Source organism: Astyanax mexicanus, chromosome 11, assembly GCF_023375975.1.
Source record: "Astyanax mexicanus isolate ESR-SI-001 chromosome 11, AstMex3_surface, whole genome shotgun sequence".
Taxonomy (NCBI): domain Eukaryota; kingdom Metazoa; phylum Chordata; class Actinopteri; order Characiformes; family Acestrorhamphidae; genus Astyanax; species Astyanax mexicanus.
Window position 1 is genome coordinate 14,228,824 of NC_064418.1, and position 144,179 is coordinate 14,373,002.

The 144,179-nt window shown below is 38.5% G+C and overlaps 1 protein-coding gene across 3 annotated transcripts; it reads right to left on the reverse strand.

The window, feature by feature from the left end:
* Positions 1-200: 200 nt before the first annotated feature.
* On the reverse strand, positions 201-75,039 carry zeb2a (zinc finger E-box binding homeobox 2a). 3 transcript variants are annotated; one of them, XM_015606164.3, is made up of 10 exons: positions 74,868-75,039; positions 72,363-72,501; positions 21,745-21,948; positions 13,929-13,997; positions 10,926-11,120; positions 9,643-9,857; positions 7,019-7,127; positions 4,952-6,927; positions 4,450-4,552; positions 201-2,598 (listed from the first exon to the last, which is right to left on the reverse strand). In XM_015606164.3, the coding sequence occupies exons 1-10, from the start codon at positions 74,997-74,999 to the stop codon at positions 1,949-1,951; spliced, it is 3,792 nt and encodes a 1,263-aa protein (XP_015461650.3). In that variant the 5' UTR covers positions 75,000-75,039; the 3' UTR covers positions 201-1,948. The 3 variants fall into 3 exon arrangements, with proteins under 3 accessions (XP_015461650.3, XP_015461649.3, XP_049340695.1); XM_015606163.3 differs by having other exon boundaries at positions 4,372-4,552; XM_049484738.1 differs by lacking the exon at positions 74,868-75,039 and having other exon boundaries at positions 72,363-72,645.
* Positions 75,040-144,179: the final 69,140 nt, after the last annotated feature.

The following is a 144,179-nucleotide window of genomic DNA, read 5'->3' on the forward strand; positions in this document are numbered from 1 at the left end:
AGCGGATGGCATTAGGAGTGGGGCTTGATGTACATTACAGACTCTGCATAATTACACTGTCCGTGCCCACATCAAGCACACGCCCACGTACAGCCCATTAAATGGGACTTTGTTAAGAGCATAGACCTGATAGTGTCAGCCGACAACGCCACAATTGGGCACGACATGAAATTCCGAGTCAGTGAAGTGTGACACAGGTATTCAAAATTAAATTGGGCTACATTTATTCGAGCAAGGTCATTTCCAAGAAAAAAATACAAATCAAAAAGAAAAAAAAAATTAAATTATATTTTAACAGACATTTCAAGAATCCCATTAACCACAGTCAGCCTTCATCTCTTTAGTTAAAAAGAAGAGAAAAAAAAACAAAATGAAGAAAAATGAATAAAGTGGAATTTTTTTGTTCTTCTCAGTCAAAAATACAGTGTTTTCACAATATCGTATCAAAAGTTCCCAAATTGCAGAATCTCCTTCATCAGGTACATTAAGTAAATAGAACAATTAACAGCAATCGTTCCAGATACAATAAATGCTCTCTTAATGTAAAATTTGCTCCAATATTCACTTGTCAGGATCCATTTTTACTAAAATATATCTATATCGAGGAACTATAATACTGTACACTACAGTATGAAATAAATATAATTAGGAAATATAAAATGAGTCACATAAATAAAATGGTAGTTTAAAATAAAAATAATTGAATTTTTTGTACTGAACAAAAAAAAAACAGAAACAGAAACCAAGGTAATACTGACAGATGGTCTTAAACAAAAACGAAACAAAATAAAAATACAGAAAATTGCACAAACAATATGTAAACTATGAAGTCTAGCTATACTAATACTGACGAAGGTAATTCAAACATCGAAGTGGATTATTTTTTTCATTTAATACTAAAGCAGGTGCAAAGAGAACATGAGTCGACTCCGCTTTGACGCTGTACAAGGATGGCACTTGCAGAAACACAGGTGAAAAGGGTTTGCATATAAGGCTTTTCTCTAACGAAAAAGAAAGAAACATACAGGGGTGCTTGACGAAGTCTCTCAGAATGGAGCCTTCATCTTTTTATTTATTATGTTCTCTTTAATCCCTCATTCTCTAACACTCACACCCAACCTAACAGGACCCTGCCCCACCCCCTAAACACTTTAGTCCAACTTTTTTAAGACTTTTGTATGTATGTTTAAGAACCATACAGGTATTGTTTTAATAAAGATGCACGCTTCATAAAAAAGCTATACCGAAATCTGAGATAAACAAGTGGCTGGTCAGGAAAGAAAAGGTACAAACCAAGGAATATCACAGTAAGTGACAAAAAAATGTAACACTGACACGTTACTGCGGCTTCAAGCGCAGTACTTAAGTACATATAGGCGATGCTTACTTTTTTCTCTCTTTAAAAAGTACTTTTTTAAATTCCTCTTAATTAATATTTAATGTAGTATTTATCGGAGTGCAATTCCCAGGCTTGTGCTGTGACCACAATAAAAACACAGGGGTTACGGAAATAAGCACCACACAGCCTTCACGCTCCACTCTGTACACTTGAGGAAACCTTTTCAGTTTCCTTTCTTTTTTTTCTAACGAACATCGTTATCACTTTTGTGTTTTGTCTTGTTTTTTTTTTGCATAATGTGAACAGTCTCATCCAGCTCGATGCCTGTGTTTGTTTGTTTGTTTGTTTGTTTGTTCATTTGTTTTGGACCGCAGTCAACACGTCTGCGTCGGTCTCGCGTCTCCAAGCGAATGGCCCAGGACCCTGAGCTGGACGGCCGAGACACGGCAGCAGTGTGGTCACAAAAGTGAATCTGGCTCAAAGTCCCTCAGTGGGAAAGGAAACAGGAAACAATACGAGCAGAAGACCAAAATGACATTAAAGAAAACAAACAACAACAAAAAAATGCTGAAAAGAACGCTGGAAGCTTAATCCAAAACGCAGTAGTAGTTAATCGGCATCCTCATTCTCGCCCTCCCGATCCAAGGTCTTGCCTTGCTCCGCCGCCGGTTTCCTCTCCTCCAAGCTTTCATCCTCCATCCCTCCCAATGCTCCATTCTCTTTCTCTCCTTTCACAGTCCCATCTGGGCTCCGCCCACCTTCCAACCTCTTTCGCTCCTCCTCTTCCTCCTCCAACGCTGCCTCTTCCATTTCCTCATCCACCCTAAATCCCAACCCTTGCCTGTCAGTCACTTCCTGGTACGTTTTCTCCACCTCCCTGGAGACTCCCTCTGTGCCGTCCCTAAGGATGACGTTCCCCGCCCGGGTCACGTCCTCGCTCTGGTCCTCTGGGTCCGAGAAGCCCAGGGGCCCCAGGCCTTTCAGGTAGGCCCGGCGCATCAGCAGCTCCGTAGGTTCCAGCGGGCCAGTGCCGGCGTCGTGCCCTTCCTGTTTGGCAGCTTCACGCTCCTCAGCTTCCCGCTTGCAGTACGAGTAGCGGTGGTTCATGTGCTGTGAGTACGAGCCCGAGTGGGAGAAGCGCTTGCCGCATTTGTCACACTGGTACGGCTTCTCACCCGAGTGCAGGCGTGAGTGCTCGATGAGATGGTGCTTGTGTTTGAAGGCCTTTTTGCAGATCTGGCACTGGTGAGGCCTCTTTCCTGCGGACACACAAGAAGAGAAGAAGGCTCGGGTTACAACAGTGAACAAGTACATCTTAATAAGTTTACATACAAATAAATCTTAGCAATTGTATGAATACTGTGGTAATACTAGTAATAAATTAGTTAGGTGTAACCAGACATTTCTGTCGTAAGAAAACCTCTGGCCCTGCTTTTTGGGGGTTGCCTTAGTTTTCCCCCCCAAATTTGTCAATTCTTAGTCTAATTAATTTAATCAGGACTACTGTAAACATTTAACAATTGTTTATTATTTAACCTTAAGATAAATACAATAATTTTAAAAGGTTTTAAAACAACAAAAATGGAAACTGATGTGTCTTTTAAGACACAGGGGATATGAGATTTCCTTTCGACAGTAATGAAATACATATACAGTAATACAAAATCCATTAAACATACAGTAATTATATTTTAACCCTCCTTTGTCATATTAATAAGTAGGTGCCTGGGAAATAAATGAAGAAGTGGCTTCGTCGTGTCCAGAGTTTATTTCTGATATTATACCATAAACAGGATAAGGAGGCAAGGGGGAAGCCACGCTCCTGGCGAGCTATTCTGAGGTTGTCTGTGACTGTGCTGGACGCAGCCAAGGAGATCAGGTGATTATCGCAACATGCCGCACAAGGTGAAACCGAGGCGGTCAGCATCCTTGACGGAGCTTTTTATGACATCATGTCTCCAGATTAAAAAATGCCTAGCTCAGATGGTCACCTCGTGATGCTGCGGCAGCACAGACTTCTGGTGAAGGACGAAGACCCTTGCTCGCCCTGTGCTGTGCGCTTTTGACTGCGAGACTGCTACTATATGGCTTGTGAGCATATGGAAATAGAGTACGGCAGGGGCTAATCAATGGAGAAGACATTTGGTCATTTCAGCTGTAACCCGCTTTCTATATGCGCTAACACATCCCACGCACACATTTGCGAATCACTTTGAATGCATGAGCGGCTGTAGTGTATTCTTGGCCACAGATAGCACTGGAATGCTTGCAACACCTTCCATAGCTGCCATGCTTGAGATGACCCCCTCCAGCCCTGCACCACCACCACCCCTGTCCCCACCTTCCCTCATCAAGTTCAAAAATAAACGAGACAGCAGATTCCTTGCCCGGCGTTCCTGGGGAGGAATGCGAATGAGGTATGATGCAAGCCTGTGAAAGAGAGGAGTCCCCCTGGAGGGGAGGTCATTGCGCGGCAACCAAATGCCACACAGACACACATTAGGCTTGCATGCACCTGGCTTGCTGTGGCATGCTAGCAGGCTGGTAAGCCCTGTTAATAACAGGCTTTGCTGTTCACCTTATAGTATATGCTGTTTAATATAAAGTACTTATGAGCCTTCCATATGTAAGAGTCAGCAAATGAAATGTGTCAATAATAAAAAAACTAAAAAAATCAGCATCATTTATCAGTTTATACAAGAATGAGATCCCTAAAATGTCTTTAGTCCCCACAAACTACTGCAGAACACTCAGCAGTTTAAAAAAAGGTTTACAAATAAGTTTAGACCTAAGTTAATTTAAGTCTTGAGCCCTGTATCATTATTAATCTGAGGCCTGTCAAAAGCAAGAAGACAATTACCGTTGGTCATGGGTTTTAAATGGAGAACTAAATAAGTGGAAAATGAGGAAAAAGTCGGGGTAACTAAAAGAAAGCAAAGAATGAAAGAAAGAGAAGGGGTAAAAAAAACATGTGGCAAAAGGGGTAACTTTGGGGTGAGGATAAAAAAAAGAATTGTCTAAATGTGATATACCTGTGTGCTCATATTTGTGTCTTAGGAGGGAACTGGTCTTCTGGAATGTTTTGTCGCACAAGTCACACGCGTACATACCACTTTCAGTCTTCTTAATCTTCTTCCGGGCAAGCAGCGATTCACTGTCTGTCAGGTCCTCCAGCCCTGACAGATAGTCCCCTGTGCTGTCCAGTAGGTCCCCCTGCAAGACAGAGACAGATTTTAGGTCCAATACATTTAGGACAGTAATCCGCACCTGCCACTTTGGGGGGCGGGGGGGGGGGGCACCCGCACCCTCTGTTGCATGTTTGATCCCAAGTCTGGACAGAGCTTATCTCTGCAACCTGTGTAAGACGTAAATCGCCTGTACACGTCTCAAAAAAAGCAGCATATGGGCTTTTTCATTGTCAGTCAGTTGGTCGAGAGATTAGCATTAGAACACAGGTAACACTGCAAAAAGGCACTAATAATAAACTGTGTAGTGTATGTATTATTGTGAACATATAACATCAATAACTTGAGCTAAGCTTTAATTCATTATGGTCAATTTCAGGGATTCCTGGTTTACGGAGAAAAAACATATGCATGAAATCAAATTTACCTGGAAGCTTGGTTTCCGTTGGTATTTCCGTCGCTGCTGCATTTCAGCAAATGTGGCTGCCCCAGCTGCGTACGTGTAAGCCATATGTGGAAGAAAGCTCATGGGATCAAGTCCTGGGTAAGGCCTCAGTCCTGGGATGCTGGCTTGTGCTGGGGACATGAACGTAGGTGGCGGGAATGCCCCGTGAGTGGGTAGTGAGGTGTACATAGGACCACCACTGAAAGGGTTTATACCAAAGATAGGGCTAGAGCTTTTGTCCATCTGGCTTTCATTGCCCATGCTGTTGGACCCATTAAACTCCTTTTTAATGTGTGCTAAGTCCAGAGGTTCTGTTCCCTGTTCCCTTACCGCAGGGTCACCATTACGGTCTATGTTGAAACCGTTTGGCTTGGACCTCTTTTCTGCTTTGGAGAAATGTTTTGGCAAAGACAAGTCCAGAGGTTCCCCATGAGCGTCCTCGGAGGCGAGGCTGTTGGGGGTGTACGAGCTGCTGTGAGAGTGTTTTGATGATGTAGAAGAAAGATTTAAAGGAGAGGGTGTTTCACCTCTCAAGTGGTCCACGGAGTCAAGTGGCTTTTCATTGGTCTGCTTGATGCCTGTAAACTGATGGTGTTTGGAGAGACGGTGCCCTGCGTCACCATTGGTGGCACCGTGGAGCTCTGCTGTGGAGTCACTGTACTGGCCGATGGAAGCAGGCGACCTAGCAAGTGCCGATTCCCTCACAAAGCTGTGGTTGATGTCCCCACTATTCCTTTCTGGTGGTGGAGATCTTTTCCTGGACATGCCATAGAGAGACTGAGCCCTCCACTGTGCAAACAACTCCTTTACAAATTCTTGAGACAGACCTACAGCCATGGAGATCTTCCTCAGTTCCTCTGAGTTGGGGTCATTATTCATGGCAAAGCAATCTTTCAGTACCAACATGTGATCTTTGAAGGGGTTTACTGGGCTAGTTGCATTCCTATCTGGAACAGACGAGGATACCATAACAGCCTGCTGCTCTGTGCCAAACATCCCTCTACGACTGGCTGGTAAGGTTTCATTAGGTTTCAGGACTGCCTTGATCTCTTCGTTCATCTTGCAAAGGTAGCGTTCATGCTGGTGCAAGGGAATCGGGCCAGGGAAGGTCTCCTTGCAGTACTGGCAAGAGAACGGCACATACTGACCATCCCTTTCCTGAGTCTTCTCCTCAGGTTCAAGATCCATAATATGACTGGGCCGCTCTTTCTTAATGTCAACAATCCGCCTCTTAGAATCTTCATTTAGGCTCTGCAGGCATGCTTTGGCCTCGTTGACCTTCTCTAGTGTGTAGTCAATGATGCTTTTGGTTGGACTGTTGTGCCCAATCCCATGGAACCCAGGCTGAGAGGCAAGGGCCAGCTTCTGCTCCTCCATTTGGGAGCCCAGCTCCTTCATGTAGGCCCTCAACTTGGAGATCTCTTCAGGGTTACCATCCATCTTCTGACGGCACACAGTGTTGTCCACAATCTGCAAGACTCTGTGAACCTCACTCAGGTTATTGGTCAAGCCTGGGTAGCCCAATTGATGTGCATCAAGTCCCATACCAAGGTGCTGCAGGGAGTTCTGAGAGGAATTGTGCATCCCAAGGGGGCTCCCTCCATGACCAGTGCCATTGAGGAAAGCCCCAGACCCTCCGAATTCTGGCTGTGAAGCCAACAGGAGACGATACTCATTGAAGTCCATGGGCTCAGCCTTTACATCAGGGTGAATGGATGGATCCTGCAAGCCCAAGGACCTGCCGTTCTCCAGTTTGTGCCTGAGTTGGGCCAGTGCTGGGCTGCCTGGTGATGAAGCGGCAGAGTTTGGAGAAGATCCAGCCTTGGAGCTGACCCCGTGGCGTACCCGTCCGTTTATAGAGATGAGGCCAATGCACTTCTTGCTGCTGATGTGTGAACTGTAGGAACCAGAGTGGGAGAATCGCTTCTTACAGTTGGAGCATTCGTATGGCTTCTCACCTGCGGGAATAAAATAAGATATTCAATCTCATATAAATCCCATATTGCTCTTTGTTACTGACAAATTAACTAATGAAATTATAAGACTTACCGCTGTGGATGCGGAGATGTTCTTTCAGATGGTGCTTGTACTTGAAGGCTTTTCCACACTCGGTGCATTTAAACTTGCGGTTGCCAGCCCCTTCGTTCAGCAACTGAGGCTAAAAGGAAGACAGGGATTGAGACAATTATTTTTCATATGAAGACAGCCACAGATTTTCTACAGCCTTTCCGTGCAGAGCCCTGTAACTGTCTTGCAGGGTTTAAAGGAAAGCTAAATATAGATGATCAAAACCTAAGGGCCGTTGCAGATTCACGTAATGTCATTAAGGTGTGTCAATTAAGGTATGTGTCATAGTCGCTCTCATGCAATTAAAGTACAAGCAGTCTCTAATCCTTGAAGTAATTGATTTTCATAGCTTAATTAGTGGCACTTTTATAAAACTTTCATGTTCTTACGTGTGACCAACCGGCAGTGCGCTATATAATCTTCAAAGGTTTTGTAACTAGATTTAACGAGCTGAGTGTGGGCTGAGTCTCTATCTGCTCACTCAAACTTAGACGTAGGTGCTCTTTTTGCATTTGAAATTCAAATGTGGGCCCCAGATGCACAACAAAAACAACAGTGCTCACTCTCACACCCCACTCACAGACACAAAGGTCTGTGAAAAACGTGTGGGAGTCTAGGAGTGCACATCTGACCACCAAAACGTACAACGATGTGCAGAATCCACTCCTCCAAAAGTTCAAGCGCTAGTGGGAGAGTATAATCTGATAACTGTGTTCTTAAGTAGCTCTGAGAATTGGGTATACTGCAAAGCATGTATACAAATCTAAGCAAGCCGAATGCGTGGTAAAGCAAAGATAGCAAGGTGAACCTGAGATTTCACAGCCAAATCCGTTCGGGAAAACACTCCTGGAGAGCGAATAAACAAACATTTAAAGTCATTTAGGGATTAGGATACGCTAAATCACCGGAGGAAAAGCCATCTGGACACGTTTAAGTCAGTCTGGAGAGGTGTGTGTGTGTGTAAGAGAGATTAAGACAGATAAGAGGACAAGGTGAGTAGTCCGTTTAGTTCTTAGGCAATGTGGCTAAATTCAGAGCTTCAAAGTTTGCAGGCTAAATGCAAGATATCCTGTTATAATCCAATTAAGTGCTTGAACTCATTTACCACATGAAAAACAGACCTTCCACGTAAAAGAATAAGGCTGTGAACGGGCCTCTCTTTTCCTAAATCGGCCCATATAACCACCTTTCAGTCACAGGGGCCTCTCGCTGCCCTGAGACCGAAGAGAACGAGCGAAACTAATGTCAGCGCCGGGCGCATGTTTGGAGTTTGATTCCACTCCAGCAGCAGCTGATGCTGAAAGTCTATAGAACTCAATGTGCTCAAACATCCCACACATGCCTCACCGTGGGCGGACACACAGGGGAGGACGACCGTGCACAGCTGTGGCTCCGGTGCAAAAGATCCGCATTTTAAGGAGGCTCCGGAGAGGCATGTTCAGAATGTGAAAACAGTGGAGCTAGAAACAAGCTTAAAACCCATTCCTTCATTAAAGCGAGAGTCTGTACGTTTTGGAGGATTTTGAGACCTCTCTGGTGAGAATGCGTAATTGCACAGAGCGTGTGGAAGAGTACTTTTAAAGCGGGTAAAAATGGCTGTGTGAAAATCTGGGATAATTAATACCACATATAGTGAACATTTTCTTTAAATGTCGTCATTAGTGATGGGCTAAAATATGAATATGTGTTTGCAACACATTGTCAATACATGGTGTCACATATGGATATTTTTATTAAAACCTAGGCACTCTAAACTCTAAATGAACAGGGTAAACCTGCAGTGAACAATATTGTTTGTTAAATTTTGTGAATCTGACACCAATAAATCCAATAATTTCTGGCATTAGCTTATTTAGAAGTATTTTTTTTCTCTTCAGTAAGACAGATGCCCGGAGATATCATAGAGTATAGCCTTGCGATACATAGAGTATCGCACAATATTATGATATCACAGTATCTTGGGCAATGTATTGTGATGACGTCATATTGTGAGATGCCCCGTGATTCCTATACCTCTAATTGTGAGAAATGAAAGAACATGACAATATCTATCCTAAGTGTCTCTCTTTATTATCTTAACTGAACATGACATATGAAGGCATGGGTGTGCCTTGAACACTCTTAAATGTCTAATTTTATAGTATATTATTAATATTTTTTTAATTTATTGAGTAAATACTATACATTTATTGATGTAAATACTTGATCTCAATACCAAAATTTGATATTTTTATACTAGACTTTACCTCACATTTGAAAGAGTTGCTAAAACTAGGAAATGTCTAAAATCTGTAAGAATTTGTGATGAGCTCCCACTGGCCTCTTGTTTATATATATATAAACTCTTTCTTTATATGCTCTATTCTATATATGCTCTTTCTTTTTCTTTTCTCCATAATGTATATGTTCGTGCTGTCTTCTTTTGTGTTTTTTTTTTCTTAAACTTTAATGAATAAAAAAAAGCCTATTTTCATTCTCATTTCCTCACATTTTTCCTCGGGTCTGCTGTTTGGAAATAATTAGGCGTCACAAATCACCAAAGCGCATTAATGTGCCAAACATGGCTGAGACGAGGAAAGGGGTCAGGGTGAAAAATCCGGGCTCACCTGGTCTCTGGCAGGCTTGTGGGTGGCCATATGGCGTTCCAGCTGCGTGCGGTAGGCGAAGGTGTCGCTGCAGAGCGGGCAGGGGAAGCTCTCCTCGTTCTTCTCGTGCCGGTACTTGATGTGCTCCTTGAGGGAGGTCAGCCGCTTGTAGCCTCGGTCACAGTAGGGGCAGGTCAACAGTTGGGCAAAGTCATCTGCCGTCCTCAGTGCCAGATCTGGACGAAACAGGAGGGAGGGGAGAGATGGATGGATGGAGAGATCAGCAAATGTTGGCTGGCCGGCTGGCTGGACAAATGGACACCATGTTTAGCTACAGGTCACCATTTTGAGTGTGGAAGTAATATACTATGTGAAGATCTCTCTATGAATCCTGTATTTATAATGCATTATGTATGCATTAATAATGAATTATATGGCACACTTAATGCTTTATAATGATTATCATAAGCTTGTATAATAACATGTACTAACATGTAATAAAAAGTGTGTACAAGTATGTAAATTTATTAAAAGAGTGTTGTATGTATGTATGTATGTTCATAAGATCATTGTACACACTGTTAGAATGCTGATAGAAGTATTTCTTTATGAACAGACATACAGTATACTTTTATAACGTGTTATGTATGTTGCTGTATTTATTAGTTATTAAACTGTTCTCGTAAATCAAACAAAATGAGTTCTGAAAGGGAACCTGGTTGGTTCTGTAGGTAATCTGTCTGCTTGTTTGTCTGTCTCTCTCTTTCTAGGTATCTTCCTTGCTTTCTCTTACAGTTTTTTGCATTTTCAGATATAGCTGGCAACATAAGAACTATATACTATTCAATAGCAATATATATACTACATATATGCAAAATATGTAGTGTAAAAATAATAGACAAAAATAGCTTTAAATTTACTTGATAACTAGAGAAGTAGAGAAACAGAGAAGATAGAGAAAAACATACATTTGAAAAAAAATATATATACATATATATATAAATGCAAAATATGTAGTGTAAAAATAATTGACAAAAATAGCTTTACATTTACTAGATAATTTATATTATTTTGTTAAAGTTTTAGTAAGTAAAACATATGGAAAGAAAAATCGCATTAAATCTGGTCATGCTGGGATCGCATTTTAATGATGAGTGTGAACAGAATCTGGTCAAAATTGATCCAGATACTAAAAATCCAGATACAAAACCTATATTAACCTCAGATGTAAGCAGGCCCTGACTGTTGAAGTTCATTAAACATGAAAACAGAAAACAGAAGAAAGATCTCCACAGAACTCTTACCATTGTCGTTGTCATCCTGCCCGTTAGCCTCCGGGGTGCCCAGCCTGGTGCCCTCCTCGGGGTCTTCTGGGTAGATGATGGCCGTGTCCCCACGCTGCAGGTACTCGGCGATGCTGGCCGGGTGACCCTCGCTGTCCTCCAGTTTCCTCTTAGCGAAGAAGCTCTCCAGCTCCAAAGTGGCATCAATACCCTTAACTGAGCAAAGGAAGTGAGGAGGAAAAATTAAGAAATGAAGAAGAAATGAAGGAGAAATGAAGCCAATGAGTGCTTCTACATTCTGCGTCCCCTCTGGACATTAGAAAGTCGCCCTCTCTAAATGTGATGGAGCGGAGAGGGCACCATTAGAAAGCCTTTAAAGGTGGAAGTATTTATTTAAGTTACAGTGTAATGGCCACTTCAAAGACGAATAGGAGCCAGCGTGATCATCCAGCACTCTTTAAGCATCCTCTCACATGTTGGAAAGGGCTTTAAACATTTGTAGCATTGTGGATAATTGGTTTATGCGGCAATTAGGCCCGCTTGGGTAACCGATCTCACTTTGCATGGCCCATCGTATGCTTAAAATCAGACCCAAATCTAATCATGAGCCATGCGTTATGTGTAATTGCGGGGAATAAGGTTTTACGATAAACAGCACGACAAGATGTAGCGCTGATTATGACTGAGAGATAAGATTGTATAGTGAGAGGAGGAGATGCAGAAAAAAAGGTGGTAAAGTTATATGGTCTAGGGTTAAATTAACTAAACACCATTATAAGCTATAAAAGTATGAATAGAATCTTGATAAAACATGAAAATGTTATTTTTTTTCTCATGTATGATCTACAGAGAGGGGAAGATGCAGGGGCTGCATAGAGTAAGCAAATGAAAATTTTATTGTCTCATTGTAAACCAATTGGAAAGTACATGAACAAATCCGATTTGGTCACTAAACTCGATTTGGCAGGAAAATGTGATTTGTGGTGCACTCTCGCTCAACTTACAAATGTTTACTTTCCATCTAATGCTGACATGCGAGAGACACGCAGCATCATCTCACATGCCTGAATGCGAGAATGCAAGTGAATGCACGACTGCACGCACTGCAAACTATGATATCTTAACAAGATAAATAACTTAATTTAATTTATATACAGTTTAAATATAGCCTGACTTTTCTTTCAAGAAAGTTTGGGTTCTTGACAAAAAAATATTACATTTTTATATGATTATACCACATATTAAAAACTTATTTTTACTTGTTTTAAAGAGGACGACAAAAAGGCCTTTTTTATATACCTCTTACTTAAGTTTCAGTCCCTTTTAGAATGAGCAGTTTTTATGCAAATAAACTGTTACTTGCCACGCCATGTGTGATTTTTGCAAAATATGTAAACTTTAAGTATTTTTATGTACTGAATATATACGAAATACAAAAAATATTTTATTGTATAATTTCCTAAATTCAAATTTTCAATTATACAAATACAATACAAACATATTTTAGTTACACATCCGACAGTATGAATCCTGTATTAAAATGCATTATATAACATGCTGTACATGCCACGCATAATTATTAAGCTCATAAGTACTTAAGTAAAGTATAGTGACATTAATAGCACATTAGAAAATATGATGTAATGTAAAGTATGTTTCTTTTAAACATATTATAAGGCTACAGGTATTATAAAAGTCACATATTTGCATTTTATAATGTGTTATGTATGTACACATGTCACTGTTATATGTACATATGGCCTATGTATATATTAATCTTATGACAGTCATTATGACGTATTTTGTATCGCATATAATACATGATTAATACAGGATGCATATGAGAAGCTAAAATAAAAGTTAATTAACATAAAAAAGTCAAAGGAAGTTAGAAATATGGGTAACACTTTCTATTAAAGGCACGTCTTTTAGACTCTATGTATAAACATACTCATAACACATTATAATCACAATTCATAAAGCATTATAAACATGGTCATACATATTTATAACATTATATAGTAATATATAATAAATAACATCTAATGTATATAATAATATAGTATGTATTATTACCAGCAATCTCAACAAAGCTGCCTTAATAAAATAACTTTTAACCACTCATAAATTGTACTAATTAATAATATATTAAGTGTGATAACGGCTTTTATTAATTTATTATGTATAATACAAGTGAATGTACAGATGTTTACCATGGGAATATACAGTATTAATAGTGACAAATATATCATATATTTTAACCTAGATGTGCACAGCTTACAATGCATTATAATCACAACTCATAACGCATAATGAACATGGCTCTCATGTATTATTAATTTTCTTAAATATGTATAGCAGTGTTTATAAGTTATGGGTATGTTTAAAGAGTCAATTAGATATGCCATTAATAGAAAGTGTTACTAAAATATGTTAATTCTTAAACTGAGTATAATAATAATAATAATAATAATAATAATAATAATAATAATAATAATAATACACTGAGAATAAGAAATATTAGATGACATTATAGACTATATTTAAAAGGGTTGCACTTGCTAAGATATCATTTTAGCACATTTTTGCAGTGTGTGTGTGTGTGTGTGTGTGTGTCGACCCACGCGCACAGACTCCAGCACACATGGCCAAATGTCACAACTCTACAACCACCTGGCAGGCCGACATTTGAATCCATAATCAATAAATGGACGCAATCGATGATTCAGATCCGAAAGCCTCTGAGTTTATTTAGTAATTTGTCAGAGTGCTGCATTCTGGGTTTTTTTCTTTTTGCTTTTTGTTTTAATTCCGTGACGTTTAGTGGAAATATGACTGATGAAAAGTGATTCTGCAAATGGTGCGTCTAATGCAGAAAAAGTAATAAGGCTAGAGGAGAACTTGGCTCCAAGAATAAGCCCGGCGCTCTGTGGGATTAAAAATAGCTGCTAGCCGGCGAGGCTGAGCCACAAAAACGACTAACAAAACACACGGTGCCGAGCTCAATCGCGGACGTGGGCTCACCTGTACCGTTTCCAGCTCCGTGGAGAGAGACGTCAGGGCTCAGGGGATTGTATTCATCCTTCCTCTCCTCTGGAGAGAGAGAGAGAGAAAGAGAGAGAAAGAGAGAGGGAAAGAGAGAGAGAGAGAGAGAGAGAGAGAGAGAGAGAGAGAGAGAGAGAGAGAGAGAAAGAGATCATCGTTAGTATTAGAGAATGCTGGGATTTACACAACAAACCACAAACTAGAGCAGCCAAACAGACCCACCACACTAAAGCTGTGCATTGGCACAATACAAGAGTTACGATCCAATATACGAGCCATAGAATATTGTGATACTCACGATACTACGTAAAAAAGTAAGGAAAACCATGTTATTAAGTAATGTATTATTTTGGCTGACTACCACCATCAACAATAATTAATATTAAAACATTATTAGAGTTAAATGGAAAGAAAATTAGTTTAAAAAATAAGAGCTCAAAAAACATACAGTACATAGTGGATTTAAGTAAGTGTTGGGTGAAAAAAAAAAGAAATTTAAAAAAAGAAGAAAAAGAAAAGAAATACTACATCAGGTATATTTTGTATTAACAAACATATTTTTTTAGGCTAGGGGAGATAACGGTCTACTTTATAAAAAGTGTCTCTAATAACTAATAACTAATTTACACATTAACGACCATGTAATAACACCACACAAAAGCTGTAGGACAAATATTATTTATATTTATATACTTATTCTATACATGCTATTACATGTAAAAAAAAATCACACACAAAATTACACACACACATTATGCCCTAATAATCTGGATGCTGATGTGTAATTACATAATCTGTAATATATTACATAAAGCTGTAATAAATCTGCACTCAGCATCCTGGGTATTTAAATGTGAAAAAAAAAACAGTATTAGAAACACATTCTAATTTGTATTACTGGTGCCAATTGCTTATTAATCACAACAATATTCTGTGACTGAATAATGGATAAAATCATGACAATTTGTTTTGCTGGTACGATCCTTTTTTTGTTTTTGTTTTTTCCTGTATTATAATATCTGTATAATACTTATATTTTATATTACTGTATTATAATATATTAGAGTAATTTTCCTGTATTATAATAGCTTGAGGTAGTTTTGATGCCTTTTTAAATTAGAATATTGTATTGTTCAAATTTATTGAGTTTAACTGAGAGAAATTTAATTTCAGAAAATACACATTAATGTAGCTCCATATTCCACACTCAACAGCTTGAAAAAAAGGCTGTGTGTGTGTGCGTGTGTGTTTGTGTGAGTTTGTGTGTGCATGACCTTGTGAGTGTGTGTGAGAGAGACAGCATACATTTCAGCATAAGTAAAAGGTAATCTACCTTCTGAATTGCTGTGTTATATATCACAAAATATAACTGCTAGTGCCTCACCAGGTGTGTTTAAGTTTCCAGGTTAACTGCATGCATTTTTTTTTTGCACAAAAACCCACTCATTTGCTGTAAAAAATATTTCCTTTTTTTTTTTTTTAAGAAAAAATGCGGAACAATGCAGCTCTGAGGGGTTAGTGAACTGAATGCTGAATAAAAGGTACCACCCTCTCTTGGCTTAAAGCTAATGAACACACACCAACAGCAGAGCAAGCTGAAGGAGCAGCCCTTCTCTGTAATCACAGCTTAAGAAATCAAATCAAGGTATTTGAGTGAGGAGTGGAGTGGGGTCTGGGGGGACGCCGCTCAAATACTGCAGCTATTGTATTTGTTCCTGCTCGCGCTCATGTGACCTCTTACCGGCAGTCACAAGTATCATAAGCTTCCCCCTCAAAAGGAGGATATGCGGCACCTCCGCCACGACCAGAGAGGAAAACAACTCCATATTCCTCACTCACACAACACACACACACACACACTCAAATACACACTCTGACACACACTCTGACACACACTCTGACACACACCTCCCCAGCATTAGTGCTGTTTAATTTCTGAACTGCTCGCGACTTCCTTCCTCATTATCTGAGTATGACAACTGAGAGCTTTTTGAAAGTCTCTCTCTCTCGCTCTCTTTAACTCTCTCACTTCTCTCTCTCTCTCTCTTTTCTATTTGAAGAACGCACGTCTTTTCAAATTCGCTGCTAAAAAGTAACTTTAAGAGGCGAAGAAGAAGAAGGGATATTTTTCTCGATGGGGCTTCAAAAAGGAACAAAAGCTGCAGTCGGCTTAGAATCACTCCACTTTTTAAAGTTGGGAACAAACAAGTCATTTTCTAATTGGGGTCTCGCCTTAGCAAAACCCCTGCGAGTCAAACGTTTTCCTTCTGCGCCGTACAGATAAATGTTCAAGGCCTCGAGCCAGCACGGATATCCCCACACCCTCACACCACCACCAGCACCACGCTGGAGTTCGCTCCAGTCAAAAGTCACTTGGTGTGTGCTAGCTGAACGCCTTTTAGCCTTTGCTAGCACTTGTTAGCATTCGCTAGCAGGAGGATACAGAAGTAGGGTCATGTGAACTGCTCAACGTCATGAGGGACATTCACCCTTTTAATGTCCTTATGAAGCTTTCTTGAGAGAACGAAAGAACTAAAAGAGAAAAGAGACTAAGACAGATCCAATAGCCATAGTAAGAGTGGCTCAGTAAAGTTATTTTTTCTAGCAAAGTGTAAGAGCCCTCTTCCAGGAGGTTTGTGCCAGTAGCTGAACTACTGGATTTGCTAGCCTTTGCTAGCCATCATTAGCCATTTCTAGCATGAGAATACTGTAGGGGCAAATGCATTATTATTATTTTATTATATTATGTGAAGCATTGGCCCTGTTAATGATTCTTATTTGGTGGCTGAGTGCTTGTAGTCAAAGTTGTTGAAGCTGAGAAAAAGCTGATCCCTGTTTATCAGTTTCCTCAAGATGTTGCATTGGTGTTACATTCTCCCAGAGGTGTGCCAGATCAACTACAGTATTTTAGCCAACAACACTAGCCCTTTTCTGGCCATCTACGCCCTTGCTAGCATGAGAATTCTGTGGAGATATACTGTGGGGCATTCACCCTGTGAACTTTTCTGTTAGGGGCAAGGTGCCTGTGGTCGAAGCTGCTAAAGCTAAGGACAAGCTGAGCACGGTTTATCAGTTTCCTCGAGAAAGAGAAAGATAGAGAAAGAGAGTTAGAGAGAGGCTAGCAGATAAAATGGCCTTAGTATGAGTCTCTCGGTTCAGCTTCTGCCAGTTGAAGTTAATTTTTTCAGCAAGGTATCAGCACAAACACCTCCCGGTGTTGCATTCTTCCAGTGAGGAGGTGTGTGACAGCTCAACTACAGTATTTTGGTCTTTGTTAGCTTGTGCTAGCCTTCACTAGCCCATAATGCCCATCGTTAGCTCTTGCTTTAGCATTAGAACAGTGTAGGGAAATACTGTGGGGCATTCACACTGTGAACTTTTCTGTTGGGGGCAAGGTGCCTGTGGTCGAAGCTGCTAAAGCTGAGCACGGTTTATCAGTTTCCTCGAGAAAGAGAGAGAGAGAGAGACTAGCAGATAAAATGGCGTCAATATGAGTCTCTCAGTTCTGCTTCTGCCCGTTGAAGTTAATTTTTTAGTGAGGTATCAGCACAAACACCTCATGGTGTTACATTCTCCCAGTGAGGAGGTGTGTGACAGCTCAACTACAGTATTTCGGCCTTTGTTAGCATGTGCCAGCATGAGAATACTGTAGGGATATACTGTGGGGCATTCACCCTGTGAACTTTTTTGTTGGGGGCAAGGTGCCTGTGGTCGAAGCTGTTGAAGCTGAGGACATACTGAGCACGGTTTATCAGTTTCCTCGAGAAAGAGAAAGAAATAGAGAGAGGTTGACAGATAAAATGACCACAATATGAATCTCTCAGTTCTGCTTCTGCAGGTTGAAGTTCATTTTTTTTAGCCGAGTATCAGCACCAACACCTCATAGTGTTGCACCCTTCAGTTGAACTACTGTACTTGTATAGCCCTTGCTAGAGTGAAGATACTGCAGGGTCATATGAACGGCTTGGCATTATGTAGAGTATTCACCCTGTGAATTTTTCTTTTGGGGGGCTAAGTGCTTGTGCTTGAAGCTAATGATCCTGAAGAAAAGCTGAGAAGCTGAGTTAATCAGTTTCCTTAAGTAAGAGACAGAGGGAGAAAAAGGTTGACAGATACAATGACCACAATATGAGTCTCTCAGTTCTGCTTGTGGCGGTTGAAGTTCATTTTTTAGCAAGGTATCAGCACAAACACCTCATAGTGTTGGATTTTTCAGGAGTTTACAGTAGCTGAACCCTTGTAGAACTTGCTAGCTATTGTTAGCATTTGGGTTAATGTATGGCTAGCTTTTTGGGGTGAATTGCTTGTTGCCAAAGCTGCAAAAATTGAGAAAAAGTTGAACCCTGTTGATCATTTTCCTCAATGTACCAGCATGAAAAGCTCATGATGTTGGACTCTTCTAGGAGTTAACACTAGCTGAACCCTTGTAGAACTTGCTATCTCTTGCTAGCATCTGGATAATGTATGGCTAGCTTTTGGGGGTGAACTGCCTGTTGCCATAGCTACAGAAATTAAGGAAAAGTTGGGTCCTGTTGATCAGTTTTCTCAATGTATCAGCATGAATAGCTCATAGTGTTGAAATTTCCCAAGAGTTGACCCTAGCTGAACCCCTTGCTTGCCCTCACTAGCCCTTGCTAGCATGAGGATACTGTAGGGTCTTATGAACGGCTCAACGTCCTGTGAATTTTCTTTGGGGAAAAAACAATTCTACAAGCCTGAAGACGAAGCTGTTGAATCTGAGGAAAAGCTGAGCACTGTTAATCAGTTTCCTTGAGAGAGAAAAAACGAGAGAGACTGACAGATAAAATGGCCACAATATGAGTGGCTCAGTTCTGCTTGTAGTGGTTGCAGTTCATTTTTTTATCAAGGTATCAGAGTGATTTCGAGCTGGAGCCTCTTCTCAGTTGTGGTTCAAACAGAAAAAGTGTGGCTTTTATTTAAGTGGTTCTGCTGATTTTGGTGCTAGCACAGTGACTCAAGCCATCTTTTTTATCTGCTAATAGTGTGTACTACAAGGTGTAGAATCCTACACCAGTTCATGCAGTGCTAAGCTAATAAGGTTTGAGAAAGAGGAAGCTGGTATAGATGCACATGATGAATAATGAAACACTCAGATGTGTCACATTTACCATGTATAACTCTTCACTCCTCTCTTATTTGATTATGCACAAACACTGCTGCATAGGGCCGGGTGGTATATCTAAAAACTCATATTTCATATAAGTTTATAGAAATGCTGAGATATGTTTAAATTAGCTAACAGTATAACATAAGTATTTTGCTAAAATAAATACATTTTGTCATGATGCTCCTTTAATTGCGATATTTCTATGATATAATTTATACAATTTGTACACTTTTGAGTGCTATCACACACACCACCCAACTTGTTTGGAAACCAATCGTATTCAGATCATAATTTACATAGCAACCTCAATATTGCAATAAAACAATTCTGTAACACTTTACAATAGGGGTACACCAACTAACAGCACTTACAGTAATAAACATAATTAAATGTGTAAGTAATGTTTTAAATACTTATTGATTGACCCAAGTTAGATATTACTAAATAAAGACATTTTTAAACATTTGGAAAATTTAATCAGTCAAAATTGTCATAAATACTAAGGAATTGAGACATTTGCTCATATTGCTGATATATTTTTGATATATTGTATCAATGTTTTTAAATATAACACATTGTCCTACTTAGTCTAGCCCTGCCCATAACTTCATGCTGAAGTTACAAGGAGTGTTTTAGTCCAGGACAATCACAGCAGAACTCACTTTTTATACATAAATAAATTGTTAAGTAAAAATAATGATGCATTTTTGGTGTATTTTATTTTCTGTGCATAAATCCACGCAAGCGTCATAATTAGACCTCAAAATACAAAAAAAAAAAATAAATAAATAGACAAGCATGCTATCTCCAGTCAAAAAGTCTAATATATCGATATACTGTAGATGTTACATATTTCCCTGCCCTACTTCTGTTCCATCTATGGCTAAATTTCAAGTCAAGACACCTGACTGGATCTCAGGCTAATAACCTGTCAGCACTACATTTTCATCCCAGCTCTGGTTTCTACACAGTGCCACTAATTAGGATGTACAAGCTGAGATGACATTCATTAATCCAGCGTTCTATTTCTACGAAAAACAAAGCTTCAGCTAAACAAAGCCTCCACACTGCCACAGACCTGTTTTAGGAATGTGACACTTTGTCCGGGTTAAGCGACACATATGGCTAAGTCATTAGCCGAGACTGATCGCTGGGGGTCGGGCGTTTTGAAGGAGGGGGGGAAAAAGAAGAAAAAAAAAAATCCGGGAGCCCCACTTGAGCTCGCCCTCCACTCTGTAACTGTCAGTGCGACCCGCAGAATTGAGGGGCCATTACGCATGTAAATGGCTATCATAATGCTAAAAATTTCATTTAACGCACTTAATGAGCCCTTGGCCAGGCGGGCTCTTGCTAAATAATGTCTCTCAGATCCTAATTAAAAGAATTTGTCTTTTGAGCCTTGCTGGCTCGAGCCTTGTCATTCAAATTGATCGCCTCTGAAGCGGAGAGACTGGCGGAAGAAGGAAAGAACAAGAGAACGAGTGACAGAGGCAGAAAAAGATGGGCTAGGTGTCTGAAATGATGTGTTTGAGGTTGCGTGAGTAAGCTATGAATTTAACTTCACCAGAAGACATGCCCACATCCTCCTTCTCACGGTGGCTGGCTGACATCTGCATCTGGCATGATTTCACCTCTGACAAATGAATGGGGTCAGTTGGACTGTTTGCACATTTTATTTATTTTTTTTCTATCAGAATTTAAGATATAAATGAATATACTGGTCTCAAACACAAACTAGTCCTAGTCTTTTTCCAATACTGAAAGTATAAGGAACCAAGGTTCATGTTTGTGTTACATTCTATGCTTTAATTGCTGTAATTGCTGCAAATTCCATGAATAACTTAATAGAGTATGTTCTGTCATCATCACCTCGCCTGACAGATTGTGTTTCCCTATACTTGACCCTGACTGGTTTTCATAATAGTGAAAGAGAGTGTCTTGTTTCAGGGTACTTTGGGTGTTACGCCATATTCTGGTTTCTTGACTCCTGTCAAAATGATTGAAATAGAAACTTCCTGGATTCCTTTTATATATGTTTATAAATAACATGTTAACCTACAGTTAGCCTACAGTAGGTACAGCAATCAACAGCATACTCTGTTATAGCTATACGTCTGTGTGGTGTGACTAATTTATGTGAAGAGGAGTCGAATTTCAGCCTAGCACAAAGTGCTTTTTCATCTTCTATTGTTTAACGGGTGACGATAGCCTGCTTTAACTACCTGTAATGTTTAAACTAGTCCAAACCAACTAAAACAACATTGCAAACAAACCAGATCATGGTTCAGAACAGTTCCATTTCAAAGCTGCTATTTTAGTTTGGATCAATCTGAAAAGCAACCTTATACTTAGACTTGATTAGGTCTAGGTTTTTGTCTTTCACTGTCACACAAACACGTTTGTTGAAATGTTGTATCTACAAAATGACAATGTAAACTTTGAATTTAAGTAATTTATAAGCCTTTCTATTGGTGTGTTCATAATAAAATTTGAAGGTTGATTTTGATCCAAAAAGATACAAATAAAAAAATATGACAGTAGCGATTTTCTACAAACACTGTCTTTGGAAAATCTGCTGTGTGTTTCTTATTGAAGCTTGAGCCCTGGTCCTTGATATAATATGATATGATATGATATGATTGGTTTCAGTTAAAGGCTGCCCCTCACCTGTGCCGTTGAGGTCCCCGTGACGCCATAAGTCCCGACTCTCAGCCTCCTCGTCTCCACGGCAAGAAAGCAGGGCGTGGGCCACGCGGGGTGAGGCCTCCAGGCTGGGGACACCCAGCGGACTGCCCTCACCCTCCGAACCCAGCAGCCTGTCTTCATCTTCAGAGCCAGAGCCAGCCTCCACCACGCTTTCATAATTCAGCACTGCCGAGAGAAAGAAGAGGAAAGAAAGGGATATAATTATTATTCTCATTGACTGCTATCCATCACCGTCCACATGGCACTTTCGCAGTTCGAACAGAACCCGGGTGACTCGTGTGGAACGCTGCCACTGCGCTGTGTCTGTCACTGTACGGGTTTACATATGCATGACCCAACAATATGCCTGGTGTGGGATTTTAGATTTTAGCTAAGCAAGCAAAAGTGGCTTAACTGTATACAGTACAGTATGGTAGTGAGGTTATTGCCAGTGGGAATGTAGCATGAGTTGCTTTAGTATAGAATTTAATAAATTCCAGAAGAGTGCAAACTGCCCTTGATATAATATGTACAGTATGTTTATGTATGCAAACAGATGGCTGATCTTCCAAAAGTCAAATCGATTTGACTAATTTCAATTAAATTAAACTCAACTCAATTCAATTCCATTGTTTGGTCATTATACTAATTCATGACTCTACAGAATGGTGAAACACTGTTGTAGGAAGTCTCCAGTACAGTAGATAGATAAAGGATGTGGTGCAATAGTGCAGGTAGACAATAGACAAGAAATAGACACATTCTGTACAGACAATACAGAGCAAGTACAAAAGACAATAAATGTAAAACTTTTGCTTGTGAATGCAATTGTGTGCAAAATGGCTGGGTAATTAAAGTACAAACTATGTCAATACACTAATAGTTAATAGTAGTAATAATAATAGTAATCGTTAGTAATATAATTAATAATTAGGCCTAACCCTAGGCTATACAGTATTGAAAAACAATACAAAAATAAATTAAAATCCAGTAATTCATTTTAAGCCTCCAGTTATTTTTAATTTTAAAGACCATCAGTAATGTTCTCAGGTTCAGTTTAAAGTGTAGTTCACATTTATCCATGTTTAACCATATTTATCAATGTAAAAGTAGATTAAAATTGTTTTTTTTTGTTACAGTAGAATTTTTTATTGCTCTTTCGCTCAATTAATATGAATACAATCACTATATAAAGTATAATCAGGTGTTTCACTCCTTACAGACCGTGGTTTAGATACGATCATTCATAACAATTCACAAAGAAATGTATAGAAATAAATAATTTTGTTAACATTTGAAGCCACTGTTGCCACTAATGGGTAAAACTGATTGAACTGAGGAATGTAATAATTGTCTGAGTATTAATAACCTTTTGGGAAACTCACTCCAGAACAGTGTGTTTATTTATTAACATATAAAATAATATAACTACTAGCCAAATTAGTCATGTTTGTTTTTATTTTATGATTAAAATGCAAAAAAAAAAAAAAAGTTTGTATTCTTAAACTGTTATTCTAAAAACGGACCAAGTTGACCAATGACAAATTATATCAGCTTTTTGTTCTGTTATTAATTTTAAAACGTATTTATCAGCACCAATTACACAATTACCTTGTAATATATGCAGTCAGTGAGGTTAACGGGGTTAAGCAAATGAGTGTCCAGAAGAGTTCTTGATGATATAAAATGGTAAAATAATGTATTAACCGTTCGCGAATCCAGAATTAAACGAGCGAGGTGCTACGGTTCAAATGAGCCTGACATCATGGGAACGGGGTGCAGCGTTCAGGTTCATTTCGAGTTCTCCGCAGGCCCGAATGAAGCGATTCCTTGCCAGCACCTTATCTGCTGGGCGCTCTGCCAGAGCAGCCAGAGTGTGTGGGAAGTGGCTCTAATGGCGTGATGTGAAACCTAATTGCCGATGTTGGGCCCGTCCTCGCTCTGGCTCCTCCACCTCCATCTCAAACACAACAAACTCTCCTCCCCCGGCCGTGCGCTGTGTGCTAGCTTGTTAGCTTTTTAAACGGGGGGCCAGTGAGTGGTCTTTATTTATTTTTTTATTGCTATTCTCTAACACTTTAAATCTACACAATCTAAACACGCCATAATATCACAACATCTTATATATATATATATATATATATATATATATATATATATTAACAGTATGGCAGAATTAGCAGAATACTGTGCCTTTTGATCCTCAAATCTCAAAACATTCCAAAACCTTCCAAGCTTAATCACTTTTTTTTTCTGTCATACATGTGTCCACCCTGTTATGGCAAGCTTAATGACAGGGTGGACAATTTTAGCAAAATTTGGCATCAGATGAAAAAAAAAACATGGTTCATCTAGAGTTGCAAACATGTTTCAAAGATTCATTTAGATCCCTGCAATATTTTACCACAACAGGGTAGACAGGGTGTTTTTTTTGATAATTCTGTTATTTTACTGCTTTTCATTTAACTATTTTTACATTTACATTAGATTATAATCATATTTATAATTAAGCAATAATACACAAGAGGGAGTACTACACCATAATATATATATATATATATATATATAAATATTGGCCTGCAGCCTTGTGCCTACGACCGCAGCACAGCAATGCCAATATTACACGTTATAGCATGAACCTCAAGTGTAATGTTATAGCGATTATATCAAAGTTCCATTATCGCTGTTTTTGAAAGATTTTGAGTTAAAGAGGACGAGAAGTATTTCCATTGCTGCTCTGTTTGTAGCTGCGCTTTTTGGTTTGTAAGCGCTGCATTGTTGCTAGGTTACCTGTATGTGGTGGAGTAATACATGGAGAGCTTCGGTTAAAGTGCATTACCGGCTGATAACGTCACTCATAAAACGCCTCTCAGCCAATCACATTGCAGTGTCAGAACTAACTGTGTTATAATACACAGTAAAACACACACATACAGAGAACTCTCCACACTGTGAGGGTTAAGTTACATGGATTATCATGGACATTGATTTTTTTTTGTTGTTGAGCATATCAGTTTCATAGTAGTTACCCACAGCTATTAATTAAAAGTCATTCATAGCTATTATTATTAATAATAATAATAATAATAATAAGCCTGAAATTTAAGGTTTAGGGTTTGGAGCAGTTAACCCCTAATCACACTCCTATCTCATGTAAATACCCATGATGATACCCATGAAATACAAATTTCTTTCCTCATAGGTTGCCACCCACGGGGTAAAAACACGACCCAGGAGCAAGCACCCCACCACCAACACCACCCCCGCCGCCACAGCCACCACAGCTACCACTGCTACCACGGCTACTACCACAACCACTGCTACGCTAGCTCTGAGAGGAGCTTGGAGAGGAGTTTGGAAGGAGGGGGTAGATTAGCCGGCACGTAGCTGATCATAATATGATCTTTGTCTGATTGGGCGCAGGCCTGCATTTGCCAGGCCCAGGGACAACTGCGCAACAGGTGCAAATTAAAAGGGGAACCGTCCTGGGGTCCGAGGGATGGAGGGATGGGTGCGAAACGCTGTGGCCGCTGGCTGAATACCAAAAGAGCTGGGAGAGGTGGAATGGTGGAGGGAGAGGGGGGTGGGAGCGGGGCGTGGGACAAAAAGATTTCTTACTAAGAGGTGTGACCGGTGGGATTATTTAGGGGCGACTTCAGTGGAAGGTTTGTGGTGGGGGAGAGAACCCCCCCTTCCCCACATCCCTTTTGAAATGAAAGCGAGAAGGAAAGAGAGAAAGTGAGAGAGAGAGAGAGAGAGAGAGAGAGAGAGAGAGAAAGACATTAAGGGAGTGGTGGATGGAATGGAAAGTAAGACATAAGGAGCTCTTTGTGTGGTCTGGATATACCTTAAACAGCTCGAACATTATGTAACTTTATGTTGCTGCTTTATGGCTGCTTTCTTTTTTCTTTCTTTTATCTTTTCTCCTTCCTTCCTTCCTTCCTTCCTTTCTGTCTTTGTTTGCTTCTCTTATTATCATTATATATGTATATATATATATATATATATGCTACAGTATATGATTTAATAAAAAAAGTATAGCATTGTTTTTTCTTTTTTACATCAGTTATATCAATACCATAATCACCAGTATATGGTATTGACCAAAACTTAATAATAAATGCAAAATGTAAAATGTAAATGTATTTATAAATGTTTTTATATATCGTTTTTAAACATCTAAAAAAAATCTCACTTTTGTCAGTTTGTATTTTTTTTATTAGAGAATGTTTGGAAACTTAACGTTTCCATAATGTTAATGTGTAATATTCGTCTAGCTGTGAACGTGATGTGAGAGACGTTCTAGTAATGGTGTGAAGCAAACCTATTATTATGTCAAACATTATGTCAAACAAAGTCCACATTGTTACAGATTAATTATAGTTGTAAAGGTTATGTATTTACATGTGTTTAAAAGTCACGAGTTTAGAAACTTGTAACATTCCATAGTATTTGTATTATTCATCTAGCTGTGGACGTTATGTGATAAATGTTGTGAAGCAAACCATTATTATGTCAAGTTTTTAAGATGTTCTTATATATTTTTTATTTTTATTTTATACTTTTAAACATTCTGGTAACATCACTGCAATGTCACTTGTGACAAATTTTCCATTTTTTAAGTTTTGGGAATGTTTGGAACTTTTAATGTTTATATAATGTTAGTTTTTGTTTTAATAATGTTGCGAATCAAACTATTGTTATATCACACTTTTTCAGAAAACATTCCTGGAACATTATTTCTGTAACGTTACAGACTAACCTTTGAGGAACCTTTTTAGAATGTTAAACGGTAGATGTTCTTGGGATTTTTTATTGGTTTTATTGCTGATATAGGAATTTAATCTTAATAACCAAAACTAAACAATATATTGTGATACAATTTTGGCTTTATCAACCAACCCTGTCTCATCTCATGACCTACTGAGCAACACCGTTCCTCTCTAAGGTATTACACTGAACACTTCTGAGTTTTGCAGAGTCTCAAAACTCAAGCCTAATGGTGGGAACGCTCCAAAAAGAGAAAATAAAGAGAGGAAAAAAAGAGAGAGGGGGCGGCCTGGGAAAGAAAAGAACGAGGAGAATGAATGCAGAGGTCAGGCAGTTGAATATTAATAATAGGCTCCGCTGAGCTGTTTGACTTTAGGAGGAACCATCGCTCACGACCGCAAGCAGAGCTCCATCTCCTCAGCCCTGTTCTTTACCGTTCTCCCGCTCTGCCTCCTCGGGCGAGGTGAAGATATGAGCGTGAGCTAAGTTACAGAGCACCAAATTACACGGCGTGGGATAGACGCAGTGTGAGTAGAAGGTGTTTTCGAGAGAGCGATTATCTCTGTCGGCATTAGAGATGCTGCTTCTCTGCGGCTTCGCATCCTTATGATTATGCTCCGCAAATAGAAACAGGAAAATGCTTGGGTTCGAAGAGCGGCGTGGAATAAAAAGGAGGGGAGAGATGTTTTGACTCATGTCAAAGGAATACTTTTCTAGCTATGTGTGTGTGTGTGTGTGTGTTGTCTGTGTGTGAGTGTGTGTGTATGTGTTTGTTGTCTGTGTGTTGTCTGTCTGTGCGTCTGTGTGTGTGTGTGTGTTCGAGACTTAACAACCTAGCATTCCCCACACAAAAGCAATTCATCACACTACTGTTTACCTCTGAAGTCACATGGGCCTGGGCTTGCAGTGTGGTAGCAGATGTGATGGGAACATGAGCTTGTATGCATATGTGTGTGTGTGTGGGTTATAGTGTGTGTTATTGTGTGTGTAGGTTAGTGTGTGTGTGTATTAGTGTGTGTGCAACCGTACACCAGCTAGCGAAACTGTAAATGTGCCTAAACGTATGCCACAACTTGTCGCAACTAGCTTGCATGTCTCATTCTTGCCTGAAAACTAGTGACATGCCAATCAAATGCATGCACTCTGTGGGGCTCCGCCCCCTCTGCGATCCCATTGGCCGCCGTCTCAACCCTTTTACTCTGCCAGCTGTCCTGCCTTGTAATGTCTGCAGTGAACGGCCCATTGTGCTCACCCAAGAGACAAAGAGGCCACCTCTCTCTCTCTCTGTATTTCTCTCTCTCTCTCTCTCTGTATCTCTCTATCTTTATCTCAGCCTGTTGTCCTGCATTCTGTGCGTAACCCCACCTATCATTATGTTATCTGTCTTGGAAGAACAGGGACCTCACCCTTCTCAGCCTTTTGGATTTTTTTTTAACATAGACAAATCTACCTAGAAGATTATTTTTCTATTTTAATCATATTATCACAAGATTTTGCCCAGTTTTCTTGACATAGGTTTGTGCTTTGTGTATAAAAACACCCTACGAATAGTCTATATACTATGTATTTACCTGTTACTCTTTATGTACGCGTGTGTATATATGCCTCAAAGTGAACTACTGCCATAAAAAAGTAATATGTCTATGCTACAAGTGGTCTTTCTTAGCTGATACAAGTAGATAGCAGATATAACATGTTCCACAAAACCTTCAAAGACCTCAAAGTCTAAGTCCAATGCCAAATACCTTGTATATATCTTTCCCGCAGGACTGAACCAAGTTCTTAACTCAGGTTTTAGGCGCAAATCCTGCGACAATCCCTTCTCATGACCCAAGACAGGTGTGTGGGAAACCGCAATCCCAATCCCAATCCCAAACCAATAATCTCAATCAATCGTTATGTGTTCCCAAGTCTCCAGAATGAGAGAAACCGAGAACACACACCTTCCTGGACGACTGCGGTCGCAAATCGACCCAGACCTGGGGTCAAACATTTTCGACGTGCACGACTGTTTTACACAGCGAGGCGAGGTCAGATTACACCTCCAACGATTGAACCAACCGAACGTCCATTCACAGGTTGAAAGACCATTATCCATCTTCCCTTCTTCTTCTTTTTCTTCTTCTTCTTCTTCCCTTTCGTCCCTGTCCTTCCCGATCCTCGCAGAAAGCCAATCCGTCCATTCCAGACAGGCGCCGTGGAAGAAAAGCAAACGACACATCCATATCAAACGCCAGCCGCAGGTATGTCTCAACCTTGTCCGCTACGGCAATGAAAGCAGCCTGGGCAGGCAGTGGAAAATAACTGCTCTCACTTCTCTCTCTCTCTCTCTCTCTCTCTCTCTCGCTCACTCCCTCTCCTGTGCATCACCTGAGCGAGGGAGAGAAAAGGGGGGGGATGGGAGCTGACTAGGTGAGGCAGCGGTGCATTCAAAAGCAGGTCGCTGCCTAGTGGCTACAGCCTGAAAATGGTCCACATTAATCACGTCAGCTGGCGGGTAATGGAGAGGGATGGGAATGGGAAGGATGGTGTGGGAAGATTTGCGATGATGTGTATTTGATGGCCTAGGTGAGAGATTATCACGTACAAAATGGTTCTAGGTTTAGACTGGCCTAGATTCTGTTACATTTGGAGTTCCCTAAACCCCTTGAATCTTATAGGCCTTATCTCATTTATATAACCACTATAAAACAGATTCACTTCATAGAATAAATAATTCAGTATCTACAGATAATGGTTCCGTTTTCAACATGTTAAGCAAATAATTCAGTGTCTACCTTAAATGTTTTAGGAACTATTATACAGTACATGATTCAACATGTACACTAAATGATTCAGTAGAACAATTCAGAAGGAGAATTCAGTAGTTACACTTAATGACTCAGTATCTACACTTAATGATTCAGTAGTTAACAGTAGAACAGTTCAGTAGCTATTATAAAAAGCCTATTTACTATAAATAATTCAGTGTCTTCACTACATGTTTCTATAGCTGTTATAAATGATTCAGTTTCTAAATTAAACTATAATAGATCCAGTAGCTATATTAAATGTGATAGAGGATCTAATAGAATCAATTAATTGAACCATATCTAAACAAACTGATTCCATAGCTACAAGTGATTCAGTAATCCACACTAAATGACTCAGTATTAACTGTAAATGATTTATTAGCTATTGTAAATGATTCAGTAGCTACCATAAATAAATTAATTGAATCATATCTATATGGATTGTTTTGTAGCTGTACATGATTTAGTGTCTACTCTAAATGACTCAGCACTTATTATAAATAATTGATTCAGTAGCTATTGTAAATGATTCAGTATTTACTAGAAATTAATTAATTAAATCATATCTGCACAAATTGTTTCTGAAGCTAAATAATATTCTATGGTTATACTTAATGATTTAGTATCTATTATAATATCTGTTATAAATGATTCAGTATCTACTAGAAATTAAGTAATTGAATTATATCCACACAATGTTTTCTGTAGCTATAGCTACAGAAGCTGTAGCTGAAGCTGTAGCTATAGTGATTCAGTGTCTACACTAAATGATTCAACATCTACCAGAAATGATTAATTAGTTATTGTACAAGTTTCATTATCATCTAGAGATAAATTAATTGAATTATGTCTACACAAAATGATTCAATATCTATAAGTGATTCAGTATCTACACTAAATGATTCAGGATCTATTAGAAATGATTCAGGATCTACTAGAAATTACATAATTGAATTATATCTACACAAGTTGTTTCTGTAGCTTTAACTGATTCAGCATCTACAATAAATTATTTAGTACTTATTATTTAGTAATTATTTAGTAATTATTTAGTAAATTATTTACTACTATAAATGATTCAGTAAATGCTTTGAAAATTATATTTTATGGTTTGATGATAGAGAATTGAAGAATGGGCCAAACACATAATAACATTATAATAACTGGCTGTTTAAACTGATATTGTGATATTGCCATATATTTCCAGATAATAGAACGATTCCATACCAAGATTCCAGATTCACCTCTACACACATTCACCTGCAAAATATGGTTCTTGATAGAACTTTTAGAACTATACATTTATATTGGACCTGACTGACTGATATGTTACATAGAACAATGTTGATAGCTTCTTTGACTGTATGATATTGATTATCATCTACACAACTCCAGCAAATGTAGATTTTGATCATAATAAAGCAACGTTAGGCTTTCTCTAAAACATGGATTAAACCCGTGGATTATCAAAACAAGCGAAACATATACAGTAAATGTATTGTGATCCTGTTACACTGTATTGTTCATATCTATCTGATGATGTTCAGTGTGAGTGAGAGACGGACCTCAGGGTGATAGCTACACTGTGGGCTGAGAGAGAAAGAGTAGGCCGTGTGTTTGTTTTAAGGCCGGCTGCTGGAGAGGTCAGCAGCCGAAAAGGTGGGGGGGTGGGGGGGCACAAAGAGTCCGAAAGAGAGAGAGAGAGAGAATGAGAGAGAGAGAGAGAGAGAGAGAGAGAGAAAGTGAGAGAGAGAGAGGGCAGCTTTTGTGCGGCCTGTGATCTTCAGTGCAAACTCAGCTATGCGTGAACCATTATGGTGAACCTGGATGGGGGTGAGTGCACCGGGGTGGGACAGAGAGAGACAGAGAGTGTGTGTGTGTGTGTGTGTGTGTGTGTGTGTAAAGTGTGAATTCAGCATACTGTGTAGCAGATCTTTGTGTTTGCCCAAATCATTTTAATAACACATTTATTATGACATGTATGTGACTTGTATGTACATATATACCATTATATGGCTCATGTTTTCATGTTATACACAGTAGGAGCTTGTATATATCTAATATATCAAATACGCATCTTCTAACGAAAGCAATAAATGCATTAACCTACTTTAAAGCTGCACCCGTTGCTGACACAGATGTGCAAAGGCACAAAACACATTATCTTGTCTAGTGCATGAAGAAGGCTAATAGAAGTAGGCTACTGTCAATAGAGTAGCACTCCCTGGAGCTGAATGCCAATATGGGCATTAACCCATATTGAGTTGGAAAGTTGAGTTGAGGTTGTGAAGGTGGTGATCATCCTCATTCAACATCTTGACCTCACTGTTAATCTCTTGTTGCTTGCTGAATACAATCCAATATCCTCACAGCAATGGTCTGCAATTTGGTGGAAAATCCTCTCTGGAAAGTAGAGACAGTTACTCCAACAAAAGCAGGATAAACTGTTATTTTAGAAGAGTTTTTTTTTACCCTTGATTTTAGAAGAATGAACGATGATAAGTAATACTTTTGGGATTAGTTAAGAAGTTAAGGAGTTGAGGAGCTAGTGTTGCTGTATGCAATCAAACACTCTTTGAAGAAAGTCCTTTCTGGATAGTAGAGATTTACTCTAGTTACTCTAATTAAAGCAGGATTATAAACTTTTATCACTCTTCTATTTCTAGATTTCTATACTTTTGTATATAGTATTGGTGTCCAATGAAAAACAAGGAACTTCCTAAAAAAACAGAATAGAAATAAAAAAAAACTCTTTTAACCTTTAAAACTTTAATGGAAGTCAATGTAAAAACAGTTTCATTAAGGTCATTTTAGAGAATTTCTATTGGACATTCATTGAGATATTTGGACACAGTTTAAAATTGTCAAAATGTGTGTATGTTAAAATTATGTGTTAAAAAAAATTGAAAAACATTTTTTTCATTGGACAGTGACAATATATTATACTTTACACATGTCACACTGAAAACACAGTGTGTGTATGTGTATGTGTGTGTGTGTGTGCGTGTGAGTGTGTGTGTACCTAGTCTGTCCAGAGAGAGGGTGGCTGTGCTCCCCTATCCCCGCCGTGAGGAGGCAACAGTAGCCTGGCCCTAATTGAATTAAACTCCCATTTGTCTACTGGACCCCCATGCAACAGGCTGGGGAAGAAAAGAGAGAGAGAGAGAGAGGGAGAGAGAGAGAGAGAGGGGCTCCTAGGTTGGCTCATGCCGCCAGACGGCCCACCTTTCCCCCGTTCCCCCCCTCCCAGACCCACCATCTGTGCCCCACCGCATGCACATGTTACCCCTCTCTCTCTTGACAACTGTTCTGGGCCTCTACCAGCCTCACAGTGTGTGTGTGTTTGTGTGTGTGTGTGTCTGTGTGTGTGTGTGCTTGCGTACAAGTGTGTGTTCTTCCCCAGGCTGGAGAGAGGAACACACAATGGATCGTTGCTCTACCTCCAGGTCCAGGAAAGGCAGGGAGAACCATAAACCTGCAGTGAGGAAGATAAAGAACCGGGCCTCTATCTCACCCAGCCCATCACTCAGGACCCTCTCTGACACACACACACACTCAAAAATAACTCACACACCCATTAAAAATAACACACACACACACTCAAAATGTCCACCAAACACTCCAGAACCTGCGTTAGGTGAGAGCCGAGCCGAGCTGGAACCAGCCGTGTCCCTGAAGCTGATAAATTATTAGGCTCTATCGATTTTCCCCCTCTTTTTTTAAGGAATGGGGGGCGGGGGGTGAAGGGAGGGTGGGGGAGTTAATATGGGTCAATTAATATGCAAATCTCCCGGCAGATGCTCGGTGGCTCTCAGTGTGCGATTGGCCCGCCGGTCACTGGCTGTTCAAACAGTTTCGCAACCAAAACAACACCAGGTTCTCCCCCACCGACGCAGAAAAAAAAGAGAGAGAGAGAGACAAGACCCCTTCCTCTTTTCTCTTCTCCTGATTCACTTTTTAAATGTATCATTTTTTTTTTATTTATTGCTTTTATTTTATTATGAATTGCTTTTTAGCTATTATTTTTTTTTGTTCTGGACATTTCATTTAATTGCTTCCTATTTTACTATATACTTTACTTCAATAGTTTTATCAAATATGATTTAGTTGTTTACTTTCGTATTAACTATTTTGTTAAGTATTTACTTTTTAATTAATTATGCATAATAATTTTTCCTAAATACTATTTAGTTAGTTATTTTGTTGTGAATTACATTTTATCTAACTACATACTTTTATTCTTTTTTTTTTCTTCATTTTTCTCATTTTATTATTAACTGTTATATTTTACTAATTATATTTTACTATTACTCTTATATTTGACTAATTTACACTTAAACACGTATATAAATATACTTATATTTTATTAATTACAGTTTAGTTAGTTACTAATTAATAATTTATTCATTACTTACATTTTATTAACATAATAATTACTAGTTAGTTACATTGTTGTTACATTTTATTTAATGAATTACTTTTTTGTGTCATATTCTGTTTATTAAATCGGTTACTTCTTGTTTATCATGTGCTATTTAATTACTTTATTTTTACTTACATGTCTAATTAATAGTTTTTATATATTTTTTAATTTTCTTAATTAAATAACTTTTTCATTATATACAGTTTAAACAATTCACATTTTTTAACGTATTACTTTTTAGCTATTTATGTACATATATATTTTCTTTTTTTGACTAATTATTTTCTTACTAATTAAGTATACGTTAATTAAGTATTTTTCCTTAAAAAAACAAACCTAATAAAAATCTAATAATTATTTACGTAGAGAGGATTTTTTTTTCCTCATTAGGTTTAAAAGCCTTGAGGACTGGCTGTAGAGCCAGTGTGTGTGTGTGTGTGTGTGTGTGTGTGTACATGAGACGAGAGTGAGCACCACCCACAGCAGCATTTCCCTTTCCTTGTTGATCTTTATTGATGTTAACCTCCTCGTCCCACCACAAAAACAAACCCGCGCCTCTTCTAGGCAAATCTATTGATCTGGATTGCTGTTCGGCTGCTCGACAGGACTAAAGCGCTCGTTCGGGTTTCGGCGCTGAGTGAAAAAAGAAAAAGAAGAAGAAGAAGAAGAAGAAACAGGAGGAGGAGAAGAGGAAGGAGGAGAAGAAAGGAGAAATGTGCGCTGAAAGGAAACAGCTTGGGCCGAGCTGAGATTGTTTCTGCGTCTGTGCCACTGCCAGAGGTGCTTGTAGGGGCTTTTTTTTTTTTTCTTGTTAGCTAACGGCTACAGATGGGCCGAGAGCGGGAGGCTATCAGAGAGCAGCTTTAAATGGAGGTCCACGAGCAGGAGACAGGTTGCTCATGAAATATTCATGTGAGGAGTGGCGCTAGCCATCCATCCCATCCCGCAACACTCCTCTCACCGCTCTACCCCACACCACTCTGCTCCAGCAGACCCTGAGAGGAAACCAGAGGCTGGAGTCACCACCAGTGAAAAGTGTGGGGAAATGTGGGAGAAGTTAAAACAACAAAGTTTGGGGACAGCTGGCATTTCATAATCCATGTAATAATAAAACAACATTTTAAACTTATAACATATTTATTACATTGTTTTAACATGTTTAACAGTTCAATCAAAGCCAAGGTGTCCTGAAAGCTTTGAACAGAAGCTTTTATACTGCAACATGTTGTGTTAAATATGCACAGGGTAAGCAGATTCTGCTCGGGTGAAGTATCGCTGGAGTTTTAAGAGATCACTGAGAAACTGATGCCAAGGAAGAGACAGAGAGACACATGGTGAGAGAGAAAGAGAGAGAGAGAGAGAGAGAGAGAGAGTGAAGAGTTTCGTGATGAAAAGAAAATGATGTTCTTGGGTTTTGGGCTGGGCACTGACTGCCTCAATTATAGATATCCAACTCCGTAGATGACGCACAGCAGAGCGAGAGAGAGAGAGAGAGAGAGAGAGAGAGAGACATAGAGACAGAGAAACGATAAGAATACGTCCATCCAAGACAGACAGGAAATAAGGTTCCTGAGTAAGTGAGGCCTTAACCTACGGTGCTCTCACAGTGCATTAGACATTAAACACAGATGATATCAGATAACTCAGATAATCACAATGGAATCTCAGTATTTAATTAAGAACTTTCAAAACTGATTTTTTAAATGAATCTGAAGCACTTCCTTCAACTGTAGGAACAGCACTGATGGTCTCATGTCAAAGTGACCTGTTTTAGTTTTTAGTTTTTTTTTTTTTTTTCAAATATATTGTTGCTGTCTAATGAAAAACATGTATCTCCCAAACAGCAACTTTACAGGAGACAGATAAAACATTCTTAACTTTCAATGAAAGTCAAAAGGAGTTTATTTCTAGTTATTTTGGAGAATTTCTATTGGTTAATTTATCAGGAAATGTTGAGACAGTGTATGAGGCAGTTTGTGTTATAACGACTGTTTTATAACTTTGAAGTGAATGTAAAAAGATTTCATTCCAATGCATTTCTGAGGATTTTCTATTATTCTATTAGTGTAAAACTATGATTATGATGAAACAAAAATGTATGTTTTATGTTTTTGTGTGTGAGAGAGTGTGTAAAAGCAGTGACATAGCATACAATTGTGTAATAATAATATTCCATTCCATAAACATGTGTTTTTGAATGACAATAATGGTAAATCACTATTATCTGACTTTGTGTGTAGAACTGGAGCTTTCTGTGAGCCGCTGTGTTTCAGCCACTGTATAAAATAAGCTTTCAGCTCTTATTGTTGGCTGCATTCAGATTGCCACCATTAAACACCATTATAGCTGAAAATCACTGTCACTACCAGTCTCCATATACCTGTATACACCATTCCCCATACTGCAGCACTCTGCCTGTCCTTCACTGCCATTCAAACAGACCGGCGGCACAACGACCTACATTAACAACTTATGTGGCTAGAGGCAATATGAGGACCTACAGCATGGCCACTGCACAAAGGACACACACTCACGCATACACTCACACACACTCTCCTGTGTTCCACAGGCATGGGATCAGCTGGAGGAATATAAAACATGCACGAGGTTGAACAACTGTCAGCACATCTGCTGCACAGCTCTTTATCCCTCACCCCATCACTCCCACATCCTCATCAATAACACTCTTGACGAGTGTGTGTGTGTGTCACTGTGTTTGTGAGAGAGAAAGAGAGAGAGAGAAAGAGAGAGAGAGAAAGAGAGAGAGAGTGTATCCAGTACAAATTGTATAAAGTAATGTATTAGCCACATTTTATATTCATACATTATTTTTATTATTATAAATAAATACTAGCATACTGTACATGTTTCATTTATCATATGTATTGAATTCAGCTACTTGTATATAATATGTATACAAATATATATATATATATACACATCCTTATAAATTATACATATGGGCTACATTGATATAAGATATAGGTGCTTATAAATATATAAAACATATAGAATTGGTTATAATTCATATAAATACAGTAATAGATACTGTGTCTATAAGTATAATACATATGGGCTCCTGACACGGCATTAACCCAAATGTGTGTAGGTGTTTATCTGCATGTGTGTGAACATAAAAGAAACATGTCCAGCTGTGAGTCTGTGGGTGTTTGTGTGTGTGTGTGTGTGTTTGCATACCATACTGTGCATGCCATCTTCTTTATCTTACTTTGTATACGTGTGTGTGTGTGTGTGTGTGTGTATTCAAATGTGTGTGTTGTGTGCAAAAATCAGAATAAATGCAAATGTGTTTAACGGTGTACAATCCAATCCGTATTACATGTGTATCTCATTCACCTTGACTGCAAGTGTGTGTGAGAGAGAGTGTGTGTATGTCTGTATTTACCGTAGAAAGAGAGAGAGAGAGAGAGAGAGAGAGAGAGAGAGAGATAGAGAGAGAAAGAAAAGCCTGAGCTTTAAGCACATGCAAATTCAAATGCGTGTAATCGGGGCAAAATTAATTTTGCTGCCTCTGATTAGAAGCATTAATTAATCTGTTGGAGGTGCAGACCTAATCTGAGGTCGCATTACACCTCCTGTAAGATTAATTAGGACGCTACAATAACATACGGCGCTGCCAGTGCAGATTATAGTAAGCCCTGTTTCTTTGATTCGGTGGAGAGCTAAGCGAAACCTGAATTACTTTAACTCTCGGGAGTTAAGTACTTTGTAGTCAATTGTAAGAACAGTATTCAGTGTAGGGCCAAAGACAGTGGGGATTTGACTGCCGCCGTGAATTCATTAAACGGGATGTGCATCTTTAAGCCGATCTGCCGACTTGATATTTTCCTCTGTTTTGTTTGTGTATCATCGCTGTCTAATGAAAAATACTCATCTTTAAAGTAGTGCGACAAAAATGTTGTCAACTTTAAATGGGAGTCAATCAACTATTAGTATAAGAGCATTTCAATTGGTCTTTTTTAATCCAGAATTATTTATACAGTGTAGATGATTCAAATTAAAGAATCATGGAGATACATGTTTTTCATTGGACAACATATTAAAACATATTTAGACGCTGTCCAATGAAAAACATGTATCTCTAAAAGAGCAACTTTACAGAAAAGCAATAAAACCTTCTTAACCTTCAATGAAAGTCAATGTACAAAGAGTTTATTTCAGTTTTTTTTTTATTTTGGAGAATTTATATTGGTCCATTCATCAAGAAATTTTGACACAGTGTAAGTGACGGAGTAATAAAACCTTCTTAACTTAAAAATAATTTATTTCAGATCATTTTGAACAATTTTTATTGATCCATTCAACAAGAAATTTGGTCACAATGTAAGAGACAGTATGGATGTTCAAATTATGTAGTAAACTAAGAATTGAGAAAAATGGAGATACTTGTTTTTTTTTTTTACATATGGACAGAGAGATGTAGGAATATATGGTAACATCGCCCATTTATTAATATACTTAAATACTTAAAATGCTTAAAATTAGAACAAGATGACATCAGCATCAGATAATTAAAGCACTGTTCGAAAGGGTTTTTGGAGGAGCCTGTCAATAATTATTTACAGTATGATGTTTCATGAGTGACGGATTACCGTGGCCAGATCCAAAGAGCACTCTAAGGCCTTCAGAAATGAGGATGTATATATTGCATATGAGTCTGGGAATCAGCTGTTACACTGTCCAGAAAATTATTTACAAGTGAAGAATTAAAGAGAACATCAAAACTACTAAAGCTAACATGGCCAAATCCGGTTGTCCTAGCAAGTTCATTCCTAATGAAGAGCACAAGACAGGCGAAGAAATTTCCAACAGGCCTGTGAAATCATCAGTAGCTCTTAATAGGCATAGTTCATGAGAAATGCAGCATCTACTGTCGAAAAGAGACTAAATAAGTCTAAATAAAACCTCTGGCATTGACTTGAGATCATCTATCTGTCTAAAGAACATTGTTCCAGAAGGTCTTGTATTTGTCTAGGTGTTCTCAGGCAATTATTATTCTAGTGACTAGATAATTTTAGTATAAGTAAAAAAAGCATTACTGAGTCCAAATGGGCCAAGTGTGTGTGTGTGTGTGTGTGTGTATGATCCTCCTAACGTGTTTATGGGTATATGATGATGAAGGTGCTCAGAGCTAGCTAATGTGTATGGACAACGGACAGCACTGCAAAAACCCCACCAGTTGCCAGCTGGCAGTGTAGGTGGGAGCCTTTTAAAGAGGTCAGTGTGTGTGTGTGTGTGTGTGTGTCTGTCTGTGTGTCTGTGTGAATGGGGACAGCCCACCGATGAGAAATAGCGCTCCCTTGGTTGTGGCCCTTCAATCAGAGCAGCTCTTTGTAATGTTAATAAGGAAGTAAAACACATCTGTTCAGCATTCCCTCCCACACACATCCTCACACACACACACACACACACACATACACACATGCACACACACTTTCATCAGGAGTATTGTCACCTGAATAGCATCCCTGCCAGGTAGCACACAAGAGAAGGCCTTTATGGTCACTTCCTGTCACCCCTCTGACCTCCAATCCCTGCCCTTTAGCCCATAAATCTCCAGGGGGGTTCAGTGACCTGTAGTGCATCAGGGCTCAGTATTAGGGCCCTTTATAATATTGGAAACAGAGGGCCACATGGCAAACGATGCCAAGCTGTGGTCAAGAGTTCATCTGTGGTGGTGGGTTAATAGACTAGAAATGAAAAAAAAAGCAACATTTACCGTAAAAATGAACACTATTGTATTTGGGTCTGTATTAGGGGTGGGATATTCTTGCTGAGTTAATAGAGTTGGCGAGACTGAATCAATGAATTTCAGAAAATTGAGAGAATTAGAAATATTTACAGTAAACATTCATGTTAAAATGCTAATAACCATAGTATTTGGGTCTGTATTAGGGGTGCTCGATACAGCCATAAAATATTATCACAATATTTCAGGGTGCAATATATTTGCGATATCCTTGGCGAGTTAATAGAGTTGGTTAGACTGTACCAGCAAATTCTGGAAAATTGAGAAAATTACAAATATTTACAATCAAAATTACAGTTAAAATGGCTACACTACAGCAACTATCTATTTTCTAAACAAAAGTACCTTTTTGTGTAAAATAATAATATAGGCTAATATAATGAACTAAAAAAATATATATGTAATGTAATATAAATATAAATCAACAACAAACTGCAAATCTAAATATTTTTTTTCAGTAGGACAGCTATTATTGCAATATAGTTTTTTTTAATACTTAAAACTATAATCACAATATTATCATGTATGAGACGATATGCCCCCCTCCCCCCCACCCCCCATTCTGTATAAATCATAATCAGATCCAGATACACAACAATTATACAATTTACAGTATATTTTAACCCCCCGTCTTCATTTTATAACACATGGCCAATATGCTCTCAGTGGAAACAGATGCTGAACATCTGGATTCAGGTATTTTGTTTATTAATAGTTGCATTATTAGCACGTTAGCTTTAGAGCGCAGCATCTGGAGGAAATCTCAGCCTCGCTGGGGGAGGGTGAGGATTAAGAGCACATCAAAGAGTGAGAAAGTGAGTGCGTGTGTTGCTGTTTACAGAAACACACCTGGGGTAAGGCAAGGTGCTAATTAGCTCAAGTGGATAATTAGAGTGTAGATTACAGTAATAAGAAGGTGCTCAATCGCTTACAGCTAACCTTCAGGAGGGGCGCACAACACACACATATACACACTCACACACTCACACACACAAATGCACTTGTAATACTATCCAAATGGGACACTGTCCCTATAGACTGCTTGCAACTATCATATGTGAGTCATTGTAGAGGCATCAGGTCCCCAGACAGATAGTAAAACAAACTAGTGCACACTAGGGGTGGGCAATATGACCCTAAAAAAAATCATGATATTTCAGAACATTTTGTGATGGTGATATTATTGATGATATGACAAAATACCAAACAAAATATGAAAAAAAAGAAGAATATACTACTGTAATAAAATAAAAGTAATTATTAATTACAGTTTCAAATAAGTATTTTTATAAAATATATTTAACTTAAATTAGCATTCAAAATAAAATAGCATTAAAAATAGACTAATTTCAAACATACTCAGCCCCTAAAGGGACATTGTGTATTATTTTTAGGTAAAACAAAAAGTGGTGAGCACACCTGGTAGAACACCAGATACTAAGTTGTGAGCACCAGATATTTTGTACTGAACACCAGATAGTAAGTAACAAGCTTCAGATACTATGCATCCCAGTTTTATCCCATATTATTATGATACAATATCACACACCCATAGTGCAAGCACACAAACACACACACACACACACAGCCAGTGCAAGGAGAGGCCACGAGTGTCTTCTTGGCTCAGGCTATTATGAGCCAGGCTTGGAGAAAAGAAGCAGTAAATATTGAGGGGGCCATTGTTCCCTCCACTTCCTCCGGCCGGTTCTCCTCCAGGGAGCACGCGAGGGTCGTATTAGCGGCCCGAGCGGAAGTTGTATTCGTTCCGCCGGTTGTGCTGAAGCTGCTCTTGGGTCTCACCATTCTGAGCCCCTGGGACCAGGACAGGAAGGGCCTGGGTCGGGCCTGGGTCGAGTCCTGGGCGGCTGACGTAGAGCAATATTGGCTAATTATCTGTGATAGACACTGGAAAGGGAGGTGCCATGAAGCTGTGGAGCTCAGAATTGTCATACTACAAGCATGGCCTACCTACTCTAACACTGTTAGGGTGATCAAACTAACATTTTTTTTATTAATTGTGTTTCTAAGTTTTCATTTTCCTCCATTTGCACAATGCTCCTTTCCCCCTTTATGTTGTAAGGGTCTGGGAAGGATACATCAGCCGCGTCCCCAAAGTAACTACAACTTCAGCTGTACTTCAAGGCTGTATGCACTGGGTCCTTCACTTAAAACAGCCACTTATTATTGTCTTTTTTGTTGAATAAATAGTTCAAATGTAATTCCAAGAGACCTACAATTGTCAGACATTTATTATAGGCTAACCTATAAAATAATAAGACTATGTTAGCTTGATAGTAACAAGCTATTTTGATTAATTCAGCTTTAGTAAGGCTTTATAGGCTGCTGGTACAGTAACAATTTATTAAACCAACCAAACAGTAGCAAGAACTAATAAACCATACCAAGCACATACATAGCAAGCTAGCTTAGCAAGTTAGCTTAGCAAGTTATTCAGGTCAGAGATAAAAGCAGTAATTGTAATTGTGTAGTAATAAAAGTAATTGTGTAGTAAATATTTGATGATTTTTTTGTATGCAATGATTTAATCATGATTTGAAGCATTAATTGTTCATACAAATGTTAATTAGCCAGAGATTAGAAGCATTTGCTAATAGTTTAGTTCAGCATCGCTAACTAGCTCCAGTGCTAAACAATAAAAAAGCAGATTTCTGTCACCAAACATGCATTAGCTGCATCTGGGGGTAAACTAAAATTTTTAGCATCTCACAGCTAAACGCTATGGCAAACTACAGCCTCCCAAATCCACAATTTACCTGAGAAACTCCAGGACCATGTCGGTTCTAGCTAATTACCCCCTTAAAGTGATCAAACTATACGAGAGCGTAACTTTGGGCTTCAGAACAAGCTCTTACGAGGCGTGAGAGAACACAGTCTTCTCCCGTTACATGCTAATGTTCTTTTTACTGTCCCCATACACTCAATATAACGCTCTCCGCTGCGCACATTAACATTCGTCAACCCCAGCTCAACCGCTGCTGCAGTTGTTGGGCAATACAAAGTTTTTTTTGTGCTTTTGGAGAAGGAGAATAACAGCAGGGCCGAGCGCTGGTCACCTCTAGAGCCAGCGGAGCCCTGACCTTCTCCCAGAATGCCGCGGAAAACCAGACCCAGGCTTGTGCCAAAAAATATATGTTTTCTTAAAACACAAAAGCCTGTGAAACTGTCTGTTTTTGGGGAGTTTTGACTTGGACGAAGGTGCCAAGACAAACCTCCAAAGTCTCAAAACCTGCTATTTAAACAGGGGTGAAGGGCCCGTGGTTCACATCCTCCCACAGGTGGCTTCTCCTTGTTTTTTTTTTCTTTTTCTTTTTTTCTTTTCTCTTTGTTAACCTACTACAGTGTGTTCAAGAATCATCTTGGAAAAAAAGAAATAAAAAACTGTTTCACACTATTGATTTGTCCCATACCTTCAAGCGTAAAATAATTAAAATAATAATTATAAAAATTAGTTTTCCTGTTTACTGTGAAGCATTACGAGTAACTTCATTTTTGTAACATTACTACTGTTTTTGTTATTATTTTCATTTAGTTACTTTTTTCATTTTTACTGAATTTTGTAAACTGTTAAATTAACATCTAAACAAAAAGTAACATTTAACTTGGCAAAAAATCTATCTGCAAAAATGACACAAAAATATGTAAATTAAGACATATATGCTTATATTAAACAAAAGATAATCTGCCAATAAGGTAAGCAAATTTGTCTAAAAAAATAAGCAATTGGAGAGTCTGAAAATATCAAAAGTTAACTTTTTGTGCTTATTCAAATAAGGTGAAAATTCTAAGTAAGACTGTTTTAGATTATTATTCCTAAAATAATTCTAAAATCATTCTTATCAGAGAAAAAAACAAACATTTATTGCCTTAAAATGAGATATTTTCACTTGCTAAGATTTAAGTTATTGCAGTGTCCAATAGTTATAAACTCTGTTAATGGAGTATATTTTAATGCTTAAACATGTAAATAATAATAAAATTGAGACATGTGTGTCATTTAATAATTACTGTTAATTAATGTACTCTTATTGTAAAGTTTTACCCAAAACATTTTACATTTATTGTGTCATATTATCTTAAAACTATTAAACTATTAAACTACTATTTATTGATTGATTATTTATTTGTTATTCCAAGAATATCGCTATTGTAAAAAAAAAAAAAAAAAAACATTGTTATAATTTAGGGCCTCATCGTCCACCCCCTATGTACACCCTGTATCTAGCAGCTAGACTTGGCTGTGTATTGTTGATCATCAGAGTGAGCGGTGGCGGTATAAAAAAAGAAGCCCACGTTACTGGCTGAGTTTTTTTTTCTTCTTTAGCAGTTCACATGCTCTCTTATCAGGCCAGGAGAGGAATAAGGTGTGACGGGGCAAGAGCGACAAGTTCCCCTTTCAGAGGTGTGATCACTGGGGCCCTGCCATGCTGCTACAGGAACACTTACAGGAGGAACTTAATCAGGCTTTAACACCTTGAGATAGGCGCTCTGCAGACGTTAACTGAAACGCCAACTGCATCATCGCGCACCACTTTTGCATGCGCTATGCTCCAGCTAATGTGAAGAGCCTATAAAAAAAAGGACTTGACCAGACCGGTTCACGGCTCGTTTCGGTGGCCAGAGATGAGCTATTATTACTAACTGTACTTAATGTGCAGTACTTGTAATATATATTGGTCAATATCAATATAACATGCTTTTTGTGTCTGTAGCATGGGTAACAATATGTTTTTTTAAGATTTGCTTTGAAAGAACATTTAAAACTTTCATTTAAAATAACTTTTTATAAAGTTTTCTTTAATGTGGCAATTCATTTTGTAAAAAAAAAACATTTTACACATATATTACACATATTTAAATAATTTTTATTTGTTTCATTTAGTTTCAATTCCTTTTTAATGTGCATTTTTAGGTCCTAACAAGTAAAAAAAAGTAACTTTGTCTTTGTACAGGTAGTCATTTTTGAAAAAAAAAAAACAAAAACAAAAAAACAATGTCCACATATGGAGACAGTAGTTTATTTTAACATTTAAATTTGTTTAAATAATCCCTGCCATTTAAGATGAAAAAAAAAAATCTAATTAATCCAAAGAACAAAATTCTAGCTTTTTACAGTAAGTAAATAAACTAGTTCCAAACACAAAATTGGATGAAAATTTTGACCTGACCCATGTTTTTGTCTGGACTGGCTGTAGAAACTTTCGTCTGGGATTCCCGCCATCTTATTTTCAATCAATTAAGTGTATTGTGCACCCTGTTATGGATGTTATGGTTGTGGCAGGATGGACACATGCATGAATAAAGGGAATAAAATGAGAAAATTTTATTATAAAGTCATTTTTTACACTACATTACACTACATCCAAAGGCACAGTATTTTAATAATGACCCATTTATTGTCGCTGTCCTATGAAAAACAAGCATCTCAATTTTTGATAATTTTTAGTTTATACATAATTTGAACATACAAACTGTCCCGTACACTGTGTCAAAATAAAAAAAAAAATGAATGATGCAATAGAAACTCTTCAAAATGACCTAAAATAAACTCTTTTTAGATTGACTTCCATTGAAAGTTAAGTAGGTTTTATCTCTCTCCTGTAAAGTTGCCATTTTTGAGTTACTTGTTTTTCATTAAATATCAATAGTTAATATAGGTATAAACCCCAAAAAAAAATCACAAGTGGAATTTTATTAATTATGTTGATTCTTTTGAACCACGGCAGCAAACACACAGTCTCTCTCTCACACACACACACACACACATATATATATACACACACACACACATTGCCTATTCAGATTTCTCTCTGTTTATGAAACATTTCGCTGTTACCATGGAACACATTGAGAAAGAAGTTAGCATCTGACCATGAGCATGTCACTTGATTCTGAACTTCCGTCACGCTGCACAGAGGCAAATAGAAGTGAGAGGGAAGTTAACAGGGTTATTCAGGGTCTATTCTTATGGTTTTTATCATTAGCATTATTGCTTTGATATGATTACTCCTCTTTAGGCCTCATGTGTAAACACTATTGCACGCTTATTGCAGTGAAAGACTGAATCCTGCAGGCAGAATCTCTGAGAATCAGGGGGGGAAACATGTCGACTAATTTGTTGCTTTATAAAAGCCTCGGCAGAGTTAGTCGAGAGTTTCGTCAGGTTGCTTTAGGTGAGGGTGGCAGTTTGTGTAAAGCAGGCGAATCTTCTAATCAGTTCTATAAAGTTTTTGAGCAGAGAGCGGTTTTCTCCCCCAGAGAGAGAAAAAACAAAAGCCTGTAGCTGTTTGTCTCTGATAAGACTCCTGTGTGCACTGGTATCTCTGTACTGGTACTGGTATGAGTGTATGTGCTGGCGTTTCTCTTATTTCTCTTCTTTCTCTGTTTCAGTAACTGTTACTGAAACGTGGAGCTGGGCGATGATATCGGACTGGTCTGATAATCAGTTAAAAAGTTCTGGATTAAAAGATTACAAGTGTGTAGGATGTGGACGAGATCCTGAACTGATATTTGGTGTTGAGACTTATTGGTAACACTACCTATGAAACCTGTATTCATAATGCATGATAAATGTAATGTATTACCTTTAATAACCATTGTACAGTATGCTTGTATAATAACTTATTGTATAGCAGCATACTGGACATAACATACTAAAAAGTACACGTATGTCGCTTTATAAAGACAGGTTGCATAATGCTTCGTATTATGAAATACAATGGCATTATGAAACCTTTATAAATTCATTCTTTACACTCCAAAACTTACACTCTTAAAGTGATATACTTGTATTTTATAGCGCTACATATGTTGTTATGTTGAATTGCTACATTTAAGGTATCATACAAGCTTATGACAATGATTATAAGGTTTTATGTACACTATATATGCCATAAAATGCATTTTAAACCGAAGTAAATGCACTTTTCATGCATTTTAAAGCATTTGGTCACCTAGGGCTGATATTTAAAGACGTTTTCCTGACAAACAATATTTATCACACAATTTTGACAAATTGTTTGACAAAATATTTATCGCACCAGATTCTGCACCAATATATACCAATATAAACCTTGGGCAAGACTCCCAATCCTGAAAAATCTGATAAATGCCGTAAATATACTGTGTAAACTACGTTCCAGAAAAGTGCATGAACAATACCGACACAGTGCCACACGATGAGACACAATCAGATTCATGAATGGGTTTAAAATGCATTTTAAACCCAAGATTCATGAATGGGTTTAAAATGCATTTTAAACCCAAGTAAATGCACTTTTCATGCATTTTAAAGCATTTGGTCACCTAGGGCTGATATTTAAAGACGTTTTCCTGACAAACAATATTTATCACACAATTTTGACAAATTGTTTGACAAAATATTTATCGCACCAGATTCTGCACCAATATATACCAATATAAACCTTGGGCAAGACTCCCAATCCTGAAAAATCTGATAAATGCCGTAAATATACTGTGTAAACTACGTTCCAGAAAAGTGCATGAACAATACCGACACAGTGCCACACGATGAGACACAATCAGATTCACTCTATCTGGATGGAGAGATTTATCTGGATAGGTTTTTATTTAACTATGAGAAGCCGGAATGAAAACATGGTGAAATGAAATAGGAATAAAGATGCTTTTTTTTTTGTAAGGAGTAGAAAGTTCAGATAATTGTGCGGAAATGTGAGGAGTAGAAGTAAAATTAATCTGAACAAAAATGACTCCAGCAAAGTAAAGATAATGTAAATTTCTGCTTAAGTTAAGTAAAGAAGTATTTGTACACCTCTGAATAAACACAACAACCACCTCCTCGAACTGAAGCTGCATTTAAAAAAACGAAAACCGCCTTTGTCTTCAGCAGCAAGCTGAACTCCTGCTTTAATTGCATATGTATATACGGTGCGCTGGTGTAAATGTTGGCAATGGCGAAGCTATTTCAGCCCTAGCCGCCTGCTCGCTTCTCGGGGGGACGCGAGGCCTAATTCCAAAAAGCCTGAATTATTTATTGACCTAGGTGGGAGTGCTCTCTGAACATTTTTCCGACCCCCTTTTCCTCGACAAAAGGAAGTAACATGTTTAATTTCTAATATTTCAGATCAGACCGCAACACACACACATCAACACACACACACATACACCAACCTCGCCATCTCTGAGCATGATTTAGTAATGACTCCTTACACAAACCGTGCGCAACTGTACGCAACCGTGATACGGACGCTGTCTTACACACACACACACACACACACACACACACACACACACACACACACACACATACACGCATGCACACTCCGTCTTTTCCAACTTGATCTTTGCCAGGTAGCGGAATGTAGCTCTAGGCCCTCTGGCCCACACATCTCATCTGTGCTGTACGGCAGATGTTGCCGGTTGACCTCTGACCCCGACGAGGCTGACTGCAGGGTAGCCTTTTGTTTCGCGCCTCGCTACAGCGCGAGTCAAGCCTCGCTGTAAGGATCACAGTCTAGGCCCATTAGCGCATGTCAGTCTTGGGATTACAACTTTTTCCCCTGATTTTTTTTCTCATCCCGAGCAAAATATTTAATGGTTTGTATGTGTTTATGTGTTTATGCGTTTATGCGTGTTGGCACGAAAGCATGCCCCGATTGCAGGTTCACCAAATGAACCCATGTGTGTATGTGTGTTTCAGTGTGTGTGTGTGTGTGTGTGTGTTTTCCTCAGGTCTTTGACTTGTCTATCAGTGCCCTTAAGAAAATTAAAGAAAGGAAAAGAGAATAACAGCAAAAGCTAAGCTAATGTTTCAGTCCTGCACACTTATTTGTTTATTTTTATATACTTATATATTGCTAAATCTTTTTTAGATCTCTTTATATCTCTAGTTCGTCTGTGGAGTTGACACTTTCAGAGACTAAAAATAAAAGAATATATATGCCGTTTATAGAATGTGAGATATCACATCTTATACAGTATGTCGTATATGAAGAAACTTTCTACATATCTAAAAATGTACTTGTTCTGTGCATTATATCAAAATTTCATGATGAGTGGACCAAAATAAAATGCCCTGGATCACATAATAAAAAAAAAAATATTGACTTTTATGAAAGGTTTACATAAATTTACATACATAATCTTTCTCCCTTTAAAGTTGCTGTTGTTGAGATTTTACACTAACAGCACTTTTATATACAGTACATATATGTTACATATATGTACATATATTGCTGCTGTCCAATGAAAATCTCCAAAACAGCATCTTTAACGGAGAGAGATAAAACCTTCTTAAATTTTAAGTTTAATTCTTGTCATTTTAAGATAATTTCTTTTGGTCTATTCATCGAGAAAGTTTGACACAATATAAGGGACAGTTTAAATGTTTAAATTATGCAGTAAACTAAAAACAAACTAAAATGAAAATGTTTTTCATTGGACAGCGTTGATATACATGATATGACATATTTGAATAATCCTGATCATTGGCTAATATTGATAACCTATAATAAATTTTATTACATTTCTATCAGTACAGCTTTAAATAAGCAAAAATTATTTTAAATACTATAAAGAAACAAATATTGATGATGTGATCTTAAATCACAACCATCTGGGATGTTGACTAAAATTTTAAATGGTCATTTCTTAATAGTTTTAAATAATACATAGCCTAAATAATATAGTAAGGCTCTGTAATTTATTCAATATCCAAAAATGGTTAAATGAAATGATGAAACCTATGAAAAACTTTAGTTTGGTATTCAGTGTTTGGCTTTTAGTTAAATGTTTCTTTTTGAATCCCTTAAAATCTGTATCAGTACCTGAAATCTTTTTGTTCTCTTATCGCTCTGGCCCAATTATATAAAAAGACACTCATTGTGTCATAAATAATGTGGTGAATATTCCACCATGGCCACACCTGCAACTTAATACAAAAACACTCATTCTGATTAAATGGAAAAAAAAAAAAAAACGCCCACACAGAGCACACTATGAAAAGATTTCTCTGGTATTGCTTCACATTCATACAGGTTCCTCTCTCCTTGTGGACGAAAAGACACTTTTAGCAGTTTGATGCATGTGGCGAGACGTTGGTGTGCTGGTCCACCTATTTGTACACTTCCTCCGCCACTCTTTTTGCAGTAGTGAAACTGTCTAAGTCAGCAGGCCAAAGCCAATTGGTCAACTCGTCAGACCAGGTTCATCAACCGCCAGCGATGATGAGGCGTTGTCTCTGAACATTGGTGTTTGACTGCCATCGAACGCTGCGTTAGACCCCCTAGAAGATAAATGGGTCAAGCCCTTCAGGCCAGTTCACTGATAATAAATGAGTTGCTTGTTAAAGTGTCCGCTGTGTGAGAACAACCAACTGTGTAGGCTGTAGCACAGAGTGGCTACTGAAGCATGAGGCAATGAAAAGATACAGTAAAAATGTAGTAAAAGCTAATGCTACCAACAGCATCGAACAGAAATGTTTGTTATATTTGACTGAAAAACGTCCACCACAACCACCACCTACACATCTCTGTGGTCAGGGATAAGCCTCAGTGAGAGCCTGATGATGATGATGTTTTCTCAAGATAAAAGGGAACTAGCAGTGTAGATAACTGTGCTGATAAGAGGTTTGTTTTGACCAGTGAACCATGAAGTGAGATATGGGTCTCTTCTCACCTACCCTTGAGTCTGACAGTTGAGATAGGTATGCATGAAGCAAAGTTGTGAAGGCAAACAGTGAAGGCAATGAGCTTTTTCTAAGGATTATTGCAGGACTACTAGATATTTAAAGCAACAATCTGTAAGTTTTGAAGATTTAGGGATTTAGAGACCTTTCTGAGAATGAGAAAGTGTAATTGAACAGAAGAGTGTGGAAGAGTACTTTAAATACTTTTAATTTAGTTTATTTATGATCTATATAAGTTGGCACTGTCAAAATGTAGAGAGCAATTACATCCAAAAAACCTACCAGAGCACTCGTTCCAGCATACTAGGACACTGAGAATACTTTCTCCTGCCAACTGTTTCTAATACTGCTTTCAGTTTTTCGAAAGCAAAAATATCTTACAGACTGCTGCTTTAACATTACACTTCAAAGCTTTGACTTCCCTACTCACTAATGGTAACTATTCCTAGAATTTGCAACAAAGAACCGCTTCTTAAGCCTGATAAGCATGATGATATAAAGATACAAAAGTTCTATGCAGAGAACTACTGGGATTAGTGTAACCCTGACAGCCCCTGCATGGTGACCCGGCTCTACTATTAAGAGGTAGGCAACCAAGGCAAAAAAAGGTACCACAATCTGTCACTCTGAATCAATTTACACATCACAGGACGGCGAACCATGCTCCCCAGCTCTACCTTCAGAGTGACAGATGTATGTCTCCTACATGTGACCTGAGAAAACGACCCTTGAAAACCACCTGCCCCCAGGGCACGGTGTGGGTAATTTGTCCCCTCCATCCAATTCTCCACATTGGATGGCAACGGTTGTCTGAAGTAAGCGGAACTGACAGGCGTTCGCTCCCCAGGGCAAAACTTTCCAGTCAAGTGAAGCTGCATGCTGGAGGTAGAGGGGAAAAAATCAAATAAATGACTCCTGAGTAGTCATTTGGTCTTCATTACCCCTCCCTTATGGAAGCGAAAAAAGCGTGGCCTTGCTTGTTCGCTCCTACCTCGCTCCTGGAGTCTCCAACTCCACACTCACAAGCATTTAATAGCCCTCTTAAAGTCTGTTACTCTATATCTATTGGCTAGTTATTCTACTAAAAACATTATGCAAGAAGCATGACTACAGTAAAGATGTACCATCTCACTGAAGAAATTTTGAGAAAAGATAAACTTCAAAAAACTGGCAAAAGCCACAGTTTTAATTATGTACATTGGACTGGTTTCCTATTGTCTAAAAATTAGATTGGGCCTTGTTTTTGAAAACCAATACCATGACTGATTCTTTTCTCTGAATAACACCTTTCTAAAATAATTGTGGCCTAAAAATTAGTCTTTACGGACACTTGCAACATTCTAAAGTCTAGGAATACTATATCCTGTGTATACTCCTCCTCAATAACCCATCGTTCACACATATGGAACAGTCATGGTGATGTCAATTATGTTGTGATTTTTTTTTAATTCTAATTATAAAAAAACAACATTTTAAACAAACACTATCACAAAGGCTTATTTTTCAGACAGTTTTCTGTCCAAATTCTGTGCCTCTGCTTTTTTGGTAGCTGAGGACCAGGAAGGATTCATCAGCTGCGTCCTCAAAAGTGATTTAAATGTCAGTTGCATCTCTCGGATGTATAAAAGCAGTTTTTCACTTTAAAACTTTAAAACAACCAAGAAATGCAGCCTAGGCAATAGACTATAGACACTGACATGAAAAACAAAATCATTGTTATTGAATTAGTTGTGTTTATGATACTCTGTAGTACAAATTTAAAATGAATGGATTTAAATATTCAACTTTAGTACCCCCATCAAATTCTAGATACCTTCATCGTTACTGAAAACCATGTTAAATAAACCAATGAAGACAAGTTTTTTTGTGCTTAGTACTGCATAGCTGAGGTTCAGATTAGTTAATCAATCCCACAACAGCCTTTAATCCCTAAATACTGGTTAAAGAGAAACAAGGTTATGGCGGAGGGACTTAACAGTACAGCAGGAAGACATTGTTAGGCCTTGAAAATATTCCACTGATCTTCCTGTGACAGGAGGGATTTCCAGAATAATCACATTACAGTTGATTTCTCTCGAGTACCTTCCCACATTCAAAATCGACCCAAACTCGGCAAGTACTTTTTCAGAGTAAACTGTCTCAGTGAAAATTAATGATGGGATATTTCAACTACTATATCCACTAAGGAGAGAGTATGAAGAAAAGTCAACACAGAATTCTGTTTTTGTTTCCACCGGACGCCAACACGAGACTGAACTCAGTGAGCGTCGCTGCCAGAAACTGACAACTGGTTACCCCCCAAGCTTAGCAAGCAGCAGCTGGATACAGCTAACAAAAATGTGCATGACTTCGTCATAGGTGTGGAATGTGACAGCTCATGGTTGTAGCATTTTCCGCAAGCTCCATCGTTTGACTCAACAAATCGCCATAAACTTTTCCTGTCAGCGAGGTGCGTTGTGGAGTGCAGCAGGTCCCAGTGGGGGGAAGAGCCATTCTTGCAAGTTTTTCACACTCGTGTTTTATTTCCTTATAGTGTTTGGACGCTGGCCTACAACATCCAGGTGGAGATGATTTCAAGGGCGAATGCCAGAAATCTGCTGTTGCAGCCAGAGATGGACAAGGGTAACTAAGCAAGTTCACCTCCTGGCTCCAAGCTTTCATTTTGCCTCCAACTTTATAAACATTTCTTTTTCTACTTTTGGATCTTGTGGTGCATTCCTTCTCTCCATTCAGACAATAGCTGGAGACATGAGGTTCTCATGAAAACAGCCATCCAACATAAATGTAATGTTCCTGCCCACACTTTAAACCTTTAAAACTGCTTGCTTTTTCTTGTAATGACTGGAAAATTAAACTAATCAACCCTGATAACATCAGCGAAGGTACAAACAGCTACGTCAGCCAACTCAAAACTTTTGTGACTTCCTGTTTGGTATACAACATAAGGTGCAAAAGAGAAGTGAATTTTAACGAAGACAACATCACAACCTCAATCAAATATTTAGCCTTTGAGAAGGGAGTGAATAAATATGCAAAATGCAAGTAGAAACAGTACTAAGGGTTTAGAGCTTCCCCTGATCTTAGAAGAAGAAGTATCTTCACAATCTGTGGCACTATCTGATGGGAAGAGCTCACGGAAGAAATATAGAGAGCTATATTTATATATTTTAAGTTGAGTGGAGAAGTGAAGCATTTATAAGTCGGCTAAATCATTCATTTTGAAGAGGAAGAGGGATCTAAAATGGAGAACCAGCTACGAAATGCTGACTCATGCTGGTTATTCACATTTTCAAGAGTGCAGCACTTTCACACTGAGAACAAAGTGCAAAATGACATATCGTTCCCCAGCAGTCGCTATCTACCTGGCTATTAGCGGGCCTTCAAATTGCCTGGTGGGAGAGAGTCCAGCCAGGAGAAGGAAAGGAGGGCTGGTCGAGGCTTCCTTTAACACAGCAGGGACTAGTAATAAACGCTCGGCCTTTTGTTCCCTGCACAGTTGGCAGGAGGCAGGCCAACAATACAGCAGCTTATAATGCCTCTCCCAAGGGATGCTAGAGACTAGCGCGATGATCTCGCATTCACTGTGGGCAGAAAAAAAGGGGTCATGAACTACTTTTAAACATTGCCTCCAATGCAACTGTTTCGTTCTCGCCCTCGGATGGCGTGCCTCGTCACTCTGAAGTGGGTCAAATACAGGCAAATCTTGTCTTGTGCAAGTTCACTACAGGTAAAGACTATCTTTGGTGGGGACTGCATGCTCAGAACATGTCTTATTTTTAGGCCTGGCTGATTGACAGCTATCTTGGGACTGCAACAGAGAGAGGCTAGAAGATCAAAAGGGCCACAGCTGTTTGAACCACGGCCTGTCCCACAACCCTGGCGATCACCCGCCGACAAGGCCTTAATTTGCTGATACAATCTAACCATTGACTCCAGTTCCCTGCTGTAGCTGAAGGCTTAAGGGCTCTAGCCAGGGCAGACGGCAATATGTCATTAAACTTAGTCTCCAACTTTAGTTAGTTTAGACTTCACGCTCAGGCGATGACCTTTCTTGATGGCCTCTGGTTCCCAAAGGAACCCGAGACAGGCCTAGTGCTTGACACTGTTCGACTAGACTAGGCTTAACCTGAAGTTCTAGCGCCTTGCTCCTCGTGTCTTGATGTAGGGGGAAGAGGGGGCAGTTAAGTTGCTAGACTCAGGTGTTGTTACAGCTGTTGGACCCCCTCACCACCGCTGCTGCCACCAATAAAAGGAGTGCGTGGGCAGACTGTGGTTAGAAGCACTAGGAAGTGACCCTTTGATCAAGCCCAGATGTCAGCAAAATAATACAAGTTGGGAGAACTCTGACTGCGACACCTACACAAGGTGGGACTGGAAGGTCAACCCTGCTTGATTTCTTCCTATATCATGCTGGTTCCTGATCCCACAGCCTGAATTCCCTTTGCTTATCATAGTATTCTGTCAGGAAGGTGCCTGTTGCAGAATCATACAGTTTTGAGCATCAAGAAAAAATAAAGTAATGCAAATAGGTATCTGGCCAAATGGTTTCTGCTGGCTTTTCATTAATTCCCCACCCCAAATTCCTTCTTTTCAGCTCAGGTAACTCTCAAGGTGTTGAAAAAGGACTGCAACACTACTATAAAGTTGTGGGAATTAAGAAAAAATAATTCCGATATTCTGATTCCTGCTGGCTCCTGATTAATTCCCTATCCTAAACTCCTTCCTCCCACCTCAGTCATCTTGTTTTGGGTATAAGCATTGAGTTAAATGTATAGATATTGTACAGTATCTAATATTATAGGTCCATCCATTACACGGAAATTACATCCCTAAGCCTCTCTCACCTTTCAAAGATGCACCGCTTGCTGTCTGCATGACCAGCGAGGTCGGCAGGGAAATAAACACTCTGAAAATGGAAACCGGCTGATCGTCAACCCCCCGCATATACACACCCTGAAAGCCTGCAGACTGGGACTCACGCCACAGCTGTGCCTTTTAAATCCTCGAAGCCTGAGATGCCGGCATGCCCACTCAAGGTGCACTCTAAAGCAAGCCCGTAAGGACCCTTCTCCCGTGCCCTTTCCTCTTCCCTTCACTCTTTTTTTCACCCTCTGTCATTCCTCAGTCTATTCCTTCGACTATGGAGACTGTGGGCTCCAATTAGCAGTTAGCTGGCGCTATTGTTAGGAAACAATTTGTCACTTAAATCTGGACTCCTCAAGGCACTAGTGGCCTTTTTGGTCTGAAAAAACAGCAACCGTTTGTCTGTGAGTGGCTTAACAGGACAACCAAAGCAGGGGTCTGATCTGTGGGAGGGGTTTGATTGTTTGATTGGGTTGAATTTCACATGAAATTAAGTATGAGGTGTTGCTCCAATGGCACGTCAAAAGTGTCTACCTTACTTGAGTCACCTCACCACCACACTCATCATTCCGTGAAAGGTTTCAGTCACAGTCACACCTTTACTGTTTGCCTGCCACTAAGTTTCACTTGAAGTCTTTAAACGTTTTATCGGCTCATCATCAAATGTTTTTCAAAATAGCTCCCAACGTACGTCAGCTTCTGTGGCAAAGCTGAGGCATGGTCAAGCAGTTTGAAATTACAGAACTGTTCTATCTCTTCCCCATTTAATAAAATAGTGAGACAAATCTGCACATTAGAATCCCTTTCAAACCATCAAATCAAATTAAAACAGATCCAGTGTCTGCATTAAGAAACTAGTGCATGAAGGCAAAGGTGTAACTAATCACAACCAGTCCCTGAATCTTGGATCTTGGCACAGCTCTGTGTTTATTTTCCTCTCTGCTGCTTTAATTCTGGGTTACACTTTGCCAGTCATTAGCAGCTTCCTGGGAGATTGCTTCTCCTTGGTTGTGTTTTCTAGTCAGAATCCCTCCCCCTTCCCAAATCTCACCAGGGGAATTCATTCCCATACATACACTGTATCTACGGAGATGCATTTCTCAGCCAGGCAAAAAAGAGAAAAAAAGAAATATCCTAGAATTTCGTAGGAAGAATACAGGCCCACCCACACGATGAAGGCTTGGAGCTGTGTTCCACATTAAAAGACAGATTTTGCACAGTTGGGGAAAGGGATTTATCCGTTTCCCCAGGTGCAAAGAGATACTGTTGCCTTGCTTGAAGGGGCCCTGCGAAGAGCATGCGGCTTTTATTAGAGTGGTTAAATATTAATCACTTTTGCTGCTTCGCGAGATGTTCGAGATTTGTTTTCAAGCAGCCCTGTTGCACTCACGGACAACACATGCTTCCACCTGTAAAACTCTGGCACCTGAAGACTGAAACCCACACCAGCATTTCGCTAGAACACGCTGTGATCCTCGCAGGTTAGGCCTGGGAGGTTGTTTCGACTTCGGCATAAACACTCTGAAGATGTGTTCCGAAACACAGAAGTGCACTAAGTATAGCAAGTCAACACTCTACTGTCACTTTGGCATGTGATACGCACTGTGGACTGGTAGGTGTGAGGTGACTAATAATAGCCCTCACAGCAACTGAAGTGTATAGAGCTCTATCTGTATATATGGGGAAATACCAGGTCTACATTTAAAGAAAGGTGGAGGGTCAAAATCATGAACATGGTCATAAAGAGAATATTCTTAATTGCTTACAAAACCAATGTTATGAGCACTAGTAGTACAAGTCATGGAAAAGGTCAAAAGAGTGTGCATTGTGAATTGGGTAGTATTCTCTGAAGGCTTTGTAAGGCCCCCAGTGGGATTTTATCTAAAAGCTCATTAAATGTAAAAACACTTCTGAGGAAAAGAAAATCACAAAATAATTTTTCTTACCTACATCGTTGGAAGGTTGGATGTGGTAGTCAGCAGCACCATGAAAGAGAAGAAAAAAAAAAAACAGAACAGAAAGAGATAATTAGTCAGTGTTAATGTGTTATAATAGAGTCAGGGTAATTTTTTATTCACATATGAATACTAACTGGCCTCGTAAACAGTTTTAGAAATTACTGTACAGCGGAAAATGTAGTAATTATAGAAGGCAATGCACAGAATTTACAATATACTTTTTTTATTTTTAACAAAAGGTTACATGATGTGAATCTGGAAATAAATATTACAAACTGATCAAAAATGCTATATATATATATATATATATATATATATATATATATATACATATATATATATATTTGTTTTGTTTGTTTTTTTACTATAGTATATATAAATCAAAAATGCTCACTGAAAAAAACATGATACTTTGTAAAAATGCATTTGTTTGTGTGTTTATGTAAGAGTGTGTGTGTGTGTGTGTGTGTGTGTGTGTGTTTGTGTGCGTGTGTACAGGAGGGCAAGGGTTTGGAAAATAATTACTTTTCCTTCAATTGATTTGAATAGTAACTGTAGACATTGCCAGGTCTTAATGAATTACCTTCTGGTCTAGTGCACGTACATACAGCTAACATGTTAATTACTGTCTGGTATTGCTTAAATCAATTTGCATTTAACCTAGATTTCCCCTCCGCAAGGATTAAATTTGTTTAGCCAACGTGGTCAATATGTGGCAACATGACCTGGACCGGCTAAGCAAACCACTGCTGCGAGCACATTTTACATGCAAAGCTTGTAGAGACATTTGTGTTAAATACATCTACATACACATACAACAGTATTATATAACAATATTATAAAACAGCACATCTCAATATGTCAAAATCACTGGGAGAAGTCTCTGGCAGGAATTTACACAAAAAACTGATAATAATATTAATATACTGTTAACAAAATTAAATATATATATGTATATGTAATTAACTGAATAACTAAATATAATCAGAGGGATAATAGCCATCACTTGGGATGCTGACCACCACAGTATAGAATCATCAGTCGCCTCCTCTTTCTGCTTCATTATATATATTAAACCAGGCATATCCCTCCACTCCAAATTCTCATTCATTCCTCTGTCTGAGACGTGCAAACAAAAGCCCCTCTTAGACAAGAGGTATGACCCCCAGCCAGCCTACTGGGTCACCTATTTCTGCCAGGCCGTCTTCTTTCCCACGCTAACCTTGTGCACTCATTAGTACGCCCGGGTGTCTGCCGGGGGCATTACTTTCAGGTGAACTGCTCAGACGTTGTGGTGCCCTGGAGGATTTTTTTTGGGGGGGTAACCCAGCAAATCGCGTGCCACCCCTGTACAACCCTTCTGAGACTTGTTTGTTGACTTGCTTGTGCTTGGCCTGCTGTCACCGTGCCCAAACAGAGCAGCTCTTCCGTGTGAATCAGCAATGGCTCCTGTAAACAAAGACCCACCCATCAACATACACACGAACTGATCGCTAAGCGAATAGTCTTTGTCAAATCGGGCTTAGTTTGTCTAATCGTGCAGCAACAACTTCCTACGACAAATCCCAATCCAAAACCGCAACACATTTGGTCACCAATTTCTGATCCTCTTCTACAGTTCTTTGACCCATTGGTCAGATTATTCAGATTTTTGAGGTGGCTGAGCTCAGATCAATGCTGCAGGAAGTTCCCCTGTGTGCAGTAATGGCTCGTGTCAGCGAGTGCCTATTTTAGGCCTCTCTCTCTCTCTCTCTGGGCCGCCTGCAGTCGAGCCTCCACCTCCTCCTTCTCCTTCTGCTGCTCCCGGAGTGCTTCTAGGAGGACGTCAGCGGACCTTTTCATCCTTCGCAGTAAGGTGCAGTTATCACATAACCTCTGGAAAAGGGTGGGCACCAGGCCTGGCCTCTAATTAAAAGGAACGGGCTGTAAGCAAACTCATCCTTAATTGTTTACAGATGGCTACGCGGCGAGAGGTGTTGTCTCGCTTCGGATACATGGCGCACAAGAACGGGGAGGAGTACTATCATTTTGCATGAACTAGCTTTCGTGAACTCATAACTTGTTCGGAAACATGTCTGAAATCTTATCTCATGCTATTCCTTAAGAAACTTTTAGGGGTTCTTTAATTTGAAACAGTGGGGGAACCCCTGAAGGTACTTTAAGAAAACTTAGGCTTTCTTAAGTGTTTCTTAAAGCACCTCAAATGTTTCCTCCACAGTTTCACTTTTTTGGAGGACCTGTGTCCTGGGTTCTTTTTCATTTCACACTAAGGACGTCTTGTCAAAACCTTTCTGCACCCCCGAGTCATGGGAAATAAGTTTGAGACATGCTTGTTTAGAGCTGTTTATGTGACGCCATCATGCTGTTGACAGTGTGCTTAGCCATTGACTGAAAGAAAAGAAACTGCGCTATAAAAAAACAAGCAGCAGCAACAACCAAACTGGAATAAATAGCTTGTGAGGACAAATTCACAGATAACATTCATGGTCAGCAGGGAGGTTGCTGGAACTTTTCAGGCGAACAGCTTTTGTTGGCATGCTTAGTGTAAACTACTCTTCCTTGAATTAGTTGGAATGAGAGATCATTGGTCTGCTCCCTCATACATTAAGCTGCCCTTACATGACACGGGGTGGAAAGCTTGGAGGGAGCCAGCGCGCTGGAGTTTGGAGCATGGAGTATATGAAAAAATGCTGGGATACATCAGGATATATTTTAGGGAAAGCTTGGAATAAGGAAAATGGCAGCGCCTTCCTGTGGTTTCCCAGAGCTGTTTGGCCTCCAGAGACTCTAGAGATGGCAGCCGCCTATTTTGTGCTGAAAACAACTCAGACAACTACAGACAACAGGAATATTCAGAGATGTTTTAAAGATGTTTTGAACCATACCAACCGGCTATATTAAACATATTTTCACATTTAAGGTCTAAAAGTACAATTCCAGTGCAGAATGGATATACATCTGGTAAAACTTGCACAAAAAAATAAAAGACAAGACAAGACAAGTGTGTATAGCATTACATAACAACTTTAGGTACTAATCTCCACTGCATGTATTCCCACCATAATAGTTGAATACAATTCAGCCGCCTTTCCTCTTGTGGCTCCTTGTATCAATAGACTGCTTGTGACCTTTGCTGCATCTGCTCCATTTGTGAGCAACACCATAGATGTGTGGGTTGGGGGGGGGGGGGGGGGGGTGTCGATGTCAGAAAAGAGAGAGCTAAAAATTCCTAGTTGTATCTGGCATGAGGTAATAAAGTTAGCAAACATTTTAGACCTGGCTTCCTTTGTAGTGACTTCTAGCAGCTTCTCCCTTTGGGCGAATGAGTCGATCACTGGTCTGGAGTAATCCCGTTACCTGTGAAATGCATGCATGCCAGCTCCATTTTGCAAGGCACTCGTGCAATAGAGGCTTAAGTCAGACAAAAACAAACTAAGTGACAAATGTGGCCACAACAGATCACTCTCTCTACCCACTCGCTGCACTATGCTGGACAATCTGTTTACAACGGTATCATCCAATAGGCTTAAGCTCCAACAACTGTCAGGATGCTAGCCGAGAGGGTAGTGGGCAGAATTACAGCACACCTTATTTTTCACACCCTGGCTATTGCAGGGCCGTTCGGGTCGCGCTACGTTTGTGAGGAACAATCCGTCTCGCGGGAGCCCACGACATTCTGAAGCACCTTGTCAGATGCCGCCTGACCCGGCACCCCCTGGGGGAGGGAATAAAAAAGAACGAAACAATGACGGAAAGGGTTGTGTGCAGCCAAGAGGAGAAATGAGGGGAGGTGGGTGGAGGGCTGGGCTGGGGGGGTGGTGGTTGACAGTGGCAGAGAAAGAGAATGGGAACGCTCCGACGCTAAGCCCACCGTTCCACCATTTCCTCCCCCTCCGCACATACACACACACCCAGGCCATTGTACACCCAGGGGGCTTTGCAGATAAATGGCCGCATGTTAACCACATTTGACGTGCTGCACAAAAGGGGACACCGCGGGTCCCATGACGCAACCTGCAACAACTAAACCACCCCCCCACCACCCCACAACTTCCCCCCTCTCTCTTAACTCCTCCTCCTCTTGCTCTACCCATCCTGAAAGAGGGGGGGGAAGGACATGAGGTGCACTGATTGGGCAAAGCTAGGATGTCAAGTGCAAAGTGAGGCGCAGAAATTTGTCACTAGGCTGGGTGGGTAAGCATTAGCTTTGTGCCTGGTGGAGCCTTCTGACCTGTTTCTCACTTGTAAAAACACTGACAGGCCCTGAAACTGTAAACCATTTTTATAAGGACCTGTATGATTTCACTGAAAAACATTTTTATATTTATTTCTTCTAATTTATTATAGTTAAAAGAAGGAAAAAAAATGAAAATGAACATAAAATAAACTCAACAATTACACTATCTATATTCAGTTTTTAATGCTCACATCAGATTACATTTACATAATCAACCTAGCCAACTTTTATGTAGTTAGGATTTTTTGTTTTGATAATTGATTTTATTTTGAGATTCTGTTTCCTGCTTTATCCATATCGTGCTTTCTAGGCAGACTGGACCCGTCAACTTTTCAAGGTGTCTTTATAAGTGTCTGAGCAGTTAATATGCCTCTTTGCATATTGCACAAAGTCCCTCAGTCGTGCCTTGACAACGCCGCAAATGTTACTCTCAGCCACGGACCCCTCTTCCTTTGGAGCCCATTCAGGTACAAAAAGTGACCTCTGAGCACCAGAGCATGGGAGCCAGGCACCACCCTCTCCCCTGCACCCACTCGCCTAGCCATGGAGCCAGGAGAGAAAAAAAATAAAACAGGAGGACTCGCTTTGCAGCGCCAGCACTAACCTTTTCAGCCCCGTCACGTCTTTGATGCCTGACGGCCTGCACAAAAGCACCTGCTCCATCCCTGGAGAGCTCCTCTGGTCCCCCCCGCTCCAACCCCTGCTGACCTCACTGGCATTCCATGCCTTTGGGGGGCCCTTCCCATGGCTACCTCGCTCCCTCAGCTGCCCCTGAAGCCTCCCACGGCTCAACCCCCCACACCAGCACCCCGCTTGCCCCTTAATCCCACAGTAAACACGGCGGCAGACCAGGCCAGCGCAAGGATGCACGAGACTTCTCAGTGAGCCCCGGGAAAAGGTGCTCCACTGATAGGGCCGCGATGCGTGGGAACAAGGGGAGAATGGTAGAGGGGGGTGTGCAGGGAGAACACCTCATTGAGATGCAAGGGGGTCGCTGGCAGAGTGAAAACCTCATAAAGTGACAAAGGCTTCCACAGGTTGATGTGGATATGGGGATAAGTCTTGGGCTGAATCAACTGGCTGGTGGTTCAGTTATTTGCTTTCATTATTTAGAGTTTACCTACAAAACTACCTACAAAGGTAGCGTAGCAGCTAATAATGGCACTATGTCACTAAGTGACATTTTGCACAATTATGCATTAATAACTTGATAATTGAATATGTTTTTATATTGAGTGAGTATTGGAGATACTTGTATGCTTGTACAAAAATCAGTTCTTTAGTGTGTCCTTGCTCTTTTTTGTCTTTGGCCAAAATAAAAAGTCATTCTGCTGAAAGCGAATCTTGTGAATGTGAATGAGAGAGAGATAAAAAGAAAGAAAGAGAGAGAGAAATGCAGGCAAGAGAGAAAAAAAAGAAATGCAGGCAAGTGGGTGGACAGTTGTGTCCCTTTCAGATAAAGTTACAATTAGAGATGGGTCTCCCTCTCTCCTTTCACCACATCTCGCATAATATGACAAGCGGCATCTCCATTACAACACAACTTCCATTCAGACTGAAGGCCTAAAAAAGGCGACTAGTGCCTAATGCCCCTGTGAAACGCAGAGATTAAAACTGAATGATACCCCCTGAATGCACATGCACCTGCACATAATACAGCAACAACCTCTCAAATCCTAACACAGCCAGACATGGATCACCACTGCTATTTATATCCAAGTCAATATGGTAATAAAAACGGCATATACATCAGTTGTACATATTTACATAACAAGCATTTTATGAATTGGTTGGAAGTGGGTGGAATCTAAAAGCAAGGCCTATGATTAATTGTGCCTTTTTGACTCTACCCCATCTTGTCGGTTCTGTGTAAGACACCTTCAGCCCTTCCTCATCCTTAATATCCACTCCACCCACCCTCCTGTCTCCTCCCCTCGCCACTCAGTCTTTCCAGTCACCACTGGAAAGATAGTACTAATTGCAGACATGCCAGGCTAGGACCATAATAAGGCTAGGGCGTGTGTAGAGGGGGGGATGCTTGGATGGGTGGGGGACACATTAAGTGTGGCTTGCTCATTTGCTAGGATGGCTGAGGAAGGTGCCACACATGAATATTTCATTAGGTTTAATTGCTGAGGAACACTTTCTTTATGGCAGTCTCGCCAAAGAGGCCGCCAGCGGTAATAACGAGGCCTGGCCCATTGTAAAACTTGAAAAGCTGATGGCATTAAGACCTGTGATTTTGCCAGCCTGAAAAGGTAGTTTCAGATGTGCCATCTGGATCCATGGCACACATGTCTATTGGGCCGCACTGCCTGCATACCAGTTGGAACACAATTAAGCCCTTACGTGATTTTCTTGGGGCAGAAGGTTGCCCTCGGGGATCTGAGCTGCTCTTGGGCGTTGAAATAAGATTACACCTTAGTGAGGCCCCTCTTTTCCATCCCATTATTGCATCCTCAGTTCATTATACCAGCCCGATCAGCACGACCAGAGCCTTGGTAGACATCAACGCACAACCATCTTGAACCAAACAAAACCAAGCAAAGCACGCACTATGCCATGCCAGGCAAATGTCATGCCAAGCATACCCAAATCCTTAACCTTCCTTGGCATTGTTTTCACACACTTTCAAAAAGACCACATCAAAAGCTAAGGTCTCAGATTCAGCTCAGGTTAATCGCAACAGTGAACGTGAGGCTTCGCACAAGTTTCAAGAAAGGCAGTCCACACTTTCCTCTTGTAAGGAGCTACCAGGGACTGCTTTGACATGGCCGTCAGATCCAATCCTCCTGAGTGGTAACGCTTACACTAAGGAAGGGGATCATTTAGCTCAGGAATGTAAAGCACATCCTCCCTGATAAGGAGCAGGCATGCCTTGCCTGGGGTTGTGGGCCAGGAGTTATCGACTCGGAAGGCAGCGAGTCAGCACTACGCTCAGGCCCTAGCTTCCGTGAGCAGAGAGCCTCCTCATTACTTTAATTGCTAGACCTGCAGCCAGAAAAAAGTGCCCTGTAATCTCTGGAACCAAGAGCCCCGCTGGTGGGCTGTCGGGCGAACTGTTGTGACCAAAGAGGCGGTGATGGAATGGAAGAAGCCGAAACTGGAGCTTTCCACCAAATCAAGGATGCTTTTAGGGAAAGGGAGGCATTTTTTTCTTCCACGGCAGGAGACACAGACAGTCTGTCTGTCTGCCGTGCGGAGGGCAAGGAGAAGGAATGCTGTCACCATGACTAACGCCTTGACCCCACTCATTACCTGAGGTGCCTGACTGACATTTGCTTGTGACAGCGCCTGGAAGGGCAATGGTGCATAATGCCTGCCCTCTTCCCATACATGACTGGCCCATTGCTTTTTCAAATTCTCAAGATCCATCTCTGCTGTAAAGCTACATACAGCATGATATTTGCATAAACACTATATTAGAATGTACACAATTCACACATCACACTCATTTTATATTGTGCAGCAAAGTTTCAATTACTTAAATAATAAATAATAGCACACTAGATTATAGTAAGTGCTATTGGCCTTTCCAGTACAGACAAGCATGTCTTGTTTAAGCATTATCTGCATTATGTCTTTGTTATTCAATGTCTCAGGATGATAAGAGGCCATTACACTCAACCTAATCTCTGCAAGCAATCTATTCCAATTACTTAACCATTGCTTTCACAGGCCTCGATCTGCTTGCATACGTAGCGTGTGAAGGGAAGCTTGCGGACCCAGGTGACTGGAAGTCAGGAGCAGACTTATGGGGTCTCTTTCAGGCCGTGATATAGATCTGGCACTAGGCAGGGAGGTCTGTCAACAGAGCTGGCTTTAAGAGGCACTCACCCATACATGAGAGGTCTGGACCCGCAGATGTCATGACACCTTAATCCACCGATCCGTTATTGATTGTTCCATGTGGCGGCGACCTTGCCGGAGGTGTTCCGCTAATCAAACGGGACATATCCATGTGAGTGTGCACGGATATGTGTGTGTGGAGGGGTTGGTTTGGTTGAGCTAAATGAATTCTGTTTAGCAACTGTAGTTTTGACAGTTGAAACTATGACTTTCATCCACTGTCAGAATGGAATGAGATAGAAAATTATTGAAACACATTCAAATATCCGTATATACCTGAATATAAAACGTCTTTTCAAATGGATCAGAGAAGTCTATTCCATGTTTAAACCATGTATTTTTCTTTTTTGCAAGCAAGTTATACATACACCCCTCCCCCCAAGCCCTGACAGTTGCACTGAACCTTATTCCTATTCATTATCACCGGGGCTGTTGTTTCTGCAGCCTGCAGTGACATACCTCATTATTGACCTTGGTAAATCCTCACTGTTTAGGCTAACGGCGGTGCGGCGCCACAAAATGTCACGGCACTACTCTGTACTCACTCATGAAGAAAATGTGCACATGGTTACAAGTGTGGGGGGATGGAGGAGAGGGAGAGAAAAAAAAAGTTACAACAAACCCCTGTCAGTCACCTTGAACCACACGCACACAACATCAACAACCGACCACCTCTTCCCAAACAGCAGATAAGTGGCAAAGTGTGCCCCTCAAACTGTTCCCTGCACAGAAACATTGCACGCAGCCTCGGCTGGGACGGCTAGCGTAGGTGTTCGGGCGCTCACACCCAGCACAGGAGTGGCCTTTGTCTACACAGAAACAAACGCTCTGGCATTTGCAGCTGTATCATCTAGAAAGGAGTAGGAGGGCAAGAGAACAGAGGAGAGAACAGACTCACTACTGTAAATTACCCATTCTGGTTAGTCACAAGTGACACAGGACTAACGGAGCCTCGGGTGGCGTTCTCCTGTCCCTCTTAGCAGTGACAGATGTTACGAGGACAGGGGAGGATAAAGCTCTCTCTCTGCACACTAACTCTGAGGGGGGAAAAAAGAACGGGGGATGGGCTTAATGTAGCTTAACTTGGAATAAAAAAAAATACCACTACATCCCATGGTCAGGCAGCTTCCTGCCTCACCACAAAGTACGCAGAAGACCAACTCTCGCTCTTTCTTTCTCAATTTCTCTGTAGATATTCCGGCGAGGGCCGAGATGCTCTGGGATTTTTGCATCATGGTGTTACCCATATCTCTGAGCCTCTACCTCCGAGCGCGCTAATCTCTAAGGCCAGGGACCAAGTCTGGGGGTGTAAAAGGAGGCGCATCTCTTTCGCTAATGTATGTCCCCTTGTCTTTGGTAGATAGCCGGCTGCTTTAGCTTTAACCAAGCTCCCTAGGCCACCAGCATGCAGCTTAATGCGATAATGCAGCCGCCCGGTGAAGCTTTAGGCCTCCTGCACCCTGGCAAACAAAGGGCTCCCTCTTTCCAAGCAGAGCCCCGTCCCCTCCCCAGTTGTCCATAGGTGTTTGCTGAAGTAAATCGGCCTAAATCCTGCACAGCTTGGCCCAGCTGAAAAAGGAGGGGGATTTGAATGAAGGTGTACAGATAATCTCCTTTTCTTAACAACAACAGGAGAAAAAAAAAGTTGAACGGGGGAGGGGGCAAAACAGATAAAATTAGGAATTCATATCACATGGTGCATTTGAGTGCTCCTGCATCCTCCCCTCTCTCTCTCTCTTTCTCTCTCTCTCTTTCGCTCTCTGTGTCTCTCTTTCTCCGTAGGCCTGTAGATTTGCATTTGTGATCCCTGACCTATTGAGGTGCGGGGGGAAAGGCGAGTGAAAGGACGGCACAATAGCGCACGTCTCGTCCGTCAGGGGAAAGGCCCAGGCTTTTGGCCCCTGACGGAGTATTTTGTCTCCCTCGCTGAAAAAGACGGGCCTGACAGAAAGCAAGAGGAGGACTCGGGAGTGACATCTGTCCTAAAAAATCTGGCCAGTGACAACTCAAGCATGCAACAGTTTCCGAGGAGGCCACTGATCTAGCCTTGAGCTTGGGGAGCTTGGTTGAGGTTTTGTAAATTATAATATGTGTAAAAAAAAATCTTCAAAAAGTAATAAGAGAACATTTATAAACTGGACCTGTAGAAAATGTCCAGTAGTGACTCTTGTGCTGTGATAGCAATCGCTAGGTGAAACATTGCAATGAAACAGTGTTAGAACGTTTTCACTGATTCTTTTAATGTCTTATCTGTTTAGCTATCTGTCTGTGTATCAATTTATCTATTTATCTATCTATCTGTCCATCTATTATTCAGCCGTTGCTTCCGGAAGAGTCCTCAGTATCTGTGCCATTAGTAAAGGGCCAAGTCCCTCGGCCTGAAAGACTGATGGCCTATTGTGGGCTGCGTAACCAAGGGAAGTTTAACAATCGCTGAGAGACACCAAAGTTATGTCACTCTCTACCTCTCCACCGCTCGCTCCTCTCTTTGCCAGGCATAATTTCTACCTCTTCTCTCTCTCTCTCTCTCACTCTCTCTCCCTCCCTTTCTCTTTTCTCTCTCTCTCTCTCTCTCTCTCTCACTTGCGCTCTTTTCATCTCTGGCTTTGGGATGCTGAAAGCGAGAGAGTGGCCTAGCAGCGGTGAAAGGGCTGAATTGTGATTAAGAAGGAGGAGAGGAGCTCCTTTTCTTTGTTCTGCCCTCGGGGGTGTTTACTGAGGGGGTGTGTGGTGGAGGAGGGAGCGAGGCAGTGAGGGGGGGGGGTTGTAGAAGAGAGAAGGGAGGGTGGCTAAAACATGGCAGAGAAGATATGAAAGGCATTCAGGTCAGTGCGGAAGGGAGCAAAAGTGGTGATGGTACCGGTGGCGTGTGGAGTGTGTTTGTGTATATTAGTACTTTTTCAGTGAGTGAAACGTTGAAGTGCTGGAAAAGTAGAAGTGCAAAAAGTGTGAATAATAAATTATACCTGAAACAGAATGAATAAATTAATGAATAAATGTGTAAATCATCTTTTTTTCGCCTCGGAGAGAAGAGAACACGAAGCCTGTTTGAAAGAATCAGTCAAAGAAACGAGTGAAAGGTGTCTCCTGCAGCTGCTGTGACAATGGCCTAGTTGTGTAAAGCACGGTACACTGGGCTCCCTGGTACCGCTGATTATAAGAGCATGCCAATGAGATGCCCAGATGACAGGCCATTGTCTTAGCTCTTTGTCTTGGCGGACCTGCTAGCCTCTTTGAAACGGTCTCTAATCAAATATCACACAATGTTTCTTTTCAGAAGGACAAGTGATTTAATCCGCACAGTGTGACTTGATTTTGGGGGAGGAGGAATTAAAGAATTGTACTGTTGGGGAAAAGCCTCCAACATAAACATACGACCTTAATGCAGCTCAAGAAATATACTGGGATATTGAGATATTTAGAAATGTACAAAATATGAGAAGATTTAAGTGAACATTTCTTTTGAATACTATGAATAGAAATTTTTGAAACTAAAGCTTAAAGCTGAGAAAACGAATTTCTCTCAGCTGGTGGCTGATGGTCTGAACTATAAACCTTTATCCTTTTTTAGGACTCATTCATTAATTAATCAATATGTCAATTTCTCATTATTGTATATGACGGATAATATGGCCATATATATTTGTAGCCTCCAACAGATTTGAAAGACTATAAAACTTGGCCCGTCTAACCTTGTATATTCCTGACAGTTTGGTCAACCGGCCCCTCACAGCTGGAGATGATGTGCTTGTGTTGGTTGAGGTTGGGGGCTTTGGGGGATCAGGTTACACGCAGGGCCTGATGTGACCTCCCATTGGGCTATGGAAACCGTGAGGCGTGGCCAGAGAGGGAGGCGAGAGAAGAGTCTCTACTGGGACCAGTTTGTGATAAGTTTGCTTTGTTGTTTTGTTTTTCTTCAAACTTTTTTTTATTTATTTAATGATAGCATATTCGTCTTTTTTGTGCTTTGTTTTATTTAATTTATATTAGAGCTGATAGAGGATGAGGTCTGTAATTTATAGGTAAATAAAAAGAGGTGGCTGGTAAGATGATGTATAGGTAGATAGATCGATAGAGAGTCAGGCGTTTAAATACATACAAATAAATGCAATGTAAAAGTCCCCCTCATAACGTATATATGTAAATAATACTTAAAGTACAGCACATATATTTATGAAAAAATATGCAAAAAAAAGAAAAGAAACACATAAAATCAAGAATCAAGAATTAGGAATCCCTCAGCCGAGCCATTTTGAAAAAGAACACAACACAACCATGGTGTTGGTGGTGGTGGAGGTGGTGGTGAAGACGGCCTATCTATCGCGCCCCTCCTGCCTGCCGCTCTCAGCGTCATTCTTTCTCTTCTTAATCTCCCTCTGTCAAAACACGTTACTGCTCTTTGATAGGCCAAACACAATCTTCAGCCATGGCTTATTAAGCGCAGACTAATCAGCGGAGGGAGTAATAATGAAAATAATAATAATATGAAAAGAAAACAGTGATGTCAGAGTGCGGTAGATATCCTCATCTCAAAGTTGGAGGCTCATCGTATCTGTGAGGGTTTTCATTCGGCCAGGCTCAACTATCCAGCCAGCAGTCTGGTCAGGAGCTGAACTTATAATGTAGCGTAATGTAGAAGACATTGTGGGACATTGTGAGGCCGTGAGACTGGGAGGACATTACAACAGGCCATGGTAATGACCCAAAACAAGCACATTACTGACTGATTCATTAAAGATTACTGTAGCCTACATTGCCCTCTCTCAACCCCCCTAATTCCACACCAATACACATACACCCACACACACAAAAACACATAAACACACAACACTCACACACAGACATACAGATATAACCCCATTTGAAGAAAAAAATTATAGTTTCAGAGCATTGACTTTGTCCTGTGTCATAAAACCTGCCTCAAGCTACTCGCATTTAGGGCTCCACGGACGGCATCCATTGATTTTTATGTGATCAATACGTGTCGTTTAATAAAGAATTGGGGTCAAACATGAAAGAGCCGAGGAAGAGCTTCATTTCACATCATCATGTTCAAAACACGGTCTATCACTCAAGCTGGGAAACACTTTATTTGAGGCTTAAGTAGTGACACAATCTCCCTTTCAAACATGCTTTAAAACAGCACTTTTTAGACAAAAGGTGCAAGATGCCTGGCTGTAATAAAACACGCTGGCTGTAAGATTTCTATAATTTATATTCAATATTACATAGAGTTGAAGTAAAGAAAGAGTTGAAGACTCATTCAAACATGGTTAAATGCTAATGTCTTAGTGCTTCAAGTGCATATCAGCATTAGAGTGTCAGAATGACGTTTTTTTTTTTTGTCATTTCAAAGGACAAATAGCTGTGTTCACTATACAATACATTAAGATACATATAATGTAAAGCCTAAACCCATACTAATGTGTAGTCTAAACCTATAGTGAAACAGTGTCCAGTTCAGAATGACCTGCACACTTACAACCAAACATAAAAAAAGCCATTTACACTATCATTTCGTCCCCCTCTGCAAGTAAAATCTACCCAGCTAATAGTTTTGGCTTAGAATACACTATAACAGTTTGAGATCTTTGTTTAGCTAGAAAACTAATGTGTCTCAAATGTGTCCAGAACCAGAATAAGAGGTCACCTGTTAACACAAGATAGGATCCTTCACACAAGCCAGCTTTAAAACCCATTAACACATTATTCTAACCCATTTAAATACCATTATACCCTGTCCTGTAAACATAATAAACATTTCTATGAGGTGCACGCAGAAATGAGTGTTTTCAAAATCTTTTTCAAAGACGTTTAGACATTTAAAAAATGTCCAAAACACAGCTAAAATAAAACACACACATGCTCACATTTATACATTAGCACATACAAAGCCCTACACACATAACAGTGTTGTGCTGTGAGAGATAAGAAAATAAAAAAGGCTCTAAAACCCACATAATCATTCTAACCGCCTTCTAATATAAACTACCGTAATGATTAGCTACCATCACAGGCCAGCAGGACAGCTTGAGATCTTGTTATCTAGCGCAAAAACTATCAGATGTGTCCAGAATCAGTCAGAGGTCACCTGTTAACCTGAGATAAGAGCCCACTTTATAGTGTTAAACTAACACAAGCCAGCATTATAACCCATTTGCTGTACATATTTATAATCACAATTATAATCCATTTACAGACACGCCATTATAATCCATATACACATCATTTTAACTTGTCCTGTCCAGTAGACACAATAATTCTATTTATTTCTGTGAGATGCACACTAAAGAACTTGTGCTTATATGTTTTTTAAATAGTCTAAATTGATTAAACGTGTCTAGAATCAGATCACCTGTCAACACAAGATTGGATTCTTTTAAAGTGTGAAACCAATGCAAGATACTTTTGTAACCAGTTTACGCAACATTATAACATGTAAAGTAAACACAACAACAAAGGTTTCTATGAGATATATATCTAAACATTCTCATAAAAAATAAATAAACTGTCACTGGGGTTGTACCCTCAAGGGTATGTGGTCAGTACCTTTAGTTAGTTAAGATCCAGAATTTGTACCATATTTATTTGCCGTTGATTTACCCTTCTTTTTAAATAAAGGCACAAACTTGGACATGACGGTTCATGCTTTATCTTTGAGGAAACATATGTACTTTGCCGAACAAAATGAATGTACCTCGTACCTGTACTGTACTTTTTTCTGACAGCGAAGCTATATACAAAAAATTCTGCTTGTTTTTTTAAACACTTCGAATATTAGAGAATGTTACAGAAACATGGCTTAAAAAACTTAAAACATAAAAAACAACGTGCTCGGTCACACTTATACTCTATAACACACCAGCTACCACACAATAACACGCTCTAACACTTAGTATACACACACATAACGGTTTTGTGCTGGGAGAGATAAGACCGCTATGCAGCAGAACTCAGACAGTCAGACAGTCCGGCAGCTCCTCCAAACTCAACTTTTCTCAGGCTTTCAGTATCTAACTTTAATTTTCTTAACTTTTCTACACATACAAAAAAAAAAACATGACCTCAACAAAGTCACTTCTGAACACCACAACTCAGCTCAAACCACTTAAACTATTAAAACGCACTTTTATAACGAGTGACCTTTTTTGTTTTTAAGCGACTCAAAAACAGGCACAGCGCGACTCGCGTGGGGTTTGTTTTAATCCCACCCAAAGTTCAACACCTTTTCATTCAACAAAAAGTGTCGCTTACCGTTTTTCCTCCGCGGGTTGGCTTGTTTTCGCCGTTTACACCGGGGACCCTCCGCCATGGTGTCCTCCTGCTTCATTGATAAAAAGCGGGCTGTTTTCAGGCGGCGGTCCGCATGGGGCTCCGACTCCAGCGCCGTTATCTACCGACCAAACAACACAACAGCTCAGCTCAAGCGCGTGCTTCTCTTTTTCTTTCTCTCCTTTTTCTTTCTTTCCTCTTTCTTTTCTTTCCTTTTCTCTCCTTCCTCTCTTCCTTCTCTCTCTCGCCTTCTTCTTCTTCTTTCGTCACTTTTTTCTCGGTCAGACTCGTGAAGAGTTGAAGATGTGAAGAGATAGAGAGAGAGAGGGAGGAATAAGCGGAGGGATGAAATAGTGTGGAGAAGTCCAGATGAAGTTCAGTCTAATCCAGTCTCTCTCTCTTTCTCTCTCTCTCTCTGGTCGAGCGAGGCAGAGTTTGTTGTATGTATGTGTGTGTAGTGAGTAAGTGAGTGTTGGCGTGTCGCAAGCAGGTCGCTTTCTGAAGTGACTCTGATCGGACAGTCAGGGTGATCTGATCACACACACACACTCTCTCTCCCTCACACACACGCGCGCGCACTCTTACACAGAGTAAGTGAGTGAGAGAGGAAGAGAGAGAGAGTAAGAAAAGAGAGAGAGAGAGAGAGAGAGAGAGAGAGAGAGAGAAAGAGGGAGAGAATAGGGGGAAAGGGGGGCGCAAAGTCACACCTTCGTTTAAAACAAGAGTCGGATAATAACACCCTGTTATAACACAGGCTAGCTGTACACATAAACACGTGGATACTAAACTGTAATAGAACATAAATGTAAGAAAAACGCGAATTTCCGACTTTTTCCCGACTTTTACTTTTTTTTTTTACTTTTTTTTTTCAGCATCTCCTCGCACCGCTCCGTCTCTTTTATAAACGCTACAGGCTGCATGCAGTTTTGATGTACCGCATTCAACACAGGTTTAATTCGCGTTCATTCCAGTTTAATAATTTTCTTTTTGTTTCTTATTTGTGAGTGTCTGAAAGTCAAAACGTTTGTCCGTTCAAATGAGAGACATTTTAGCATTTAATACAAAAAATAACGTGTTTAAGAGGCTTTTAATTCGCTTTCAAGATCACTTTTTGTTATCTCTTTTGTTTTGAAAATCCTGAAGATGAGACACTCCATGCATAAGTATTAAATACTTGTTTACTTGGTTTTATGCATTTTAAGGTCTAGTTTATGTATGGTCTCTTTCATGAAGAACATCTCAGCATCTCATAGAAGATGAAGGCTCAAGTGTTTATCAAGGTTTTAATTTACGTTTCAATACAGTTTTATTTTTTTGTCTTTAGACAGCACCTGGATTCATTTGGATCTTACAGCATCATTAGATCAGTATTTTATGTATTTTGGTGTTTAAAAGTCTAGATTATTGTTAATTTTCTGAAAACAATTTAGCATATCTTAATTTTATAAATACTTAGCTTTAACTCGTTTTTCACTCCGGCTTTGTCCTTGTATGATTTGTGTTGTTTTGTTTTAAAGCAGCTGGATTCAACTGGCTCCAACAGGCGCAGTTTTCATTCATTATTAATATTTTTTTCTTAATTATATATTATATATTGAGAGTTTAAAAGTGTGGACTATTTTCTGTTCCGAAGTAAAACACTTCAAATGACTGCAGAAACCGAAGTAAAAGTTTATAGAAATAGACTAACTAAAATAGCCTATTAAATGTATGCTAATACATGAAAGCGAGGCGGGCGAGGGAACGAATAAACCAGCAGGGCGGTGTGTGTACACACATTCATAAGCGCACACCCTGTATTGATATTTACATAATGAGGTAATGAGAGACTGATGGCATTTATAGTAATTATATTTTTTAAAGTAGTATCAATAATAATAATAAGAATACAGTAAGGAAAAAATTAACATCAGTTAATTCGTGGTTAAATTCATTCAATATTTTTTTTGTTTTCCATCAGTACCCCTCTTTAATATAATTTAACAATAACTAAATATAATTGAATGAATAAATACATATTGTTTTATTGTATCAATTAATTGTAACGTGCAAAAATAAAGAAATCTATACTAATCCAAAAGTACACAAATAAATGAATAATCATATAACACAACAATAATTCGGCTTCTTTTTTTCATTCCTTTATTTTTATCTCGTGCGTTCTTCATCATGGGCGCTCTCGTTCGCCTGTGTGTGAGTGTGTGCGTGCGTGCGTCTTTCAAAGTGAATTGAAAAGGCTGATGCAGATCCGCTACATCTGTGTCTGTGTGTGTGTGTGCGCGCCCGTGCGCTCCGAAGTGCGAGGGCGCGTGCAGCAGCGCAGGTAAAAGAGCGCACCTGCACCACTCACCTGAGCGCGCGCTCACCTGCGCACCTGGGAAGCGCGCGCCAGAGCCAATAGACAACCAGAGGAGATTGAGAGAGAGAGAATAAGAAGGAGAGAGAGGTAAGAGAGGTACAGACAGACAGAGAGAGAGAGAGACTCACCTCTGCCCGGACTAAGGGAGGAATCTGCCCCTGCAGAGGGCAACAAAACGGAGCGCTCGCGGGGCCGTTATTCCTGCCGGACAGGTTGCACTGATTCCTCCTTCCCCCACACAGACACACACACGCGCTCATACACACCGAGAGAATATGCGTCTCTACTTCATCATCGTCATCATCATCATCCTCAACATCATCTTCATTATGTCTCTCTCTCTTTACTTTTAGTCTCCGCGTCACGCGCCACCTATCTTCATGCGGAGGTATAGAATAAGAGAGAGAGAGAGAGAGAGAGAGAGAGAGCGAGAGAAAGAGATTGAGCTGGACGGGGCGCACGAGTGTGTATGTGTGTGTGTGTGTGTGTGTGTGTGTGTGTACACACTCCGACAGGTAACTTACCTGTGTATCTTTCCTCATTCTCAGCGCCGCAGATCTCTTTCCTCGAGTGTCCTCGCGGCCGGACTAAGTGGACCATTATTATTTTATTACTTAATATTCATAATATTTGTAGAATAATACATATATTTTTATTTTTTTACTAAAGTTGTTAAATTGTGTAATTTAAATATTTAAAATAATTATTTTGACTGATTTTTATTTTGCATGCTACATGTACAACAATATACCTTTTTGTTTTCATTTTGATTTCAATTTTTTTTTTTTTTTTTACGTCCTTACTTGCTGTGTAAAAAGATACGTTTTAGTAACTGGATAGCATGGTTTTATTTATTTATTTATTTACCCCCCCTCTGTATTTTCGTTTCTGCCCACTCGCTACAGTTTCTCCTCTGATTGGTTGAGTTGGTCTGCTTGTCTTCTTTTTTCTTCTTTTTTTTTCTTTTTGTTAATGATCACTAACTGACCCCGAAATGAGAGAGGGCATTTATTAGAGACTCTCAAACAGCTTCCTTTACTTTAAATAGTACATTCACAACAATACATTTATTTTTTTCTCTTTACATTTCATACTTTAAAAAAAAGGGTTCCTTTTTTATTATCTTTATTTATTGTTTTTATAATTATAACAAGTCTGTTTTAATGACTGCACAGATTAGTGTTATTTATTTATTTATTTACTAGCACAACCACCCTCCCCTCCCCTGTACTTTCTGTCCCGCCCACTCCTTACTATTTGTTCTCTGATTGGATGACTTGGCCTGCTTGTTTTCTTGTTAATGATTAATAATGGACCCCTGAAATTAGATTGTTTATTTGGGTTGCTTCCTTTGATTTGACTGTTTTTTTTTTTTTTTTTTTTTTAGAAAATGTGTTTAATTCTATTTTTTACACCTTTTTTATAATATTTTTTTGTATCATATTAATTTACATACCCACCCCTGTTGTATTTTGTTTGTCCCGCCCACTCCTTACTGTTTGCTCTCAGATTGGATAACTTGGTCTGCTTGTTTCCTTGCTAATGATCACTAACTGACCCTCAAAAAATGAAGGCGTTTATTAGAGACCCTGTTATAGACACATTGTTACTAATAAGGCTTGCATAACAATTCATATTATTGTTTAATGATGTTATGTGATATATACTAAATGATATACAATACTAATGAAGTAGTTACAATGCATTATTAGCATAAGTAGTAATAGTAGCATTAATAGTATTATCATTGTTGTTGATATTACGCAGTAATTAGATGAGACACTTTAGGCACTATTTTCTCACCAGGTTTTCTTCTTGCAGAGTGTATGTTTGTGTGTGTGTGTGTGTGAGTGTGTGTCACTCTGAATCAGTGTGTGTTTTTCTCGAGAGCTGCTGAGTATGGCATGAAATTGGATTACAGTAGAGGGTGAATGGAAGCCTCACCTAGGAATCTATGGGTGTGGATTTTGGTGGTGAGACCATGACCCGTTCCATTCTCTGGGCAGTAAAGGACAGGGTTCCACACACACTTGGCCTTTTGTGTGTGCCATTGTGCTCGGGCTCATACTGGCTCAACTCAAACGGTGCATGCATTAGGCATTCACTTTGACTCGGGGCACTTCTCTCCTCCCCCTCGTCTTATTGCTCATATAGTCTAGCAATAAAACCGCATACATTCAGCTCACCGTCCGGGACGTCCTCACTCATTTATAAAGGACCTCTGTCTCCGAGAGCCGGATCTTCCTCGCTTTTTATTTGAGTAGAACAGTCTGACACAGTTAAAGTTCCATACTGTTTAGTTTAAAGCTCATACATGAAAACTAAGCATCGAAAACAGATTTTCTTATTTGTTCTCATTAAAAAAAAATGCTCATATTGTTTATCTCTATGTTTACCATTAAAGATATGTAAGCATAAGTGATGTAAACTTGCAAGGGGTGTCTCAGCCCACTCTGCTCTCTGAATGATGATGCACAACACAGCACAGCCAATCAGAACAAAGGTCTTTTACATATTTCAGTCTTAAAGACACAGTATCAAAAAATACCTAGTTCATTAAAAGTGCTAAAAATTGTTCAAAATAAAGAAATGATTGTCCTCAACACACCATAAGGAGACTCCCTTTCCCCTCAAACCTGTTAAATCAATTAGTTTCAAGAAATGCAATTAAAGATTTCCTCTTATGATTAAAAAAAAAAAAAAACAGCACAGGCATTCAACTCCCTCTTCAACTCTCAAAGTAAACAGTAAAACTCTCACGCTGCATTTCAGAAACCCTTAAACAACATTATCTTATCAAGTGATTTGGAGGAAAAAGCTGCAGTCAGAACTGAAACTGCAGTATGAATGGCAGCAGTCTATATATATAATTCGATGATGTTTTGGATAAATATCACTAGAAACTCCATTTTAATAATATAAAGTATCTAATTTCTTAAAAAGTCAAGGCCTTCTTCCTTTTAAATATGTAATCCATATTTATTTGTGAAACATAAACAGTAGCACATTAAATCACAATTGGAATCTGTGCATTTTTGCAATTCAATATTTATATATTTTCTATCTGTCCCAGTTAAAGTCCACCTAAAATATGTGCAATGATTAACAGACTTGAGCAAAAAAATACATATATATATATATATATCACAGGGCTGCAGACAAAGAATTCCAGTTTGCCGGATGTATTTTATCAATAAACAGACAAATAGGTTTTGACTAAAAGTAGAGTAAGTCTATATCATCACTGTCCAATGAAAAACATGTATCTCCAAAACAGCAACTTTACAAGAGAAAGTTTGTGTGTTAAGGGACAGTTTGAAGTATGTAATATGTAGTAAAAATAAATTTTGCAAAAAAAAAAAAAAAAAAAAAAAAAAAAAATAGAATAATGTTTTCATTGGACAGTGACCATATGCAAAACATTTCAGCTGTAAAAAATGTAACCCTGATATTCAGGTTAACAGCAGAGATGAAAAAAGAGGAAAAAAAAAAACAAACAAAAAAACAAACAAACAAACTTTGCCCAATACTGAAGGATTATTACTAGATTAATTAGCTCAAGAAACATAAGAGAACAATACAAAAAAACACATTTACATATTTTGCCTAAAACTGTATAGAATTAAAGTCAAACATTTAATTAACTGCAAGAAAAAAACTCCAGAAAAAAAAAACATAATAACACAGACTGTGACTAACATTAATGTAGGGCTATAAACATATATAAGGGACAATCAACAGCAAAAACAACAAGCAAATGAAATTAAATGTGGGGCTAAATGCCGAAAATGCTATTAGCATAAATGTTTACATAAAAGAAAACATGGTTTATTATTCAAAAACATGATTTAAAGTATCATGCATGTTTAATAGAGGATGCCTCTTCAGATATGCTAACCGCTAACAATTAGAACAGTATAACATGGGAAGCTAATAACCACTTCCATGTTTTTCATACGTTGCATGCAAGATGATTTTGCTAAAGCATTTTCATTATGACCAGAAGAATGCTGGTGATCGTAGTTTGAGAGAGCACAACTGGTTTTGCTCTCTCTTCTGATGTGACGGTTATCATGGGTGTCTATTAGCTGATGTATCAGAGCTGGGGATTCAACGCTATCCTCCGAGCTTGATCCGTCATTGGTGTCAGATTCACATTTAACGAAGGCAGAATGTGCTAGCCTTAATCTTTCTAGTGTTGGGTGAATTGCTAGTGAGGGGGATTTGGGTAATTGCCCTTCCAAATTGGGGAGAAATTGAGGTAAAAATAAAAACCCAAAAGTTTCGGATCGTTATTTTAGTTGATAAAGACATTTGTTGGACGTTAACACCCACGCCAGTGCCTTGGGTGTCAAGTGCAGACGGAGTCAATGTAAATCAGTGAGTTATTGGAAAGGAGAAGTGAGAGAGCGAGTCATCAAGGACCTGGGGAAAGGTTGACCACACTGCAACCATGTGAGATCTTGCACACATACACGTACACACACACATATGCACACACACGTTTGCTGCATGACCACACGTCTTGCAACATTGCTAGAAGCACAGTTGTGTACATGAGCCGTTTGACTAGGTGAGGTGGGAATGCAAAAACTCTCAGTAAACACCAGTTACCTTGCATCTGCTTAGCATAGCTTAGCTTCAGGCTTCACAGTTCATGATCTGCCCGGCCTAATTTCCTTCTCTGTCTTGTGAACTTTACAGTTGATCTATAGAATGTGGGTTCATGTGAAAAGTACAAGTGAGGCTCTCAAAAAAGGCCAAGGCTTGGTTTGGCTTGGTTTGGTTCGGTTTGGTTCGGTTTGGCCTAGTCAGTCTGTCCAAGGTCTACCTCACCATCCGTCCCTTCTGAAGCTTTCTTAGCATTCTCAAGACTTTATCTTGTGACTTTGTGTGACCATGTTTTGTCTTCATGAAAGCTTGCCTTGAATTGTCTACATTTTAAGAGCGTTTAGGTGTTTTTCTAAGGGTGGTGTTTATGAGACTACTTGACTCCTACATACTGTGGCATCTGGGGGAATGCCTGAAAGTTGGCCAAGAAGGGTTTCTTCATGGTTTATTTTGTGTACACTGGCAGGCCACTGCGACCAATGACTTCTACCATGTCTCATGAAAGCTAAGGCCCAATCCAATTTTACCATTTGTCCCTTCACACAAGTCTATGGTAGACTGTTCTGATTCTTGTTAGGGCTACATGGTTTTTTAAACTTAAGATGAAAGCAGAAGCATGTTTAAGTGGAGAAGGGACAAAATATTGTGTTGAATGGTAGCAGTGAGCTGAAACGACCATCCCTGCTAATCCTAATACAGTATATTCATTCTAAAAACTGGGGTGTCGGGTCGCTTTTCGCTGAAGTGCTTCCTCTGACCACGTCACACATCTTTACGTACTTACATCACATGTACAGCCTCTAAAAGAGGATCCGGCTCAGTTTTACTGAACGCGAGCGGCTGGTGGAGCAATGGAGACTTCAGAAGAGGAAACGCAGACCTCAGTAGCTCATAATAAAAACAAAGTGTGCAGTTGAAGTAAAGTTTCTGACTGAGCGCGCTCTCTCTCTCTATGACTGAACATAACCTGGAATCAGATTCATCCGCTCTGAAAGGAGACAGCATCACACCCACCCAGTTTAAAATTATGATTCTTCTGCATGGTCGGTGCAATTACCCTTTCTTACCAGAGAGGGCTCTAAATCCCAAAACTTAAGGACATCAGCTTTGAATAAAGTATGCTCTTTGTTAAAAATTAGTTTAAATGTTTGGCCATTCTCCTCATGACAAGCATACAAATTGCTAGAAATGCATCTCTAGCTAGCTTACTTTTCGTGTGCCACCTTAAATGGTGTAACAGACAACAGAGGCTGCAGCATTTAAAGCTCCACTAGGTAGGATTGAGATTTTGTGCTTGTGGGCTCCCCCTACAGTTGTAGAGTGTAATAAATGTTTCAGGCGGATTAGTTTCTCTTTCTCGTTTTCTGGCTTTTACAGACATATTCGGTCTCTTTCCAGCTTCTGCCAGCGTGTCTGTATGTTAGTTTGTAAAGAATGAACCAATAGTCCTTGTAGAACTGTTAGAACTAAAGGTCGGAAAGCAGGTCGCAGTTCTTGCGAGCGTTGGTTGCGGTTGCGTTGGTTGGGTCTGGTTTGAGCTCAGAGGAGCTCCGGCACAGACACAAGAGCATCGCTATTTCTCCTACTACACCTCAATGCAGAGCTGCAGAGAGAATTTTACTTCTTTAAAAAGATAAAAAATCAAGGAAATCCTACCTAGTGCTAGTACCTAGTGAATAAAATCTAATTTCAGTTCCGCATCACAGAGAAACTAAGGAACAGACAATAATAATAATAATAATAATAATATAAATTAATTGTTTCAACACCTGCCCCCTTTTTAAAGACATACGGTCATGCCCTAACTAGTTAACCAGCAGGTAGGTTGCTAAACTCTAGTGCTCCACTAATAAGGGGAGGATTTGACCTCTTCCCCTGTAACTCTGGGTTACAACTCAAACTTAAACTGGCTTAAACTGATCATGCTGTTTTTTTTCTCTGCAGGGGAGTAAATTAAATTCTCAGATTTATTAACAATGTTGTTGATAGGAACAAGTGATTGTGTTATAGCCAAATATAGCCATTTTATTTGCTGTCTAAAACCAGCAGTGAAACTACATATCTCATGAGTTTTATACATAACATTGATAAAGCTATGATAGTGGTAAATCTTAAAAAGGAAGTTCCATTTTGGTACGCAGCGCATTTGCCAGTGTTAAGTCAACACTGATAGTGACAAATGAACAATTTGAGTGTTAAAATTGAACACTACTGTTTGTACTACTTGTAAAACAACCTGCATCCACTGTGTGTCTCCACTATGAATGTGTTTTAAAAACTGATTGCTGTTATATAGTTGTTATAAAACAGGTAAAACATGTAATATCTGTCTGCCTTCTGCCTCTTATCTAGGCAATAGGATGGCTGAATCCTACCATTCTGTATTTTTTTCCTAAAAGGCATATTTAGCTTTGTTTAAAGCAATCTATTTATGTAGAGAGTTGAAACAAATAGTAAATAGGAAAAAGTAATAATACAAAGTGTGCGTTGCAGGCTAACTGTTTATGATATCTACTGTTTAGCATGACTCATAACTTGGTAGCTAACATCACCACAACCTATGTTTAGTCATGCTCCGTGAATCATTGTTGCACTCAATTTATTCATTTGGATTTGCTGACTACTATGAAGCTTTCTGCATATCTTCTGCATATCAAGAGCTCCCAGTATTCTTATATACTGACACAACGTTGGTGTCAGAAATGGAGTGTTGCAACCAGAAACTGTACTAATGAAGAGGCCAGCCACTGACTGAATCATGACTGGGAGTTCTCATAACGCTTAACCCAGCATCAGTTCAAGAGTAGTCACGCCCTTCAACAAGAAGAGCCAATCAGCTTGCAGCTTACACTGCAAGTGAAGTAGGGAAATTGTGCTAGTGGAGAAAGATTCCCGCAATTAGGAGACCTGCGCAAAGGCAGCAGCCATACCAAGCTAAAAGATCATAATTTTGTGCATTACGGATCTTTTCATCAGTGATGTAAAATATGTCTTTTAGGTTTAGTGCACCAGTGAGCTGGAATTCACTAGAGGACACTCTAAATATCAGCTTGCCCGTGTCGCTAAATCATTTTAATCACTTTTAATATCCAACCATTTGTTCTTAACTTTTAGAACTTTCTTTTTTATTTTATTTCTTGTCTTAGTTTATTATTTTCTTTTTATTTCTTTCCTTATTGTATTTTTCTTATATTGTTATATTTTTATATTTATATATATATATATATATATATATATATATATATATATTATACTACTATTGCTTATTTTGATTTTATTATTATTATTATTATTATTATTATTATTATTATTATTATTATTATCTACTTTTAGAATTTATTTACTGTTATTTTAAAAATATTTTCAAAAAACATTATGATGAAACTGGCTCTCATCAGGAACACCTCAGGAAAGGAAGAGCAAGAGTTACCTCTGTCGCACAGGATAAGTCCATCAGAGTAACCAGCCTTTATTAATTAGAATTAGTGTTAGGGTGTCTAATTCTGTTTTTTTTTTGTTGTTTTTTTCTAATAAACACATTTCACATTAAACAACTCATAAGGACTGTGGATATCTTCATTTACTGCAATTTATTTATGTAGAAAATATGTACAAATATCACCTTTAAATCAACCTAATAAGTGATAACACAATCACACACTTGTGGTTTGCCAAAAGACTCCAGTTAAATCAGCCAGACTTGGTGTGACCCAGCCCCACAATAGGTCAACAGCAGGCCAGACTTGACTCGGCTAGTCACCCCCAAATCCCCACAACACTCAGCCTATACACACACCTACACACACACACATACACATATACAAAACGTTTACAAACACAGATATCACTGCCCCCTCCCTTTGTGGCCCACATGCATGATCTAATCCAGCTTCAGCGGCTGTCAACATAAACACATCGCTAATCTGAGTCTTTCTATCGACATAATACAAGCATAAGTGGGGAAGAGTAGGAACAAGAGACGGTGGGGGGAGGTGGATGGATGTGGACGGACATGGCTAGGTCTATACCCTAATCCTGGAGGCCCTTAATTCCAAGGCCACGGAAATATAACACTATTTTGGGGAGGGGAGGCCGAGACTAGGTTTCACCCAAAATTGAATGAATGATATTCAGGGGCATATGGTTGCTCTATCAGCTTACAACATACAGGAGGATTTGCGCTTGTGGATGATGGTCCACCGAGGTGATTACACTGGTGTCTTGGGAGAGATTTAGTTTCAGGGATCAATCGATGGGTGCACCGGCTTAGAGTCATTATAGTGGCATTATGTATGTTTTATACATATATATACAGTTGCATGAAAAAGTATTTGTATATTTTGTTTTTGCTTTTTTGTCATACTTACATTTTTCAAATGATCAAACAAACTTTAATATCACATATATATAACCTGAGTAAATATAAAAATCACTTTTTGAATGATAATTTCATTTATTAAAGAAAAAAAAAACAATCCAAACCAATTTAGCAAAACCAATTTGAATACTAACCACAAGAAGGTCTGATTACTGCCAGACCTGTAGAATCAAGAAATCACTTGAATAGAATCTGTTAGGTAACATGAAGCAGCTAACAGATACCAAAAAGCAACACATTATGCCGTGATCTGAAGACATTTAACAACAGATGAGTAAACAAAGTCATTGATCATCTATCTATCTATCTATCGGTCTGGAAAGGGATATAAAGTCATTTCTAAGGCTTTGGGACTCCAACAGACCACAATGAGAGCTATTATTCACAAATAGAGAAAACATGGAACACTGTTGAACCTTACCAGGAGTGGCTGGTTCACAGAAAGTATTCTAAAAGGGCATGGACAACTCATCCAGGAGGTCAAAAAAGAATGATAGGAAAGATAAGAAAGATAGGTTCAAGGAAAAAATAAACTTCTAACCAAAAAGAAAACAGCCCATCTCACATTTGCTAAAAAACATCTTGACTCCGAGGATTTTGGGTAAATCTTATTTGGACTGAAAAGTGGACAACAAAACTGGACAAAAGTGGAACTTGTGGAAAAGTGAAAGGTGTTTTTCCTGTTACATCTGGCGTAAAATTAACACATCATTTCAGAAAAGGAACATCATACTCAACGTAAAACATGGTGGTGGTAGTGTGATGGTCTGGTCTGGGGCTGTTTTGCTGCCTCAGAATTTGGAAAATAATAGATGGAACCAGGAATTCTGCTGTTTACCAGACAATTCTGTAGGAGAATGTCTGGGCATCGGTTTGTGACCTCAAGCTCAGGGTTACTTGGGTTCTGCACCAGGACAATGATCCAAAGCACACAAACAAGTCCACCTCTGAAGTGCTTTATTATTATTTAAAAAGTGCTTTGTATATTTACTCAGGTTATAGTTGTCTGCTAATAAACATAAATTAATTATTTCAATTTTAATATAACATGCCTTTTGTGTTCACAGCATAGTTGTAACAAGTTTCATAGAAACACTGAGTAACAATACATTGGTAACACTTTACAATAATTAACATAACATAACAGTTTTTACAACAGAATTTTAAGTTAATTATTTAAAGCATTCTTAAGCTTTAAATTTCAATAATGTGTAGTAAGCTATTAATAAGAACTGTCAATTAATAATTTGAATAAAAACAGTTATTTGAGATCTTTATTGTAAAGTGTTACCAATACATTTTTCAAATTACAGATATAAATACTAAGTTTCGATGTATAGACCCTGTCGTACTGCTTGTCATGGAAATAAACAGTGATTAATATGAGGAAAGCTGATTTATGAATTGTGTGAAGTTTTATAAATATGTCAAATCGTCAAAGATTAATTAATCTTATTTAAATTATTTTCTTTATTATTATTTTATTAAAATTTTGAAATGTAGGAATGAATGTATATTAATAACTGAAATAACATCAAAGTTAATGTAAGAAACACTGCAAAACTACAAGACTTTTATCACTGATTCATTATGAATTTAAACTTCTATTAGCAAAAAGTTCCTTGTTCGTATTCTATTTTGGAAAAAGTCTCAGGTCTGAACTGGACACTAGTATTTCATCAGGAGCTAAAGGTCCTAAAGGCCTTTCATTTGTTGCAATAAATGCACTGTTTTCACCACCCACACAATGTATTAATATATATTTCTATTTATATTTCAACCTTTCAACTGTGTTAAAGGTCTATGGATTTCTCTAAGTGAAGACTGACCTCCTGACCTGCTCTTTGCTCTCCAGTCTCAGCCTGGTCAGGATCTTAGAGTAGTCGACTGCAGCACCTCACAAAGTCAAGGCAAACCAACCGTCTGTATGTCAGATGATCGAGGCATTGGTTCAGCCTCAGGGCTTCCTTGTACATCTGTTCATTCAGTCTCTCCTGCATGAGTTCATTCATTCATTCATTCATTCATACACTCATTTGTTCATTCTTGTATTTATTCATTCATCCATTTGTGCATATATTTTTTTTATTGACTTAATTATGTGATTAGTTATTGATTTCTGTTATTTATGTTTACATATTTAACTTATTAACTTTTGACTTGCCCTTCTTTTCTAGGTCAGATAGAACTATATGGCTTTTTTATTGTATTTGATGTATAGTATCAGTCAAATTGTAAATGAATACTGAAGCTATCTAGACTATGAAGGAACACATGTGGAATCCTAAATGTAGTAACTTAAAAGTTTTAAACAAACCAAAATACTTTACAAAATACTTTAGCTGCTCCTATCTGGGGTGCTGTTAACTTGCATTTTCTGAGGCTGTTAATGTGCAACAGAGATAACTCTTGCTCTTCTTTTTCTGGGGCAGAGCCATTTCATTTTCATATCATAACATTTTTTCTTCTATGCGACGGCACTTGAGGATACAATCAAAGTTCTTGAAATGATTTCGGGTTGACTGTCTTTCATTTCTTAAAGTTTTTTTTTTTTTTTACTTAGTTGAGTAGTTCTTGCCATAATATGGATGCATTACTCAAATATTCACTATTCACTGTATACCAACTCTACCTCTTCACAACTTTACAACTGATGCTCTTAAACACATTAAGAGGACAAGAAATTCAGCACAGCTGTTAACTGAAAGCCTTTCCAGGTGACTTTACCTCATAAGGCTGACTGAGAAAATCTGGTCAAGATGAGCAAAGCATCTAAGAATCTAAAATATAAAACATATTTACTGAATTTAAGGTGTGCCTAAACCTTTGACTGGTACTGTCTTTGTGGTGTACATTGAGCTTTACCTTCCTATAGGCATTTGATTTGCCTTTCTTACCAGCATACAACAAATGCACACATGCACAGTTTTTGTTTTCTAATTGTAGCGAACAACTGCTAATAGAATATGACTCTTTTTTAGCAGATAAACATGAACCTACTGGCAGACATGGGTTAGAGGGGTATAAAGCCTTTATCATTGAGCTGTGAACTGGTGGACCTGTGTTCTCTGCACTGATGGAATTGCATTGAGTACTACTGGGAAGAGATGAATTGGGGAGTTGGGGATTAGGTGGGCTTGTGATCATCTAATATCCTAAAATCACTGTATAGCTTGATTGTTGCTGAATAGCAATACTTTTTGTTCATTTAAAAAATTAATTAGTTCTCAAGTTGTGTTATTCTTATCATTTGCTGATACCTTTTTTTTGATAAATTCAAAGGTTCTACCAACTACGTTTTGTGTTTTCTCCCAATAAATCCCCACATTAGGACCCCCATAGACATCCAGATGTAGCCCCCCCCCCCCCCCCCCCACTGTGCAGACAGAAGGGGGGGGGGACTACATGGCCTATCCTAAGCTTAATGAGTGATTTTACACGACCACAGCCCCACTCTGATTAGAGTAATTCCTCCTATCCCTCTCCATCCATCTCCCTCTAACTCCCTCTAATACATCTTCAGATTAAGGTAGACCAAATGTCACCAATCGCAGATTACCGTACCTAGCCAGCTATTAACATTTATAGTCCGGCTTGGGATTTGTGTACCTAACCGGCTATTCCAGTCCACTAATGCCCGTGGCGCGAGCGCTCCGACCAGGAACTGAAACCCAAACTTCAGCACCTGTTCCAGAGTCTGGGGTGTTTGCCCTGCTCTCGCGCACCTGCTCCCGTCCCATCACGGGGCGATCCGTGCCAGGTGTTGACATTCTGATGCTCGCGTACGCACACACACTGCATTATCGTAGCCCCATGACAGGATGCGCATAAGCCCCGGCTGTAAATCCTCTCCGCAACACACCTTGGCTTGTTTTCCAGAGGATGGAGGAACGCCAAGCCAGACATTTCTGACCACTGGCAAAAGCAGAGCAGTTATAACCTAAAAAACGTACAACAATAAATTCATTTCTTTTCTTTTGTAAAATATGTATTGGAAGAAATATTGAACGTTATTGAAAATAACAACGTATTTCATTTTTATCTGACAACGCAAATAAATTACTGCTCTGTTCCTCAACTGACCAGGTGCAGCTGAACCAGACATACTACCGGTATTGTCCTAAAATTTCTTCCACAGAAGCCTCACACACTATATTTAAAAACCTGTAAAATAATCTTAAAATAACAAGAATGCACTTGGTGTTTTCTTTAATGTATCATGTGATTTTTTACAAATATATTCATTTACTGTTTCTAAAAGTTTAATTGGCAATATGTACAAAACTAATTTAAAATAAAGGTTAATTTTTTTTCCATAAAAATTATGAATATGTAATTTTACAAAGAATATTTGTTGTCATGTAGATGTATCTCTGTCAAATACACTGCAATAAAACGCAAAAAAAAAAAAAAAAAAACAGAAATAGAAACAACTGCAATTATTGACCAGCTCTGCTGCCAGAAAGATACAGTTTCCATAGGCAAGTTCTGTTATGTTATACTTTGTGTGACAAAACCATAAACTTCAAACATGGCTGTGTCCTCTTAGTTTTTATAGTTTTCATAAACTACCAATAATATTTTTTTAAGCTGGTATTTACAAACCCTCTTTACTAAAGGAAGTACTTTCATACGATAAAGGTTCACCCATTAAACTATACGGTACCTAATCCTAAATATAGCCTTGCTCTCCTAATCTCCTGCATGTAAAACTCAACTAATGGGCGTCCCCCAAAAATCTGAAAGTGGTCAGCCATCTGGGCACAATTTAATGAGAGATTTGGAGGAATAAAGGTTTTAGGCTGCAAAAAAACTGTGTATTTGTGGCAAATATACAATTTAAAAAATAAATATGAATAAAAACACAAGCTGAAAGATATGCTGTAGGAGTGATCTTTAAACATTATTAAAACATTGCTTCCTTTAAGAATTATTCTGTAATGTGATTTGATCATTATTTATTATCATTCACCTTTAATAACTCAAGCTAAAATTTGAGAGAGCTAAAATCATGAACTGTAGCTAAATATTGGTATCACTGGAAACACTTTACTTGGATGGTCCGTTATAGACGCCTCATAGAAGCTAAACCAACATTCAACTAACATTTTACTGTGTATCTATTAAATACAACTGAACTTTAAGGTAAGTGTACCCATATTGTATGTAACCCTACGCCCAAATCTAACCTGATTCCTAATCTCAACATTTTAAGGCTAGGATTAGGGTTAGATTTATGTGTAGGTTTGGGTTCTATACAGAATAATTTACATTTAACTTAGACTTTAGTTTCATTTATTAGATATTCAGTCGAATGTTAGTTGAATCTGTGGTGAGCATCTATTAGGCATCTACAGCTCTGGAAAAAATAAAAAATAAAGGACCTCTTAAAAATGATGAGTTTCTTTGATTTTACCAAATAGAAAACTTGGTAAAAGCACAGTGTGTAAGACTGGTGGAGGAAAACATGCCAAGATGCATGAAAACTGTGATTAAAAACCAGGGTTATTCCACCAAATTTTTATTTCTGAACTCTTAAAACTTTATGAATATGAACTTGAGATCTGAAAGCTCTGTGTCTTTTTTATTACTTCAGCCATTTCTCATTTTCTTGAAATGTTTTTGGAATTTGGGAGAAATGTTCATATACCTATAAATGGCAAAATCAGAGAAACTGATTCAGAAACTGAAGTGGTCTCTTATTTGTTTTCCAGAGCTGTATTATGGACCATTTAATAATAAAGAAAACTAGGGTAGAATAGAAAACCTTCTAGTTCAAAATTTCTGTTCACCCTAAATGATTCAGTAGCCTTAGGTTTCAAAGTGTAACTGCTACACCATTTAAGGTGGATCAGGGAATTTAGCAATCAAGCTACCAGTGATTTTTTTATGCCTGCTATGAAAAATATGGGCATAATACACTAAAACTCCATTGAACTAAGATAATGCAATGGTTATCATAGTTTTTAACAAGGAAATATGCTACTTTTGTGGGTTTCTTTGGTTAATTGAGCTGCAACCTTGCTTGTGATTTCTCTGACAAATCTCCATTTAGAAAATTCACCCTATTAAACAATTTTTGGTTAGTAGAATGTTTTCTGAACATTACAGTTAATGCCCTTATAACGTTAAATCTGTTTTCTCGATGTTCTTGGACTGTTTTTATTTACCATTTTTTTTAAACATTCTGGTAACGTAGCAATGTTTTAATGTTTCCATAATGTTAGTACCCATCTAACTGGCAATGTTGTGTGAGAAATAGTTCTAATAAAACTGTGAAATAAATTGTTATTGTGTCACATATTTTTAGAATGTTCTTCTGATCATTATTTCTGTAATAATAAAGGCTAAACTAAAAAGATGTTGCTAATAGTTCTCTGTTAGCTAGGACCCTACCTCTCTATCCTAACACGAATTGTGACATACCTCTAGATGTAAACGTGGACTAGGGTTCTTGCATGTGAATTAATAATAAAACATGTTTTTGGAAAGCAGACAGACCCTGGGTTGCTAATCAGTTGCATAATGCACAAACCACACCCTGTATAATATTTTATCTGACTACAAGACAACATGTTGTGTGTAGAGTAAAGAGTACAATGACCTTATTACTCTTAAAGTCACGTAGTCTGAACCTGGCATAAAGAGTTCACTAAAGCAACATCATAAACTGGCTCAAAGGCACTAACCGCATGAGTTTTACTGCACCTTGGAAAAGTCCTTGCAGTTGCAGTTCCCTACTATCTTAAAAATAAAGGTGCCAGGAAGGGGATGCAATTGAAGAACTACTTTTGGTTCCTCAAATCAGTGGATCTCAAAGTAGTCCTCATAGTCTAACAAGTCACTCCTAACCAGCACCTAACACATCTTTATTGAGGATTCCAAATGTTCCAAATGGTTTAGTGCTGGGCCTGAACTCATAAAACTGGTAAAAGTGAGAATAGCGATGTAGGACCAGATTTTTCTGAAATTTACATCACAATCTGACCATTCAGGACAGGTTTTAGACGAGTTATCATACAAGGAGATGAATACAGTCCCAGGTTTAGGAGTGTAAGAGTGGAAGTGTGGACCTGTTCTTAAGACCCCCCAACCAAAAAGTTGCAGTTGATGCAGAACCCAAAGTTAAAACTAAACACTAAAAGTAGAACCTAAAAGTAGAGTAACAAACTGAAAGGCATTTCTCAAAAGAGAGATTGGTTCTTAAAAAAAAAAAAATATATGTATATCGTATATGACAGATGTCAATGTTTTAGCTGTAGTTTTCTTGGCATGAGTTATTTTTTTTCTTTCAAAAATTACATTTAAATCAAGATCCAATCAGGAATCTTCATTTTAAGAACCTATGTAGTTCTTGGAGTGGGCTGGTATGCGCCATATATACATTTTACTCTTTAGTATGATGGCACTATACACGCAGTATAAAAAAATATTCAAATTGCCTTGTGTGGCTCAAAAAGCACAAAAGGCATGGACTAATTCTCTTAATATTAATTATGGGTGAGTTTTGGATGTAACGGGGGAAAAAAACAATCAGCATTTCACTTGACATTCCCTTTAAGAGCCAGGTGAGCTCTGACTTTGGGGCTTAACTCTGGTGATTGACTGTTGTCTTGGTTTATTTCAGTCAGTGGGGCACCCGTGTTTCCTGCCACCAATATACAAATACGCCAGAAATTTACCTGAAACTCTGACTCTATTTTAATGGCGTGGGCGCAAGGCGTGAAAATAGATGGGGTTGATGTTGATGGTGTGTAATGTAACAAAGAGCATCGTGACGCAACTTGTGCAGGGTGTACGATAGGGCCCTGAATATTTTTAAAAGGTAGCAAATCCAGCATACTAAAAAATATGTAATTTCATTGCTAACTACTTTATCAATGTTTGACTGTATCCAATGGCTTTGTTTAAATTTCTGTGGATAGGTTGAGGTTGGGGGCTACTTTTTTACTCTTCAAAAATTAAATTGGTTTTATATATACAGTACAGGCCAAAAGTTTGGACACACCTTCTCATTCAATGCGTTTTCTTTATTTTCATGACTATTTACATGAAGGCAACAAAAGTATGAATGAACACATGTAGAATTTTGTTCTTAACAAAAAATGACCTGAATAATCCAGATGGTTTGGGGTGAGCTGGACCACAGAGTGAAGGCAAAGGGGCAACAAGTGCTAAACACCTCTGGGAACTCCTTCAAGACTGTTGGAAAATTCAGTCATTTCAGGTGACCACCTCTTGAAGCTCATTGAGAGAATGCCAAGAATGTGCAAAGCAGTAATCAGAGCAAAGGGTGGCTATTTTGAAGAAACCAAAATATAAATGAATAATAATAAATGTTTTTTTGTTATTTCCAAGATATTTAGTTATGTCACCTTATTTTTTAAGTACAAAACTCCACTTGTGTTCATTCATAGTTTTGATGCCTTCAGTAAGAATCTACAATGTTAATAGTCATGAAAATAAAGAAAACGCATTGAAGAAGAGAAGGTGTGTCCAAACTTTTGGCCTGTACTGTATATATAAAATAAAACCAGACCTATTTCTCACTAACCTATCCGTTTCATTCCTGTGAATCTCTCATTAAATTGTTTACAACCCTCGCCAGTGAATATTCCTTGGCAGTTGTTGACGAAACCTCTAAAATGCAGCAGGCCTGTGATTACCAGTGTCTGCATTTTGGCTAGTGACTAATCTCTCTCCAAGCCAGCCATAAAACAACAAAGCACACCCCAACTGCCACAGAACTGAACCAATACCCAGACAAAAAGGGCAACAATGCGGCCTGCCAGCGGCACGTTGCGTCCCCCAGTCCCTGAGAGCCTGAAGTGCTGGAAGGAGCTTCACGTTCTCTCATTCCAACCCAAGCACTCCACCTGAAGTGTAGGAGAGAGTCGCCACTTGACTCAGCGGCGGCGGCGGCACCATTGTGCGACTGGCATTCACGTCTAGTGGGCCTTTAGGTGACTAAATCCCATTAAGAAGCATAAGAGAGACGAGCCTGTTAGTCAACCTGAAAATGGGCGAGCAGTCAACAGTGGGCTTCAAAGGTCACAACAAGGCGATGGTGAGAGTGAAACCTCCTTTTCTGCACGTTCAGCGTCTTCGCTGTGACTGATGACGAAAATCTGGAAACCTAATCGTCAGCGGTGCGACCGTAGGAGTGCTTTCAGATGATGAAGAAGCTGTTATTTTTTGGTGTTGTTTTGTAATAACAATATTATAATTTAAGCACTGATTGACATTCGATATTACTGTGAGATTTTGCTGAATAACATATTTAAAAATTAATACTTGAGCATACTCAAGTTTTATTTTTTTAAACAAATTAATTTGACTTTTTTTTTTTACCATTTTTCACCCAATTTATCTAGGTCAATTGCCCCACCCATTGAGCTGTATATCCCTAATCACTAGTGATGCCTCAACACAAGGATGGTGAAGACTAGCAAGAGTTGAAGTCAGACAATGCCTCTTTTTTCAAACTGCTGCTGATGCATCATTCCTAAATAGAATCACAGCACAGTCGGAGGAAAGCGCAGCAACTTGGTTCCAATACAACAGCTCACAGACGTCTTGTGCTGATTAACATCACTCTAGAAGTGATGAGGGGAAAAGCGCCATCTACCCACAGGAAAAGAGAGAGCAAGGCCAATTGTGCTCTCTCAGGACTCCGGCAGCTGATGGCAAGCTACATGACCAGGGTTCGAACCAGCGACTCCAATCATAGTTACAGTGCTTTAGACTGCTGGACCGCTTTTAACACACTTAACCATGCCATAATTATTTTTTACATACACTATGCAATTAGATGGTGCAAGGAGCCAATAGGAAAGGTTTCAATTGTGCTCATCAAGGTTGCACTGCTTAAACACAACCACAAACCAAAAATGTACTCTAAAGTCATCCTCCGAAATCCACAGTGACCAATAAAACTAGCTGTGGGAGGGGCCATACCTGATCATACCTTAAATGTACTTTTTTTTTTCCACGAGGGGGGGCACAGGATAAGTTCACCACAAGTTAACAGCACCCCAAATAAGAGCACCTAAATGCTTAAAATATATTTTATAATATATATATATCTCCATAGTCTGAATGACTTCATTATTAATTAACGTAGGAAATTTTGTGAAAATAAATAAATAAATAAATAATAAATGCAAACATTGAATGAGGTGTGTCCAAACTGTAATGGCTAGACAACTGGATCAGTACATCTCCAAAAAACATCAGTCTTATGGGGTGTTCTCAGTACGCAGTGTTCAATACCTACAGTGCCTACCAAACGTACATACAGGACTTATAGGATTCAGGATTTCAGCTGATTCAGGATTTTTCTTGGTGCCAGGTACCACAGGTCAAAGCTGTTTAGCAGCACAAGCTGTACATACCCAATAATAGACCATTGGTTTTAATGTTATGGCTAATGTTAATCTATTCATATGGTGTTCTTAACTGGGTTACTTCCCTGCACGCTCCATAACTTAGTTCTGATGTTTCATAAAAGCGCTATAAATGATCAAACGCTTATGTACGTGTAAATTAATCCCTATGTAGTCACCCTTTAAATAAAGTGTTATCCCATAAACGCAGGCTATTTGTGGCTTCTTAAGTCATATTAAGGGTTTTTAGTGTCAGTGCATTTCAGACGTGAAGCTAGACTGCAGTGCGGGAGTTACGTTTAAAAATAGTAAAATATAGACACTTCAGATCATCGCACGCAGATCGTCCTGCCCGATATGAACCGAATGACGATGTCATTTTTGAAGCATTTTGAAAGGATGGAAATGTATCAGAGTTTCACTTCTCAGACCTGCAGATAAAACACCACGGTTCTAAAAAAGTATCATACCACTACTGTAAAAGCAAAAACAACCGCATTATTGCAGAATATCAGAACGCTGAGTCTGCAGAAAAGCTCTAAAACGCACTTTCAGCTTTCATGGGAAACTTCCTAAAAGTCACAATTATAGTAACCTGTTTCCAACCGCAAGGGGAACAAACCCGTAAGGTTAATGTATCGTATTTCCAACACGTGCAGAGTGTGAGCAAATTAGCTGGTAAATTCGCAGATGCCCTGAAACAAAAGCAGAACATATCTTTTTTTGGGATTGGCATCAGCAACTTACCCTACCCATTAAAACATCATTTACTGCATATCTTAAATAGCTGTTTGATGTATTAATAGCAAGTGTATGACTCTTTTTTGGGTTATCCTCAGATGTGGTTTAGTTAAAGGTTTAGTCATTCCATTGTTTTTCGTTCAGTTTAAAATGTCTAGTTGTGGTCTCTAGTATGGATGAATGAATGTCATGTGAGTTGTTTTTTTGTTAAAAAAAAAAGAAAAAGTGCTCCGGTGATCTGGTATAACACTGCTTTAGTGTTCCAGTGAAGGAGTGTGGAGGGAATATTCATACATACAAACATGCAAACACATTACCTCTGATTGGCCAACAGCACTGCGACACCACAGTTACAAAAGTTTTTAAAAAAAGACATTTTACACTAATAACAGTCTTAACAATGTCATATATTACTTTACCACATGTGTAATTCCCTGATAATCACAGTTCAGCCACTGACCTAGTCTTAGAGTCTCTGCAAAATGTGAAATCCACCAGAGATCCTATGTAAACATAGTTACTTAGCTACACAGAGGTGAGCGGTCCAGTTCCCGAAAGTAAAAATCCACCTGGGCATTCGATATTACATTCCCCATGTATACGCTACTATTGGGTGGGGCTCTGGTGGGGGTTAATGGGTGAGGGGTGGAGCCGGGGTGGTTCTGGGCAGGTTTCACATCCAAATGACTCATAGAAGAACATGATTCTTGACACTGAACTCAATCAATTAACTGATTTACAGAAATGGATCGATGTTTTTGCTTTTTTTTTTTTTTTTTTTACTTTTGGACTGTTTTTAAGGGCAGCTGAGACCCCAAGTTGAAAGGCAAGAGGTGCCTACTTTGAAAGATCTAAAATATAAACCATATTCTGGTTTCTTTAACACTTTCTTAACTTACTAAATAATCCCACATGTTTTCCTTCATAGTTAGAGTTTTAAATTAATTAGAAAACACTGATTTTGAGGAGAAGCCAACATTTTGACTGATACTGGAGATTTAACACTGTATCAAAACACTGTAATAATTCATTAAAAAGAGTTTTATGAGATAGTGTAGCTTGTCTTTGTTGTTTTCCATCAGGGTGAGCTTTGGTTAGAAAGCTGAGAAGACTGTATTTGGTTAGGTTTGAGCTATTCTCCCCACTTGCTTTCCCAGGTTTGTTTTCTCGATTCTTACCAAAAACAACAAGAAGCCTGTGATTTTTCTTTTTATTTTGAGTTTATATCCAGGTTGGTTGAGCTGAGGTAGTTCAGGCTGTTTTTGAAAGTGTATAAGATGAACAGAAGATATTGTATTAACTAAATACTGGCTATTGTTAGTTTTTTTTATTTAGCTAAGTGTCTCCTTGTTGGCTTCTCTGGCTTTTGTTTCATCTTGTGCCAAATTTAAACTACCCTTCTATGGACACTGGGACAATAAAAGCTGCGGTCATGAGGGTTGGTTCAGAAAGCAACCTGTAGCCTATTCCCATAAGCAGAGTCTAGAGGTGATGAGCTGCTCTCCAGTATCAACAACACCACATTCTCCTGAAGTTGTCATCGTGTTTTACTTGCTGTAACAGTTTTGGAGTTGGCCTGTTAGCAAGTTTGGTTCTGCTGGATGTTCTTTTAAAGGAAAAACAACAGTGTGTGAGGTGCTTAATAACTTTTATTATTGAACTATATCAAGATTAATACAGCTTTCGATTCTAGGGCACTAGACAGGATTTCTTTTGAATGAACATCCTTCACCATTTACTCCTTGTTGTGAAGCCTGCCTATTATTTAGGAAAACCTGGCCTTCATAGCAAGCAAGATACTTTAATAAACACATATGAAGCTAATCATTGCAGCCAAATAAAAAACAAAGTCCAGCACATAGAGTATGTCTACAGTTGCAGAGAAAAGTATGTAAACCCTTTGGGATTACTTAGATTTCTGCATAAATTGGTAATTAAATTAAATGTGTTCTGATTTCTGTAAGTCTTCAGCTGACACTCTAGGATTCTTCCTCACCTCATTGATCATTCTGCGCTGTGCCCTTGGGAGTCATCTTTACAGAACTTTACGACGCCCAGAGAGAGTAGCAGCAACAGTGCTGAAATTTCTCCATTTGTAGATCTTATTGTTTTATTGTGGACACATGAACATCAAGGCTTTTAAAGATACTTTTGTAACACTTTCCAGCGTCATGCAGGTCAATTTAACCAACTTAACGTAGCTTTAACCAACACATCCAATCTCATCACATCCTGGCTCCAAAATTTAACTCTTAGAAAAGGCATTAGCCTAGGGGTTCACATACTTTTTCACCCTCACTGTGAATGTTAACATGTTGTGTTCAATAAAATCATGCAAACATTAAATGTTTAGTGGTAATAGTTTAAGCAGACTGTGTTTGTCTATTGTTGTGACTTCAAAACACATTTAATGACCAAATTATGCAGAAATCCAAGTAATCACAAAGCGTTTTTGTTGCAACTGTACATATATCCAGTATGTTCAGCTTTAAAAGATGACCCAAATGTTACCAGTCATATAGGCAGCATCTGCAGTGAAAATGCAGCACAGAGTCCCAGTGGCTACAGTGAGGCCTGAATGTTAATCAATGAAGCCCAGAGTGATGAGTGTAGCCGCTGTCAGGCTGAAGGAGAGACAGGCTGTCAGGCCGGGGGGGAAATTCAGTGACTGGGACGCTCTCGGGTGCTTCCTCATGCCTGTCACAGCTGGCCTCAGGTTGGCTGATAAAGCAGCAGGCCGGATGCTCGGGTGTCACGACAAGCCTGACAAAAGGCAAAGAAGTCAACATTGGAGTGTGTGTGTGTGTGTGTGTGTGTGTGTGTGTGTGTGTGTGTGTGAGAGAGAGAGAGAGAGAGAGAGAGAGAGGTTTAGGCTTAAAAGGTTATTATGCCATATGTACATAAATGTATAAATATATAGTTTCAGTCAAAAGTTGGAAGACTTCTTGTATTTCAATGCATTTTCTTTATTTTTATGTTTTTTTTTATGTAATACTGTAAAAGTCACTGGAGCTATACAAGAATTATTTTAGATTCTTCTTCTAGATTCTAAGTAGCTACATTTCTGGATTTTCTTAGTCAGCTTTATGAGTCACCTGAAATTATTTTTAGTTAACAGCTGTGCTGAACTTGTCAAAAGTTATTTACTTATCTGTAATTACTCATCTGTAATGTTCTAATTCATATTGTGGCAAGATCTACTAAATAACGTAAAAAAAAAAAAATGGTAACACTTCCTATGAACCCTGTATTCATAATGTATTATAAATGCATTGATAATGCATTATATGACAGGCATAATATCTTATAATGACTGCAATAAGCTTGTGTATTAGCTCATAAGTACTAACAGCAGCATTCATAACACATTATAAACTACGAGTATAAGGGTTTATTAAGAAAGGGCTTATAATGCCTTATAATATATGTTTGTAAGAACATTGTACAATGTAGTGTTGTAATGCACTATAACACAGATGTGGTATATTTTTGTATAATGCATTATAATATGCAGCTACTATTTCTCAAATTAAGCTTTTAAATAAGTGAGTAACACATTATAAAGCCTTATATACAGTCATTACTGTCAAGACATTAAAGTGAGGCATAATAAAATGTACTTCATGTTTAAAAAGCATGAGAAAATTCACCTCACTTAAAGTCAGTTAATGTTTACAACATTATATTTTATATAAAAGCTTAATTTGAGAAATCATAGCTGCATTTTATAATGCATTATACCAAAATATACCACATTTGTGTTATAGTGCATTACAACACTCCATTGTACAATGTTCTTATGAACATATATTATAAGGCATTATAACCCTTTCTCAGTGAACCCTTACACTTGTAGTTTATAATATGTTATGAATTTCGCTTTAAGTACTTATGAGTTATTATACAGGCTTATTGCAGTCATTATAAGCATTATGCATGTCATATAATATATAATACATTATGACTACAGGTATCATAGGAAATGTTACTGAAAAACTTTACATAATTAACATGTTATAAAACATTATTATGCAAGTGGCTCTCATCAGGACTGCCCCAGCTAAGGAAGACCTAGGGTTACCTCTGTTGCACAGGGTTAGTTCCTCAGAGTTAACAGCACCCAGATAAGAATCACTTAAATGCTTTATAAAGTAGTTTGGTTTGTTAAACACTTTTTTTAGTTACTACATGATTCATTATGTGTTCCTTCATAGTCTGGATGACTATGAGTCTTCATTTACAATGTATTTATTTTTTCGATAGCAGACAGTATGATACTGAAAGTTTTGTCTGCTGGACTTAATTGTATTTATTAATATAAATTTATTCTTGCATTTCAGGCCTGCAGCACATTGCAAATAATACATATGACACATATATGATATAAATATAACATAAACAACACATAAAACATACAGTTATTGTAAACTCTCAAATGCTATATATAAGGTATATAAGCCTATCTGGTGTATGTATGTGTGTGTGTGAGTGTGTGTGCACGCGTAAGAGTGTGTGTCAGAGTGGGTGGGATAACAATTGTGTCCCTGAGCAGCAGGACAGAATGGCACAGGAAATCTGCTCTCTCCAGATGTACGCTGAAGGCCTGTGGACGCTGCAGGCCGAACCCCCCTGCAGCTATAGGTGATTTAGCAGAGGAAATCAATAGCAACAGTAAACTGTATAAACTGCAGACAATAGGAAGCTCAGAGGTAACGGTGTCAGTCATCTGTTAGGGTGGAGGAGTGTGTGGGCTGTTGTAGCTCAGGTAGCTGCCTCTGAATGAACAGTCAGTCAGAAGGTAGCGTGACTCTAAGTGAGAACATTTGGGATTAGATTAGCATGCATATGCTAGCGTGCTCATTTTGTTGTGCAAAAACTGCTAAACTGCACTCACACAAACATCTCAAAGAGACAGCTCCTCATCTTTTCTTTCTCATATGGATGGTAGTGCTTTAAGGCTGGGATAGTAGTCACCTGAATAAAATACAGCACCATGAAAAAGTATTGCCCTTTTATACATTTATTTCATTTTTTGCTTTTTGGCCATACTTCCACTTTTCAGATTATCAAACAAGCTTTAATATCAGACAAAGAAAACCTTAAGGAAGTATAAAAGGAATTCTTAAAAAGCTGATTTCATTTATTTAAAAAAACAATCCAAACCAAACTGGCTCTTTGTAAAATGGGGAAAAAGCATTGAAAAACTGTGATAAACTATTTTTTTTTTGGAAAGCTGAGTTCAATTTCACTTAGTCACAACCAGGTGTGAATGCTACTACTAATGCGACAACCTGAAGCAGCTTAAAGTTCTCAAAAAGCAACACATTATGTCCCAGAAAGAAGAAATTCAAAAACAGATGAGAAAACAAGTCATTGATCATGTAGAAGATTCTGGAAAGGTTACAAAGTCATTTCTAAAGCTTTGAGACCCCAGCTACATGTATTATTCACAAATGAAGAAAACATGGAACAGTGGTGAGTCTTCCCAGGAGTGACATGCCCACCAAAACTGCTCTAAAGGGCATGGACAACTCATCCAGGAAGTCACAAAATAACTCAGAAAACGTCTAAAGAAATGCACATTTTACCTGCCTCAGTTAAAGTAATTTTTAATAATACAATGATGAGAAAGAGACTGGAAAAAAATGGCCTCCATGAGAGAGTTCCAAGGTGGGAACCACTGCTAACCAAAAAGAGCACAAAGGCCCAATTCACATTTGCAAACAGTAAAATCTGATTGTAATGCTGTGGCATTACCTTTTTTCTAGATTATCTAGAAACATACAAAAAGTTGAGGGTCTGAGTGGTCCAGCTGTCTAAAGCGCAGCCACCATGATCAATGGTTCGAATCCCGGTCATATAGCTTGCCCCGAAAGAGAACAATTGGTAGATGATGCCCTTTTCCTTCATCACTCTTAGGGTGATGTCAGTCAGCACAAGGCATCTGTGAGCTGGTGTATCGAAACTGAGTCGCTGCGCTTTCCTTCGACCGCGTTGTCTACTAAGCAATGCTAAATCAGCAGCAGATTGAAAAGAGGCAGAGACTGACTTTACATGTGTCGGAGGAGGCATGTGCCTCCACTTATACCCTCTAGTGATGGGTGATATACACCTGAGTAGCATGAGTAGGATAGTTGGCCTAGCTAAATCAGAAATACAACTTAGAACTAATCTACTAATATAAAAATTGTACCACTTTAAATTAGGCTCCTTTATAAAGGGTTTATAAATAGTTTATAAAGGAGTTTATTCATTTTACTAATTAGGTTATAAACCATTAATAAGCAGTTACAACACATAAATAGGAAGGGCAACAGTGGCCTGCTGTGTACCAAAAAATGATTCCATTTTCGTTGATACCGTTAAACCTCAGATCTTGCTAAATGTTCATCTTACTTTGTCTTTTCCATCAGTCATTACTAACATTTTATTCATTTAACTCTAATAACATATTATATGACTATATTGACTATGTATATTATTTTCTATTAGATATGTTGTCCTTTCTATTTAAGTGTTGTAAGTGTTTATTAATGTTTGAAGTATTCACAACTTAATTTGTAACCATTAATAAACTCCTTTATAAACTATTAATAAACCTTTTATAAAGGAGCCTTATTGATACCATAAGTGGCACCATGAAACAATTATTGCAAAAGTGTTTAAGGCTCAGCTTTAGCAGTTTATCATAGTTTACCACACAATAAGGTGCTATACAATGGCTGAAACCACACAATCGAGATGCATTAACTTCCATAACTTGTTAGCAACATTGCTAACTAACCCCCTGTGATTAGCTGATCTGGAAAAAACAAAACTCTTACTTTAAAACAGGTGATGAAAAGAAACCGGCATTTTGACAGTTAGTAGGTCTCCTTGTTATATGGAGACTTGCAGTCAACAGTAGGTCCAGAGGGACCTCACTGCAGCCTCTTAATCGCTCCTCAGGAAACAGGAGAGCTAATCTGGAGAAGGAAACCAAGAGGTGAAGCCTGATGGGCTGGAGAGGGAAGGGGACAGGATGTAACTGCGCTTCTGATTACTGTACACACTCCTGTCACAGCCGTCAGCACCTCCCCCGCTCCCCGGTGTGAGTGTGTGTGTTGGTGTGTGTGTGTGTGTGGTGGGGGGGCATGCTGTATATGGCGAGGTATGAAGGTCATTATCAGAGAGAAGCCCGCTGAAGACGGAAGTGCGTTTGAGGCGTGATAGCCAAACAAAGTGGGTTACATCAGAATGGTGAGACGAGACACTGGCAGTTAGGCCTACAAACAGCCACAGATACCGTAGATCCCGTTCGGGAGAAAAAGGTTGAAGGGAAGGTCCTGGTTAGCGTTAGCATAGTCCAGATATGCTGTCACATATATAGCAGCCTGGGAATTTGACCTGTTGTGAAGCTGATGCAGGTGTATCTCTACACTGTCATTACATTACTTACATAGACTGTTTTTTTTTTATTTCTTTATCACATATTTTTTATTTTTTTTTTGTCCCCCAATTTAGGTCTGTCTAAAGCCACAAGCTATTTGTGTACACCTGTATACATTTTGAGGTGAGGTGTTATCTTGTGAGTGAGGTAAAAGCTGGCCAGCATGATCATGGCAGGCAAGGCATCATGAATTATCATCATGTGAGTTTAAAGGGTAACTAAATCCCTTGATTTTTGCTGACTCCACCCTCAACACAAATTTGGAAAAGGCTAAAAAATGGGAGAGGTAGATTGGGAGGGGCACTGGGTGATGTATGGGATTAGAGGCAGGGCAGGAGGGAGAGCTGATTGGCTGAGCTGCATTAGCAGCAGTGTGCCTCTGATAGCGGTGACACCCAGATGATTGTACATTATTGGTTGATTGATATGCATATTGTGACATATCATCCACGTCATCCACGCCTATGACACAGTTGAACCTGAGATGGCACTGCGGAGGCAGAAATGACCACAATTAATGCATTTTTTAAAGGTTAGGAAATGTTTAGTAGACATATAACAGTGAACTAATACAGCTAATATGTATGACTTAAACTGTCTAAATATATGACTTCACTAAGTTACCTTAAATAGACTGCTGGTTATGTCTTTTTTTCTTTTTTAAAAGATTTTAACAGATTTTGTAGCTGTTTCAAGCATTCCTGTCCATTTTGTCGTTTAGCATACTCAGATGTTAGCAACATTAGCATTGTTGCTTCATTACCCAACTACAGAAGCTATTATAAGACACCACATTGCAGGGTTTTCAAGCATGAACAGCCTTTTTAACCATTTCATTACCATTTCATTAACCATTTCATTTAACCATTATCTCCAGTGCCTGTTATGCTGTAATATTCTACTATAAAAACTATATAGCATAGTCCAATTAACTAAGTATTGAATAGTTTTTGTTTTATTATTTCTACTGAATTGGAAGCCTGTGTGTAATATTTTATTTATTTTAAAATCCCTAAACAGTAAAAAGCATGATTTAAAAAAGTATTTTAAACCACACTGTTTTACCAGTCTAGTGCAGTAGGCAGGGCCAAGTTACTGTTTGGTTTATATACTCTTTCATTCATGGTTCTTGGTCTATTCTGATACTCAACAGCTCTTAAATAATGCTATATACCACAAAACATTTAAAAATAAAGAAATAAAGATGCATACAGTTCATTGTAGTGGATGCAGGGTCTGAAAGGGATAAGACTACTTCAACCACACCTTCATTTTTTTTATATATATTTTTTTAAATAATCCATAGGTGAACATGCTGGTGTGCTTCGGATCATTGTCCTGCTGCAGAACCCAAGCAGTATGCTTGAGCTTAAAGTCATGAACTGATGACCTGATATTCTCCTTCAGGATTTTATAGTAGAGAACACAATTCATGGGGTGCTTTACCCTGAAGCTGCAAAGCACCCCTAGACCATCATACTACCACCACCATGTTTTACATTCAGTATAAAGTTCTTTTTTTCTGAAATTATGTGTTTATTTTATGCCAGATGTAACAAGACACACACCTTACAAGAAGTTCCACATGTTTTTTTTTTTTTATTGTGTCAAATAGCTGTGTTTTATACCTAGATTACACATGGTTGTTGCTGGTAAGCTTGCGTTTAAAGCTGTTTCTAGAGCAGCCGAGACAGTTTTTTTCTTTTTTTTTTTTCAGATGTGTTTCTATGTGTTTACTCACCTGCCCCTGCAATGTGTGAGATGACCTGACGGCTGTGATCTGATAATGGACCGATTAGCGTCCGGCATCGCCACAGTCACAAGGGGCGAATAGCTCACATCGCTCACATCAACACCGGTTTGTTTCACTCCCTCGCACAGGAAGAGGACGTTTAGGCCGAGTCTGAAGCCAACAGGCTGCCACAGCGAGTCGAAGATGTGCACTTCATCCCACTAGCCATACTGTGATGTACTGCGCTGAGAGAAAGAGAGAGGGACTCAGAGAGAGAGAGAGGGCCGGAGGGCAGGATTAGACGTACCTGTGAGAGGCCTGTCAGGTAGATTTAGCAGCAGGGATGATAAGTGAGGGAGTGAGTGGGAGGCGAGCGGAGGATGAATGGAGCTTTTCACGGGCCGCCCGAGGAGTAAGGCGCTATTTCTAACGCAACATCAGGTTAGTCTGTCAGACAGAGGAGTTGGGCTTGAGTTAAACGGCATGTCATGTTATCTGGGGATGTGGAGCCTGGGAGAGAGAGAGTGAGAGAGTGAGAAAGAGAGTGAGAGAGAGAGAGATACTGGCCAGAATCAACACAGTTGGCTTTAAACTGTACGGGAATGGGAAGCCATATTATTAAGAATGTCATGATAGCCCAAAGCATTTTTCATGCTTCCAGATTTCCTTCTCTTACAGCATTTTTATCCATATTCTATTTTTATTTTTCTCAGCTGCTCTGTTATAACTGCTCAAACTAATCTTACCTATTTACATTGGCTTGCAAACATGTTCATAACCACTTCTTCACAACTTTATCTTTAATAAAGTTCCATGATGCTGTTTGTTCAAATCAGTGAGACCATCACAAAACAGGTTTATTTATACTAAGAATAAATTACACACAGCTGGACACAGAAGTGACCAAGAACTGGATTTCATTTAGGGGTTTCAGAGTAAAGGGGAATGAATACTTTTGAACGTCACACTTTTCAGATTTTTATTGGATTAAACATTTGAAAACCATGTATCATTCAGTAATCTTCAGTATTCTTTAGTAATCTGCCAAACTGTGCTCAATGAAAGGCTATCAGTTCCAGACATTATCAATATCAATGTAATTGGATACTGTACATTACTGTAAATAACTAGTTTACATTTTAAAAATATTTTAATTTTGGATGACTTTTTCCCTTAAGCATTTAACCTATCAAGGTGCAGTGTGTGTTTCGTTTTGAACCTGTTTTGACCTATTGGACATACAGTAACTAACCCAGGTCAAGCATACAATTCAAGGACTGTTTATGTGTATGTACATGGTGGAATGCATGGCATTACTCATTAAGTTAGATTCAATAGTAAACATTGGCTTTTTGCAAAAAAATAAAAAAAATATTTAATTAATAAAAAGCTATTTATACAGTAGCTGCTTGGTTCCCCCTAATGGAAACTATTCAGCGCTTGGTGTTTTTGGTTTGAACAAATTTTAATATATATCAGTGTCAGAGCAATTAATAACATTCCACAAACTGGTGAATCAGGAGCAACACTACAGTATTTGCACCTAAAATGGGTTATAACAATGTTATAACAATGATAATAGGTGCAGGTAAAAGGTAAAATAGTAATATTTTACCTTCAGTGTCTTTACATTAATTCATGCCTTGGGATGTTTTGGTGGCACAATATCAAGGCTTTTTTCTTCATTTTTAAAAATATCTTCGTCCACACGAGCAGCGTTTTCAGAAATATCCCCGTCCACACGAAAACGCCATACCACTCAAAAACACTGAAATGAACAGAGATGAACAGGTTTATAACCTCCAGACAGGAGGATCGGAAACATCTGCACACAGCGCATTTCAGTAATTACCTCCACTATGTTAGGTATTATAATTGTAACATTAAATTAAGCTGTGAACATGTAAATAATCATAAGCATGTGTATCAATAATATCAATAATCAATAATCAGTAATAAGCATGTGTAGTCTTCGCCCTCCTGGTGTGTTGGGGCATTACTAGTGATGGGGGGGGGGGGTCCTAATGAGTGGGTTGGGTAATTGGCTATGCTAAATTGGGCAGAAAAAGGGAAAAATAAAAAATTAAATTAAATTAAATGGTTTGTGGTTTGTTTGTTTTTTTATTCAATTTGTTTGCTGTTCCTATAAGGGTCTCTCTTAGCTTCAGAGATATAAAAAGGAGGCAGAGGTGTTTATCCTGGCTCTATGGCTCGTACCTTCAGCTGCCCCGAAGGGTTTGGATTGTAATTAATATCAACAAGTGGCTTAATACTCAACATTCAACATCTAAACAAGCTATGTAAATTGTGGTCTTGGAGCGCAACCGCAAAAATTCTGCTCTTGGTTATTTTTGGCCGTGGAGGAGGATGCTGTTTGAGCTGCACTGGATTCAGAGAAACCTGTGTTCCAGATTCACCTGTATTTCTCTAAATTAAAAGACATGCCATTTGCACATGCAGTTAATTCCCAATGTATAAGACCTTTAAGGCCCTTCTGGAGGACATATCTGGTCCGATTCAGAAAAAAGTTGATTTAAAAAAGCCTGCGGGTAGCTTTTCTGTAGAAATTGTGTAGCTTAATTTTTGGGTTACAGACTATGCCAGAGTAACAACTGGTCACCAAATGTTCAGGTATTGATGCAAACCCATTAAACTCTAAATTATTAATTCAATTATTAATCCTAAAACAGAATCTCTGTCAGCTCAAGCTGCTAATATTCTTAACCAGTATGACCAAGGTGGTTGACAAGTATGAGCAAGGTGGTTAAGCAGTATGACCAAGGTGGTTGACCAGCATCACAGTGGGGTTTGTCCAGTATGGCCAAGGTGGTTGACCAGTATGACCAAATTGTTAACCAGTATGACCAAAGTGGTTAACAAACATGAAAGTGGTGTTTGTAAAGTATGACCAAGGTGATTCGGCCAGTATGACCAATGTGGTTGACCGGAATCACTGTGGTGTTTGTTCAGTATAACCAACGTGTTTGACCAGTATGACCAAGGTGTTCGTCAAGTATAACTAAGGTGGTTGACCAGAATGACCGAGGTGGTTGACCAGTATAATCAAATTGATTAATCAGTATGACCAAGGTGGTTCACCAGAATCACGGTAGGGTTTGTCCAGTATGACCAAGATGGTTCACCAGCATGGCCAAGCAGGTTGACCAGTATGACCAAATTGGTTAACCAGTATGATTAACAGGGTTCACCAATAGGGCCAATGTGGTTGACCAGCATGAAAGTTGTGTTTGTAGAGTATGACCAAGGTGTTTGACCAGTATGACTAAGGTGGTTAACCAGCATGACCAAACTGGTTGACCAGCTTGACAGTAGTGTTTGTACAGTGTAACCAAGGTGGTTGACCAGTACGGCCAAGCTGGTTGACCAGTATGACCAAGCTGATGGGACACCATGACCAGCATGACCAAAGTGGCTGACCAGCATGTCCAATGTGGTTGACCAGCATGACATTGGTGTTTGTCCAGTTTGATCAAAGTAGTTGACCAGTATAATTAAGATGTTTGGCCAGTATGACCATCATGATGTAGCTGGTGGAAGAGCATGAAGATACTGTTTGACCAGCTTATTCAAGCGTTACTAGGGTGCATGACCAATATGACCAGCATGATGTAACTGGTGGAACAGCATGACCAGCAAGACCAATGTTGTTGACCAGCATGACCAGCGTGACAGAGCTGTTGGCTCCACACACTTGTCAACCAGCTTGGTCAAGATATTCATGCTGATAGAAACACTGCTCAAACTAACCAAACAACAATCCACCATAAGATTAAAACCACTGTGTCTTGGAGTGAATATCATTGATTATCTAAGGTCACATTTCAGAGGATGCACGTGAACAGTCAGTTCCTAAAGTGATCTCCAAAACCTCAGGTGACCTTGGCAGTTCATGGTATGCAGTAGAGAGGTAATTCTGGCTATGTGTTGTAAAGTCAGTGTTCTGACAGCTCAGAGCTGTTCTGGTGGCCTGAATAGGCCCTAAACGATCACAAGGCATGTGGTTTTAATATTATGGCTGATCCTGGCTTTGTGTTTGTGTCAATTGTACTATAAATAATCCTGAAGAACTGAATGTTCTTACTGGTTTCAGCCTTTCTTTTTTCGTTAGACCACAAATCATTCCCTCTACCAGTTAACTCCAGAGCAGTGTACCGAAGACTGCTTTTAAAGGCTAAGAAAACTGACCCAGCTCAGCTTAAAAAAACACTCAAATGTAAAAAAAAAAAAAGAAATGTCACATACAGTAGCAGTCAATTGTTTGGAAGCACCTTAAGTTAATAGTTTTTTTTTTCATTATTTAAAAATGTTCTGTAAAGTCATTCAAACTATGAAGAAAAACATATGTAATTATTTAGTTACTTAGATTACCACCTCTTTCTTAGATGACAGCTTCGACATCTTGGCTTGATTTTCTCCTGGAAAGGCTTTCAGTTAACAGCTGTGCTGAACTTGTCAAGAGTTAATTACTTTAATATTTAACTCTTGCCCCTTAATGTGTTAGAGAGCATCAGTTGTAAAGTTGTGAAGAGGTAGAGTTGGTATACAGTGAATATTTCTATTTGAGTAATGTTCTAATCCATATTAGGTCAATAACTACTCAAGTAAATAATAAAGTAATAAAGTTACTTTAAGAAATAAAGTTCAGTCAGATCTAACTTTCTCAATCTTTCTTAAGTGCAGTCAAAAAGACCATCAAAAATTGTTACGATGAAACTGGCTCTCACCAGGAACGCCCCAGGAAAGGAAGACCAAGAGTTACCTCTGTTGCACAGGATAAGTTCCTCAGAGTGACCAGCCTCAGAAACCGAAAGAGCCACCTAAATGCGTTTCAGAGTATTTTGGTTTGTTTAACACATTTTTGGGTTTACTACATGTATGATTCCTTATGTGTTCCTTCATAGTCTAGATTGCTTTAGTGTTCATTTACAATATAGGAACAAAAGAAAACATTGAATGAAAAGGTATGTCCAAACTTTTGACTGGTACCCTTTTTTCGTGATTTATTTTGCATTTTTGATTTTTGTATGCATTTGTACGCTTCATGGGAATAGATTATCAATTATATAAAATATAAAACATAGACAAAACCTGTTCTAAACACAACTGACTATAGTTCATAATGCAAAATAAGCTTGTTCATAATGTCTTAAGCATTTAATACATATTAAATGCATTAGAACGTTTTATGAATGAGTTCATAGAGTCTTACAGACATGATATATGTAGAAAATGATAAAAGTGATACTTTTATACAGTGATGCAATCTGCATACAGAACCTCGTTAACTACTAGAGCAGCAGTGAAAGCAGTGAACCCTGGTCTTCTCAGGGGTTTCCCAGACAGAGATCCATTACAGGCTATCCCAGGTCAGGTGTTCCGTTTTAACTCCCATTCTCTACCGTCTGAGCCAAAGTTAACCAGAGTTGAAATGGGCACGAGCCAGGACGGCTATGGTCGGAAGCAACGGGAGGCCAAAGGACCCCTTTACGAGTGTTTTTCTAGATCTGTATCCCTTACCTTATATTACTTACCTTTAAAGAGACAGCCTTTCCACCAGGGAGCCATCCAGTCTCCAGCCCGAGTGTTAAGGCTATTGTGTTAACACACAGCTGGAAACCATGGCTGCTTCTGTCAACAGTCTCAGCTACAAAATGTGTTTGTGTCTGCGACTGCTGTCCAATATTTTAAAGAAGCGTTTAGCTCCCACGTTCTGCCAGAAGATCTTCTGTTGCTTCATCATCATTGCTCCCATGAAACGTTACTCTATATCCTGTGGTACCAGTGGACTGATACCAATAGCTGCATTCATTCAGTGGGATTTTCTGTAGTGAATCGTTGTAGTTCTGATCTTTCATTTTGGCTCAAGATCAGCACGTTTTAATTTAAGTTTATGTTGTGTGAAGAACTTTCTATGATTGTCATCTCTATAAGACTCTATAAACATACTTATAACACATTATAATGCATTCATAAGGCATTATAATTGTGGCTACACATATTTATAAAAATGTATTATTCATCATAGCCAAGTTTAATATGCATTATGAACTGTGATTATAATGCATTAATAGCTGTGTTTATAACATGTTATACATCAATACCAAGAATCTCATTCCCAGCTTGCAGACTTTAAGCATTATGACTAAAACATCTTCCAACCTATTAATACACCCTCAGTTATCCTATAAATATATTTTTAACCACTCATTAATTATTCTTGTCTTATATTGTATTATAACAGGTCTTTGTGCGCTCTAAGTAAAGTGCCAGACTTTCATTGTGAGACTAGATTATTAATGATATTTTTTAAATAATGCATTTTTAAAAATATTCATAGCCATGTTTATAATGCCTTAAGAATGTGTTATAATATGTTATGAATGTGGTTATAAAGTCTTATAGAGATGACATTCATAGAAAGTGTTACCAAATTTTTTTGATTTACTAGGTGTAAGTGTACTTTGATCTCAATCTGTCTTACTTAGATTTTTCTGTAACACTTTCTGTGAATGTCATGTATATTAGACTCTATAAACATACTCATAACACATTATCATGCATTTATAAAGCATTATAGACCCGACGTTTATAGAAACATTTCTCCAAATTTCTCCTTATTTTGTAACTCAACATAAGGTCAAAAAGTCACCAGTTAAAGTATTCTGATCCTTGTGTACACATTTAAGCCTAAAACGTTTTACTTCAGTTATTTTGAGACTTTGTGATAGCTCATTTTAAGAAATCATACTAAAAATAATTGCAGTTTTTTTTTTATTATATAAGCATGTATGTCCCAATTTACATGTAATTTATTTTGTCATTGCCAATAGATTTTTTTTCAGTGTTCAGTTTTTATTTTTGTAACGTCAGACAGAGAGGAGTGATGCTAGCTGAGTAAAATGTACAGACTTGTTTATTAACAGGCAGAACACCTGATATAACAAACGGAATAGCCAGGCAAACAATAATCTCACCAGATACAGAAGTCGTAGTAGAGTACACAGTCCGGTTCGTAACCAAAAGAAAGTTCAACCAAGCATCAAATCCAAAAGAGGCACAACAAGAGACATAAACCGATATACCGAGAAACAAGGTCGTAATGAGAAGGCAATAGAAAAAAAAACACAGGAGAATAACACTCAGTATGCAACGAAAAGACGACAATACCTCGCGGTGTTTGTTTACAGACTGCATGCTTATACACAGGAAGCTAGATGAGCATAACCCGGAACTTCCTCAGAACACAGGTGAGTCAGAGCGTCGTAGCGTAACGTGATTTGGGGAAGGAGAGCGACTGACGGTGACGTCATAATTCATAGGATTTTGGGAAATGGAGTCCGGTAGTGTGGAAGGAGAGGAAGGCGGCGTGACAATTTTCATTTTTTGTTTCCTGTCATTTATGCATCCACCCTGTTACACACTAAGAAAAGTAAGTACAGATTTGTACTTAAAAGGGTACAAAGCTTGTCGCTGGGGCTGTATCTTATATTGAGGTACAAAAAGTACCTTTCAGTGAAAATCCTTTTTTGTACCCATGGTTTTTGTGCCAGTAAAAATTATAAAGATTATAAACATTATCATCAACTGAATATGGCTCAAAAACTTGATGATCCAAAATTGTCTGGCTTTCAAATAAAAATGTGCAATTAAAATATATATAGTTTATCAGTACAGTGATACAGAATACTGAATGTACCCTTTGGCTGGTTAAATGGTACAAATTTGTACTTATTGCTGTTAGAAATTACTTTGTACTTCAGAGGGAACAAATCTGACCCTGAAAAGACCAATATTGTACCTTTAAGGGTACAATTACGAAGAGTGTACCTTTGAGTACAAAAAAGTACTCATATCGTACCTCTGTTTTTTAGAGTGTATGGCAAACTGCAGAAGAGGGTGGACAATTTTGTTGAAAAATGCAGTTTGATGAAAAGGTGGCCAAAATTGTGTCAAATTGTTCATGGTGACCTTGTTCTGTTGTTGTGATATTTTATCACAACATGGTACAGAATAAGCTTTAGCTTAAAACAATAAGAGTCAATATGAGAAATTGTAGCAAGTGCCTTCAGTCCTATAAAAAGAAAACAGTATGAAGGCTGTGATGCAACTGACGTCAAAGGCTACCCTATTAAACGGTTGGAGTTTCCCAAGAAGACTAAATGGAAATAACTTAATTGATCATTGAGTTATTAAATAATATCTTCAAATACAATTGTGTTATTTAACTACTTTTCATTTATTCACCTCCCTAAACCCCATTAAATAAAATATACAAAAAGTACTTTAAAGTGAAGGTTAACATTCCTCTATATGTGTAATTATGTGTTCATTCAGAGTAAATCTTATGATAAAAATATATATGTATACTGTTACACAGTGTTTGCATGGAATTTAAACAACTATGCTGCGACACAAAAGGCACTTTATATTGATACTGACCCAAATGCATGCTCTGGATTCAAATTATATACAACACAGGTCATTTTGATCATTATCTTAAACTGAAACTTATAAAAAATAGGAGACTGTATCATCAAAAAATAAGATCAAACACAAGAACATCAAACATTCAGAGGAGCATCGATTGTAATCTCAGACCAGGGTTTAACCCAAACCTTTATATTTGCATGGCGAATTAAATTTAGATTGCTCACTTCGCCCAGACTGTTTATGCAGAAATTGGAGTTGGGATAATCCATGCTATCAGGGTCGGATTCTCTGGGCTGTGTTGTTCTTGGATGCTCTCCTGCAGAGGCCTCTCTTTATAGCTCCTCGCCTTGTGTCCTTTCTGTGCAAGAGGGCCACATGGTCGCCTAGGCCTGTGCCAAGCAATGCCAGGTGTAAATTCACACTGCTGAAGGACTGGCAGTGAACAATGTGGAGTGACACAGGCAAGTTTCGAGGCTACAACATGTAAGGGGAAGTGCCAGAAACTCTGCCCACTTTGTTGCTGTTTTTTTTCCTTTGTTGCAGTTTGACCTTTTTCACTATTTTTCACAGAAAGGTCGGCATCAGCATTCTGTGGGATTTCTCAGCTACGGTAAATAAGGAAGTGCGCAAAGTCAACCAAAACATTAATATCACTGGTAGGTCAAAGAATAACACCACCGGCTCTGGAAAAAACTAAGAGACAACTTTAATTTTCGAATCTGTTCCTCTGATTTTGCTATTTATAGCTATATGTTTGAGTAAAATGAACATTGTTGTTTTATTCTATAAACTACGGACAACATTCCTCACAAATTCCTAATAAAAATATTTATTAATTTATTTAGAGCATTTATTTGCAAAAAATGAGAAATGGCTGAAATAACAAAAAAGACACAAATTCCATATTCATAAAGTTTTAAGAGTTCAAAAGATTTTCATGCATTTTGGCATGTTCTCCTCCACCAGACCTTTACTCCTGGTGCAAAAATTCAAGCAGTTCAGCTTGGTGGTTTGATGGTTTGTGATCATCTATCTTCCTCTTGATTATATTCCAGAGAATTTCAATTTGGTAAAATCAAAGAAACCCATCATTTTTAAGTTTTCTCTAATTTATTTATTTTAAAGCTTTATTAGCAGGTGATTTTAATGTTATTGCTGTCTGTAGTATTAAGGCTTTGTGAGCTTTTTGAGAATTATGAGCGAGAACAATGCTTAACAATGGGACAAGGTAACCTCTCCCCGGACATGTAGGCGTAACAGTATCTATTCCTCATCAGGGTCATGTGTTTGTGTTTCCTCACATTTCTATGGAGACACTATTCTTAGTGCTTTGTTTTTTTTTTCTTCTCCAAAAGGAGAAGGAGAAGTAAAGCAGCATGCTCGCCAGCTTCCAGACAGTTGGCATGTGAGGTGGAGGGGTGGGCGAAAGGAATGGGACGGCGAGTGGAGGGGTGCAGAAGCTTGTCGAATGATGGTGTTTTTTCTTGGCTGCGAGGATCAAAAAAAAGGGAGCGAGTCTCAGAGGTGCCAGGTTGCTGGGACAACAAATCAAAGCCGGCATGGTGGCTGCGTTTGTCTGTCTCCTCGTCCCTCACGGCCCAGGTCTTCTATAGAGGAGGGAAAGCCTGAGCTGGGCCGAGCAAGCGGCCACCTCACCTCCCGCCTCGGCTGTCTTGCTTTAACAGATGATGTTGACGGAGTGGCCGGCAGCCGCTTCGAAACGGTACACCGAGCATCTGTGGGAAAAGGTAGAGGCTTTGGAGTAATGAGCGAATGTGTTTGGCTTGGGCCCGAGCCCCTTCGGTACGGTGGATTTAGTGAGCGACGTGTGATAGTGGGAACGGTCCCTTTGTTATTCTTCTCCCCTGTAAGAGACGCCGTCACCACTGGTGGCTAATGGCGTCGGGCGCTGCAAGTGGGGTAATAGTTTAGGATCGAGTTTGAAGGGGAAGGAAATATGAGATGGTCTAGGGGAGGAGATGTTTAATAACCATTAGCTTCAGGTCAGCAGATCAGCTTTATTCGTTATGGTAAAGGAAGAGGTATTCTTGAATGTACAGAAAATTAAGCACCCTTTGAGAACCATTTTGAGACTCATAAATAAGTTTCAATCCTTGCAATGTGTCACAATGTAAAGGAATCTGCTTGGATTTTAGTTTTACTTATGTCTGGCCTACACTACAAGATTTAAAATAATATTTTCAATTAAATCCAGACATTTTTCGCAGATTTTGTTTGCCAATATTGTTGTCAACGGTTGTCAGTTGTAGTTGAGTCATTAAATTCCCTATACAACACCTTGTGACCTACATAAACTTCTAAACACCCAGCCAATGGTTCCCATCCTCAAAATTTCACAAGAGTTTCTCTAAACAAACATTGGTTGATGGCAGTGAAACCATTGCGATGCTCGTTGTAATGCGTTTTTCTCAGAAAACAAAGGATATGGATAAAACTATGACTGAAGAGAGGGAGTCAACAGGGTTTACCAAATATGAAGTGAATAAACACATACATACATAGCTATATACAGTATGTTGCACACATCTAGCTATATGTATATCGTCACTGTCCAATGAAAAACACTTATCTTCAAAACAGCAACTTTACAGGAAAGATAAAACCTTGTAAACTTTCAATGGATGTCAATGTAAAAAGAGTTTATTTAAGGTCATTTTGATGAATGTATATTGTTCTGTTCATCAAGAAATTTTGGCACAGTGTAAGGGACAGTTTGTCTGTTCAAATTATGTAGTAAACTAAAAATCGACAAAATTGGAGATAAGTGTTTTTCATAGGACAGCGACGATATATACTGTTCACTTAAAAAATCATTTGTTTTAAATACTAGGTGTCAACATAATACATAATTTATGAATATGAGGTCAATCAAAAGTCAACCAAAGTTTTCCACCATAAAATTGGCTTCATCCAACACTTCAGGATACTGTGTCTTAAATATTATAATGATAAATGTTTCATATTTTTAATTCATGATGAAGGCGGCCCACTGCTCTAGGAGAATTAGGATTGAACATAGACTCCACACACTGCAGGATAATTTGGGAAGATCCTTGTTTATGATCACCCTGGAACTGGAAGATTCTTCACAATTGTCTCAAAACAGGCCTGTTTATGCCTTGGCCTTGGCCTTTAGTGTAGGCCAAGCATCAGACGAACAACAATGATGATGGCTGTCACTTCAAAGAGCAGTCCCCTTGGTGTATTACCCAAGTACAACATGAGGAATCCGTTTCACAATTGCCATTTGAAGGACATTACGAGTAAGGTATTGCGCCATTGGGTTTAAAAAGTGTTTCGCAGGACTTCTCTCCCCAAGACACAAAGCAGCTCCTCTTTGTCTCTTCAGTTTCCTTTGGCAAAACATAGGGAAGGAATGTCTATCCAGCCCCCGATTTACAGCGACGGATCACATCAAACGCAAACCCTGACAGTAATGGGGCAGCTATTTCCCTTCACTCAAAGAGAGCATATTTTAGGCAACAATTATGGCTGCGAACAACCCGCCACACAGGGAGGCGCCTTGACTTCGTGCCAGGGTCGTCCTTTCTATTTGGAAAGTCCGCTTCGGGCCCGGAGCCCGCTCGTGCATTCACCGAGTGGGCGGAAAGGGGAAACTATTACTGTTGTTTTCGTTCTCTGAGATGAAAGTGATAGAGGCGGAAGTAGTTATCATAAATTCTTTGTTTCATAGGTGTTTCTCGGGTGCCCAGGCTCCTTTAATCTTGGCCAGAAGGAACTTTCATCTCGTTCTTTTTTCCTTTTCAGATTTTTTTGCACTTTGACATCCAGAAGAGCAAAAGGAGCAACAGGGCGTCTGCAAAAAGAAAAGCAGTCAAAGGAGAGGCTGATTAAACAGTACAGGAAATAATAAAATGCACATGGACGATTGAGTGCAGTGTGCAAAGCTCTTGGCGGATTACTGGCCTTGCTCTCGCCTTCGACTTAAGCGCAGAGATCAGGGTCATGGGAAACATGAAGCAGGCGTTTTTGAATTTCCTATCAAGCTATATCTTCGTTAGGCATGAAATTATGACGTATACCAGGTTTTATCAGCACAGCGTGTACAATCACATAGACTGAAACCTAACTTTATTCTATTGCTGTTTCGACTTCTATAATTTCTCTAATAAACCTATATCTAATCTATGCAATAGAATATTGTGGACTACAAATACTTGCCAAAAGTCATTGGACCGGACGTTACATGTCCCATGACTTTTGACAGGATGAGGGAATGTTTAATGCCTGCATATGTTTAGAAATCCATCCACTATCTACCCACTTTCTGACCTACTGTGGCTCCAAAGCTCATTATTGGTTTCCCCATTATTCCCATTATATTATATTTTCCATTACTGATTGTTCAGTCTTACTCACAAGATAACAACTCTGCACCTACACAGGAGTAGGTGTTCTCTGGTTAAGTGTACTAACCTCTTGTTAACCTGGGGTCTAATGTCTGGTGTGAACCAGACGCTGTAGGTGTGGAAGCTAACTGCTCCCAGTGCCACATATGGGGTCATGTGATTGGATTATTTTGTAGTGCTAATTCTTGTTTGGAGGAGCTCCTGCATGGTGAAAATCACCATGCATCCCAACATCACTGTTCCTTACAGCTCCTCTGCTTGTACCCAAGCAAAATAATAAAAAAAGTTGCAAATGGCAGAATGGAGTTTTTGTGTGTTAAAACAAACCAGCAATGATAAACCCTTCCCCCAAATGAGTTCAGAATCAGTCCTGCAGGGTGCAGACACAGTTATGACATAGATAACATGGTAACCTACTGTACGTACTGTACACTCTATGCATATTTAAAGGCTTTTTTTCCAACAAACATCAGAAGCCAAGGTGATCAAATCCCATTGGAATTGACAGAAGTAGTCTGTATCCCAACTAACACTTGTTGGTGTAGCCTCTATAAATGTTTCTGTAGCTTTAAGGCAGTTGTCAGGATGGCTTATTCCCTGAAGTGCCCTACAAGCTCTGCCCTCCTACGTTTTTTTTTTTTAGCAACAAAGTGCAACTACATGATTTATTGTTTTGCTAAACTAGTCCCAGGCTCATAGAATGCAAACATCCGTGTAATTGTTCACTCATATTATGTTGTCTGTCTGACTGCAATGATTCAGGTGTGGTTTGCTAAAACAGGAACTGTGAAATTGCAGTTTGAATTGCAGCCTAACCTTGTTTTCCCTCTGAGGCGAGATCTCAGACATGATGCACATGGATTCACATAGATTCAAAGAGCTGTAAACTGTGGTCAAATAACCCCACCCTGCCTCTCAGCCCAAACCTCACCCTTTTCCCTCACTGTCTAGATCAAAACCTTTTGTTCAGAACTGGGGAAACTGTGGTTTGTTCTGGATGGGCAGAAACTCAGGAAAGTTTTCTTCAGTTTACGAGTTCATTAAAGCGTCTTATCCAACATTACTAACCTGGAAAAGGATGTGCTTTTGGAAACCAAGCAAGATCTTATTGATGGTTTTCCCAGAGATGAGTGATTGAATGTCTATGGAGACTTACTACACAGATGCAGATCATTGTGTGCAATTTTGGCAAAAATTTTCATCAGAATTTAGCTGCACCTTCAAGACCTTGGCACGAGCCATCTGAAGATTGCATTGGGTGGATATTAAAGGTCTCATTCCATCTTCTTTAATTAATGTAAAAAATGTCTAGTTGTGGTCTCTAATATGAAAGAATGCCATGTGAGCTATTTTTTGTAAAAAAAATAATAATAATAAAAAAAAGTGCTCCGGTGATCCGGTATAACACTGCTTTAGTCCGTTGGAGTAGTTTTGGGTGGGGTGGGGTGGGATGGTGATAGGATTATGGCTCTTGCCCATGAATATTCATACATGCAAACTTATTGCCTCTGATCGGCTAACAGCACTGTGATGAAGCGAGACAAAACAACAGTTTTTACACAAATAACAGTCTTTGCAATGTCATATGTTACTGTACTTTACAACGTGTGTAATGCCCAGTGCAGTAAAGTGCAGTTCAGCCAATGACTTAGTCTTAGAGTCTCTGTAAAATGCGAAATCCACTGGAGATCCTATGTAAACCTATAGTTACACACAGAGGTGGGTAGTCCAGGTTCAGAAAATAAAAATCCACTCTATGGTTTTGTTGGTAGAGCTGCACAGGCAGTTGAAACAAAACTTTTTATGATTTTTACTTTTTAACTAGTGTAAACAGAACTGTTCTAAATATACACCTACTTATATCTCAGTTGGTGGTGTTCCATAGAGAAAATTCTAACCATTTGTTCCTTAGCTCTGAATTACTGGGCAAAGCATATAACACTGATGTGCCAAATTCAATTTTCTCACCAAATCTTTTTTTTTTTTTTAGTCTCTGTTCACACAATCTTTTTTTTGTGTATTGTTTTACATTAAGATTCAGTTTCATTACATAATTTTTTACAGTTTTTCAGCTGCAATAAAAAAGTTCAAGCTGACAGCTGGGATAATCACTGAGATTTCACTAGAGCTACATTTAAAAAAAGGGCAAATTATTAATCCAGGGACTGTCCTTGTCTCCTATCCATAATTTTTGTTTTTAATTTTTTTATTTTCTTTTGTCTTTTTTCAGCAGCCACATTATCCAGCCAATGAATCCCTCATTTATCTTGGTTATCTTTCTTCCCGTCTACTCACATTAATTTTTCTTCCACACTGATAACACATCTGTGTCACAGTTTGGGCCACTTTTACTTTTTTGCTTTGGGAACATGTCCTAAGTTAGATCAGGGACTATACACTTGTGTCTTTGTAGCTACTTCCAGCTCTGTCACCATAGATAAGTGTGCAATGTCATATGTTACTTTACAACATGTGTAATAATGCCCTGCTATGTGCAGTTCAACCACTGACCTAGTCTTAGAGTTTCTGTAAAACGCCAAATCCACTGGAGATCCTATGTAAACCTATAGTTACACACAGAGGTGGGTAGTTCAGGTTCAGAAAGTAAAAATCCATTCTGGGTGAACATATCCTAAGTTAGATCTGGGACTATACACTTGTGTTTGTGTAGCTACTTCCAGCTCTGTCACCGTAGATAAGTATGCTAATGACACGGTTGTGTTCGGTCAGATCTCTGACAACAGTAAGTGGGCTTTCCTGGAGGAGATTAAACACCTGGAGAACTGGTACCAGGATAACACTTTCCTCCTTTTTAACAGCAAGATAAAGGAGCTGATAGTGGACTGCAGCAAGATGTGATTTTACTATCACTTTTACTAAAGTATATCACCACTGTAACACCAGGACATCCCATGAAAGTTTTTTTTCTTTTTTTAACATATTTAAACTAGGGCTGTCAATGCAAATAATGCATTAGTGCATGCAATTAATGTGGAAACTTGTGAACTCTTTTTTATTGCAAATTAATCACATGACAAAGTTTACAGAGCCTTGTGATGCATTAGCGGTTTCAGTTAACAATATAACACAGTGTCACTTGCTGTTAAATTCAAAAGGCAGACTTGCGCATCCTCTTTTCAAGCTGTTGGGTGTGGAATATGGAGCTAGACTAGTGTTTATTTTCTCCATTAAATATTTACTTTAAACTCAGTAATTCAACAACTTAAAATATCAAAATTTAAAAAGCATCAAAACTACCCTGAGATACTTTAATACAGAAAAAAAGACTCTAGTCTGCCAAAAACAGCATAAAAAATGAATCTTAATGAATTTGAATCATGATTAATTAATTGAATACTGTTTTCGTTAATGAATTAATGAAAAATTGATTTGTATGGTGTATTTGGCAGACTTGAACATTTTTTTGTACTGTATTAAAACATCTCAGGGTAGTTTTGATGTTTTTTAAATTTTAATATTTTAAATTGTTGAATTACTTTTAGTTAAAAGAAAGCTTTAATAGAGAAAATAATCACTAGTGTAGCTCCATATTCCACACCCAACAGCTCTTTAGGAAACCCTCGCAAAACTGGCTTGTTCTTTACTCGCGTCATGCTTTAGGACATTGGTTATTCGCTAAAATTGATCGCTTTTAGGAAACGCACCCCAGGTAGTTTGAGCCATTACTAATATAACAAACCAAATTCTGAAAAGTTGTGAACCGTTAAATTCTGAGCGTTTCTCATACTGAAGACAGTGACAGCAGTTTTTCTCAGTAAAGAACGTGGTCACACTGACGTGCATGTCACTTCTCACCAGGGGATGAGAAGTGCTTCTCTAAAGGTAACGCTTCATGCTGTGTTCAGCGCAGTTATTTACCCAAAGAAGTTCCTGTTTTCAGCAAACCACACCTGGGAACACACAACCTGCTGTCACCCACTTTTACATGCGGCCATCTGTGGGGCAACGTCCTGTTGAGTTAAGAGCTCTTGCAGCGCGGTGTGTTGCCTTTTTAAAACAACAAGCTCTCTCGTGACGAAGGTGATCAGGAGAATGTGTCTTTAAACGTACATTCTGCACTGTACACAGCTGAGTCCTGTGATTGGAGGTCAGGAACCTGAAGCTGTGAAACTAGAAGATCAGAACTTGAAGAGAATTGAATCTGATTCTATTATTAAGAATTAGAAACAACTGCTTTCTAAAATTTTAGTTCTAGTTTGAGATCTGTTTAAAGCCATTCCCAGACTTTAAATCTGCATTTATACCCTTCTTCCTCTTTCTGAAGGTCTCAGAGAGGTCTTTGGATCTGGTCAATCATTTTATAATAATCATCTTAATAATCAACCAAATCAACCAATCAAACATCAGGCACATCTGTTTCACAAAATAGGCACATCTGTTTTAGATTTTTTTTTTTTTTTTTTTTTAACGTATTTTATAACGACATGGAAATAAACGACATGAATCCAAGATGGCAGCACAGCATGTCAGCAGCAGTTAAAAGAAATGGTACCATTTTGAATTAAGACTACCCTTATAAAGGGTTTATAAATTATTTATAAATTAGATTATTAATAACTATTAATTAGGTTGTAAATGCCTTAAAAACCATTGATAAGCAGCTATGAAACATCAACTAAAAAAAGTTAAAGTGATCCTTTGTTTGCTTAGTCATTTATTTAAATGTAGTGATTTAATTTATAGTAAATATAAATAGTTAAATAAAGATACTGACTGATGGAAAACACAAAATAACATCAGTATCTAGGCAGTCTTAGGTTTGACAGTATAAATGAGAGTGGAATTATCATTTCGCAAATTTTCAGTTCACTGATGCCATTTCTATTGGTGTTGTTATTAACTGTTGTTAATGAGTTGTAAAGTATTTGTAACCTAATTAAAAACATTAATAAACTCCTTTATTAACCATTCATAAATCTATTATAAAGGTAGTCCTATTTTAAAGTGGTACCAAAGAAATGTTGAAGAAACGTGGAAAATACTGTATAATGTGCTGTTATTAACTGTAATCGTGCTAATCTAGGGATGATCTCATCTGCATCTACACCTTTCTTCCTGAAGGTCTCAAAGAGCTCTTCGGATCTGGTCATGTTGAACCGTCACTCACTTCAACAGTCAATCAAATCAACCAATCAAACATCAGGCACAATCTGTTTCACAAATTGTTGTGCACAACTAAATAATTATACCCCTATTTTCTGTATTTTATCACAACATGGTAATTTGAGATTTTGAAGAGTTTGAGATCTTAATGCAAGATGGCGGCACAGCGCATCAGCAGCACTAGAAGAAATGTGGAAGAAATGTTGAAAATACTCAATACTTAATTATTTATTTAATTGTAATTGTGATAATCTAGGGATGAGTGATCTATTTTACGCATTTATTTATTTTACTGTTGATTGTTGATTATGGCTTACAGCCAATGAAATCAGTGCCTCAGAAAATTTAAATTCAATGTGGGCAGTGTGCCAAGTCCTGCTGGAAAATGAAATCTGCATCTCCATAAAAGTTGTCAGCAGAGGGAAGCATGAAGTGCTGTAAGATTTTCTGGGAAAACACTGCCTTTGGATTTTCTACATTATAGAAATCAGTGGATCAACACCAGCAGATGACATGTCTCTCCAAACCATCACTGACCATCAGTAAATTGTGCATTTCATTCAAAAAATTAAGGGAGCAGAGTCTGGAGGAAGAGTGGAGAGACACACAGTCCAAACTGCTTGAGGTTTAGTGTGACGTTTCCACAATCAGTGATGGTTTGGAGAGACATGTCATCTGCTGGTGTTGATCCACTGTGTTTTATCAAGTCCAAAGTCAGTGCAGTTTTGTTTTCTCTGAAAATCTTACAGCACTTCATGCTTCCCTCTGCTGACAACTTTTAAGGAGATGTAGATTTCATTTTCCAGCAGGACTTGGCACACTGCCCACACTGCCAAAAGTACCAATTGGTCTTATATAATATTCTTTAATATTTTTGGTAACACTTTCTATAAATGTTATCTCTACAATAATCTATAAACATACTCATAACACATTATAATCCATTCATGAGACATTATAAATATGGCTATACATATTTATAAAAAAAATATTATTTATCATTGCCATGTTTATTATGCATCATGAACTGTGATTATAAATCATTACTAGCTGTGTTTATAACATGTTATATGTCAATACCAAGAAACTCAGTCCCATTTTACAGACTGTATTATGACTAAAAAAGTTTCCAATTTATAAACACACCCTAAATAATCCTATTAATATATTTTGATATACTCAATAATTATTCTTGTCTTGAATATAATATTAGTTACAGTCAATTATAATGTATTATAACAGGTCTTTGTGCGCTCTAAGTAAAGTGCCAGACTTTCATTGTGGGACTACATTATTAATGATAGATATATACTATTTTAACATATACATTATAAATACAGCTTATATTGTATTACGATCACAAGTCATAATGTTTAATAAACATGCCTATAATGGGTTATGCATTTTTATAAATATTTATAGCCATGTTTATAATGCCTTATGAATGCATTATAATATGTTATGAATGTGGTAATAGAGCCTAATAAAGATGACATTCATAGAAAGTGTTACCATATTTTCTGAGAGACTGATTTTTGGGTTTTCATTGGCTGTAAACCAAATCATCAACAATAAAAGAAATAAACACTTAAAATAGATCACTCTGTGTGTAATACATCTATATAATTTACAGTAAGAGTTTCACATTAACAAAGCAGTTGTGGTAAAGTTAGCTTTAGCTAACTGGGTTTTTTTTTTATATGTTTTTGAATAGTCTATGATTTAGCACCACACAGCAGGCCATTGAGTTTTACTACCTGTTAGCATAGCCCTGTTAATAAGCTCCACTTTGAGTGATGTGATGCGAGTTGTCACCAAGCCACTCCGTTTGACCCCCTGTTCTTTACCTCAGCGTTCAGCACTTCTCCAGCACCTCATCCACCCCGGCCCACCCCGGCCCAGTCACATCACCTCACTGCCCGTACTGTTCACTGACTCATCACACTGTCCGGCTCCGGCAACAAAACAATAGAGCCTTAAACTCATTAACAGACTTCCCAATGACCCTCTAATGGGGCACGTAGAGGACGTATCAGGGCTGATTAGAGGGTCTGCTTCTGACGAGCCCCTTCCGCAGTGGGCTGGGGGGAGGTTGGGGTCACGACATGCCCTCGCTAACCTCGGCTGCAGGGGCGAAAGGACAGGGACTAAAATATGTGTGAAATTATGTACTTTTTAGTATATTTGACATTTGTGTTGTTTTCAGCCACGTTGCCCCTGGTTCCATCAAGTGGTTTAGGCACCCGGCAACAAAGATGGATGTGTTTTGGTAGTCCATTAGGGCTAGGATCACTCTGAAACGTCCCTTTTTCCCCCTCCTGACACACAAAAAGGCTGTTTTCTGCCAAACAGATGACTCCAGTGAAATGTGCAGTGAATAGAGACGCCTGTGTGTTATTTGAATCTGGAACTTTAACTTTCTCTCTCTCTCTCTCTGTCTTTCTCTCTCGCTGTCTGTCTCTCTGTCTTAAACTGCTTAACTTTGGGGTGATTAAGTACATTGTCTGAGCAGCAGAGTGCATCTGATGGGTCAGATAAACTGAGTTTAACTCTAATTTAACTCTAAATCAAAATATGCATCTCGAGGAATGTCTGAACTAAACTACTTAAAAGAAGTAATCACCCACACCCACATTTGGCACATCACATAACCTAATACCATAATAACTAGCCACCCTCCACCATATTGCTTTACCAGGGAGATACTGTAAAACTTTTCCAACAATTGACACACTGGTGGCCTATGACTTTTGCATTCACTGTCTATGCATGTAAGATATTGTCACTAAGATTTTAACTAGGAAAGCTTAGGACGTTTGCCCAAAATAATATATATTTCTTGTTCTCTTAATGCGTTTGGTATTGCATTGCAATATTTTGAGCAAAACTGTGCTCTTACCCTGCTAATTGAACCCTCACACTCTGCTCTTACTGGTGCAATGTGCAATTAATGAAGATTGGCCATCAGGCTGCTCCAATTTAGCCATGAAACCTCCCACACCAAAATGACAGGTGTTTCAGGTTCATTGTCCAACCCCTGTACATATACAAATCAATTTAGAGTATTCATTTTTGGGAGTATGGGAGGAAAATGAAGTCCATGCAGGAAACCCACGCAGACACAGGAAGAACATGGAAACTCCACCCAGATACAGACTTGAACCCAAGCCCCCAGTGCTGGGACGCAAACATGCTAACCACTGGCCACCGTGCCGCTGAATGGATTGGCCAAGCATGTCTCCAGACCTAACCCGTATTGAGCATCTGTGGGGCATCCTCAAACATAACTTTTGTGAAAAACTAAATATACACTATATACACTGTATATAAACTACATAAACCATCTCCTGAGGTTACACTTCCTGTTGTCCCAAGAAAGCCCAGGACCAAAAATGTCCAAAAACCTACAAAGGTGTGTCTGGTGTGAGATACTTTTACAGATTTCTGAGGTTGTGATCGAAATCCAGGTCTCTATTATCGATAGAAATGAAACTACTTTAATTAGTGATATATCTGTCAAAACAAAACAGCTATACATCAAAACCCGACAATGCTGTGATTTTCTATTCTCTATCTATTCAATTCCAAAAATGGCCAAAGAAATCCATTTTACCCTCTTTTCCACAGTCTCAACCGAAAAATACAGTGAACTAAAAATGATATATTTAAACTCTGATCTTGGAACAACGTTTGCCAAATGCAAATCTGGCAGTGAAAATGATACAGCTTGATGAATCATCTCATACTCTATTGTTCTCCATGCAGTCCACCTTTTCTTTCCAAACAGCTGTAGGAAGTGCATACCCGAGCCTTCCAGCCCGACAGTGGGAGAGTTCTCCTTGAAGTACAGTCAGATCCCACCTCTCAGATCAACCTTGGGCTCATAGTCCACCTGCACTTCATAGTTTCGTTTTACCAAAATAGCATCTGAATCAGCACTTGAAGGTCTTGTCGTTGGCTAATCTAGTGACTCAAGCACTGGGAAAAAGAAACAGGGCAGATATGCTTTGGAGGCCAGAGTTTAAAAAAACACAGAACAAGAAAATGTTCAAGAAATGAGTAATAGCTCATAATGGAGCTTTTTAATGCTAAAATACAGAGGGCTACAATTCCAGGAATTCAGATCTGTCTGGCACATAATCATGCTGCTTATTATATTACAATTAAAGCAATATTGCAATGTTTAAATTAATGAGAGCTATGAAGTTTGTTTAGTATCTTGCAATGTAATCCTCAAGAACAGTCATATGACAGTCATAGTAATGCTGGATTTGGAAAAGGTGTGAATCCTACGTTGACTAGACAATTTTGTTGCCGTCACCGAGCATTAGGTAGAATTCTCGTTGAAGATTTGACCTCTGGTAAATTTGTACATTTTAAAACTTTGTTGGGGGGGGGGGGGGTTTCTGGACTGTACAGACTATCTTCTTTGTGTAGTGTACCAGTTCCACTACCAGCAAAGAGCATCAAGGCTTCCACCCTCATGCTTAACAGTTTTGGTCATTGGCTTTTAGTCAAACAACTAAATTTGTGTCACCTTTGACCATAACACAAAGGTTGTCTCTTCCTGTCTTGTCTTGTCTTGGTTTTTCCTTGTCAGTGTGGTTCATCTGCAAACTTTAGTCTAGAAGTTGACAAGTTTGGAGAAGATATTTATTAATTGAACCAAATTTTTTAGCTCCTCAGCCCACAGTATCTTTAAAATTAAACTGACACTAGACAGTAATACTTGACAAAAATTTTGCAGCAGCTTCCAGTGAATAGCAGGCTTAGATCTGTGTCTTGGGGGTTCTTGGATTGTTCCTGTCCATCTTAACCAGTTTCCTCTAAGCTGAGAAGGACAATATGTGTGTCCTTTTATTATAGTTTTCCTGGCAAATTAGTACAATTCAAAAAGCTTTTTAGGTTTCCTGGACTTTAGAGATGATCTTCTTGCAGTGTACCAGTTCCACTACCCGCAAAGAGCATGAAGCTTCCACCCCCATGCTTAACAGTTGCTACTTTAGTCATTTGGAGAAATAATTATATTTCCGTCACAGATTACCATAACAAAAAGGCTGTTTTTTTGTGTACAGGTTTTCTGCCACAATAGACACTAGACAGTTCTGATTGAACCATAATTCTATTGGTGACAGAACCAACAGAACTACAACACTGAAAATACAGTAAATCTGACAGTAATACAGTTTTTTAATGCTATCAGAGTTTAGTCCTAGCATATGTTTTTTTGCTACAGCTACCTCCACAGGCCACATTAAGTATGGAAGTAAGCAGACCTTTGTTTTGTATTTAGAGTTGCATTAAGCAGCTCTAGCACCTCACACAAAAGCTTGGCCCTTGGGAGGCTATTTAACACTAATCAAAACTCTACGCACATGTAAAACACAGGCCAATTAATACAATACTACAATTCAGCAGCGTACATTACTGCATAAAACATCTCAGATGGCATAAATCAGTTTCCTATTCCTTTACAAAATCCCACCAGCCCCAATAAAATAAGCTTAATAATGGGAATGAGAGGAAATGAAAAATTGCGCTAAATGCTTGCTGCTGCATATAAATGAAGTTGCTGATGAAGCAGCATTTTTAGCTATTGTCATGCTATGTTTATTTATGAAGTGACGGAAAAGTTGCATATATAAAAGTTGTGATATATCATATATTCAGTGCATTGGTATGAAATTATATAGTGGTAATAGGGCACACACCTTCCAAAAAGTTCAACTTTTTTCTTGTCTTGTTTTGAGTTTTGTGGTAAAATTGAGACAAGCATAAATGTTTTTTTTTTTTGCTCAGCAATGTTTTTTTTTTATTGCAGGCCATTTTTGCCCAATCACTTTCATGTACAGTCATGAATGTTGACATTAAGTGTCACGGAAATGGGGGTGACCCAGGCAGGGTGAAGAGGAAAGCGGACACAAGTGCAGGTAAGGGCGAAATAAATAAATAATTTATTAAATAAATAACAAAGAAACAAAGAAACAAGAAAATGCGTAACAAAGATAATAAACCAATAACCAAAATAAACAGTGAAACAAAATAACATAAACCTAAACAAACAAGATATAAACTAACAGGGCTAGGGAAATATATACAAGGGAATAAACTAATAAACACAAAGCAGGGGTATCTACAAGGAGCCAAGGAAGACGGAAATAAACAAGAAACTAGAAACATGAACAAGTGATAAACATAGAAACTACGACGTGAAGAACAGAGGCTATGAAACACTGAGAAACTATGAAACACAGAGAGAGACGAAACAACAGGGGAAGGTGCAAAGACCGACGGAGGACAAGGTGGCAGAGGAGGGCTATTTATAGTAACATAAAACACACTAGAATTGGAAACACCTGGGGAAGGGGTGGAGCTACAAATGAGAAACACATGGTGGAAATCTACTGACAGGAGACACAGAGAGGCACAGGTCACGTGGGGAAGACACACAGAGACATGAGACAGGGCTAAGACGTGACATTAAGTAAGGAAAGTGAGGCCTTCAAATCTATGGATGTAGTTGTGGGTTCTTTTGTGACCTCTTGGATGAGTCATCGCTGCGCTCTTGAGGTAATTTTGTTCGGTCAGCCAAATAAGTAGGACGGACTTAAATGCAGATATAACTTCAATCAAACATAAAAGATAAACCAAAGCAAAAAAATAAATAAAAAAGCTGAAAGCAAAATCAGGTATACACATCTTTTTTCTTGTCTTGTTTTGAGTTTTCTGGTAAAATTGAGACAAGCATAAATGTTCTTTTTGCTCAGCAATGTTTGTTTTTTTTTTTTGCGGGCAATTTTTGCCCAATCACTTTTATGCACAGTCATGAATGTTGACATTAACTAAGGAAAGTGAGGCCTGCAAATCTATGGATGTAGTTGTGGGTTCTTTTGTGACCTCTTGGATGAGTCATCGCTGCACTCTTGGGGTAATTTTGTTCGGCCGGCCAAATAAGTAGGATGGACTTAAATGCAGATATAACTGCAATCAAACATAAAAGATAAACCAAAGCAAAAAATAAAATAAAAAAGCAGAAAGCAAAATCAGGTATACACAAAACAAATAAGCAAGACTGAGAAACTTGACAGAATAAACTATAAAACTAAGAAAACAGGCAAATGACAAATAGCACTAAAAAAGCAACAGACCTGAATAAATGAAACAGAGCATACAAACATAACTTGTAGCTTACACAGCTAACATATCACACAAAGATAAAAAAAAAAAACTCGACCAGAAAACACTCAAACTATGGGCTGTATATACACAGAGATGGTGAGGAACTCCTGGAACCAGTAATTGAGGGGGCGGGGTTACAAACAAGACACAAGGTGACAACACTAATGGCTAGGCAGAGACAGAACACTAACACAACAAAGCCATGTGCTCTAGTAGCACATGGGGGAGTAAACAAAGCACAAGAACAGAAAAGAAGTAGAAGACAGACACAAGCTAAGGTGTGACAGTTCACCACTGTTCCACTTTTTCTCAATTTGTGGATAATGGCTCTCACTCTCTTATTGTGGTTTGGATTATATGCACACAACATACTGGGTGACATACCAGAGTTCAAAAGAGGACAAATTGTTGGTGCACGTCTTCCTGGCACATCTGTGACCAAGACAGAAAGTCTTTGTGACGTATCAAGAGCTACGGTATCCAGGGTAATGTCAGCATACCACCAAGAAGGACCAACCACATCCAACAGGATTAACTGTGGACGCAAGAGGAAGCTGTCTGAAAGGGATGTTCGGGTGCTAACCCGGATTGTATCCAAAAAACATAAAACCACAGCTGTCCAAATCACGGCAGAATTCAATGTGTACCTCAACTCTCCTGTTTCCACCAGAACTGTCCGTCCGTCTGTATATATATATATATATATGTATGTACACACACATCCATACCCATATTTATGTGTACACACAGTTGACAGTAATCCTTCAGTTAAATAGGACATTTCTAACACATTAGCAGCCCACATATAACATCATGACCATACATGACATCCATTAGCAAACAACTCCCTCTTTCTAATAGTTTCAGTGACAAGCAGAGTAATAAATTACACCATGCGTGGTACGTTACATTTCACGCTTCTGCCAAACATTAAAGCGCCTGTGTTTTTCAGGGCCGGGTGAGTAAGCGGGTGAGGTGAGACGGAGGAAATTTGCTGACTTAAACTGTGGCAAAGGTGACCCCGGCTACACGAGCACTGACAGCTTTATGGGCTGTGGGCCTGGGAGAGCGGGGCAGGAACGCGGGGCCTGGCTAAACTCCCAGACTCATACAGGTACTAACAGAAACAAGCTGGACACCCACCACAGAACCAGAGCACCCATTCAGCCTGCAACGGTCCTTCTGCTGCAGCACTGCTGATCTGCAGCCAGCCTGCAGCACAACTATATACAGTATATATGCACACACATATATACAGTACATACAGCAATCAGCCATAACATTAAAACCACATATAGTTTATATTATAGTGATTAGGCCTAAAATAAAAGCTCTGTCCTGTTGAGACATGGACTCTACAAGACCTCTGAAAGTGTTCTACACTGAAAAAAAAGTACTTAAAAAAAAGTTTTGCAACTTTCTGCATTTGCTTTTTTTTTTAAGTAAATTTAATTTCAGATAAATTTAAGTAATTTCGACTCGGTTTCAAGACTTAAATGTATCATAGAGTAAATAAGTGAACTGAACTTCAGTCAAATCTTTAGTAAACTTTACTTAATTTCTGCATACAATATTACCTAATTATAATTACTTAATGTATACAATATTACTTAAATTTTAATATTTTTAGTTAAAACACACATTCAAACATTTGCATAAGATGCACAAGCTTTATTTTGTAAATACACCAAGTCTCACTGTCTCAACACATGGATGGCATGTAATACATTCTTTTTAGTATACTTTAAACAGAGGTGGAAAAAGTACTGAAAAATTGTAATTAAGTAAAAGTACCTTTACTTTGCTAAAATTCTACTCAAGTAAAAGTAAAAGTACCCACCTAAAAATCTACTCGAGTAAAAGTAAAAAAAAAGTACTCAATTTAAACTGTACTTTGAGTAAAAGTTACATGGTTACTTTTAATTGTTTGATGTAAAAAAGTACAAATCATAAATTAAATCTTTTTAATTAACTATTATTTCAAATAATAATATTGACCTTTAAGGCAGTATTTGTTCAGACCACCCCAAAAAACATGTTCAAGAACAAGTGGCATAGGTTTCTATTATCCATTTTTTTTCTTTACTGTTGGTGACTATAAACCGTATTTTTATAGTTTTAAAGTTCATTATTATTTTTTATCTTGCCATTGCTGTGCTTTAACTGCTATTTACATGTTTTTTTTTGTTGTTGTTGTTTGTTTAACGTTTTCAATAAAACCTTAAGGAATTATCATGAAAAACATGAAATCATACAAAAAAAAACTGTTTGTCTGCACATGCGCAGTGCCGTAAAGAAGCACATATCGATGGGTAGCATAAATCGATGGGTAGCATAACACCGGTTCCCCCGAGCACAGCTGATTTACACAGCGTCTCTCCCGCTAACTATAATAATAAACATTGCTTTTTCCCCCAGCATTTAATTATTTACTTAGTAACAGGGAGTTTTCCAATGTAGTGAAGTAAATTACTTGTGTCAAAATGTATTTGAGTAAAAGTAAAATTACCTATTTTTAAAACTACTCAAAAATTACAAATTACTCCTAAAATCTACTCAATTACAGTAATTGAGTAAATGTAATTCATTACTTTCCACCTCTGACTTTAAATAATGTATTACATTCTATCCATGCCATCCATGTGCATATGCCCAATATGCTGAAACATGAGCGTCTTGATAAAGCCACATAATTAAAACCTCTTTTCTGAGCAGCTCCCACATAAGGTCAAACATCTTTAGGCTTTCCAAAACCAAACTAAACTAAGTCAAACATTTAGTCAGCTCTGTGCGCTGCGTGGATGTTTACACACGCCTGGCAGAGCTCATTAAACAGTGCGCTCGCTCTGAACGACGAGCTCTCGCAGTTTGTTTTCGCTGTCAGTCACCGTACGCCGGGCAACCCGCCGCTAAACCGCGCCCTCGGACAGTTTCATCAGCAGCGTCTTCCTCCCGGGACGCTCTGTGGCATGAGGTAAGAGGGCCGGCCACAGCTGCAGGCAGTTCCACCTTTAGCTAATGGAAACCTGGAGACTGAACCTGGCCTTAAAACCTAGGAGTGAGTCTTTGACAAAAGGAAAACATACTTCTCGGCGTCGGGGGAGTAAGCAGCTCGGTATGCTTCCACAGAGTTATATCATGAAGCATAGAGGGTTGGTCTGGCAAATTATAGAAATGTTAAATTGGACCAAGCAGGATAGTGTTGATTGGAGGTTCCATTCACAAGAATCAGTACCCAAGTAACATGCCCATATTGGTACTTTATAGGCAGCCCAACTGTTTTTTTTTTCCTGGCTGTGTCCCAATTCACTAGCCGGGGCATCGGTAGTGTATTGGACTGCGACCCTAACGAGTGGTGTGTTTATTTATTTATTTTTTTCCTTTTTTCTTGGGTTTACCTGCTTTGAGATCATCTGTTCTGCAATCCAGTTCAACAACCCCCTGGGCTGGAGAGCTACTAGTCTGCAGCACTCCATCCTATCGCACTTCATTTTACAAAACAGATTTTTTTTATGTGGCCCGGCAACTTGCCTTGGAAAATACCTGGCCCACGGCCAAACTTAATTGCCGACCCCTGGAATAGGGTAAAGCAAAACTGGTTGACCAAGTTTGACCAACTCCATACATCCTGATATTTGCTTAAGTAGGAGTATTCTCCCAATGATTCCCAATCCTACTGTAAACCAGCAAAAAATAGCAGCACATATATTTTTGTAAAATGAAAGGTTCCAATGTGAGACTAAATAACAGGGTTGTAAGATGGTCTTTGATAGTCAAAGCATTGAAAAGCTGGTTATCCAGGCAAAAAATACCCTATACTGATATGCTAGCAGTCCTTGAGCAACATAATGTATGTTTTATTAGATTTTTATTCTGTTTGACCATGCCAGTCATGCAGGTCAACCAGTTGGATGATGGATGGATGGATGGATGGATGGATGGATGGATGGATGGATGGATGGATGGGAGGATGGATGAATGAAAGAGTTCCACTTTTGTCAGTCTACACAATATTTCATCAAGGTGTTTTTTGGCAAAATGTTATTTTTGGTCAGCAGTGGTTTTTGCCTTGGAACTCTCCCATGGATACTATTTTTGACCAGTTTCTATCTTATAATTGAATTATTATCACTGAACTTAACTGAGGCAAGTTAGACCTGCAGATCTTGAAATGCTGTTCTGGGTTCTTTTGTGACCTCCTGGATGAGTTGTCCATGCCCTTTTGGAATCATTTTGGTTGGCCGGCCACTCCTTGGAAGGTTCACCAGTGTTCCACATTTCCTCCATTTGTGAATAATAGCTCTGTAACAATTTTTCAAAAAGTGACTGATTGGTTTGGATTGTTTTTTTTTTCCTTAATAAATGAAATCGTCATATCGTCAATCGTCATTTTTTTTTTTACATTTATACAGTTATATGTGTCTGATTAAACATGGTCAAAAACTAGGCTGATCAAAAACCTTAAATCTGCTTGACCAGCTTCAGTAGGGTAGCTATTCACTAGCTATTTTATCAGATTGCAATGTTTTGTAATGGATTGTAATGTATTATTTTCAATGATCTATTTGCTAAGCCCCACATAGGAGCCAAGCACGCTAAATGAGGATTTAACAACAGCTCAGACAGTTTAAAACATTTCGAGAAATGTCTTCACAAATTCAGTGAAGGCTGTGCTAAAGGTCAGTAGAGTGCATCTGAGGGCAAAATATACATCCCAATGAAAACCTAGCAACCTATTAGCACTGAAAACAGAGCATGCTATGCCTGGAGCCTACAGAAACCACACTCAGCAGCAATCCAAATATAACAGAAGGAAATAAAAGCACTGCATTGTTCCTATATTGGAGGCTAGGGCAGAACTAACTGTTTCTCTAGTAAGTTGTTAAAATTATAGTTAGCATCAGAGATAGTTCTGCCCTGTAGCCGGTGGTGTATTTTAAATAGAGCAACTGATAGCTTAAGTGTCAGAAAAAAACATAACATGGCCAAAACTCTTCTAAAAAAAAACATTGAATTGTCTTTGTAGACTTTTTACACCAGCCTACAAAAAAAAAAAAAACTTCTCCAGAGGTCACGTTTTAAAGCTACAATCACAAATCATGGCAGTATTGTAGAATTAATAATGTAGTTGCATGTGTTATACTTTTTGAGCTTGTGGAAAAAGCCAAACATATCTTAATTACAACATTTAGCTGAATGTTTTAGACTCCAATGCATTTTAAAATGCTTACAATGTAGCAACACCTGAGCAACCACCATGCAACAACTTAGCCACCACCTCTCAAGCTGTGCTGACCACCTAGCAACACTATAGAAATTAAATGTTAAAATGTAGCAAAAGGTCTAGCAACATAATAACTAGCAATGTATATGGACAGATAGATATTTACATACAGCTCCCTCAAAAAGTATTGGAACAGGGAGGCTGATCCCTTTATTCTGCTGTAGACTGAAAACATTTGTTCTTGACATTAAAATATGGATAATAGACAAAAGAGACATACAGGGGTTGGACAATGAAACTGAAACACCTGTCATTTTAGTGTGGGAGGTTTCATGGCTAAATTGGAGCAGCCTGGTGGCCAATCTTCATTAATTGCACATTATTGCACCAGTAAGAGCAGAGTGTGAAGGTTCAATTAGCAGGGTAAGAGGACAGTTTTGCTCAAAATATTGCAATGCACACAACATTATGGGTGAAATACCAGAGTTCAAAAGAGGACAAATTGTTGGTGCACGTCTTTCTGGCGCATCTGTGACCAAGACAGAAAGTCTTTGTGATGTATCAAGAGCCACAGTATCCAGGGCAATGTCAGCATACCACCAAGAAGGACGAACCACATCCAACAGGATTAACTGTGGATGCAAGAGGAAGCTGTCTGAAAGGCATGTTGGGGTGCTAACCCGGATTGTATCCAAAAAAAAACATAAAACAACGGCTGCCCAAATCACGGCAGAATTCAATGTGCACCTGAACTCTCCTGTTTCCGCCAGAACTGTTCGTCACCACAATAAATTGTTGTGGTCTAAAACCAGGTGTTTCAGTTTCATTGTCCACCCCCTGTACTTCACCTTATATTCCAGGTATTTATATCTGGATCACAGTTCAGAAGATAGCATCTTCTGTCTCAACCCACCCATTTTCTTGTGAGCAAAACTTAAAAAATATATATATATATATGTGTTTAATATTTAGTTTTAAATATTCAAATCTTCACTTGAAGATTAATGAGCCAGTGCCAGAAGAAGCCATGCAAGCCAAAATCATGACACTACCTCCACTGTGTTTCACAGATGAGCTGTTTATGTTTGGAATCATGAACAGATAACATTGGTAAAGGTTTATCTTTGTCTCATCAGTCCATAGTCAGTCCACAGGCTTGTTTCTGTACATTTTGGTAAATTCCAGCCTGGTCTTCTTATGAAGTCTTGTGTCAACAGGAGATTGTGATACCTTCACTCCTACCCTTTGGAGATTGTTGCTGATGTCACTAACAATTATTTAAAAGTCTTTCTTTACAGCACTCACAATGTTTCTGTCATCAACTGCTGTGGTTTCTCTTGATCTACCTGTTTGACATCTGTTAGTACTTAGTACACCAGTGATGACGTTCTTCTTCAGGACATTCTAAACTGTTGTTCTGGCTATGGAAAATATTTGTGCAATGGTTTTGATCGATTTTTCGTCTTCTCTCAGCTTCACAGCTGCTTGTTTTTTTCCTATAGCGCAGATATAGATATGTATAGATAGGGTAGATATTCAGTGCTGTTTATTGTTTGAATGATGAATGTATCAGGACACACCTGGGCAACAAAACCAATTCCAATCCTTTGGCTCACAAAAAAGGGATGGGTTCATACAGAAAGTCTTTTTTCTTATGAACTGTATATCAAATTTAGATGTACGTAAATACCTGGAAATAAAAGCTAAAATGTGGATCTTTTGTGTCGCATTAATCTTTAAATGTCAAACTCAAATGTTTTCAGTCTACAGCAGAAATAAATGGATGGAATTCACCGTTCTAATACTTTTGTAAGTATCAAACTTTCAAATATCAATCAATCAATTTATCTTTTCCTTAAAACAAGGCGAGTAGTCATTCATTAGTGTTGGCGAGGCATCATGTGCTATATGCTATGACTGTCTCTCTCTAAGTCAATAACCTTCACACAGTCAGTAGCCTTTTCTCTGAAGAACTCTCACAAACGACAGGCTAAATCAGCCCATTGCTGAATCAACACATAAGGCTGATGTTGCGCGGTCATTTTACAAATGAAGATGAAAAGGGTGGCTTGTCTTTGACGTACAGGACGTGGCCCCTGGTCATGGAGCTAATTAGAAATAAGTATAAATGACAACCCTAGATTACATCACTCAGCCTCTCCAGATAACCTAAACAAGGGTTTCTTTGTTCATCCATATCCTGAACGTTTAGTCTATCAGAGGTCTGTGCTGGACCAAGCGCTGGTACTGCTGTTCCATGGTGTTACATGCTTAAAATTTTTAGAGTTTATGGAGTAACTATGGGGAGTTTAGTTGACTATATTACTGCTGGGGTTGGACAATGAAACTGAAACACCTGTCATTTTAGTGTGTGAGGTTTCATGGCCAAACTGGAGCAGCCTGGTGGCCAATCTGGTGGCCATTGCACCAGTAAGAGCAGAGTGTGAAGGTTCAATTATGAGGGTAAGAGCACAGTTTTGCTCAAAATATTGTAATGCACACAACATAATGGGTGACATACCAGAGTTCAAAAGCAAGTCTTTGTGATGTATCAAAAGCCACAGTATCCAGGGTAATGTCAGCATACCACCAAGAAGGACCAATCACATCCAACAGGATTAACTGTGGATGCAAGGGGAAGCTGTCGGGTGCTAACCCGGATTGTATCCAAAAAACATAAAACCACGGCTGATCAAATCACGGTGGAATTCAATGTGCACCTCAACTCTCCTGTTTCCACCAGAACCGTCCGTCGGGACAATAAATGTGGTCTAAAACCAGGCGTTTCAGTTTCATTGTCCAACCCCTGTATATTAGAGAGTGATAATATGATGAAACCTCTTAGAAGAGGGTCAAATGAGGGTTCATGCTTTCATGTTTTATCTTGGAACTTTGAAGTTGTTTTCTTGATAATTTCTTGCTTTGTCAAAAATCACTATTGCAATGGTTTGAAATAAACCATGTTTGGTTATTCCATTAGTTCACTTCAGAAAAAAAATAGAAATGAATGACTATATAAGTATATACTGCTACTACTACTACTAAGTATATATAAGCATGGGCACTGATGTCTGCCTAGTTGTCAAATTTGTGACCACAGTCTGCACTGTACAGACTAGAGGCAGCGCCACACATGGCTACTCATTTGGTAGACCTGCTACTAATAAGGTTGTCCAAAAGCAGTGTGTAAGACTGGTGGAGGAGAACATGCCAAGGTGCATGAAAACTGTGATTAAAAACCAGGGTTATTCCACCAAATATTGATTACTTAACTCTTAAAACTTGAATATGAAAATGAACTTGTTTTCTTTGCATTATTCGAGGTCTGAAAGCTCTGCATCTTTTATTTTTTTGTTATTTCAGCCATTTCTCATTTTCTGCAAACAAATGCTCTAAATTACAATATATATATATATATATTTGGAATTTGGGAGAAATGTTGTCCGTACTTTATAGAATAAAACAACAATTCATTTTACTTAAACATATACCTATAAATAGCAAAATCAGAGAAACTGATTCAGAAGTGGTCTCTTAATTTTTTCCAGAGCTGCCCTGGAATAGGATAGTAATACTACCACAAAAAATCATACACAAAATGTATACAGAAGCAAAACTACATGCAGAGAATTTACTACAACCTGTATAGAGTAGGGTAAATTCTAATCTTCAAGACAGACAGACCTTCATATTTGAAGACGTGCGTGACCAATCCTCTGCGCTGCCTCTATGGACACAAGGAGAAGGAAATCAGAGCTTTGGGACGTACATGATGTCTTTTCCAGCTCCTGTCTCTGTGCCCTCTATAACTCCAAGCAATGCTTTATTCATATGGGAGATGGAGGCCTGAAATCCTAATACAGCATGGTGTTCATCCAAACAATGTCCTGTTGTGTAGCCCACCGTCTTTCCAGTTCCACCATTTCCATGCTGAACTGTTCAGGAATCAAAAGGCCCATTGCAGAAGGGATCCCAGTGCGTCATAATAACATTCAAGGTTAAACGGACTGGGTATTATGGAGACCCAGTGTACTTACTTTATTAAATAATGCAGGGGTCACCAATTTCCAGTAGTTTTAAATTTTTGTAGTGCTGGGTTTCTGTTAAAAAATGTATTATTATTATTATTATTATTATTATTATTATTATTATTATTATTATTATTATTATTATTATTATTATTATTATTATTATTATTATTCTGTTGCAGTTTGCACTGTATGCTTACACTCCCCAGTATTTACAGTGTTATTTTTTTCTATTGTGTAAATTACAATTCCCTATATATAAATATATATATATATATATATATATATATATATATATATATATATATATATATATATATATATATACACTACCTTATATAAATACTGTATTTATACACTATAATTAGAACTCTGAGATATTTTAGAAATATAATTTCACAGTATTTTACTATTTACAATACACAGTACGTATCACAATATTTTGACACTAGCCTATACCCTATTTTTTCATTCATATAATAACCACCCCCATATTTCACAATGTTGGTATCCTTTCTATTGTGTGATTTAGCATATGGTGTATATATACAGCTCTGGAAAAAAAAATAAGAGACCACTTCAGTTTCTCTGAATTTGCTATTTATAGGTATATATATTTGAGTAAAATGATCATTGTTGTTTTATTTATTACTACTTGAAACATTTCTTCCAAATTCCAAATAATGTCATTTAGAGCATTTATTTGCAGAAAATAAGAAATGGCTAAAATAACAAAAAAAGATGCCGATCTTTCAAATCTCAAATAATGCAAAGAAAACAAGTTCCTATTCATAAAGAATTAAGAGTTTAAAAAAATCAATATTTGGTGGAATAACCCTGTTTTTAATCACAGTTTTCATGCATCTTGGCATGTTCTCCTCCACCAGTCTTACACGCTGTTTTGAATAACTTCATGCCACTCCTGGTGCATAAATTCAAGCACTAGAGCTTGAATTGATGGCTTGTGATCATTTATCTTCCTCTTGATTATATGATAAAATCAAAGAAATTCATCAATTTTAAGTGGTCTCTTATTTTTTACAGTGTTAATATTTGTTCTATTGTGTAATTTATTATACACATTTGTATTTCTTTATCTTATATTTGTATATGTTCTTGTATATTATATCTTATTGTTTTGTGTGATTGGACAGTCATCATAGCATTTCACTGCTGGTTTGAACTTTGAACCAGCTGTGTTTGAGCAGGAAAATGAATCCTCCAGGACCTGAACTGATGACCCCTGTGACTAGCCCATGTTCTACAGAGATGCACATGCAGTATTCCCTCAACACCAGCAGATTTCTGGTATTTCTAGGGCTGCTACAAGCTTTTACCATTGACCCAATCTAAACCATGAAGCTGGAGACAGTATTTATATCACAATGATAAACTACCTCCAATCCAGAATTCTATTACCCAGCTCCAATGCACTGTATATACTTTAGATTATGGTTATAATCATGTCCCAAACTAAGTTAGGCCTCTTGGGAATATGATTATGTTTTTGAAGTCATGGCAGAACTTCAAAAAATCCACAGAGTGTGGCTGATGCCAGAGATTAATGGCTCAGTAGAAAAGCCTGTACTGAAAGGGGAGGTTTCTTTACTGGCTTTCTGAAGGCCAATACTAAGCAAAAACAAACATCATTCAGCATTGAGTTTAAGTCAAAAGCAAAAAACTAGACTTAAAATAGAATGCTTACTTTGGCTTTGTATGCATTGTCATTCAAACGTCTGAAATCATTTTTTGAAAGTTCAGAATCAGTGTTATAATAATTGTTCAAATAAATGGAATCACTTGTTTGCAGAATCAATTCTGAAAACTGTTGAATTACTTAATTACAGTTCAAACTGTTAAATCACTGTTCAAATATTTGGAATTCCAAAAATTGGAATCATTGTTTAAAAAGTGTGTAATCTTTGCTTAAAAGGTTAGAAACATTGTTTATTAGTTTGGAATCCCTATTGAAAAATAATTGTTAAAATAATTAAAATCACAAGTTCAGAACCAATGCTCAAAAGTGTTTCAATTACTTTTCAAAAGTGCAGAATCAAATGATTGGAATTCCTGTTTTTAAATCATTGTATACAAGTTTGGAAACATTGTTCAAATGTTTAAGGAATCATTGTATAAAAGTTTTTAATTATTGTATATATGTTTCAGAAATTATTGTATAAAAAAATTGATTCACCGTTTGGATTCACTGTTAAAATGTTTGGATTCACTGTTCAAATCATTTCGAATAATTATTTATAAGTTTGGAATTCCTATTGGAATCACTCTTCAGAAGTTCAGACTTAATGCTCAAAAGTTTATAATCACTGTCCACAAGTTTGAAATTACTGTTTAAAAGTTTATGATCAAAAGTTTGGTATCACTTTTTACAAGTTTATAATCACTGTTTAAAAAATTATAATCACTGCTCAAATGTTTGGAATATTTAATATTATAATTACTGTTCAAAAGTTTGCAATCTCTGATAAATGATTGAAATTTCATTTGGTTTGGAAACACTCTACAAACATTTGTATTTAAGAACAATATAATTTTGAGAAAAAGATCTTTCAATATGTGTCAGGTCTTTTGTCTGTCAGCTTCTCATGTCTGTGTTATTCTCAGGTCTGTGTTTCATTCTCAGTGTTTTTCCACTCACCTGTGTTCCTTTGTAGCTCCGCCCCTTCGTCCCAGGTGTTTCCTGTTCCCTGTGTGTGTGCACCTCTATTTAAGGTCCGTGTTCCATTTCCCCGGTGTCGATCCTTGTACGTTTATCGTCTGTCAGTGCTCCATGTTTTCCCCAGTTTCCTCAGTCCTGTTTTCAGTTTATTCCCGGTGTATTGTGTATCCTGTTTTCGTTAATAAATCCCTTTTGTTTGCATTTGCGTCCGCCTCCGCGTCCTCCCTGCACCCTCACCTGACAATATGTTTGTCATGTCACATTTTGACAGGGTTCATTTACTTTGTAGGAAACTGAGAAAACTGAAAAAAAAAGATTAAAGAGATGTTTAATATGTCCAGAATAATCTGTCTAAAATTTAAGCAGGTAATCTATAGTCAAACGGATAAAAGATGATTCCTCTCAACAGATAATTATATGCTGTAATTTGCAGTATTTTCATGATGGCTTGTGTATTGAGAGATATGCATATTTGGTGTGTATTTTACATTTAAATCTGTAATAATATTAAACATAAAATATCTAAAATGTTTTTACATTTTTGAATGGCAGTGTGCATCACCTTAAACGTGGGTTCTTAAATAGTTCTTTGTATTGGTAAAGCATGTGACTTCCTTTGCCAGGTCACCTGGTTCTCAACGAATCATGTGACATCTTTTGCCAGGTCACCTGGTTCTCAAAGAATCATGTGACTTTCTTTGCTTGGTCACCTGGTTCTTCTCTATAGATATAAACCTGTTAAAGAACTTTTAACAGTTTCTAAACAGTGTTTTGGAAACATATTGGTACAAGTTAAAACATTAAAATGCTGTAATCTCATGATTTAGCTTAAGACAGCCTTTTTGATTTCATTTGATTGAGTTTTCACATGAATGAAATGAAAGGAAGATTACCTCATTCTGCAGTGTAATTACGGTCGTATGACAGATGCTAAAGGGGGACTTTTTGACCTGTTCAGATGTTTTAACAGAATTTGTATTACTGTAGCTTTAAGGCTGAGAACATCCTGGGAAAATACAGGAGCACAATGCAATCTACTCAGTTCAATTATGTGCCTGGAGAGCAAGCTGGGAGACAGTTCATCATTTATGAATGACAAGAGGAAAGGTCTGTTAGCATCCATTCATTCACTTACTAATACACTAATACACACACACACACACACTGAACACACACACAAAACTAAAAAAAAAAAATAGCTGACTATTGAAATGTATACTACTAGAATAGCATGAAAAATCAAGATAAATATACACTGACATACCAAAAGTCTTAGAAAAGGTCGCCTGATGTCATGAGATCCTCTAATCAGCTGATTAGTACTCATTTTTTTACTTTTTCTCCAGTTATTTCATAAATATAATGTAATATAAGGACAGCCCACGGATTTCAGCATTGTCTCAATGTCCATATACAATCCTTTAATATAATATAAATTCTAATATACATGCTTTTCTTCAGCAGGGACATGAAAGCTAGTCTAAGTTTAATGGGAAGACGGATGGAGCTAAATACAAAGTAATTCTGGAAGAAAAAAAACAGTTAGAGGCTGAAAAGCAAAAGATTTGAGACTGGGAAGAAGATTCACCTTTCAGCAAGACGATGACCCTAAAAATAACAGCACTACAGTGGAATGGTTCAGATCAAAGTTTATTCATGTGTTAGAATGGTCCAATCAAAGTCCTAAAGACCTAAATTCCATTGAGCTTCTGTGGTAAGACATAAAAATTGCTGTTCTCAGATATTCTCCATCTAACCTGGCAGAGCTTGAGCTGTTTTGCAAAGAAGAATAGGCAAAAATCTCAGTCAAAAGACTGCAGCTGTAATTGCAGCAAAAGGTAGATATAGGGGGGCTGAATACTTTTTTCATGTCATACTTTAGTAACACTTATTTAATTAATAACTTTCATTAATATACCATTAACTAATGGTTAATACTTGTTTTTTGTCACATTTTTAGAAACTAAAAAAAAAAAAAAAAAAATATTTAGTAGTCATTTATTAATGTTTAAATTCTGATGAGTTAATGATTTGCTAACATTTTAATATGAATATCCATGCTGATAAATAAGTGTCATGTGTGATTGTGATGTTAATATTCAACTACTGTTTTGTTCACATCTACTGATCATTAGTTTAAAATATATTAATTAAATATATTATAAAGTGTTATTATGTGCTACTTTGTGTTGTTGTATTGCTTAAAATGTGGTTTTAAGGGGATAAAAAGTGAAACATTTCAAGGGGTGTAAATAGTTTTGCAAGCCGTTACTCTCATTAACTCATACATGCACACACACTCATTCACCCACTCATTCATTAAGTCATATATATATATATAAATATATACGCATACTCTCTCAGCCATTCAGCCGCACGCATGCACGTACACTCAGCTTCCTCCCAGCACTGGGGGCAACTAGTCATCACAGGAATTCTTGGGGAATTTCTGCGCTACCTCGCAGGCAAATAAAATTAGCGGAGATTGTGGCGACAGAGTGTCCATTGTGGCCATCACACAATGTTCTGTTTCATGCCTGTCTCCCTGCTGCTTCTGCTGGAAAGTCCTGTGCCGAAGCCTGCCTTCACTCGCCTGGAGGGATGCGCCCGTCCCTCCCCGAGACACGGCGGGACGGGGGCCAAGCAGCAACGATTAAACCGATTACAAGAAACGCGGCGGTTATTCCCCCCGCTACACATATAAGAACTTCTACTCATAGTCACCTGATGCTCATGTTGTTGTTTTTCTCTTTCTCGTCGGCCACTGAAGCACAGGAGCGTCACAATAGTACTCTTTGTAAAATGATTCAACATTAAAAAACTTCTCCGGTGGAGTCCCACAAGGCTCAGTTTTAGGGCCCTTGCTTTTATCTTTATACATATTACACCTACAGTACAGGCCAAAAGTTTGGACTCACCTTCTCTTTTTCAATGTATTTTCTTTAGTTTCACGACTATTTACATTGCAGATTCTCACTGAAGGCATCAAAACTATGAATGAACACACATGGAGTTTTATACTTTTTTTAATGGCTCATTCTGATAGGGACTGAGACAGGCCCATAGATGTCATCACAGTTCACGCTAAAA

Bases quoted from the DNA above. Each gene is read 5' to 3' on its own strand.
- zeb2a (XM_015606163.3), bottom strand. From the start codon at position 74,999: ATGAGCGCGTGTGTGTGTCTGTGTGGGGGAAGGAGGAATCAGTGCAAC. The intron at 7,128-9,642 runs GTGAGCCCGGAT...TCTTCCTTTTAG, and splicing joins ACAAGCCTGCCAGAGACCAG to CCTCAGTTGCTGAACGAAGG. The intron at 2,599-4,371 runs GTATATCACATT...GTGTGTCCGCAG, and splicing joins ACACAAATATGAGCACACAG to GAAAGAGGCCTCACCAGTGC.